At 37.4% G+C, this 120,258-nt stretch overlaps 3 protein-coding genes across 6 annotated transcripts in view; 2 read left to right on the forward strand and 1 right to left on the reverse strand.

Moving 5' to 3' along the window:
* The window catches only part of DORIP1 (dopamine receptor interacting protein 1), a gene marked incomplete at its 5' end in the record, with an annotated part of 5,549 nt that extends 1,845 nt beyond the window's left edge, over positions 1–3,704 (forward strand). Inside the window, 3 exons of the mRNA XM_084239682.1 lie at positions 664–753; positions 1,915–2,049; positions 3,449–3,704. Of these exons, the coding sequence (XP_084095808.1) occupies positions 664–753; positions 1,915–2,049; positions 3,449–3,632 (409 nt within the window). The 3' untranslated portion in view covers positions 3,633–3,704. The remainder of the gene's footprint in view (positions 1–663; positions 754–1,914; positions 2,050–3,448) is intronic.
* A 12,880-nt stretch (positions 3,705–16,584) lies between these two features.
* Positions 16,585–25,182, reverse strand: KLHL28 (kelch like family member 28; the record flags this gene model as incomplete). Its single annotated transcript, XM_084240913.1, has 4 exons — positions 16,585–16,813; positions 18,202–18,410; positions 20,306–20,749; positions 24,284–25,182. 4 exons carry the CDS (start codon positions 25,180–25,182, stop codon positions 16,650–16,652), a joined length of 1,716 nt encoding a protein of 571 aa, XP_084097039.1. The 3' UTR covers positions 16,585–16,649.
* Positions 25,183–32,913: 7,731 nt separating this feature from the next.
* Positions 32,914–101,237, forward strand: TOGARAM1 (TOG array regulator of axonemal microtubules 1; the record flags this gene model as incomplete). 4 transcript variants are annotated; one of them, XM_084240914.1, is made up of 21 exons in its annotated part: positions 32,914–34,959; positions 45,871–46,030; positions 48,408–48,542; positions 60,592–60,885; positions 62,607–62,869; positions 65,105–65,337; positions 68,355–68,455; positions 72,243–72,392; positions 75,805–75,903; positions 76,777–76,952; positions 77,727–77,880; positions 79,410–79,563; positions 85,650–85,755; positions 86,016–86,251; positions 86,652–86,810; positions 90,224–90,350; positions 92,041–92,159; positions 95,182–95,371; positions 96,842–97,061; positions 100,285–100,371; positions 100,984–101,237. In XM_084240914.1, 21 exons carry the CDS (start codon positions 32,914–32,916, stop codon positions 101,235–101,237), a joined length of 5,463 nt encoding a protein of 1,820 aa, XP_084097040.1. The 4 variants fall into 4 exon arrangements, with proteins under 4 accessions (XP_084097040.1, XP_084097041.1, XP_084097042.1 ...); XM_084240915.1 differs by lacking the exon at positions 72,243–72,392; XM_084240916.1 differs by lacking the exon at positions 72,243–72,392 and having other exon boundaries at positions 75,814–75,903.
* Between the last annotated feature and the right edge of the window lie 19,021 nt (positions 101,238–120,258).

A 120,258-nucleotide genomic window follows, 5' to 3' on the forward strand; every position in this document is an offset into this window, starting at 1 on the left:
GCTGATCAGGTACTTGAGACCAACAGTGGCCATAACTTGCATTTAGAAGAGTAGAGCTAATCAGCTGCTCTCTCTCCCGATTCTATGTCCTGCTTTCAACCCTCCCCACCCCCAGTGCCTCTCTGTTGAAAAAACTCTCAAAAAACAATTTTGGGCCTCCCCAGTGGCATAGTGGGTTGAGCGCAGTGCTCTGAAGCTAGCTTGTCCACAGCCTCTTCAGCGCAGGTTCAATTCCTGGCCTGGCAGGGAGATTCCCACGTGGCACAGCAGACCTCTCCTATCTCACCTGCTACTCCCCTCAGCAGTGTATTTCAGTCCTTCCGCCTGTTCTGCTCCCTGCTCTGTCTCTGGTAAATTCTCTCACCTTCCCACGCCTCTGGCCTGTACCCCCGTGCTTATATAAATAATTTTTTTTTAAATTTAATAGCAGCTGCATATTTTAGGATCAGTTTATAGAAATATTTAATGTTTCTTGGAAAGTTTAAGGCATTAAGTTCAATGGGGTTTCTATACTTTCTACAAGAAATACAAAGATGAATAGTAGAGTTTAACACTTTATGTACTTGGTTTGCTAATAATGAATTGACCTATAAAATTAGTTTTCCTATTATTTACCTATAATATGTTGAAGCAGTTCTTTCATGCATTTTGCAATTATTCTAGTCCTCCCCAAGAAATTCCACATGGAAACTTGATCCGACTGGCTGTGGATGAGTTATTCTGTTCCAAAATTGAACTGTGTGAAGAGCGTGGGTGAGTATATGATAGATACCTAAGGTGAAGGTATTTCTATATTGTTCATCAAGAAACCTGAACCAATAAACTCTTTTATATTAATACTTAATGAAATGGCAACTCATGACTATTTAGGAAGCCTAACATGTTTCGAATCTTATTAACACCTTCTAATTTACTATGACATCTTGTGTTGTCATTACCAAATATCGATATATAGAATGTAATACTACAGTTAATTGATGAATACAAAGCAAATGCCTTTTCTTTTTTTCCCCACTGCTGAGTAGGTACAATAAAACCTTGGTTAACCGGAACCCAGCTAATCGGGACCCTCAATTAACTGGATTTTTTTTCTGCACTCATTTAGGAGAAAGAGGTAAATGACAACCAAAAAATTTAACATAATAAAGACAGGAAAAAAAGAAGTTGTAGTTGTAGTCCATTTTTCATACCAATCTCGTAACAATTTCTATGTCTACAGTAATGCATAAGAATATTTAGGATGATCATATAGCTATTAAATGCAAAAGGAAAGAATAAAACAAGTTCAGTAAATTGTACTTAAGTCCAGAAAGTGAACTGATGTATTTTAGTCACAAAGATGGAAACAAAATGATTTTCTGGTTAACTTAGTTTAGTTAATAATGTTTATTAAGCAAAATACCATACCCTGAGCATTCCGGTTAATCGAGATTTTACTGTATAATTGTATTTATTTGTGTCTGATCCATATGCTTAATACTTGATAGTACTTAGAAAACAGAATTCGCTTCATCCTATGACAAAAGGAAGCAAGTAGGGAATTTTATCCAGTCTAAAGAAGACTATAAGAATCATATTATTCTCCTCTTTGCCATTATTTTTCTTTGAAACCAACTTGGAGAAAGAATCATTTATAAATGAAAGCCTTTATATCAGTCCAACAGACTACATGCTTTTATAAGCTTAGATGAGAAATCACTAGTTTTTCCTGAAGTTTTAAAAGTATTATAACTAGTATATAGAATCTCACAGTTTGAAAATAGGTATATAATATATGAATATAGCCACACCATTACTATAATTAAAATAGATAATTATGCTTATTATGAAATTAAGTTATAAAGACAACCCAGAACTGATAAAAGACAGCTTTGTCCCAACTGTAATAAAGTTCATGCCTATTTTCAATTTTAGGTGTGGTGGCTTAAGAGAATTTTCACAGCGAATTTTCTGCCATGGTGCACCTCCTTTTGTTGTCTTAAATATGCAGCATTGGAAGTCTGAAGATCTGGCATATGTACCCTATCATTTGGATTTATCTGATCATAAGTAGGTGTTTCTGTTTGTTTTACGAAAAGTGACAAGTAAATTTATTTTATATTTTCCTGTTATTTTATCATGATTTTTGAGTAGCCCTCAAGGAAATATTATTGAAAAACATCATAGCTATTGCTGAATTTACAAGATTAGAATCTACTAAGGGAATCAGTCACTGGCATTATGTATAGTGGTTAATTGCTTAGACTATGAAATAGAATGAGTATCAAAACCTAGACCCACCTATACAAACTATATGACCTTGGGCCATTAACCTAACCAGATAAATACATAAGTTTTCTTATCTATAAAACATGACCATCTTTATCTAATGTTATTATTTTGAAAATGTAATGAAATAGCACAAATGTTTAGGATAATACCTGACACACAGTCAATAGTGGTTATTGCACTTCATGTCAAAATAGTCTATAGTGGGCCTCCCTGGTGGCACAAAGGGTTAAGCATCCGCACTATGAAGCAATTCACAGTCTCTGCAGCATGAGTTCGATCCCCGGCCAGGGAGCAACCCACATGGCGAGGCCAACTTCTCCTGACTTGCCCGCTGCTCCCCTCAGCAGTGTATTTCACTCAGTCTGCCTGTTCTGTTCCCTACTCTGTCTCTGGTGGATCCTCTCACCCACCCACCCCCCCCGCATCTCTGGCCCGTACCCCAGCTCTTGTATACATAAATAAATAAACTTTAAAAAAATATAAAAACAATAGTCTATAGTATAAGGTCATCGTCTAACATAAAGTGATAGTTATCATTATACACAGAAATATCTGCATTCAATTTGTGTCTTTCAACATTCTGCTTTTTGGTTTTTTTTTTGGTTGTTTTTTTTTTTTTTAAGAGTTATTTATTTATGCATACAAGAGCTGGGGCACAGGCCATAGGTGCGGGGTGGGTGAGAGGATTCAACAGAGACACAGTGGGGAACAGAACGGGCAGATTGACCAAAGTACACTGAGGGGAGCTGTGGGCGAGTCAGGAGTGGTCTACTGTGCCATGTGGGTTGCTCCCTGACTGGCCGGGAATCACTCCTGCTGCAGTGGCTGCAGACAGCTTCATAGGTTGCATCTTAACCCTTGCGCCAGCAGGGAGGCCCCAACATTTTGCTTTTAATAGTTTGTGTGTGTGTGTTGTATGTGTGTTTAATAGAACTGTACAGATTGTTAATCTTTTAAAAAATGTTTTTAATTCTTAAATTACATCAATTTCTAAAATTCTTAAACATTTACTCTAAATAACCAATTGTCACACATAATTTCTACAGATGGATGTCTTTTTTTCAGGGAATAGAATGCAAAACATCTTAATTTTTTTATTCTTTAGTTACAAATTTAAGGAATGTTTATTTTAAGAAAGATACTAATTTTCTGCTACACTTTGTCATTTAATTTGCAGGTATTTGTTGGAAGGTGCCACATTATTTAACAAAGAAGAACATCATTACTCTGCAGCTTTCCAGATTGATGGACATTGGATGCACTATGATGGCCTCAGAAATGTGAATTTAATTTTGTTAAATAAACCCCCAGAGTTTCTCCTTTTGTCATCATTGGTTTATATTAGAGCTACAGAGAAATAAATATAGAATGATGCTAAATTAAATTGTTTTCCCTCCTGCCCATGCTCCCCCAGATGAAGGGCTTTTATTTTGTATAAACTTGGTATCCAAGGAAATTGTTCAACTATACTAGTTTCAGAGGTATATTTTCCAGTGTTTATCCCCAGGTGTAAAAGTTTTATACGGAGAATCTATGCAAAAATGTTTGTATTTCTTTTTTCTATATCCTGGGTTATTTTTATACAAGCATATTTTATGTTGAAATAAAATATATCTTGTAGCCTTTGTATATTTTATTTATATGTACCTCAAAGGTTGTTTATGATTCTTTGAATCCAAAAAAAATACTTCATTTGAATTCTAAATTTTTCTTTTTGGATTTCCAAATTAAACCTGGGTATAAGTCAGTATTTAATTTATATAAATTTAACAGTTCAAAATAAATTTGACTATATTTCTTTGCCCTACCTCACTTATAATCCAAAGTGCACTATTGGATTTAGTATGGAATTGAATGTACAACTTATCGATGGCTTAGTTTATTTTTACCTGTTGATTTGTCTAATTGCAGCAATTTTTAAAAAACAATTTAGTGAAAATGTCTTTCTGGGCTTGAATTATTTATTTGTAATGACAAATTTACTTGCTTGAATACAATAAACTTAGCAGCAGATTTTAAGTTAACTAAGCACCCAAGCTTAACTAAGGTTATCATTAACAAATAAATTATATAACCTAAACAATTATTTACTAATTAAATGTAATGGAAATTCTCTAATAAAAATTTATTTTGTAGAAAACAACTGTAGAAAATATTAGGCAACTGGATGTTTACTAACAGTGGATTAACAGTAGAAATGTATTGTAAAAATATATTTAAGGGGAAATGGGTGTCTGGGAATATTTCTTCTCCAGTAAGTCATATTGGCACCAAGAAAAAGTTACTTAAAATTTTGGAGTAACATCTGCTGTCTCCCTTATAATTGTAAATTGACAGCATGAAATTTTAGTTTGCAATTTAAATCACTATAATTTCATAGTTATCAGAAGATTATGATTTTTTTTGAAGATCTTAAAATCTTTTCTTTTTGCAATTTGAACAAAAAAAGTTAAGAGATTCTCAAGGGAAACTACTTTTTTGAAATGTTATCACTATTAATTTTAGTGTTTACATTTCAATAAATAGTTCACATTAGGTTTTGGGTTGGATTGAGAACAATATATTTGAGACTTCTACATAGAAACACAATTCACTGCCATAATTCAATATACGAAATTGCTAGGATTTAATTCAATAAATTGTCTTACATTGGCTTTGTACCATGTTGAGATAACTTACTGAAGAATAAATAAAGTAAAAAGGCTGAGAATGCCTCACTTTGAGCAAATGCTTTAAACATTCCTTTTTTACATAAGAAAAAATAGTGATTTGCTTTACAAAAACACCCAGGGCCTTTTTAAATCGTTCCCCACATGTATATCTAAATAGTATTTGATTTACAATGAACTTTTCTGGGGACACCTCATTGCATGAATCAAAGTATACAAAAACACAAATATTAGCCTATACGTAAATGATATCATTAACAGAATTATTCCTGATGCAGATTTATTCTTTTAGGAATTGCACTTTTTGGAATAATGCTAGTTTATCATGAAGCAATGATTTACCTACCTCACAGGGTTGTTGTGAGGATTAAGATGTTTGTTAAAATCTTGACTACCTTGAATATGCTAATAAAAAATTACTGTTTTTTTCTACCTCTTTCATGTGCAGGCAAGTGTCCTAGATTCTCTTATTAATGAACTTTTCAGGTCTTTTTAAAAATCACTTAAATATGCCTTCTTGACCCCAGGTATTTGCAATTTAAGGAAGTTGGTTGATTGAATGTTTCCCCAACTGACCAAATAGTAGAAAATAGGTGAAAAAGGATGAACTAGATTATCTGCAGAAAGTGAAGGTGAGGTTTAGAAAATTCATTATAACCTTTAGCACCCTTAGCGAAATTGGAATACTTGGGAAAGGGGGAAGGGTGAAAGATGATGAAGTAGTCAGATAATATATATATATATATATATATTTTTAAGATTTATTTATTTATTTATACAAGCACTGGGTACAGTCAGAAGTGCGGGAGAGTGAGAGAATTCACCAGAGCCAGAGCGGGCAGCAGAGCAGGCAGAAGGACTGAAGTACACTGCTGAGGGGAGCGGCGGGCGGCAGGAGAGGTCTGCGCGCCATGTGGGACCCTCCTCCGGTGGCCGGGGAGTAGCGGGGGATCGAACCAGCGCTACAGAGGCTGCAGGCAGCTTCGCAACCCAGCGCTCAACCGCTGCGCCACCGGGGAGGCCCCAGATTATATTTTAATCAAAATGCCACAAATACTACTACATCCTACGGGAGAGCAAAAATGACTTTAAAAGCCTATCATCAATCAGTAGGTAAAGTGCAAAGCAAACTTGGGCCCCCAGCGCCAGTTAAATCCCCGGCTGCTCCCGGGCCACCGGAGGAGGGTCCCACATGGCGTGCAGAACTTTCCTGCCGCCCGCTGCTCCCCTCAGCAGTGTACTTTGGTCCTTCTGCCTGGTCTGCTCCCCGCTCTGGTTCTGGTGAATTCTCTCACCCTCCCGCGCTTCTGACTGTACCCAGTGCTTGTATAAATAAATATAAATAAATCTTAAAAAAAAAAAAAGAACAAAGCAAATTTAACCAAGAATCTCCAACTTTTCAACAACGTTTTTCTTCCACAACTTCAGTAAATAATCTTAACATTTACACTTTAAAAAGTAGCTTTTCATTTATTATTAGAGTTGATTTAATATGAGGCATTATCATTGGATCTGATCCAATAAAGAGGAAAAGAAACTAAAAACTACCATAAATTCCATGTTCTATTTCATTCTTAGAGTATAAGCAAACAATTAAGGCATATAAGCAGATAACCCCTGTGATAATTAAACAAAAAGTTGCACATATTGAGCATAACAATTTACTTCTATAATTAAATGATTTAATATTTAATAATTTGAGAAAAAATTATGACCCACAGTTTTCTCAATGAGATTTTCTGCAAAGTATGAAGAACAGCACTTGAAAAAGTGAGCTGCTCTGCAGAGTCCTCATAAAGCCGATGGAATGGGATAGGAGCTTAGGATACAAATTATCTGTATGGACAGGTTAGCAGTAGAACAGTAAGAAGCCTGATGTTGATATGCTTAGCTATGTTTTCAGTACTTGCTTTTGAAGTTGCACCTTTAATATGATTACAGAATTAATATATAAATCAGGAGAATTAAGTAAACCCAAATGAAAGTGCAAAGAAGAGAAAATTCATAATTTCTCCACTCAGAGATAATCATGGTTCATGCTGATTAAAACCTTTTTGAAAAGTTCAGCATAGCTTTATAATACTGAAGAGAACCAAGAACCAAGTAGTTAGGGCTTTGAAGGAAAAAAAGCATATAGTATCCTCTAATAATGTCTTTTTTTTTTTTTTTTTTTTTTTTTTTTTTAGTTCAGCTTCGCTTTGTTATAACTTTGACAAGTTAAAAAAAAGCAGTTTCCACCAGGGCCAGGGGGAGTGTGCACATTTTCACCATGTCTTGCTGATGAAAAAAATATATTATTGAGCAAATGAATATAATAAAGATTCCAGCAGAACTTCCAGCTCAGATGCACCAAACATTCCAATGCAGGCATAATTAGTAAGTTTGCTTACTTACAGCTCCTTCCCTTTCAAGATTCATGGCCAGGGCCTCATCACTCTTGTCTACAAGGTAAGGCAGCCAACCAGCTTGTATGTCTCTCCAAGGCCATCCCCACATGCCTGCATCTATCCCCTCTTGCCTTGCCCCCCTTGTCTGGGGACTTTGCGGCAAGTGGTTGTGCCTGCTGAATTGGTGCTATCAATGTAACACATATGGACACAGTTGTGTATAAAAGGAACCCTTGGTCTTCAAACCAGTGCTCGGATCTTATAGAGCTTCCCAGGTCTGGGACCTCATGCATGAGTAATAAAGCTTCTCCTGACCTCACCATTCCTGAAGTACTGCTTGTTCTTCCTCTGCCTGGATAAAACGCTAGAATTTCTTTCTACAACATTGCGGGTTTTCCCAGGCTACTCAGTTTCCTTCCCATCCCAAAGGTATGAATGTTAGGTGAATGGTGGTGTCTAAATCATCCCTGCCTGAGTAAGTGTGGATGTTTAGGTGAGTGCATCCCACAATGGAAGGTCATCTAGTCCAGGGGTTGGTTTCCATCTGAAGTCCTGAGATGCCAAGTAGGCTTCAGCCAGCAGAGACCGTGAACTGCAATAACTGGATTCAAAAAGAATGAAGGAATTAATTATGAGTGTATACAAATCATTGCTTCATGCTAGAAGTATTTTTACTTAAAGTTGTGGTGATGTTTTTGTGACCAGAAACATGCCATAGGAAAGTTAACTCTTGTTTATTCAGTAAGCCTATGGCAAAGATGGGTTTATTTATACATTGTGTCACTTAAAGTTGCAGTTTCAAAGAACCTGTGCATGATGGTTAAGTGAGGACTTATTATATACTCTTGGGGGCTAGCATAGTGCTGATAAAAACAATCAACATGAAAAAGAAAAAAACTTAAAAAGCTCAGAGAGGAAAGTGAGACTGAAGAAAACTGTTCCAGTCATATGCTCAGACATTTCTCACCTTGACACTTATCTTTAGAAATGTTCATCTTTTCAAACCTTCAACCACACTCAGTTATTTTATAGAGGATGTCATCTCAAAGCTAGAATCCCAAGTGTCAGAGTTGGAAAGTAAGATCTTAATGGTATGAATTGTCCCAAGACAGATACAACCAAATAGATTTTCTACATCCTTGTTAATCTAATACGATTGTATAAAAAACATTAAATTGCACAGAGCATTCATAGCTTGCTTTAAGAGTGGAAAGACCCTGAGTGGGCAAGATTGTGAAAATGAGAGAAACAAGCACAATGAATAGCTCCACTCACCCAACCAATATATGGGAATTGTAAGGTGGAATAAAAGAAGGGCAAAACACAGTAAAGTTGATTTGTGTTCAGGTCAAGAAGAGACCTGATAAAGGTTTGAATGAAATGACTGGCTGGCTAGGGCTATCTTTACCTTAGCAGGCTAAACTTGATGTGGGAGCAGTAAGCCTGCACAAATGAATGGGAGACAAACTTTCACAATTACTGAATGGTTTCACTCATTTCCAGAGTATAAACAACCAAAGAAAACTGCAAAAACACAACAAAAATAATTCATAGACTCTGTGAAAAATACAGTGGTTACCCGAGAGGATGAGGGAAAGAAAGAGGGAATGGGGAAGGAAGGTAATAATAGGGTATTGCCTTTGGAGGATGAGTGAGAAGTGTGCACACAAGGAGGTGCGAAGTTGTATTCCCAAAGTATGCAGTTAATCAAAAAACTTTAGTCACCACATTTTGATCAAGGGGACAATACTTCAAGAAGAAATAACACTCATTAACATATACTCACCGAGCGCTGGGTTGTGAAGCTGCCCGCAGCCTCTGCAGCCCGCAGCCTCTGCAGCGCCGGTTCGATCCCCGGCTGCACCCCGGCCACCGAAAGAGGGTCCCACATGGTGCACAGACCTCTCCTGCCACCTGCTGCTCCACTCAGCAGTGTACTTCGGTCCTTCTACCTGCTCTGCTCCCCACTCTGGCTCTGGTGAATTCTCTCACCCTCCCGTACTTCTGACTGTACCCAGTGCTTGTATAAATAAATAAATAAATCTTTAAAAAAAATATATACTCACCAAATGAAGGAGCACCAAAATATATCAGACAACTATTGTCATCTCTGAAAACAGACATCAGAGAAAACACACATATAGGAGACTTCAACACACCACTATCAACAATGGATAGATCAACGAGACAAAAAATAAGTAAGGACATTAAAGCTCTAAATAAGGACCTAGAGCTCGTGGGAGCTCATCTATAGAACACTTAACCCAAAAAAATCTGAGTACACATTTTTCTCAAGCACACACGGATCATTCTCCAGAATCGATCATATACTGGGACGCAAGAAAAACATCAACAAATACACCAAGATCGAAATCATACTGTTATAGGACAGGGAGAGGGGCAGCCCAAACCCCGCAAACCTGCCTATTCTACATGGGTTCTGCTATCCGCCGCATCAACACAAAACATATGAGACTTTAATGGGAAGGAAATTTAATAAAACTAGGAAACAATACAGGTAAGGCAAAGAGTCTAGTTTCTAAATGAAGCACCCAAAGTCACCCGTCCCCTCATGGGTAAAAGTCCATCCATATGGGATCGGCCCAGAGCAAGGCCCCAAAGCCTGCCACAAGTCTAAAGCATCTTCCAGTTGGGACCCACAGAAAAGGGTCAGAAACTCCCAGACAAGCCCGGAAGGAAAAGAGCAAAATCAACATCAAGATAAAAGCTGCCATTGTCACCTCCCCATGGGTCTCACCCACATCTTTGTCACCCAGTCCATGACCAAAAGACAAGCTCTGTTTCTTCACGTGTTTCTAGGCTCCTTATGCCTCCTCCAGGTCTCCTGGCTCCATCTTGCTCCTACCTTCCTCAGTCTCTTCTGCCGCTTCTCCTCTCCCTGCTCAGCTCCACCCTCCCTTGGGTGGGACAAGGAACCTCCCCCTTTCCTGGGGACCACCCTGTTACAATACCAACCATCTTCTCTGACCATGAAGGCATCAAATTGGAAATAAACCATAAAAAGAAGGCAAGGAACTCTCCTACCTCATGGAAATTGAAACCCACACAACTGGAAGACCACTGGACTAACGAGATCAAAGAAGAAATTAAAAATTACTTTGAGTTGAATGACAAGGAGGACACCAATAACCTTAATGTATGGGATACAGCAAAAACAGTAATAAGAGGAAAACATATAGCAATACAGGATCACATCAAGAAACAAGAAAGAACTCAAAGAAACAAACGATTCTCATGGCTCAAAGAACCAGAAAAAGAACAACAACAAAAAAAACCCAGTAGAAGAAAAGAAACCAGTAGAAGAAAAGAAATAATAAAAACCAAAGCAGAAATAAATGAAATTGAAACTAAAAAAACAATCCAAAAGACCAATGAAAGCAAAAGTTGGTTCTTCAAAAAAATAGACAAATCCCTAGCCAGGCTTACAAAGGAAAAATGGGAGAAAGCACAAATAAATAGGATCACAAATGAAAGAGGAGAAATCACAACAGACACAGCAGAAATCAAAAGAATAATCAGAAACTACTATGAAGTTATACACAAACAATCTCAACAATCTAGAAGAGATGGACAAATTCCTACAACTCCACAATCACCCAAAGCTAGATAAAGAAGAAATGTAACACCTAAACAGACCAATTACAAGCAGTGAAATTGAAATGGTAATCAAAACCCTCCCCAAAAACAAAAGCCCAGGACCAGATGGATTTACAAATGAATTCTACCAAACATTCAAAAACAAATTAGTGCCTATCCTTCACAAACTCTTTCAAAAAATTGAGAAGGGATAATACCAAACACGTTCTATGAAGCCAACATTATACTAATACCAAAACCGAACAAGGGCAACACAAAAAGAAAATACAGGCCAATCTCTAATAAACACTGATGCAAAAATCCTCAATTTTTAGCTGTCAGAATCCAACAATGTATCCATAAGATAATTCACCATGACCAAGCAGGATTTATTCCAGGGACAGGAGGATGGTTCAACATGCGAAAATCAGTCAAAATAAGGGGGGTTGGGCCTCCCCGGTGGTGCAGCGTTTGAGCGCTGGGTTGTGAAGCTGCCCGAAGCCTCTGCAGCGCAGGTTCGATCCCCGGCCACCGGGTGAGGGTCCCACATGGCGCGCAGACCTCTCCTGCCGCCTGCTGCTCCCCTCAGCAGTGTACCTTGTCAGTCTGCCTGTTCTGCTCTCCGCTCTGGCTCTGGTGAATTCTCTCACGCTCCAGTGATTCTGACTGTACCCCAGTGCTTGTGTTAATAAATAAATCTTTAAAAAAAAAAGGGGGGGTGCAAATTGTATTGGGAATATAACCAAAATGAAAACACATACATTGTGCAAAAATGAAAAATGATGTAAGAATTATATAAAATACTATAAAATATAAAGAAAAAAAAGTATCCCCTAAAAAAAAAAAAAATGCAGTTTAGGGATAGTTGGCATTCTAACCAGGAAACCCGTAATCCAGGAAGCTACAAGTTCTTCCTGTTATCCATAATTTGGTAAGCATCCCATGTTTTGCTAATTAGTATATAAAATGTCAGGGATATTTATTGAGAAATAGGGTTCACCAACATGAAAGTAACAGAATCCTAAAGAATTTTGCATTGCCTGCCTCAAGTAAACCTTTCTTATAATTCTGGTAAGGCTGGTAAGAGAATCTAAAAGAACAAAAGGCTTGGACTGCATTGAACTTACTGACTGAACTCTTCTGTGCCTACTTTGCTAATGAGTATTTCTTTAGTAAGCATCTGAATAAGTGGCAGAATTTAGCCTATAAGCTGGTAATGAGGATGTAAAGGACTAGCTAACCCACACCCATCTCAACTCTTATGGTCACTACCTATTAACTAAAAAAAACCTAAGAGTTGAGCATGACAAAGTTCACAATAATGGAAACATACAAATCACGGTTTTTAGATTTATTTTAAATACTTCACATTAAACGAAATTTAACCATAGTCATTACAGAGCATTATCACAATAGTACACATAAAGAACTTCTAAAATAAAAGACAATACAACCTTCATCAAGTTAAATGCCACTTTACTATGTAAACAAAAATAAAACCCTGATGCTAAAAAGATATACTCAGAGGTAAAATACATATACAAAAACAGTTAAACATTAACACAATCCATAACTAGATCACATTCTTTGCAAGAGAGTACAAATTATTAGTACTCTACATCTACAAAATTTCAGAATCCTGTTAAAGTCAAAACCATCTCTGGTTTATGATACAGCACAATTCATAAGGCAAAAATATAGGCATTATCATCCAGTTCTTTAATTTCACTTGTATTTTAAGGCAAACTTGGAACTTTTTGCTTAGTATTTTAAAATAAATGGGACTTACACATAACTTTACAAAATTAACAATAAATTATCCCTAAGTATAATATAAAAGACATATGGATAACAACTTTTCTCTCTGCAGAGATGTAAACTGGATTTTTATTTGACTCCATATTCACACCAGTAAGACAACTTGTAAACCTGTAGTTTTTAAAACCTGTATTCCTCACTCTTTATAAATGTGTATCAACACTGAATCAATATACTGTAAATGAAAATCCATTATATATATATCCAGCCATAGAATAATCATATCTAATTAAATCATGTCTAATTAAAGTGCTATTTTACAAACAAAAAAAAAGTAGAACTGGATGTTAACTTGACATGTGACATCTTACAATTTCTTAACTTTGACTACAGAGGTTATAGAGGTTATCACAAGTTTATTGAACTTTAAGCTGTATATTTATTGTAGAATCTGATTTTCCTGAAAATGAGCACTTAGGTGACAATACCAGAAATCCAACACCAAAACTGAAAACAAACATAGCATTATATATACATATATTTCCTTCAATGTTAGCCAGTCTTGATAAATATAGTAAATATTTTTTAAAGTTTCTATAATGTTGTTTTCCACTAGAAAAAATATCCAATCCCAGGAAGTTTGGAGTTCTATAAACATTAGGTTTTTTATAATTCTTACTTTTATGTCAATAAAACCTAACTGAACATTAAAGGACACAAAAATTTATACATAAACTGGGCCTCTAATCATTTCTTATAATATTAGAGATAAGGAATTAGTTTCACACTTCAGCATAATAGTTACTTGGGCACAGGTTTCCCTCACTATATTTTATTCTTTGAGTGAGAAGATTCTATCTTATTTACATTTCTAGTCCCGACAGCATCTAGCACAATATATCATACAAACAGTAGATCCTCCACATTTGTCAAGCTATCAAAATAATTTTTCAAGACCTAATGCCATTTTCCTATCACTTGATACCACTTCCTATAATTTAATATTCAAACCGTATTGGTAACATGTGGAACTTTTATGTAATATCCTTTGGGCAACATTAAAAATCATTAAAGTCCTACAATTTTATATTCAACAAATATTAAGTAGTCAAACATTCCTAACAGATTAATTCTTCCTAACATAATTATAGAAGGCAATCATCTCCCAACTGATTAATTTCTGTACCTACTTCCCCTACACACTTTTTTCCAAAATATGTTTTGGGTGATATTAAACAACTTTCTTCTTCTTGCCTGAGTATATAAAATTATTTCTAATATCTTTAGCCCTGGGAATTTATAATTAAACATTTTAATCCTCCTAAACATAAACATGTTGACTAAATTTACAATCTGTCAGTGGAGCACTCATGATGAAACTTCTCATAAATCTATACAAGAAGACTATATTATATAGTTATTAGCTGTCAGGTCACATTAGTATTTCTGGTAGTTATTAATGGTATAGTACATTTAGCAAACCTAAAATGAGTATTTCTAAATTTGGGCTTTTTCTCTCTTCTTCTAAAGGATTTTCATAATTTGTTCCTGGTATAGGCTCCTGTCCAAGATGTTTTACATTTAGTTTTCACCAATAAGAAATTTAGATTTTTCTAAATTTTTTCTAAATTTTTCCAAAATTTTCCAAACCAATGATAAATATATGCCTTTGATCGAATTTGTCAATTTTACATTCTATACTATCTTCATGGTGAAGATGACAAATGAGTAATACACTACAAAATAAAATGTTTATCTGTTTACAATTAAAATAATTCTCTAAGTCTTTCACATTCCCTTATAATCTGGGGAGTTAGGATGTATTCAACAATCTTATTGGTATAAACAGAAAGAAACTGAGCTACAATTTAAAATTAAATGATGAAATTTATTCTAAATTGCTTTTTTAAAAATAAAGTCTAGGCCAATCATAATAGTGCACCTTGTTTCTATTCAATGGATATATTCAAATTAATTAAAAAGTTATTGCTATATATCATGTTATTCAAACAAGCAACATAGAAAATATTCAGTCTATTAATTTTATCAGTAGCTCCTGTTGAGTTCGTAATCTAAAGTCTAAAATTCACTTGCAAGGTTTTATAATCTGTGCAAATATTCATAAAGCATGATATTACTTATATGAGTAAAGATAATTTTACATAGTTTTATAGTATATATTTAAATCTACAACTGGCAGTTTATGGAAGAACAAGGAAAACTGCAAATTTCCCGGCTATAAAGTTTCCAAGAAACAACATATGCAAACAAATAAACCAACATCTTATAATTACAAATGGCTTCTTAACAATAGTTTAGAACATTGTGGCACTTAAGAATGCAGTATGAATGTTTTCTTAGGAAACAAATATACACTGGTTTTGCAGAGACTATAATGAGATAGTGAACAAGTAAAAATAAAATCAAAAGAAAACAAAATGACTGCAGTACCAAAAAGACAAGTACCATCCTAATAAAACACAGGTATGGTTATGTATTCAAGACCCACAGACATTTACTAAAGCATGCTAAAAAAAAATGAGTTAACCACTTCTTTTAAATTAGCTGTCACTTGGCTATAGTTAACAATTTTGCTTTAAAAGATCATGTCATTAGTCAAAGTAGAACTGAATTTAGAACCATTACTCACGTAAACATTGAGTTCCAGTTTCCTCATTATCTAAAATACTGTTACCTAAGAAATGTATAAAGTAATGCATAACTGCCTAATGCTTTATATTTAATGCATATATTCCTGTATTAAGAAGGACATATAATATCTAGCACAAGACAAAAGAAGATAAAAATCTTTCTTTAAATCACTCATGAAAAGCATAACATAGGCCTTGTAGGTGATTTTTGGATGTTAACATTAGTATAATCACTAACATTCTATTTATTTATTTAAAATCACTAACATATTAAATAAACACAAATGAATCAAGCTCATTTAAATAAAAAATACTACCAAGACACATCATGCATTTCTCATACTGAACATTCAAAAGGAACATCATTATAGCCTTGTTAGAGATCCTACAGTTAGCACCATTTTTATATCTGAACACTTTGAAAAAGCAAAGAACTAAAATTATTAAAAGGATATATTTTTAAAAACCAACACGCACTACAGATGATCAACATTTGTCAAATATTTACATCAACACTGGGAAGCCTATAGTATGACAAAAAAAAATTTAAAAACCAAATAACCAAAACTGTTATGCTTAACTGTCTATCCATGCTTAGCATACAATGATGGATAACTAAATTCATCCAGCATTAATCTGCCCGTACAACAAAGGCATAAACAATAAGTATTTGACTTTATCTTTAAAATAGGTCATCAAATATTATGACAGTAAGCGTATTTGTCCTGCAAACTTAATACATCCCCAGCCCAAACGCTATTTAGCAGGAAGAATATTCAAATGATTCAATGTGGCATGTAATTTACAACCCTTACAAAGTACTGGGGAGGGTGGGGGGGAGCAGCCCTTTAGTTGTTTAAAATGTGAAGCATATGAATTTATAGCTAACAGACAGTATCATCACTCTGTCCATTCATTCAATACACTCAGCAGCAAAGCATCTTTCATTCTAGTAAATTATGGTGCATATCAAGAAAAGGGAGAGAGTTGAAATTAAACAAAGAAACAAAGCAGCAAAGTGCTCTCCACATATACTCACGTGAACATAAAACTATTCTCAGTACTACAAAAAAAAAAGTGCACAATTCAACTGGCAAGAACTTCTCCCCCTTTTTTTTTGATTATTGATTCACTATATATATATTCAAGAGCAACCAAAGCTACTTGTCAATTCAAAGTGCCCAACAAAACATTTGAGTCTTCATGCCATTTCAAGTTAAAAAGAAAGCAATGCAGCTTTTGGGTTTCAGAAAATTCGGCATCCTTTCATGCGGCACAAGGTTCATCACCATACTATTTCCACAAGTCCATACTTGTCAAAGTGCAGTTAATCCAAAATTGCAGCGGCAGTATATCATGCCAGCTGAATCCAGCCACGTATCTGAGATAGGGTCGTATTTCTGCACGGTATTCAGATAGGACGACCCTGAGTGACCACCAACTACATAAAGGTAGTTATCTATTACGGCAGCACCAACTCCTAGAAAATGTGAGTAAAAAGAGGAAAAAACATGTTAACTCATGAAGCAGACATCTCATTAAAAATAAATGAATTTGTATTTAACATTTCCTTAAAATACATTTCAACTATTTATTGCTAATTTTATAGCAATATAGCAATAAGTGTTTACTAGGGGGAAAAATCTAAAAGTGACATCTAAAAAAATAAAAAATAAATAAAAGTAACATTTTCCTTCACCTCTCCTCCTAAATCCTATTCTGCATCTCCTTTACCACAGGAAAATACTAAATATGTAGTATATATCTTTCCATGTATTTGTCTGAATTTTGTTTACATATATATTTATAAATCATTTTGTCAAGTTTTCAAACGCATCAAAATATTTTAAAATACATTGACCTGTATAATCTATGCTTTAAAAATTATACTTTATGTATTATTATATATAGTTCTAAGAAGAATAAGGCCACCCCAATTTTTTACCTCTCATTGTTTTATGGTTTTTCCTCTCAAAGATAACTCAAGAAATTAACTATAATGAACAACTAAATCAATTAATTCCATTCTGTCCTTATAGTTTACTTTGCAAGTTTATGTTTTAGGACTCTTTAAAATAATAAATACAGGGGCCTCCCCGGTGGTGCAGCAGGTTGAATACACCGCTGTGAAGCTGTCTGCAGACTCTGCAGCACGGGTTCGATTCCCCGTCAGCCAGGGAGCAACCCTCATGGCAAAGCAGACCTCTCCTGACTCTCCTGCTGTTCCCCTCAGCAGTGTATTTCAGTCAGTCTGCCTGTTCTGTTCCCCACTCCGTCTCTGATGAATCCTCTTACCCCCCACCTCCATATCTCTGGCCTGTTCCCCAGTTCTTGTATGCATAAATAAATCTTTAAAAAAAATGCGATTTGAGTTTTGGGTTCAAAGAGTAATTTCTTCTTTCCCTCTAAGATGTTTTTGTTTTTCTCTAGGAACCCTAAGTCCAACTCTTTTTTGCTCAATTATACCCCAGGAAGAGAGAACACCTGAAAGTGAATATGCAGATTGCCTACATACAATAAAAAATAAAAGAACAATCCAAATATTGTCTCTGTATGTATAAGAACAAAAAAACATTTTTCATCATATAGAGAAAAAGAACTTCTGTAAGGTACACTCTATAATCACCATTTCTCAAAATGTGTTCTCCAAGCTTATGAAATCATAATATACAGATTGGCATATTAAGATGGCAATAAAGAAATCTATTTAGTTTTGTCTAAACAAGTTGTCTTTCAAGTTTACCCCCTCCCCAAATTCCTTTTCCTGAACAAGGAAAATCCTTATTATTGTATTCCAGGGAACAACTGCAAGGAGTATCACTATTAAAAATATTGTTTGACTGTTTAGAATTAGTAAGTTGTTATTACCTGTTCTGGGTTCTTTCATTGGTCTACAAACAGTCCACTGGTTTTGATGAGGGTCGTATCTTTCAATGCTTGACAAATGTGAGACTCCATTATGTCCACCCACCACAAAAATAAAGCCTAGCATGACACCCACACCAAAGTGAATCCTTTTATCTGCCATAGATGCAACTATCTCCCAGGAGTCCTTACTTGGATCATAACGCTCCACACTGCAAATATTCATAAAAAAAGAATTAATTCATAGATCCTTTGTGTCACTCTTCATACTAAAACCCACCATAGTTTTAAAAGTTCAAATAAATAGATATAAAACAAATGTTTCAATTTTGCTGACAAGATTGCATGGATAAAAGCTTATCTATGGACTCAGTAAAATAGCCATAATTTATTTCATTATACTGTACAAGCACCAAGGTATATTAATGGAATTGAACATGAAGTCAGAAAACCTAGTTCAAGTATAATACCGCATACCTAGAGTTGAATAAACTCTAGCTCTAACACTATGAACTTTTATAATCCTGGATAAGTCACTTCCTCTCACCTGCAAAAACAGGGATAATACAATCTCAAAGGACTCAGAAGAAAAAGTTAAAATGAGTATGCATGTGAAAGTACTTTGATTCCCACAAACTGAATATAAATGTTTTCTAATGACCTTTACACAGCTAAAGGAAAAGGAAGATAAAGAGAAGGAAAGAGGAGGAATATTTTTTTCTTGCAGAATTCATGGTGATTTACTGCAAACACTGCAAATTTCATAACACAAACTGGCTAACGAAAATAATTTGAGTGATTTAGGAGAATTCAGGGATTTAACACAAGTCTGTATTCCAGACACACTTGGTAATTCCTAGTTGTATTACGGAAGTACAAATTAAATCAGAACTCCTAAAAAATTTCCCCAGAAGACCTCTCAGCTTATGTTTTCCTCTGAAGAGATACAAAGGCAAGCTTGTTGAGGTTGTTCTTGTCCCAATTTAATAGCTGAAATGTCTAAAACATTTGAGAGTCAGTAACATAGTTCTTAAATTCAGAATAGAGAAACTAGATTATGAATTAAACTCTAACTGTCTCTGAAAGGACACCAGGATAAAAGCCACTGGAGCAAAATCACTGGACAAGAAGTTGATAAACTATAGCAAGAACTTAAACTTCAAAGAGTATTCTCTCACAACGAAAACACTTAACCTTGTTATCTTATACATTTCTGGCAGCAGTTTTTCAACGAGTAGAAATGCATGTGTGAGTCCCAAATACCTTTCTTTCAACTAAGGGAGCAATAAAGAGTGTGAATATTTTAGCTGACAGAGAAATAAAAATTTGTAGCTAAAATGCTGTTATGCTATTACTTTCTTATGTGAGTTAACAAACCATAATATACTTTGATTAAAATGCTCACATTAATAAAATATACACCACTCTAATTATTATCAGAGTGAAGGTTCAGTTACGATTTATTCTCCATATAAGCAGTCACTTTGTTTTTGTTTTCTCACATATATTTTTCCTTTATTCAAAGAATAAAAACTACATAACCCTTATACATCACGAAATATGTATGATTATGGATTAAGAATCCAGAAAGGTCTCAGTAAGGCTTAAGTTAATGATGGGCAGTAATACTGTATGGAGTATATAGGGATTAATTACACTTTTCACTTTATTCTATTAAGCAATTCAGTAACAGACTATATCTTCACACACTTTTATGTGTGTGTGTGTGTGTGTGTGTGTGTGTGTGTATATACACAGAGAGAGAGAGAGAGAGACAGAGACAGAGACCAAGACCACCCAGAATCTAAAGTTGCCTAATTTTATCTTATTTTTCAGATTTCTGAATAAAATCTAGTCCATTTATACTGAATGAATGAATGAATTTAATGAAATTAAATAAGAGGGAACTGATTCTTAGGTTGTATTACATCCCCATATAAAAGAACTACAATTGTGAAGCACATCAAATTTCCTAAATGTCTATCAATATTACTTTTAGTACTATAAGGGGAAGTTTATTCATACACACAATTTGTTTAAAATCCAATCATTATCAATGAGACTTTAAAAAAATTACAAACATATTCAATTTGATTAAGTAAAATACCTGTTCATGTGGGCAGGGCCATACCCACCAATTGCATATATCATTCCATCCAAAACAGCTGCAGCAAAACAACTTCTTTTTGTAGTCATTGGTGCCACAGGTTGCCATTTTCTTATTTTAGGAATGTACTTCTCTACAGATTGTAAATATGACTGCCCATCATATCCACCTAAAGCATAAAGTTCTCCTGCAAGTACTGCGACTCCAAGGGTACTTCGAATCTCATTCATTCTTTCAAGAGAAGTCCAGGTATTTGTATCAGGATTCCAGCATTCTACTGAATTTTCATGTTTTCTCACAGTGACGCCAGGACGTACATTAGTTTCAATACCACCTACAACATAGACTTTTTGGTCTAAAACACCTATTCCAAATTCATAGCGAGGAATGTTTAGGGGTGCCAAACCAATCCAAGAGTCATTCTGAGGAAAATACATCTCCACACTAAAGAAAAAGCAGAAAAATTAATTTTAAAAAATCAAAATGACCCATAGACAAATAAAAATATGTTTGATCTCATTATTATAAGGGATATGCAAACCAAAACCACACCAAAACCAAGACACTTACCAGACTGGCAAAAAATAAAAATCAGTAACAACTGTTGGCAAGAAGATGGATACAAGGAATGTTTAATCTGTTGGTGAGAGTGCAAACTGACACAAGCTACTCTGGAAAACAATTTTACATTATCTGGTAAAGAAGATATGTCTGACTCAGCAATGTATCTAACTCTATTGATGGTCTATCACAGTTAGTTTTGCACCAGGATACACAGACAGAAATGTTCACAGCAGCACACTGCAACCATCCATTAAATGGGTAGATAAGAGAATGAGTAAAAAAGATGCAGTATATCCACCCTATGACCAAATAATTCCATTCCTAGATAATATAGCCAAAAGAAATGCATATGTATATATGTGTGCTCAGGACGTTCCACAGTGACATTAGTTGTAATAGTCAAAACTGTAAACAATTCAAATATAAAATATATTCTGTATCTTTTCATTTGTATCAATTTCAAAAACATTTCCAATCTCTGGATTAGAAATGAAGATAATGGTTACCTTTGGGGAGGACAGGGAAGATCTAATGAGTGGTTTCTAGATGTTGGTCATATTCTGTTCTTGATCTGATTTTTAATGCTCACTTTGTGATAATTCCTAACCTGTATACTTGGGGTATGTACACTATGTATAAAACTTCAATTAATGCTTACAATTAAAATGTTCACTGTAGAAAGAAAATATTGTATTATGTCCATATACTATAATACCAAACACCAATGAAAGCAAATGAGTTATTTCCTCATACAGTCTCAGAGATGAATTTCACAAACTTACTGTTGAGTAAGAAAACAAAACTCTGAAGACTATATATTACCGCATTTATATAGAAATATGTAAATCTACTATTTTGGAGCACATATATGTGATGAAATTACAATGAAAAGCAAAGGAAAAGTATATAGAAAAATCAGGGTAACAATCCCTTCCTGGGGGTAGGAAGAAGATGGCATCAAGTAAGGGCAAAAAGAGACTTAAAGGTATTGTTTAAAGTATTGTTAAAGGTATTGTCTCTTTCTTAAGCTGACTGATAGGCATTTGGATATTTATTTTTTATATTATATCCATGCAAGTGACAATAATATGTATCTTATTGCAAAAAAAGGTTGGAGAAAAGTAGCCAATTTTCCCAAACTCAGTAATGCAGATGCATAAAAATATTCTGTCTAGTATGATTAAAGGATATTCATTAGTTACTGACGGCCTATTTATAGCCAGCTTTGCTATATAAATAAATAAATCTTTAAATAAATAAAGAAAACATGAATTTGTTTCAATGAAAATAATACATCAGGGAACAATTTGACTTTAATGAGGGCAGTTGCAGTGAGACAGTGGAGATAATTATTGTCTGGAGTGGTTCAAAAGAGAATGGGAGAAGAGGGAGTGAAGAGTGGAGTTAGACCTTGTCCATATTGACTATTGCCTGCCAATTGCTTATTAATACTTAGAAATAGTATGTCATGGCATTGTCTTTGTGCACTTCCCATGGTCTCCCAGGATCTTTCCTTACTTGGTTTTTGCTTAGCCATCAACACTCAACTTGGACATTAACTTCTTCACAACACTTCCCTAGATCCCTCAAAAGGGATATACGCTCACTTTAATAATTCCACAGAATTATCTTTATCACTGTCTTAACACTAAGTATTATAATGAACTATTTAAACACTTGCCTCCTTAACTAAATTATGAACTTGCTGAAGAGTCATAATCTAATATGCTATACTTGATGCACAGGTGTTTAATATTTTCTGTAGAATTGAATAATTATTCCAGTTTCTTCCATAGTTATAAAAAATACTGCAAGAAACAACTCTGTGTAGGTGACATTGAAAAATTTTTTTATAGAAAGGAAAATCTTTTCTTTAAAAGATTACTGGGTCTAAAAATATGAACAGCTCTTATTACTCTTCAATAATTTGTAAGTTTTAATAGAGAAACCAAGAGGCCACTGCTTGAGAATTTTTTGTCAAGACATTTAAATGACTAATATGATTTACTTCATGCCAATATTCAATGTCTTTAAGAGTTAACTAATTCATGTAGTCACCATAACTAATGTTCTAAATCCCACCAATCTCAACATTACCTATTTTAGAATATAATTAAGATGTATACTGAGAATTTTTTTAAAGACACAAAATATCAGTTGACATTGATGAAATACCAATAGTTTCCTACCATTGGAGGTGGGAAATGCAACCTACCAAATTTTTAGAAATGGCCAGAATTTCATAGCATTAAAGAAATACACCAAATCCCAACATTTTCATGAATCAGTTAAAGTCAAAGGAAAACCTACATGGTTGAATATGTAACATCCAGCTGTATTTTCAAAGTAGTAGAGTTAATTTCATAAAACTCTAAATTAGGATTTGGCAAACTATCACTCTGGGTAAAATTCAGCTCATCAGCTACTTTTGTAAATAAAGTTTTATTGGAACTCAGCTGCTTATGGTATCATCCATATATGTATTGTGTATTCCTACTTTCACAGTGCAATGGCAAATTTGAATAGTAACTTCACAGCCCCTCTATTCTAAGTTAATAGGAAAGCAAGCACTTAACTGTTGTTATTAAAAAAATATTTACAATGAAGAAAATAAATTGCACATAAAGCCCAAAATGTGTACCAGCACTGAATTTTTTTCTTATTTTGATGTGGTTCTTCTAATTAACTATATTCATTCCAACCCATTTTGTCCCTAGTCTGCCCTCATAATAGATTGCTAGCTCTCCTTTTTAACATCTTCTGATATAGCTAGCAATAATAAATACTCTTGATCTGGTCTGACTCAGAGATGTAAATGGCTTCACAAAGAAAATTTAAAAAGACATAAAGGGGCCTCCCTTGTGTTGCAAGGGGTTAAGTAAGATGCAGCCTGTGAAGCTGTCCACAGCCTCTGCGGCACGAGTTCGATCCCTGTCTGGCCAGGGAGCAACCTACATGGCGCAGCAGACCTTTCCTGACTCACTTGTTGCTCCCCTCAGCAATGTACTTCGGTTGATCTGCCTGTTCTGTTCCCCACTCTGTCTCTGGTGGATCCTCTCACCCCCTACACCTCTGGCCTGTGCACCAGCTCTTATATGCATAAATAAATCTTTGAAAAAGATAAAAAGAAAAATAAATAAATAAATAAAAGAGATAAAATGGGTTAGTTGAGTAGCCAGGATGGATAAAATTTATGCACTGGGAGGAAGAAGTCATGTTAATAATTGAGAGTGTTGTAGAGAATGGATGATATGATTGAAACAACCAAGTAAAATTTTTTAGGAAAAGGAAAAAACAAAAAAGAAGATAAGAAAATAAAAAGAAAGCTATTTTTTAAAACAACAGAAAGTCAGCACACTTAAAAAGTATAAAAGATCTATTAGTAGCAATCCTTTAACAAAGACTTCTATTTACCTATCCAAACAGGCAAAAAGTCCAGATTTTCCTCCTACAGCACACAGTACTTTAGGAGCACAACGAGGTCGTGTCATCAAGACCGTCTGATGAGAGAGTCTATGTTCAGGCATAAAATGGTACTTCAGGGCTTCATTCAAAAGCTGTTTACAAGTGCGATCATCACGAATAAGATGATTTGCTTCATACAGTCTAGTGAGAAACTTAACACTCAGCAATGGTAATCGCACACTGTTAAGTAGCTGCGCTAAGTATTTCTGGCGTTCTTGTACATCATACTTGATCCAAGACTCAAGTGCATAAAAAACTGTCTCTTCAGTAGCTACATTCAAACAGTCATTGGAAACAATTTCATCCAAATCAGCATGTGTAAGCTCAAAAAACTCTTCAGTCTGGCAAACTGCTTCAAAATTCTGACATATGTATTTAGTGGCTGCCAAATAAAGGTCATGACATCCGTAAGTCTCTGCAAAACGAGAAATTCCAATACAATTACCAGGATCAAGTTGGCTTTCAAGAAATGCACAGCATTCTTTCAGGACAAGTTTTATCTGGAGTAGGTTTGCTGCTGGGAGGAGAGATTCAACTGTGTCTTGAGAAATAAAAACAGTTCCTGTATAGGCATACTCCACAATGGCCTGGAGAGCAGTTTCATCAATGCACTGAAACTCAACCTCACTGTTCTCTTTTTCAGAAAGGTTCCCAGTGAACATTGCTTTGAAATATGGACTGATGCTGGCAAGTACCACTTTGTGAGCATGGATTTTAACATCACCTACTCGAAGAACGATATCACAGAGTTCGTGATGTTGCCGAAGAAGGTTTAAGCCTTGCAGAAGTTGTTCAGAATGTAGGTGTGCTAAATTAGCAAGCATGTAGGTTGGGGATGTGTGGTCCATCTACAGAAAAACAAAAAACAAGAACAATTACTTCAAAACAATCTTGTCAATATGATTCCTTATTTGAAATAGTATAAAATGAATTAGATTTGTCTTTTTGTTGGTTTTAAATACTTTGTACTACAGGGCCTCCCCGGTGGCGCAGTGGTTGAGCGCTGGGTTGTGAAGCTGCCTGCAGCCTCTGCATCACCAGTTCGATTCCCGGCCTCTAGGCGAGGGTCCCACATGGCGCGCAGACCTCTCCAGCCGCCCGCTGCTCCCCTCAGCAGTGTACTTCATCAGTCTGCCTGTTCTGCTCCCTGCTCTGGCTCTGGTGAATTCTCTCACCCTCCTGCACTTCTGACTGTACCCAGTACTTGTATAAATAAATAAATAAATAAATCTTTTTTAAAAATAAATAAATAAATAAATAAATAAATACTTTGTACTACATACCAAATAGGTTTTTTTTTTAAACATTTATTTATTTATTTATATAAGAACTGGGGTACAGGCCAAATGCACGGGAGGGTGAGAGGATCCACCAGAGACAGAGTGGGGAGCAGAACAGGCAGACTGACTGAAATACACTGCTGAGGGAAGCATTGGGTGAGACAGGAGAGGTCTGCTACGCCATGTGGGTAGCTCCCTGGTCAGCCGGGGATGGAACTTGTGCTGCAGAGGGTGCGGATTGCTTCATAGTGTGGTGCTCAACCCCTTGCACCACCAGGGAGGCCCCATACCAAATAGATTTTAAGAGTTAAAAGGGGTGTTAGCAATCATATAATTCAACTGCTTTATTTTGGTTATTAGGGAAACAGTGATTCAAATATTATGTAATATATCCTTCAATCACTGAAGTCTCTTGACAATGGCTTTTTAGATAAAAACTCTGCCAATTCTTCTGTTACCCATCTATAAATTCAAGTCTGACATACATATGGAAACAAAATGCAAATGTGTGTGGGGGAACCTTGCTGGAAATACTGCTAGTACTATTTTCTCAATAACAGTATATGGCTACTTTCTCAATACCAGTATCACTATCGCTATCAACCTATCAAAGACGCTTCAATTGCAAAGGAATTTCATGCCAATTTACACATTTTAACCAAAGACACAATATTACTTTGATAATAGGTGATAAATTTAATAAAGGTACCATTACTATCAACTAATTCATCAACAACAAAAAAGTAATGTGAACACAATCTGATGTCCTATACTGTGAACAATATAGTTCACTTACTAATCTAAGCCGTATCTGCTAAATCTTGATAAAAAATGTAGATCGTACTCAATTTACTTTCCACTCTATTCTTCCGGAAAATGAAAATGAATAAAAACAAAAGAGAAGGAAAAGCAGAGGCAGCAGCACTGTGGTAGGTTGTTAATGGCTCTCCCAAGACTTATATATTATAACCGCTGCAACCTTTGACTGTTACTTTGTATAATAAAAGACCTTGCAGGGGCCTCCCTGGTGGCTCAAGGGGTTAAATGTCAGCACTATGAAGCAACCAGCATCTACTGCAGCACAAGTTTGATCCCCAGCCAGGGAGGTGACCCACATGGCACAGCAGACCAATCCTGTCTCACCCCCTGCTCCCCTTAGCAGTGTATTTCAGTCAGTCTGCCTGTTCTGTTCCCCACTCTGTTGCTGGTGAATCCTCTCATGGGCCCCCTAGCCCCCGCACCTCTGACCTACATCCCAGCTCTTACATGCATAAATAAATAAATGCTAACAAAAAAAGACTTTGCAGATATGATGAAGGATTTTGAGAGATGGAGATTATGCTGGTAGACCCTGAGGACAGTCACACATGCCTTATAAAAAGGCAGTAAGAGGGACTTTTGACACACAAGGAAACAGAGACAGTATATGACCACTGAGGCAGGAATTTGAGCAATGCAGACAATAACCTAGCAACACTGACAGGTCACCAGGAGTTGGAAAAGGCAAGGAACAGATTCTCCCCTAGAACCTCCAGAGGGAGTAAGGCCCAGCCAACACTTCATCTTCAGCCCAATGATCAGACTTAGTCTCCAGAACTGTGAGAGCATAACTTTCTGATTTTGTGGTAATTTGTTACAGCATTCATAAGAAATTAATACATGGATCCTCAGAATGAATGGTAGCAGTTGCTTATAACAGATAAAAGACATACCCATACAATATGAATTGTTTCCTCCTGTCTCATTCACACATCAAACTTAAGTTAGAGGAATAATTAAAAAGTAGAAAATCTGGCTTCTGTCTTACATGTATTACCAAATAAATGCAAACATCCTGAAACTATTAATATAAATATTGGCAGGCCTAGGAGCGCCCAGCAATTCATTCTTGTGTATTTTTGAGTGGACAGACTTTATCTTCAACAACAGTGGCATTATTAGACATGTTTACATCAAATTTTAAGTCTGTCTACAAATTATGTTAACATAACCACCTAATAGCTGATATCACTACACTTACTTCTGCTATCTCCAAATAATCCCCCACACATCTAGCAGAATAATTTTCAATCATGATATGAACAAGTCTGAAAAACTTCTGGGTCTTCCAATGGGTACTTTACTCCAGAATAGAATATTTGTAAGACAGCAACCAAAAGATATAGGTTTATATGTGGATCTGTTCTTTAACTTATTATAGAATTGATCTTGTAAACTAACTACTATTAGTTTTTCAATCACACTCATGACACTCAATGTCAACTATATGACATTCTGGAAAAGGCAAAACTATGGAGAGTAAAAAGATCAATGATAAAAAGGAGTTAGGAGAAAGAGAGTGATGAACAGGTAGGGCACACAGGATTCTTAAGGCAGTGACTCTAAATACTATAATAGTAGATACATATCATTGTACATTTGTCCAAACCCACAGAATATACAACACCAAGAATGAATCCTGAGCTAAACTGTAGACTTTAGGTAATAACCATGTGTCAATGCAGGTTTATCAAATGTAACAGCCAATCAGTAAAATATAAAGAGCATCTAGAACACCTTTGATCAATTATCAATAATGAATAAATTACTGTTCCATATTTTTATGATTAACTCCCCTCATCCTCAGAATAACACCTTAAGGTAGACATTTTCACTATTATTGCTATTTTACAGATGAAGGCCCCAGACAAGATTTAAACCTTGGTAAGCTAGTCTCCAAAGTTCTTTAATACTATGTTACTATGTTAGATAAAATTAAAGCAAACTTTCCATAGTCTACAGAAGCTTCACATTTTTAGTTTCTAAAAGAAAGCTAACAAAGGTCAGGCTGTGAGTTTCCCGAGTACTTAATTGACACCCAAGCTACAAAACAATGGTGCTGAAATCAGCTGGGAGGCAATTATCTGCAACAATGAGCAAATAAGTGTAGAGTGAAATGATTGTTTATTAAAAAAAAAAAAAGGAAAGAAAAGCCCAAACAGAGACTTCTCTATAAAAAGTGTGATTTATGAATTAGAAGACTATTTTCATCATATGGGCTTTTTTCTTAAATTTCTTGCCCACAGTTCAATTTTCCTCACAGAAGATTTCATCTAATGATGGCATAGTATTTTGTCAGTGAGCCTATGGAACAAGTTGGCATATTTTCCTTTTCTCGTAGGTTGACTTTCATTACATCTAGATAAACAAAAGTTAAATTAAAAGCCTATTATAATACGAATGATTATATCATGGATTCAAGTATAATACAAAAGATAGAAATTCCTCCACGCCATTATTACATCCAGTTAAAGCTCTAAATTATGTAATTAATCTGTTCACTGAAAACCTGGTGGCAATGGATGTGAAATCTTGCTGATCTACACCAAATTAGTGCTTAAAAAGCAAAAAAAAAAATAGATTTTTGTTTAAAATTATTGTTTTGACTTAGGATAGAAATGTACAATGGCTTTGGAATCTAAACCTAATAAATGAAACTGTGACTTGCATATATCAAGAAAACCTGTTTAATCCTAATTATATAAAATGGAGCTCATAATTTCTTATCCTTATTATATATATAATCAAGCGATACACAATAAAATATGAATTAATGGAAAACATCTAATTTTATCCTACAATTTCAATACTCTCTTCACCAAGATTTTTCCAAAGCTCTGAGGGAGCAACTAAAGTAACTAATTTTAGTTTTATTTTCTTCCTCTGCCCAATTATTATCCAGTGGAAACACCCATAAAATGTTCTGTAATACAAATGTAGAGAATGTAACATTAAAAAACTGTGAGGATTAAATGAATTAATATTCATTAAGTATCTAGCACAGCATATGGCACATAGCAAAAACTCTATATATAGTAATGTTATTATAATCACCTGTTAGTATTAATAGTTATATTTCAGGTCTCACTCATAGCAGGAATCTAGAAAACTTAAATAAGGGACCAGGAAAATGAATAACTATAAGAAAGTGAAAATCAAAATCAACAAAAAACTATGAACCAGAGACACTTTTAGGGGGGCGGGGGCGGGAGGGGAGGGATTGGGGTCAGAATGGAGGGGCTGCAATTGTATGGGGAATATAACAATAAAATTTATAAAACAAACAAAAAAAAACAAAAAAAAAGAAATTAAAGATGATGATAAATATATTTCACTGACCAATGATCCACATACTAACTTATTAATCGAAGCCACAAAACCCGGATCATCTAAGGCAAATGAAACGTGAAAGCCATGGTTAAAATAAAATACATAATGACAGCTACAAAAAAAAAAAAAAAAAAAGTTATATTTCATTTATGCAGGATTTCGTCTCAATAATTTCTTAAACCACCCAAAATTCTTAACAGTTAACAGAATTCACACTGATTTCAATATTCCTAGATTTCTATAAAATTTGAATAAGAACAGAAAAAACTACAGCATTATCTCTGACTACGGGAAAAAAAGGTATTTTCTGGGTAATTGTGTTCACCTTGCTTAAGTTCAGCTCTAAAAATTAAGACCCGTATTACAAACATTCCCGTAATCCATTAATTTAATTAAACCTTTCTGAAATTATTGATATTTTTAACTTATTTTACCTGAATTAGCTATTTTCAATATATCTTTAGTTACCTCCTATCAAATTTCAGAAGTGTACTATTAGTACGCCTAATGTTGTATTCTACTACTATCAATTTTGAAATAAAATTTATCCTAGCTATACCTATGGTTAAGTATAGAAGGCTATTTCCGTCAATTTATAGAATTGCCTGGATTTCTAAAATTCAAGAATAAGACTGTTTAAAATTTGTTTTGTAACAGAAATAAACAGAATATACATTAAATGGATGATATTATCTCTCATAAACCCAAAAGACAATAAGGTATGTGATAAGTTCTATATGTCCATCATGGAGACAAAAGCATCTTCAAAGTCTTAATAAAAAAAAAAAAGTGGCAGATGTAAATCGCATTCTCTAACATAATGATCTTCAGAGAATAAGGTCAAAATGAAAATTCCACTTGCTTTGTTCCAAGAAAAAGGTTATGATGTCAGTTGATTAACATATCCAAGACTCTTGAAAAGTTGTCTCTGTAGAAAGGATAATTCTTAAATTTCTAGCATGATGATGAAATATCACTCAATACTTTGCAAGTTCTTTTTTTCTAGTTCCATGATTATAACACAACTTTTACTTATTAACTTGTCATGCCAAGTTCTTAGACACAGGAAAGGGTGCACTGGATTTTCAAGCTGAACACTCTATCAGTGGAAGTGTTATCTTGTACTGCAACAAAAAAACTAACATTCTAATGTGTACATACTAATGTGTGCTTCGTGCTCTTGTTTAACTTAGCTTGATTTAGATTCCTGAAGTCTGAGCACGCATGACAAGTATAAATTTGAACTTATATTGTAAATATAAGAATCATTAACTACTGCTGCAATTAGCTCTTGGATGTCAAACCCCCTCCCTCTTACCCTTCCTCTACCAAAATATGCTAGCCAAACCAAATTTAGGCAGATTCATTTAGACACCAAAATGATTAATATCAATATTTACCTAGAACTTAAGCCAAAACATAAAAATGCAAGACTAACTTACATTTACTCTATTCCTAAAAGAAAAAAAGAAACCTCTGTTGATTGAAATTGTGCTTTAAGACAACATCCAGTGGTGATTTTTGAATTTGCATCATTCAGCAACATTATTTATAAAGTGACTGTCATATATGACTCAATTGCCGTTAAGATTTTTAAAGTATTTAAGAGCCATCCCATGTGGCAGAGAGCACGTTAAAAATACTTGCATTTGAAGAGCATAAATTAGGGACCTCAAATGATAACTGACTTTTCTCTCTGGGTCATTCAAAAGTAACAGTGTTCAAAACAACACTCTCCCACACTCTTAGGATGCAGCCTCACACCAGGCACTCAAGTTGTTCGACTGTGTCCGCTTAAGTTTCATTTACAAACGCACTGTTCGGCTAAAACAAAGAAATATCTACTAACAGCTTTAAATGCACAGGGCGGAATTCTCCAAGAACCGTGATATTCAAAACTTCCACCGCAACTGAAATTGTCTTTGCAATCTCGGTTTCCAGGAGACTGAAAGGCTACAGAGCCGCGTGAGGATACAGCAGGGAGGTTGGGGTGGCGGAGGAAGAGGCAGGGGGAAGGGGGGTGAGTCCCACAGATGAACTGCATTAGGAGACAGCTAGCTCCTAAAGAAGAGGCAGTTATAGGAAAAAATAGATTTATCTCCAGATAATTACGTCTTCAAAGAAAAGTTGAAGTGCTAAAGATAAAGAAAAATAGAGGCCAATAACCCTCCACGATCCGAGGGTAAGAAATATGAAAAGGGGGAGCGGGCCCAAAGCGAGGGTTTGAAGAAATGTACGTGCGACCCATGAGCTTGGCCTTGATGCGGAGAAAGCTCATCGCACGAAGAAAAGATCGCACTTTCTCAGGGCCACAACGGTGACAAGAAGATGCACAAGAAGATGTCGCCCCTCCCACTCTCTCTCCCTCCCTCTCTCCCCATCTCTCCCTCCCCCTCCTTTCTTCTCCCCTCTCCTTCCCTCTCTTCTCTCTCGCCTGGGTCTCTTCGTATCTTCCTCTAGCACCAGCGGCCTTCCGGCAACACTGCACACGCCTGCCGGGACGACAGCAAATGGAAAGTACCTGAGTCCCAGGAATCACGCCGCCAGCGACCGGAGGAGTAGCCGTGGGCAACTGGAGACTGAGCAGATCCTCACTTGCCTCCAGTCAAACCCTAATTCTTACGGGTGGGGCGGGAAACTTCCGCCCAGAGCGAGAATGGCGTCACTTCCGCCTACTGCCTTCCCTGCCCGCAACCCCCCGCCCGCAACCCCCGCCTCGCCCGCACCCCCCCTCCCCCCCCAGGCCTTCTCCGTTACGTTCGCTACGTTCGCAACGTTCTGACTTCCTTTTCCAGGAGTCTTCGACTTTTTCGTAACACCTGACGTGGACTACAAGACCCAGCATCCATCACGGCATATTGATTTCCGGGTCAAAAGGTCCGCGCTGGGTCCATCACCATGGAAGCGGTCGGTTTGGTCACGTGGTGCCCCTGGTTACGCCCGGTGGCAGCAGTGGGGTCTGGGGCTCCGGCGGGGGCCATTTTGCCGAAGGCGGCCTCCAGGGTTCGGGGGCCAGATTTGGCAACTGGCTGAAGCTCTTTCTTTTCATCCTCTGCAGCTTGCGACTTGGCTTGGAGTAAGAAGCTTGGGCTCCATCGAGCCTTTCAGAGAGGATGGTTTTCTGCAGCCTCCGCCTCCTGACCACCCTCCATGGCGGCTGCGCCCTCCGCGCTGCTCCTACTGCCGACCTCTCCAGCTTTCTGTACCTATCGCCTCCAGAGCCGCTGTCGTCCTTCTGCCCCAGAGACTGATGATAGTCTAGGTGGGAGCACCATGAGAGGAGAGAAAAACTACTGCTGCCGTGGAGCTGCCGGAGATCACGGTTCCTGCCCCCCGACACCATCACCCCTGGCCTCAGCCCTCTTGATGCCCACGGAGGCAATCTCAAGTAGTTGGTCTGGGTCTGGGGGTGGTTTGTCAGGGGGAGACGAAGAGGAGACGCGGCTTCTTCAACACCTACGCACCGTGCCTGATCCTTCCGAGGCCTTCCAGGCTTTGCAGGCTGCCTTGCCCCGGCGGGGTGGTCGACTCGGCTTTCCCCGACGTAAGGAAGCGTTGTATAGGGCCCTGGGCCGAGTACTCTTGGAAGGAGGTAGTGATGAAAAGCGGCTCTGCTTGCAACTCCTTTCGGATGTTCTCCGGGGTCAGGGGGAGGCAGGCCAGCTGGAAGAGACGTTTAGTTTAGCGCTTCTGCCTCAATTAGTTGCCTCCTTACGGGAAGAAAATCCTGCTCTACGGAAAGATGCCCTGCAGATTCTACACATATGTCTGAAACGTAGTTCTGGGCAGGTGCTGAGAACACTTATACAACAAGGATTAGAAAGTACCGATGCCCGACTTAGAGCTTCCACAGCACTACTGTTCCCTATCTTGCTTACTCCTGAGGATTTGTTGTTCGGCCTAGATCTTACGGAGGTGATAATATCCTTAGCCCGAAAACTTGGCGATCAGGAAATAGAAGAAGAATCTGAGACTGCTTTCTCGGCACTTCAACAAATCGGGGAGCGACTAGGCCAAGAGAGATTTCAGTCCTATATCTCTCGCCTGCCTTCTGCTCTGAGGAGACACTACAATCGCCGCTTGGAGTCCCAGTTTGGAAATCAGGTTCCTTATTATTTGGAACTTGAAACCTCTGGATTTCCTGAAGATCCCCTTCCCTGTGCAGTGACTCTTTCCAACAGCAATCTTAAATTTGGGATTATTCCTCAGGAGCTGCATTCAAGATTGTTAGATCAAGAAAATTACAAGAACCGGACTCAGGCAGTTGAGGAACTAAAACAGGTGATGGGACGATTTAACCCTAGTTCTACCCTTCATTCTAGTCTTGTCAGTTTCATTAGCTTACTTTATAACTTGTTAGATGATTCTAACTTCAAAGTGGTCCATGGCACACTTCAGGTCCTGCATTTACTAGTTATTCGCCTTGGAGATCAGGTACAACAGTTCTTGGCACCAGTTATAGCAGCTTCTGTCAAAGTGCTGGCAGATAACAAGTTGGTGATTAAACAAGAATACATGAAAATCTTCCTCAAGCTAATGAAGGAAGTTGGTCCTCAGCAGGTGCTTTCTTTACTTCTGGATCATCTCAAACATAAGCATTCCAGAGTAAGAGAGGAGGTGGTGAACATTTGCATCTGCTCCCTCCTGACATATCCCAGTGAAGATTTTGATTTACCCAAACTGTCTTTTGATCTTGCCCCAGCTCTTGTAGATAGCAAACGCAGGGTACGCCAAGCAGCTCTAGAAGCTTTTGCTGTGTTGGCATCATCAATGGGCTCAGGTAAAACTAGTATACTTTTCAAAGCTGTGGATACTGTTGAACTGCAAGATAATGGAGATGGAGTTATGAATGCTGTGCAGGCCCGATTGGCTAGGAAAACCCTCCCAAGGTTAACTGAACAGGGATTTGTGGAATATGCAATACTCACGCCATCTTCTGCGCAGGGTCGGTCCAGCCATTTGGCACATGGAGCAGATGCAGACTGGCTTTTGGCTGGTAACAGAACTCAGAGTGCACATTGTCATTGTGGTGATCACACAAGGGATAGCATGCAAATTTATGGATCTTATAGTCCAACTATCTGTACTCGAAGGGTGTTAAGTGCAGGAAAAGGAAAAAATAAGTTACCGTGGGAAAATGAACAGCCTGGAGTAATGGGAGAAAATCAGACTTCTAATTCCAAGGATATAGAACAGGTATGCATTTTCTTGATTTCCTTGAGTTAAGCTATGAAATAATTTAAAATGAAAACATGCCTGTAATGACTTAAGGGTAAAACTGCTGGAGGGTTTTTATGATTTTTAAGTCATTTTGAGTACTGGTGTGTGGGTATCTATTACAATGGTTCAAATCAAATAGGAACATTTATTTGGCTTCTTTGCTTGATGGATTTGATTAAATTTGAGCCACAGTGTGTAGACATTCCAAGAATCTTTGTTTTAACCTGTCTGGCATATCAGTTATCTCATTCATACAACAAACTCTGAATACATGTTAGGTGCCAGTTAAAAGAGCTAAATTCTGAGAGTGAAGATTTCTTTGTTTTGTCATGACAGGGACTTTTTTGAAGTGTCTGGGTAGTTTCTAATTTTGGGTAATCTGGGTAGTTAAAATTTTTCTCATGTACTTAATTCTTATAATTAACTTACAGTTTCCATCTGGTTACATTCAAGATAAACAGTTTCAGCAGAAATATTACATAGGAGTCTTGTGAACATTGCATTACATCAAGAGTCTATCAGGTTGTCCCACTATTGGTGAAGCTATATTTTATCACTTGGTTAAGATTGTGATAACTAGACCACCCCACCTTGAAGTTATATTTTCCTCCTTATAGTTTAGCACAGGATCTGTAGTTTGATGCTTTGAGACACTATGAATACTCCCACAACCTTTCACCATTCTTAGCTTATACTAATAATCGTTACCTGATCGTTTATTACACTGGGAGCTACTAAGAAAGGTAGCTTTTTTAAAAAAAGTTCTAACGGTTTTTTCATTTGTTATCTGGCATTTTTTATTCTTTGAATAATAAGTATATACTTATTCCTTCTGATATTAAAATTGCCTCAAAGTTGACCAGTGATTGGCTCATATGTCTTTTTAGACATGACTCTAGTCTTTGAACATTCCTTAATATGAGCATAACATGACACTCAGGCTTACCTTGTACTTTCCTTGCTCCAGACATGGAATAAACTATTTTTTCAATAATGCTACAACTACCTTTTTAGTGATGAGTAGAATTAAAAAACAAAGTCTGCATATATAGATATGCTCATTGCTATTGCTTACCATTGCAGATTGGCCGTTTCAGTGTGCAGAACCATGGAGTATCTATTTCTCTCTCTTTTTTAAGTGAGTTTATATTTATACCTTCAATTCAAATTTAGCACTTCAGGGTTCTTCCTCATCTTCATTTAGTCTATATTTGTATCTCGCTTCTCTCACATAAAAAACAGATTCCCCAAAATCTGTCATATTTATTCATATGCTACATCCTACATCCTACACAGAAATTATACCAGTAACACAATAACTACCTGTTAAATCAAATTCAAGATTCTTTGCAGTTCTTTATCTGCTTAGAATTATCCCACCCTCAGAGTTCTATGTTCAAACTTAAATTGTATTCTAGGTGATTATGATTCAAATGATGTGGTAAAAGATAAACAGTTTGCCACGTGTGGATGGGTCCTGGTAAAGTTCAGACCAAAGGAATATATGTTCCAAGATACTGAATTATGAAAGAACTTAGCAAATTAATAGGAAATGGTGAGTTTCAGCACAGCTGACACATGGCTTCTAATGGGAAGTAAAAAAAGATGAAACTAGAGCTGTAGGCAGGGGCGAAATATAAAGACCTTTTTTTGTAATTAAGGAGTTTGTACTTTTTGTCTTAGACCTCGAATGGAGGTGAGATAAATGTTCTCAGTGGTTCCTTTCAACTCCAAAATTTGTTCATATAAAAAAATTTTTTTTTTTAGATTTACATAACCTACTTACATAGTTATTGTGGTATGTTGAAAATAATGCCAGGCAGTAAATGATTTTCTGTAAGTATTCCTCCGAACTGTTTATTATGTGTTGAGTATAAGATGTCATTGTATTATGAAGATTCTGGTATTGGCCAAAGAACCAAGAATCTAAAATTATGTTTCTGAAATGCCAATGAGAAATATGTTGCTTTTGAAAGATGCTGTGATAAAGTGAAAATTTACTCCAGAAAAATACACTTTTCTTGTTCAGAAATGGCCTGTATCAGAACAACATGTTCTAAATGTAGACTAAATTTTTAAATATTTTTTATGTTTGCTGTTTTTAAAAATATACACATATAGATAAGCGCTCACTTAGCATCTTCCTCAGGTTCCAGAAACTGGGACTTTAGTGGAAACAATGTGCAGTGAAATTAGTTTTATCATAGGTAATCAATACAAATGAGTTAAACTCTTGCAGCATATTTCTGATCACAAAGATATCACCAAAATTCTAAATAAAAACTCCAAACACTTTTAATATAAAACAGTAATTTGCATTTATGTATTCGTTCACTTTTCAGCTCGTTTTTCCTGTTCAGGATCATGGGTGCCAGAACCTATCCAGACAGCTCAGTGTTCAAGCAGGAATCCACCCTGGACAGGACACCTTCCATTGCAGGGCTCTCTCACACACACACCACACTCAGACTGGGGCAATTTAGACATGCCAGTTCACCTCATGTACACAACTTTGGGACGTAGGAAGAAGCTGGTGTGACTGGAGAAAACCCACACAGATGTGGAATGAACATGCAGACTCCACACAGACAATGGCCCTGGCCAGGAATTAATTATTTTTCCCCCTTGTAAAGTTATTAAAAAAGCTTATGGCCTGTACCCTAGCTATTGTATAAATAAAAAATAAATCTTTAAAAAAAATGACATTGAACAAAAGAACGTCATTTAAGGACCTGTAGTATGTATGTGTGTGTATACATATATATATATGTACATATATAGGTACATGGCAGTACCTATATATGTATATATATTTTAAACGTTTTTATTTATTTTGCATAGAACTTGGGTATAGGCCAGAGGAGCGAGGGGTGAGGAGATTTACCATAGACAGAGTGGAGTGCAGAACAGGTAGATCTATTGAAATACACTGCTGAGGGAGCAGCAGATAAGACAGGAGAGGTCTGCTGTGCCATATATGGGCTAGCTCCCTGGCCAGGGCTTAAAGTGAGGCCATAGAGGTGGGCCATCATAGTGATAGCACTGAGATTAACTCCAAGGCCACCAGGGAAGCCCCATATATATTTATTTAATAAGCAGTTTTAGATTTATAGAAAAATTAAATAGAAAGTTCAGAGATTTCCCATATACTCCCTGTCCCCACACCTGCACAGCCTCCCCACAATAGTCCACACCCAGTGGTATTTACATTTAATGGACCTGCATTGACGGAGTCCATAGTTTTTCATTGGTGTTCTACATCGCATGGGTATGGACAAATGCATTCACATTCAGTATCCACCACTGTAGTATCATATGGAATAGTTTCACCTCTGCTCTCTGCCTATTCATCCCCCGCTTTTTCTTTAACTTTCATCTTTCTATTTCTGCCATAGTTTTACCTTTTCCATAATGTCATATAGTTGGAATCAAACAGAGCCTTTTCAGCATACTTTTGGCTACTCTCACTTAGTAATAGGCATTTATGGTTCTATCATGTCTTTTCAAGACTTGATAGTAGTTAATTTTTTTTTCAGCACTGAATAGTCCATTGTCAGGATGTATCACAATTTATTCATCCATAGAAGTACATCTTGGCAGCATCCCAAGTTTTTGGCAGTTATAAATAAAGTAACTATAAACTTTATGTGCAGATTTTTGTGTGGAAATAGATTTCTAGCTCATTTGGATAAATACCAATTATATTGCTGACTTGTATGGTAAGAGTATGCTTAACTTTATAAGAAACCATTGAAATGTCTTCCAAAATGGCTATATCATTTTGCATTCATGTCAGTTATGAATAAGAGTTCTTCTTCTTATACTACATCCTAGCCAGTGGTGTTCTCAGTGCTCTGGATTTTGACCATTCTAATAGGAATGTGGTGGTATCTCATTGTTTTAATATGCAATTCTTTAATGAAATATGTTCTTGAATATCTTTTCATATGCTTGTTTGCCATCTGTTTATCTTCTGTGGTGTCTATTAAGGTCTTTTGCTTGATTTTTAATCAGGTTGTTCATTTTCTAATTGTCAAATTTTTAGAGTCCTTTATTTTAAATAACAATCCTAATTAGATGTGTTTTTTATAAGTATTTTCTCCCAGTATTCTCACTTACTTGACATTGTCTTTCCAGGAGAAGGTTTTTAGTTTTAGTGATGTCCAATTTAATAATTCTTTCATGGATCTTGCCTTTGGCATTATAACTAAAAAGTCATTACCCTATACAAGGTTATTTAGATATTTTTCTGTCTTCTAGGCATTTTATAGTTTTGTGTTTTACATTTAGATCTGTTATCCATTTTGAGTTCATTTCTGTGAATGGTGTGTGGTCTGTGACTATATTCATTATTTTTACATGTGCACCATTTGTTGCAAAGGTTACATTATCTCTATTGACATGCCCTTGCTCCCTTGTCAAAGACTTTATGGAGGTCTGTTTCTGGGCTTCTCTTAGGTCTGTTTCTGGGCTTCTCTTTTCTTTTTCATTGATATATTTGTTCTTTTGCCAGTTCTGTAGCTTTAAAATAAAATCTTGAACTTGTGGTGGAAGTCCGTCAACTTTGTTCTTCTATTTCAGTATGAAGTTGGTTATCTTAGGTCTTTTGCCTCTCCACATAAACCTTAGAATCTGTTTGTTGATATCCACAAATAATGTGTGGGAATTTGGTAAGAATCTGTTTTTCAAGTCAAGAACAGATGCTTTGAGGGCCTCCCCGGTGGAGCAGCGGTAGAGCGCTGGGTTGCGAAGCTGCCCTCGGCCTCTGCGGCGCCGGTTCGATCCCCGGCTGCTCCCGGGCCACCGGAGGAGGGTCCCACATGGCGCGCAGACCTCTCTGCCGCCCGCTGCTCCCCTCAGCAGTGTACTTCGGTCCTTCTGCCTGCTCTGCTCCCCGCTCTGGCTCTGGTGAATTCTCTCACCCTCCTGCGCTTCTGACTGTACCCAGTGCTTGTATAAACAAAACAAACAAACAAACAAACAAACAAATAAATAAATAAAAACATGCCTCTATTTAAAAAAAAGAACAGATGCTTTGACCACATTCAATCTTCCTGTCTATGAACATGGAATTTCTCAACATTTACTTAGCTCTTTGGTATCTTTTATTGGAGTTTTGTAGTTTGCCTCATCTACCTTTTACATGTATTTTGTTAGATTTAAACCACATATTTCATCCTTTGAATGCTAATATAAATGATACTGTTCTAATTTCAAATTCTACTGGTTCATTGCTGGTATAGAGGAAATTTTACTTTTACACTAACCTTTTGCCTTATCAACTCTAACTTTTCTATAATGGCTTATTAGTTCCATGATATTTTTTTTTTTTTTTTTTTTTTTTAAAGATTTATTTATTTATTTGTTTGTTTGTCTGTTTATACATACAAGCAGTGGGTACAGTCAGAAGCGCGGGAGGGTGAGAGAATTCACCAGAGCCAGAGCGGGGAGCAGAGCAGGCAGAAGGACCGAAGTACACTGCTGAGGGGAGCAGCGGGCGGCAGGAGAGGTCTGCGCGCCATGTGGGACCCTCCTCCGGTGGCCGGGAAGCAGCCGGGGATCGAACCGGCGCCGCAGAGGCTGCGCGCAGCTTCGCAACCCAGCACTCAACCGCTGCGCCACCGGGGAGGCCCCTTCCATGATATTTTTTGATGATCCTTTCAGATTTTCTACGTAGATAATAGTGTCACGTGTGAAAAAAGTTTTACTTTTCCCATCCCAATCTTTGCATCTCTTATTCCCCTTCATTGTCTTACTCTCTCTCTCTCTCTCGCTCTCGCTCTCTCTCTGTGTGTGTATATATATATATATATATATATATTTTTTTTTTTTGGTGGGACCCTCATCAGCGGCCGGGGAATGAACCAGCACTGCAGAGGCAGCTGGCAGCCTCGAAGCCCAGCGCTCAACCGCTGCACCACCAGGGGAGGCCCTGTCTTACTATATTTGTTAAGATTTCCACTGTGATGTAGAAGTAGAAGTCAGGGGGTTTTTTTTGCTTTGTACCTATCTTAGTGAGAAATATTCAAGTTTTTCTACTGTTAAGTATTCTCTTGGCTGTAGGTTTTTTGTAGATATATTTATGAAGTTAAGGAAATGCCCCTTTCCTAGTTTATTGAGAATTTAGTTTACCTAACTTGTCATGAAAAGATATTGGATTTTGTTAGATACCTTTTTTCACATCTCTTGATATTCTTTTGTGAGTCTTCTTCAGACTGTTGGAGTAGATTTACATTAATTTTATTTATTTATTTTTTTAATTTTTTTTTAGAGGCATGTTTTATTTATTTATTTGTTTGTTTTTTGTTTATACGTGCACTGGGTACAGTCAGAAGCACGGGAGGGTGAGAGAATCCACCAGAGCCAGAGCGGGGAGCAGAGCAGGCAGAAGGACCGAAGTACACTGCTGAGGGGAGCAGCGGGCGGCAGGAGAGGTCTGTGCGCCACGTGGGACCCACCTCCGGTGGCCGGGGAGCAGCCGGGGATGGAACCGGCACTGCAGAGGCTGCGGGCAGCTTCGTAACCCAGCGCTCAACCGCTGCGCCGCCGGGGAGGCCCGATTTACATTAATTTTAATGTTTAGCCAGCCTTGTGTATCTAGGAAAAAATCCCACATGGTCATAGTTTATAATTAGATTTATACATTGTTGGGTTCAGTGTGCTTTTTTTTTCCATATGAGATACAGTTGACATATAACTCAATTTGATAATATTTTGTTGAGGATTTTATATCCATGTTTGTGATATTGGTCTGTTTTCTTATAGTGTCTTTATCTGGTTTTGTTATTAGGGTAATGCTGGCCTTTTAGAATGATTAAGGAAGTACTCCCTCTGCTTCTAATTCTGGAAAAGTTTGTAGAGAATTGCTTTAATTTCTTCCTTGAATATTTGATAAAATTCACCAGTGAAGCCATCTGTGCCTGAGTGCTTCTGTTGGAAGGTTATTAATGACTGATTCAGTTTCTTTAATAGAGTTTTTGTCAATATGATACTTTAATGCTTGCTCAGTTTTTTCAATTTCTTTTCTTTTCTTTTTTTTTTTTCTTTTGGTCTGATTTTTGGTTGAAAGGTAGACATGATGTACTGGGTAGAAGAAACTTTGGTAATATAATGCTAGGGTATGAGGAGAAAGAAAGCATCCTATAGTCCTATGATTAAGTCTCAGTATTTTGGTGAGCCTGTAGCCCTGCACTCAATTGCACCAGGGTTTCTCAGCCCCAAACCGCACTCCATCCTCAGGTTGTTCAAGGGTGCGTAAGAGGGCTGGAGTTGTGTCCTTCTCTTTCCCATATATGGAAGGCTAGCGGGAACTCCACTTAGGCATTTATTTACTACGTGCACTGATGGAGCAGATATTTACTTTGAGAAACCAGTAGAGCTTTTGGAGGTAAAACTCACAAAAGCATACCCCTCCCCCATCTCCTATTAGTGAGTCCCTCTTGAATTTTTAACTTTCAAACTTGTCCATGGTAAGCCAACAACAACTGGCCAATAATAATTCAGATTTCCTATCCCTGCACTAGTTCCCTAAAGGAGGTTTCTACTGGAATTTGGGGGTTTTTCTATACACCTGTGGGTTTCTCAAAAATTGGGGGCAGCAGTTTGCCCAGTGACTTCACTTCTCTAATAGAACTAGAAAGAGTGGGTGATGTTTCAGTTTATTCAACTTGTAACTTGTTACATTGCCATTTGACAAATATTTATTTAGTGTTTATTTTTTGTGTGGCAGACATTATTCTAGGTAATAAATGGTTTGAAGACGAGTATTTCTGTAATAACTAAATTTGGTTTTGAACTAAATCCTTTGTTAATTCTTTACATTTTTCAGTCAGTAATCTAAACACACACCTTGTAAGAGAAAGAACTATTATCCAGTTTTTAAGTATAGAAAGTTAGGTAATTTCTTTTAGGTTACCTTGGTAACAAGTGATGGAGCCAGATTTGAACTCAGAAAGTTATAACTCAGTGCAAGTTCTTGTGTGATTTATTATTTGTTTGTCTTAAAGCTTCCTTATATCTGAATTAATCTCCTAAGAACATTTTTTTTTTCCTTTAGCAACTTGATTACATTTGTTTCTTTAAAATTTTTTTTGTTGGGGCCTCCCCTGGTGGTGCAGTGGTTGAGCGCTGGGTTGCAAAGCTGCCCGCAGCGTCTGCAGCTCCGATCCCCAGCCGCTGGCCGAGGGTCCCACATGGCGCGCAGACCTCTTCTGTTGCGCCCGCTGCTCCCCTCAGCAGTGTACTTCTTTGGTCTGCCTGTTCTGCTCTCTGCTCTAGCTCTGGTGAATTCTCTCACCCTCCCGCGCTTCTGACTGTACCCAGTGCTTGTATAAATAAATAAATCTTTGGGCCTCCCCGGTGGCGCAGCGGTTGAGCACTGGGTTGTGAAGCTGCCCGCGGCCTCTGCGGTGCCGGTTCAATCCCCGGCTGCTCCCCGGCCACTGGAGGAGGGTCCCACATGGCGCGCAGACCTCTCCTGCCGCCCGCTGCTCCCCTCAGCAGTGTACTTGGGTCCTTCTGCCTGCTCTGCTCCCCGCTCTGGCTCTGGTGAATTCTCTCACCCTCCTGCGCTTCTGACTGTACCCAGTGCATGTATAAACAAAACAAACAAACAAACAAACAAATAAATAAAACATGCCTCTATTAAAAATAAATAAATGAATGAATGAATCTTTATAAATAAATAAATAAATAAAGATTTTTTTTGTTGTTGGCACTCTGTTCCTTTAATTCTCTGCAGAAGAATTGCTGATTCTTTCACCATTCTTTTTTTTTTTTTTTAAGATTTATTTTTAGTTATTTATGCATGCAAGAACTGGGGTATAGGCCAGAGGTATGGGTGGGAGGAGAGGGGGTTTGTGAGTGGATTTACCAGAGACAGAGTGGGGAGCAGAACAGGCAGATCTACTGAAATACACTGCTGAGGTGAGCAGCAAGTGAAACAGGAGAGGTCTGTTGGGCCATGTGGGTTAGCTCCTTGGCTGGGGATCTATCTCATGCTGCAGTGGCTGGCCATAGCTTGATAGTGCTGAAATTTTAACCCATGCGCCAACAGTGAGGCCCACCATTCTTGTCTATATATGAAGTGTGTAAAAAAATTTATTAAACAGGGCCTCCCCGGTGGCGCAGCGGTTGAGCGCTGGGTTGCGAAGCTGCCCACAGCCTCTGCAGCGCCGGTTCAATCCCCAGCTGCTCCCCGGCCACCGGAGGAGGGTCCCACAAGGCGCACAGACCTCTCCTGCCGCCTGCTGCTCCCCTCAGCAGTGTACTTCGGTCCTTCTGCCTGCTCTGCTCCCCGCTCTGGCTCTGGTGGGTTCTCTCACCCTCCTGCGCTTCTGACTGTACCCAGTGCTTGTATAAATAAATTTTAATAAATAAATAAATCTTTAAAAAAATTTATTAAACAGATTTTTATCAGAACACTCTCACATTAATCAACTGAAAAAAATGGGTAAATTATACATGAATTCATGAATTTGATGGATGCCCAATAGTTGAAAGCCAAAACATAATACAGAAATAAATGTTAAATTGAAGTAACTTTCGTTTTCTATTACAGGGAATAACTGTCTCTTGTAAGATTATCAAACTCTTATCAGTATCTTCTTTACTTTTGAATGCCCATGCTTACACACACATATACATACACATTCACACATCTTAAGTCTTAATAGGATGTCTCCTAATAGGGTTGGAAGGAAAATCAGTAAAGTAATACATTGAAAAATTTAATCTCAAATAAAACAAAGTACAACTTATTAATAACATTGAGTTTCTTCTTTATGATAGGCCTTTATCTTTAAAGAAGTATAATTTAAGCAAAAGCTTAATGATTTTGTGGCTAAAGTAAGCAATAATGCCATTGTAGTCTCAAAGAATCCAAATTACCCTCAAATTCTCATGCTAATAATTATAAAATATAAACCATTATTTATTCTCTAAAGGTAATTCACGTGGTATAGTCCAGTTCTTTTCAAAAACAAAGACTAAAATCTATCATGTATTTTAACACCTTCAGCATACTGAAATATTTTCTGTATGAGGTCCCTGTGTCCATATCCTATATAATAATGGTATTGAATTTTCTTTGTTTAAAAAGACTAAACTTAGGCCTCCATAGAGGTGCAGGAGTTAAGTCTCAGCACTATCAAGCTGCCAACCCCACTGCAGCATGAACTCAATCCCTGTCCAGGCCAGGGAGCTGACCCACACTGCACAGCAGACCTCTCCTATCTCTCCCCCTGTTCCCCTCAGCATTATATTTCAGTAGATCTGCCTGTTCTGCTTCCCACTCGCTCTGGTGAATCATCTCACCCCCCACCCCCGCATCTCTGGTCTACACCCCATTTTGTATGCATAAATAAATAAATCTTTAAAGAATTACCTAAGGGAACCATGATACCATATATACACTTGAGTTGTAGCTTATGGATAGTAAATTTATTTTACTATGAATCAAGTGGGATGCTTGTTGATTAGTGTCCCTGCAACTACCATTTAATGTAATGCTCAAAGATGGCATCATGTGGCAGGGTTATGCTGACTCAGAAATGTTCTTTTCGCTATTTTAGCTGTCATTTTGCCCTTTTTGTCAATTGTGTTTTTTCCTTCCTAGCTACCCAGATGTGTACAGTAGAAAGGTAAGGTACAGAAAAGTTTTGGGGTAAAATAGAAAGGGGAAAACATTTTTATCATAGAATGAAAACATTTTTATCATAGAATGAAAAATACCATACTGATGTACCATACTATATGTAGCTGTTTATTTGTGTTATTATATATTTGATAAATTTTTCTTTTAATCTGAATTTCATAATTGGGTCTAAATTATATAATTTATTACCAACTATATTTAACACAAATTTGCTAATTGTTTTGTTCTTATAGTTTTCAGCATATGATTTCATCCCATCACCAAAATTAAAACCCTCTCAAGGCCAATCATCAGTCAATGATGATTCATGTTTTAGCAGAAAAAGAGTGTCAAGAAACTTATTTCAGAATAGTCGAGATTTTAACTCAGACTCTCTTCCTTTATGTGCTACCGGTAAGTAAAAGGTTACAGGTAATATATGAACATACTGAATTAAGTTTAAGATTTTTCTATATTTCATAGTTATTCAAGGGCTTATAGAATTAATAATCAAGTAAACAATTCAGATGTAATAAATATTTGTTAAAGAATAGAAACTTTGACATAATTGTCTCCTAACACTCTGGAAGGGTTTCTCACTGAAATCCTTTAAGTAATAATGTAAGGCAATATTTGCTTAATCAACCACCTATGTTTAGTGAGTATCTCCTCAATAGTAGGTACTTCTCTAAGTACTGGGTTTGCGTCGGCTAACATAAGAAGGAAAACCTACTATGCGACATATGGTAGGTTAGTTGGTAATAAATGCAATGGAGAAATATAAAACAGAATATATGGAGGAGGGCTGTTTTAAATAATATAAAAGAAGGCAATATTTAGAAGGGAATATTTGCAGCAAAATACATAGATAAGAGTGAAGAGCAAATAATTGCAAGAAGAGGGAATTGTCAGTGATGATTACAGGACATGTTCAGAAAGATCAAAAAGGCTAGTGTGTCTAGAGTGAAATGAGTCATGGTAAGAGAAGTGGGAAATGAAATTAAAGAACTAATAGGGCTCCTTATTTATAAGGCCTAGTGGACTTTTGAGTGAACTTTGGCTTTTACGCTATAGGAATGTTTTGAGGAAGGTAGTGACATCAATTACCTTATATTTTCCAAGGATGTAGGGCATTACACTTAAAGTGAAGGAGGGCATAGGCAAAAACAGAGTAGTCCTGGCTAGACTTGTTAGAGTTTGACCAGGGTAGCACTGAGTGTAAGTGAAAAGTGATTGAATTCTGCTTATGTCAAAGGTAAAGTTGTGGTTTGCTGATGGATTAGGACTGGAGTAAGAGAAGAGTCAAGAGTGCTCTAAGGGTTTTTGCCTAGAACAATTAGAAAGATGTTTAATTGCTGAAGTGTTACAGAAAGTAAATATTATAGTAGTTCAGAAAACATGGTCTTTGTCCTGGACTTTATCAGTTAGAAAAGATGTTAAAGCCATGATAGTATTTGAATGTATCCTTTTGGAATGCATATGATACAAGTATTTACAGAGAAGGTATTAGAAGAACAAAGGTTTATATTAGGAATTGTCTTGAGATATTCTGGAAGCTGGGTAAAGACAAGATTTATCTTAGATGATTGAAGAAAATTGGGATGTGGGGAATCCATGTGAGCTAAGCTTAAAAATTTAAGTTTCTACTTATGAAACTCTGGAGAACTAATTGGGATCTTTTTTATAAAGGAAAAAGAAGCTAGGGTGATAAAGTTATTTGCAGATGATACATAAAATAATTTTCAGAAAAATATGACTGGATATAAAAGCTGAAGAAGGGGAGTAGAGAAAGATCAAGACTTAGCACTGAGATAATTAGAAAAAATGGCAATGTGTTGACAAAATAAAACCAGTTGGGAAGTGAAAATTGTTTAATCAGTAAACATTCAGTTTGTCATAGATTTTAACATTTTTTAAATATCCAAATGATGTCAGTAATTGAAGTTTGTTACCTATAAGTTTGGACACAGTATTTAGAAAACATTGTTATCCTGGGGAAACTTACAGGCCTTTATGCAATAAAATTCCATAATATTGTCATGCAAAAATGAGTATATAATTGTGTAGTTTAATGCTTATTTAATGGAGAGAAAAAAATAGAAAATCTCAGTTATGCTCATACCACTACTTTAAATTTTTATAAAACTCATAGTTTCTATACCGTAGAGCAGTTCATTACCTAGTTGTATAGATTTTTTTGTTGTTGTTGTTAAAGATTTATTTATACAAGAACTGGGGCAGAGGCCAGATGTGCAGGAGGGTGAGAGGATTCACCGGACAGAGTGGGGACTAGAACAGGCAGACTGACTGAAATACACTGCTGAGGGGAGCAGCAGGTGAGTCAGGAGCGGTCTGCTGGGCCATGTGGGTTACTCCCTGTCCAGGGATCGAACTCATGCTGCATTGGCTGCAGACATTTGTAAGTTGCATCTTAACCCCTTGCGCCACCAGGGAAGCCCCAATTATGTACTCTTAATTACTGGGAAGAAGGAAAGATAGGTCTGGAGAAACATTTTGTGGTGAGAGAAGGGAGCGTGTAGGAAGAAACTGCCATTGTGCATATTTTTCAGTATTTTTCTTTGTTCTTTACCAGTCTGTATTCTGCCCTTTAACCCATGCCACTAATCAGATCTACCAATACCAAAAACTCTCATCTGCCTCACTATACATACATTCCTATATTTATTCCTACACAAATAATACCAATATTTGTGAAATTCAGATGTGCTCATGAAAAGTAAATATTAAAATAAAGGTTTTTTTAAATTTGTTTTTCTCCTTTTTTCCAAAGGCACTACTGGGACTTATCAAACAAATATTTCCGGGAAATGTGGACAACTTGGATTTTCACAGATATGTGGTAAAACTGGCAGTGTGGATTCTGACTTACAGTTCCTGGGGACAACTAATAGTCATCAAGATAAAGGTTTAAATTCTAAATTTGTTTGAAGTTCAAATGATTTATAAATATTATAAGTGTGGGCTTTTCAAATACAACTTATATGTTACTTTATTTTTTTTTAAGATTTATTTATTTATTTATGCATATAAGAACTAGGGTGTAGGCCAGAGGTGTGGCAGGAGAGGGGGGAGAGGATTCACTAGACAGAGTGGGGAGCAGAACTGGCAAATCTACTGAAATACACTGCTAAGAGGAGCAGTGGGTGAGACTGGAGAGGTTTGCTGTGCCATGTGGGTTAGCTCCCTGGCCCAGGATCAGGGATCAAACTCCTGCTGCAGTGGCTGGCCATAGCTTGATAGTGCTAAGACTTTAACCCCTGCGCTACCAGGAGGCTTTTATATGTTGTTTTGTATAATTATACTCATCACAAAAAGAAAGGAACATTGTTAAATTTTTTATAACTTTTTAAAATTTAAATAACATTTTAAATAATTACCCTAAAATGTTACATTTAGTAATCTTAACATAAATATAACTGAATAAAATTTGAGAGTTTAGAAACTGATGGTGGAACTCAACATTTTAATACCAAGCATCTGGAAATAACATCTGTTACAGCAGAAGACAATTATTTTCCTGAATAGTTTTATTTTTATTTTTTTTAAAGATTTATTTATTTTTGCATGTAAGAGCTAGGGTACAGGCAAGAGATGCAGGTGGGTGATAGGATTCACCAGAGACAGAGTGGGGAACTGAACAGGCAGACTGAAACACACTGCTGAGGGGAGCAGCGGGGGAGACAGGAAACGTCTGCTTCGCCATGTGGGTTGCTCCCTGGATGGTCAGGGATCGAACTTGTGCTGCAGAGGCCTCAGATTGCTTCATAGTGCACTGCTTAATCCCTTGTACCACCAGGGAGGCCCCCTGAATAGTTGTAAATTTTAAGGATCTTTAGAATGTATTATGTACCCTGTAAGGAACCATAATTTCCTGTCATTTCAGATAAGATACAAGACACAGAGCAAAAGGAAGGTTGGCTGTCAAGCATATGAATTTTGGATTGGAAGACCTTCTTAAATTTCCATTAATTAATAGATTTTTTTCAATTATTTAGAAGTAAGATCAAGTCAAATACTTCTAGAGATATTTTAATTTTTGTTGTATGTCCTTTAAATTTTTTGACTGATAGGAATGAAAAAGTAACGATCATTTAAAATTCATGAACAAGGATTAATTAATATACCACTTAATTTTAGCTATATTTTCTTTGTGTGCACCCACCCACCACAATGGGGTACATGACTCCATTAAGTGTTTCTTTGAAATGTTATTCCCTATAAAATAGTCCATCTTTTTAATGGCATTTCCTAAATTTTCATTAGATACGTTTGTGCCTCATATTTAGTGGAAGCAGAGGTTTCTCTGTGTTGTTTAGCCTATTCCTGTTTAGGAATCTCTTAATGATTTAGTTTTGAAGACTACCGCTTTCAATGTTTAATCTGATCTTCATAGCAGCTCTGGATTTCTATAACTTCTTAGAATACCTATTAGCAATTTGCAGCAACATGGATGGCGCTGGAAGGGATCATGCTCAGCAAAATAAGCCAAAAAGAAAAAGAAAAATACCGGATGGTCTCACTCATAGCAGGAATCTAGAAAACTTAAATAAGGGACGAGGAAAATGAATAACTATAAGAAAGTGAAAATCAAAATCAACAAAAAACTATGAAACAGAGACACTTTTTGGGGGGTGGGGGGCTAGAGGGGAGGGATTGGGGTCAGAATGGGGGGGTTGCAATTGTATGGGAATATAAAAATAAAATTTATTATTTAAAAAAAACAAAAAACATAATTTGCCAAAAAAAAAAAAAAAGAAAGAAAACCTATTAGAGGACTAACTGAAAGGATTAACTGAAATGACTACCATCATATCAACTAACATTCTCCATGGGATTTCTGAATCCCATGGAGATTGGGTATGAAGGACTTTGGGTATGGAAGCCAGATGCCAAACAATCTAGAAGTTCCCATCTCAATTTTTAAAATAATGCTATGGTCCAGAACAAATGTTGGAAATATTGGTATAATTTGTTGTATTTTATTGGTTGTTTTTATATGAACAAAAAGATCAGGTATTTGATTTCTTTGTAAGAAATACTTCTCATTTCTTTTTTTTTTTTTTTTTTTTTTTTATAAATTTTATTGTTATATTCCCCATACAATTGTAGCCCCCCATTCTGACCCCAATCCCTCCCCTCCCGCCCCCGCCCCCCTAAAAGTGTCTCTGGTTCATAGTTTTTTGTTGATTTTGATTTTCACTTTCTTATAGTTATTCATTTTCCTGGTCCCTTATTTAAGTTTTCTAGATTCCTGCTATGAGTGAGACCATCCGGTATTTTTCTTTTTCTTTTTGGCTTATTTCGCTGAGCATGATCCCTTCCAGCGCCATCCATGTTGCAGCAAATTGCATGTGTTTATCTTTTTTGAATGCTGAGTAATATTCCATGGTATATATGTACCACATCTTCTTGATCCAGTCATCTATTTTTGGGCATTTGGGTTGTTTCCAAAGCTTAGCTATTGTAAACAGTGCTGCTATAAACATAGGGGTGCAGGTGTTCTTTGGAATTGATGTTTCTGTGTCCTTTGGGTAAATACCTAGGAGTGGAATTGCTGGGTCATATGGAAGCTCTATGTTTAGTAGGTCCAGAAATCTCCACACAGCTTTCCACAGTGGTTGGACCAGTTTGCACTCCCACCAACAGTGCAGAAGAGTTCCTTTTTCTCCACACCCTCGCCAACATTTGTTGTTGCTAGTTTTTTTAATATGTGCCATTCTCACTGGTGTAAGATGGTATCTCATGGTAGTTTTGATTTGCATTTCCCTGATGACAAGTGATGTTGAACATTTTTTCATATGCCTGTTGGCCATTTGCATTTCCTCTTCAGAGAAGTTTCTTTTAAGCTCTTCTGCCCATTTTTTGACTGGATTATTTTCTTTGTTGTTGTTGAGACTCATCAGCTCTTTGCAGATTTTTGTGATCAGTCCTTTATCATTAGTGTTGGGTGCAAAAATGTTCTCCCAGTTGGTGGGGTTTCTCTTTGTTTTTGTTATTGTCTCTTTTGCTGTGCAAAAGCTCTTTAATTTGATATAGTCCCAGCTGTTTATCTTTGCCTTCACTATCACTGCTTTGGGTGATGTGTCTGTAAAGATGTCTTTGATGTGCAAATCACGTAGTGTTTCGCCTATATTTCCTTCTATATATTTTATGGTTTCAGGTCTTATGTCTAGTTCTTTAATCCATTTTGAGTTGATTTTTGTGTATGGTGTGAGGTAGTGGTCAAGCTTCATTCTTTTGCATGTAGCGACCCAGTTTTCCCAGCACCATTTATTGAACAAACTTTCTTTGCTCCAATGCATAGTCTTTGCTCCTTTGTCAAAGATTAGTTGACCATAAACCTGTGGGTTTATTTCTGGATTTTCTATTCGATTCCATTGGTCTGTATGTCTGTTCTTGTTCCAATACCATGCGGTTTTGATGATTATGGCTTTGTAGTATAGTTTGAAGTCTGGGAGTCTGATGCCTCCATTCCCTTCTTTTTTTTTCAGGAGAGCTTTGGCTATTCGGGGTTTTTTGTGATTCCATATGAATTTCATCAATAATTGTTCTATTTCTTTGAAGAATGACATTGAAATTTTGATTGGAATAGCATTGAATCTGTATATTGCTTTTGGAAGGATGGCCATTTTAATAATGTTTATTCTTCCAATCCATGAGCAGGGGATGTCTCTCCATTTCTTTGTGTCTTCTTCTATTTCTTTTAACAGTGTTTTATAGTTTTCTTTGTATAGGTCCTTTACCTCTTTTGTTAGATTTATTCCCAAATATTTGATTTTTTTTGTTTCAATAACAAAAGGGATGGTCTTTTTGATTTCTTCTTCTTCAGATTTATTGTTTGTGTATAGGAAGGCTACTGACTTTTGCGTGTTGATTTTGTATCCTGCCACTTTACTGAACTGATTGATGAGTTGAATTAGCTTTTCTGTGGAGTTTTTGGGGTTCTCTATGTATAATATCATATCGTCTGCAAATAGTGATAGTTTGACTTCTTCTTTTCCTATTTGGATTCCTTGGATGTCTTTCTCTTGTCTTATTGCCCTGGCTAGGACTTCCAGTATTATATTGAAAAGCAATGGTGAGAGTGGACATCCTTGTCTTGTTCCAGATCTTAATGGAATTGCTTTCAGCTTTTCACCATTGAGAATGATACTGGCTGTTGGCTTGTCATAGATGGCCTTTATGATGTTGAGGTATGTTCCTTGTATCCCAAGAATTTCAAGGGCTTTTATCATGAATGGGTGTTGCACTTTGTCGAAAGCTTTCTCAGCATCTATTGATATTATCATATGGTTTTTATATTTCTTTTTGTTGATGTGTTGGATAACGTTGATTGATTTTCGGATGTTAAACCATCCTTGTGCCCCTGGAATGAATCCAACTTGGTCGTGGTGAATTATCTTATGGATACATTGTTGGATTCTGATAGCTAAAATTTTATTCAGGATTTTTGCATCAGTGTTCATTAGGGAGATTGGCCTGTAGTTTTCCTTTTTTGTGTTGTCCTTGTTCGGTTTTGGTATTAGTGTAATGTTGGCTTCATAGAACGTGTTTGGTATTGTCCCTTCCTTCTCAATTTTTTGAAAGAGTTTGTGAAGGATAGGCACTAATTCGTCTCTGAATGTTTGGTAGAATTCATTTGTAAATCCATCAGGTCCTGGGCTTTTGTTTTTGGGGAGGTTTTTGATTACCATTTCAATTTCGCTAATTGTAATTGGTCTGTTTAGGTGTTCTATTTCTTCTTTATCTAGCTTTGGGTGATTGTAGAGTTGTAGGAATTTGTCCATCTTCTCTAGATTGTTAAACTTGTTTCCATATAACTTTTCATAGTAGTTACTGATTATTCTTTTGATTTCTGCTGTGTCCGTTGTGATTTCTCCTCTTTCATTGATGATCCTGTTTATTTGTGCTTTCTCCCTTTTTTCCTTTGTGAGCCTGGCTAGGGGTTTGTCTATTTTATTGATTTTTTCAAAGAACCAGCTCTTGGTTTCATTGATCTTTTGGATTGTTTTTTTAGTTTCAATTTCATTTATTTCTGCTTTGGTTTTTATTATTTCTTTTCTTCTACTGGTTTTGGGGTTTTTTTGTTGTTCTTTTTCTAGATCTTTGAGCTTCGAGATTAGGTTGTTTCTTTGCGTTCTTTCTTGTTTCTTGATGTGAGCTTCTATTGCTATATATTTTCCTCTTATTACTGCTTTTGCTGCATCCCATACATTTAGGATATTGGTGTCCTCCTTGTCGTTCAATTCAAAAAATTTTTTAATTTCTTCTTTGATCTCCTCCTTAGTCCAATGGTCTTCCAGTAGTGTGGTTTTTAATCTCCATGAGGTAGGAAAGTTCCTTGCCTTCTTTTTATGGTTTATTTCTAGTTTGATGCCTTCATGGTCAGAAAAGATGGTTGATATGATTTCAATCTTGGTGTATCTGTTGATGTTTGTCTTGTGCCCCAGTATGTGATCGATCCTGGAGAATGATCCGTGTGCGCTTGAGAAAAAAGTGTACTCCATTTTTTTGGGGTTTAGTGTTCTATAGATGTCTGTTAAGCACAATTGCTCTAGGTCTTTATTTAGAGCTTTGGTTTCTTTACTTATTTTTTGTCTTGTTGATCTATCCATTGTTGATAGTGGTGTGTTGAAGTCTCCCACTACGTATGTGTTTTCTCTGATGTCTGTTTTCAGAGAGGACAACAGTTGTCTGATATATTTTGGTGCTCCTTCGTTTGGTGAGTATATGTTAATGAGTGTTATTTCTTCTTGAAGTATTGTCTCCTTGATCATAATGTAGTGACCATTGGGGTCTCTTTTTATCTTTTTGAGTTTGAAATCTGTTTTATCTGATATAAGTATAGCTGTTCCTGCTTTCTTTTTTGGTCCATTTGCTTGTAGGATTGTTTTCCATCCTTTAACTTTGAGCCTATTTTTATCTTTTGTAGCTAAATGTGTTTCCTGGAGACAGCAAAAGGTTGGGTTTTGTTTCTTAATCCAGGCTGCAACTCTGTGTCTTTTTATTGAAGAGTTTAGTCCATTTACATTTAGAGTTAATATTGATATGTTAACATCTGTATTTGCCATTGTGTTTGTCTTTCCTTTGATTTTATTTATTTATTCTTTTAATAACTTTTTTTTTTTTTTGGCCTTCTTTCATTGTTATTCGTCGCTCTGAGGTTCTGGCTTTAGGACTCCTTGTAGTATTTTTTGGAGTGGGGGTTTAGTTGCAATGAAATTCCGGAGTTTCTGTTTGTCTGGGAAGGTCCATATTCTTTCTTCAAAGAGGAAGGAGAGCTTTGCGGGATAGAGTATTCTTGGTTGGCATCTGTTTTCTTGGAGTCTGTTGACTATGTCCCTCCACTCTCTCCTTGCCCGTAGTGTTTCTTCGGAGAAGTCTGATGTCAGCCTGATTGGTTTTCCTTTGAATGTTATCTGTTTCTTCCCTCTTGCCAGCTTCATTATTTTTTCCTTGTCCTGGATTCTTGGGAGCTTTACTATTATGTGTCTTGCTGTATTTTTCCTTTCGTCGTGGAAGTTTGGTGTTCTTCTTGCTTCTTGTATATCAATTTTCAGCTCCTTCTTCACATTTGGGAAGTTCTCTTCAATTATCTCTTTGAATATTTTCTCTGTTCCTACATCTCTCTCCTCTCCTTCTGGTATTCCTATAACTCTTATATTTCCTTTCCTCATGGAGTCAGATAGTTCCCGAAGTCTTTCTTCGTTCTTTTTCCTTCGTACTTCTCTTTCCTTTTCTGTTTTGGTTCTTTTTATTTCTGTGTCTTCAAGATTACTTATTCGTTCTTCCATTTCATCTATTCTGCTTTCATTGCTTTTCCCAGAATTCTTTAGTTCTTCCATTAATTCTTTGATCTCCTGCATTTCTTTTACTTCCCTCTTTAGGGACTCAATTTCTTTCTTCTGACCATTGTTTTCCCTCTCTAGGGACTCAATTGCATTCTTCTGATCGTTGATTATTTTTCCCTTATCATTGTTTTCCTTTACGACTTCTGTCAGTTTTTTAATCACGGCAATTTTAAATTCTCTTTCTGGAAGGCTCAGAAATTCTTCCAAGTTATTGTCGTTGCAATCTGGGGGCTGGCTTTGTTTTTGTGGTGTGCTTTTTCTCTGGAGAGTTGCTAGGTTGCGTGTGGTTCTTCTCCTCCCTACTGTCTGTTTTCTAATTTGCCGTATGCGTTGGGACACTGTGTTGTTGGGACTTGCCGGCATCTTGGGTGGGCTTCTCTGTTCCCCTCTGGTTCTTCCAGGAGTCATCTGTCAGTTTCAAGCAGCCTTTACTGGAGAAAGGTCCCTGTTCTAAAATGCCGATGTGGGGACACACTCCCCTGTGCGCCTGGTCTGCCCCGGCGGTGGGTTCCTGCTCCCCTCTGGGCTTGGACTGCAGGCCAGAGGGGGTCTGGCGTGGGCGAACTTCCCCCGCTCACCTCTGGCTCCTGAGGAAGCCTTCTGCAGGTAGTTTTTACTGAAGAAATGTCCCTGTTCTAAAATGGTGATGTGGGACACACTCCCTGCACTTCTGGTCTCAGGCACACTCTTCTGCGCGCCTGGTCTGCCCCGGCTGTGGGTGCTCGCTCTCCCTGTGGGCTCAGACTACTTGTTCAGAAGGGGCCCGGTGTGGGCTAACTCCCCAGCTGGCCACTAGCTCCTTCAGTAGCCTGTGCTGGGGTCAAGTCGCTAGGTGGCACCAGAGATCTCTCCTAGAGCCCTTGGGGAGCTGATTTTCCACCCCGTGGGACAGGGAGCAGAGCGGGGATGGTAGGGTACACCTCAACGGCTTTGGGGTGCTGTGTCTGCCTTGTGCCCCACCGTCGTGGGGAACCCACGCCCCTAATTTCGTGCCCCGGGTCTCAGTTCCAAAGCCCTCAGTTCCAGGACGCGGGCTGTAGCCCAGATCAGTGGCGCGGGAATGGCGCCTTTTGAATCCCGCTCCCCTGCCTGGGCGCCTTGTTCCTGCTCACTCAGGGAGGGCCTCCGCCCGGGTCTCAGTTCCAAAGCCCTCAGTTCCAGGACGCGGGCTGTAGCCCAGATCAGTGGCGCGGGAATGGCGCCTTTTGAATCCCGCTCCCCTGCCTGGGCGCCTTGTTCCTGCTCACTCAGGGAGGGCCTCTGCCCGGGTCTCAGTTCCAAAGCCCTCAGTTCCAGGACGCGGGCTGTAGCCCAGATCAGTGGCGCGGGAATGGCGCCTTTTGAATCCCGCTCCCCTGCCTGGGCACCTTGTTCCTGCTCACTCAGGGAGGGCCTCCGCCGTCTCCCCGCAAGCCTAGGTCGCAGGCGCAGGGGCCTGGGCAGCTGCAATCCGAGCGCCGCTTTCGCGCAAGCTTACTGGGCGGCCGGGGCTGTGTGCTGGTGCTGGTCTCCTCCTGGGGGGTTGGGCTCTCTTTAATGGCGCCTGGAGCTCACCTCCGCGGTGGATCCTGCAGGGTTCGCCTCAGCTCCCGTTCACGGGGTGTGGTGGCTGAAATAGATCCTTTCCACTCACAGCCCCGCTTGCTGCATCCGTTTTTCTTGTTGGGCGTTTTGGTTTGTTGTTTCCCTCGTCTCTGCTGGTCGGAGAGTGCCGCCTCTGTGGGCGGGGGAGGGGAGCTGGGTTCTGCGCTTCCCTCCCTTCTCGTCCTCTTTTATGGCAACTTTCTTCTTCGGGCAGTTTGCTGGAGTCGTCCGTTTATCTTCCGTGTCCCAGTTCTCACTGGGACCTGCCGCTTTTCCTCCCTATTAACTTTTTTTAATGTGAGATCTTACTCGCAGCGTCTCCTCGCCGCCATGTTGCTCCACTTCTCATTTCTTAATTAAAGGAATATATGATAAGACACTCTGAAAGAGCAGAATCTATTAATAGAGCACTGTAGTTGAAATCAGGAATCCATTCTGTATATCAATTTGTGACTGCTTAAATGTCCTCTGTTAGGACTGTTAGGCTGTCCTAACCATATCAGGTATGAATTAAAAATAAATGATATGATATATGTAGTCATTAAAGTTTTCATAAGAATGACTTTTAGTATAAATAATGTAGGTCTTTTGCCATGGAAAATTAAAAATAATAAATAGAAAACACAATATAAAACAGCAGAATTAAAACCAAATATGTCAGTAGTAACCATAAATATAAATGGACATAACCTACCATTTAAATCACAAAAATTATCAAATTTTATTTTACTTTTTTAAGGAAATAAATGCTATTTTGAAGAGTCACACCTAAAATACCAAAATAGAGTGGAAGAAAGTAAAGCATGAAAAAGATACAGTGGGCAGATACTTAAGTTTATGTACACTAAAATTAAAGACATTTTAGTGTTAAAGAGAGTTTATAAATTAAAAAAGAAGAAGATAAGACCCAAGAAGTGTCTACGTATTAGTAGAAATTTTTATAGGCTAAAGAAGCTTTAATAAGAAAATACAGAATATTTGAATAATATAAATAATAAACTTGTAAAAGCTGTCTCAACTAGAAATAGAAAACCTGGATAGACCTATAATCATTAAAGCAATTTTAGGCGTAAAAATTTTACCCACAAAAAAAAATTCCAGAAAAAAAAACATTTATTTACTTCAAGGAAGAGGTAATCTAATCTTAATGAATTACAGCAAGTTTTCATTTACATCACTGATATGTTCTTAGAAGCAGTGACTTTAAAAGAAAAGACGTACAATAAAACTGGTTCTGGAATAACGTTTCCTTAAGTGTCAGCAGGGATATCTTAAGGACCTGCTGTAAGAAAAATGGAATTTATTTTATAAACTTACATTTTATGACCTTGAGGTCATGACCATGTAAGATTACTGAATAAAGGAAAATAAATGGCAATCCAGTCTCACTTTTATGAAAGTCAGTGTCTGAAATAAACTATTAGCAAACCAATATGTTTTTAAAAATTGTGTTTTTAAAATTTATGAAAAGGGTTGGATTCTGATGGCCATAAGGTTTGGAAACTAATTTATTGTGTATATTAATGTAATGTAAATAAATTTAGGACATTCTCAACCTAACTCAAAACTCAAAGTATAAAATTTGAATAGGAAGAAATATAAATTTGCCATTATTCTTGATAAAACATGGTACAAAGTAGTGGTTTGGGAGCAGAGTGCCTGGGTTCATATTCCCAACTTTGTAATAACCTAGTCTGTGACTTTAAGCAACATACTTATCCCTGTGTATTTTTTTTTTTTAATCTGTAAAATAGGAATAGTTCTTTTCCACCACAGGGTTGTTGTAAGGATTAAATTAATTAGTACCTATAAAGTGCTCAGCACACCACTTGGCATATACTAAGTGTTCAGTAAACATTAGCTCTTAACATTATCACTGCTGTAGTCACCATCATTATTAATACAATTATAAAATTATCTACATAGAAAATCCAAAAAGATACTCAAAAAGCTATTAAATATTAGGCAGTTTATCAAAGCTGCCAGATACAAAACCCTAATAGAAAAGTCAATAAAATTTGTGTACACCAGCAATTTTCTCTTTTTAAAAGATTTATTTATTTTTGGGTAGAAGAACTGGGGTGCAGGCCAGAGGTACAGGGGTGGGGTGGAGTGAGATGATTCACCAGAGACAGAGTGGGGAGCAGAACAGGCAGATCTACTGAAATACACTGTTAATGGGAGCAGTGGGCGAAAACAGAAGAGGTCTGCTGGGCCATGTGTGGGTTAGCTCCCTGGCCTTAGATCTAACCCAGGCAGTGGGGTGGTAGTGCTAAGGCTTAACCCCTAGGATTCCAACACATCATTAATTTTCAAAAAATTAGGTTTTTAAGAAAGAAAAACAGTATGAGCAAAATTTGTTAATATATAGAAACTAACAAGATTTGCATACCCTTTATTATGAAAGCTAAAATAGTTTTTTTTAGAAACATGAAAAGACATAAGTAAATTGAAGAAATTTCCATATTTTTAAACAGCACATTCAGTATCAGGAAGATGACATTCTTAAATTTGTAAATTCATTATTATCCCTATCAAAATTTCAATGGGGCCTCCCCAGTGGCATAGTGGTTGAGCGCAGGGTTGTGAAGCTGACTGAAGCTTCTGCAGTGCCGGTGGCGAGAGTCCCACATGGTGTGCAGATCTCTCCTGCCGTGCATGCTGCTCCCCTCAGCAGTGTACTTTGTCAGTCTGCCTGTTCTGCTCCCCACTCTGGCTCTGGAGAATTCTCTCACCCTCCCGCGCTTCTGACTCTACCCAGTGCTTGTATAAATAAATAAATCTTAAAAAAAAAAATTTCAGTGGGATCCCGAAATACATATGAAGGTATGGAGGGCCAGGAATAGCCAAGATAATTCTAAAGAAGATCAAAATGGATAGAGACTCACCAAGTAGCATAATGATGAAACACTGCAGTGCTAGTGCAGAGATAGACAAATAGACTAAGGGAACTAATACAAAGACCTAAGAATAGACCCAAATTTATGTATGGGAGCTCCATAAATGAAAGGGAAAGAACAGAGAGTTTAGGAGCATCCCTGGTGGCACAAGGGGTTAAGACTCAGCCTATGAAGATAGCCATAGCTATAGCCACTGAAGCATGAGTCCTATCCCCTGCCAGGGAGGAGACCCACATGGCGCAGGAGACCTCTCATGTCTTGCCCACTACTCCCCTCCCAGTGTATTTTGGTCTATCTGCCTGTTCTGTTCCCTGCTCTGTCTCTGGTGATCCTCTCACCCCCCACACCTCTGGCCTGTATCCCAGTTCCTGTATGCATAAATAAATCTTAAAAAAAAAAAAAAAAAGTTGCCATTAAAAAAAAAAGAACAGAGTTTAAAATAGTTACTGGGAAATTGCACTATCTATATTGAAAAAAGTTATATTAGTCCTTCATCTCCTACATAAGTATACCAGATGGGATTAAAAAACCCAAATGTGAAAGGGAGGGGGGAAAAAAGAACTTTAAACTGCTAGGATATGTGTATACATTAATAACATACTGTCTTATTTTATTTCAGTGTATGCCAGCCTAAATTTTGGCAGTAAGACACAGCAAACATTTGGTAGTCAAACAGAACGTACTTCGTTATACTCTGGTTCAAATCCAAGTCCAGGAGCCTTCATCCTTCCATCTTATCCTCTCTCATCACCTCGAACAAGTCCAAAGCACACATCTCTTACTGTATCTCCAAAGAAGATTCAAGATAATTCTGTTAATTTCTCAAATTCCTGGCCTCTTAAAAACTTTGAAGGACTATCAAAGCCAAGTCCACAGAAAAAGCTGCTCAGCCAAAAATCATCTGACCTTACAGGTAGAAAAGATGCACAAAATTAATGCTTTTTTCAATTATATATTTGGATTATTACTTTGGAGTTAGAATTGTTAGGTCTCTTAAAACTAATAAATTGCATTTTATTTTTCTGAATTAGTAAAAATCTAGGAAAAAATTGAACAATATGTTAAATAGGTCAAATAAGTAACTTCAGTTAAAATAGTCATTTCTTATATTGCCACTTTTAAAATTCTTTTTTAAAGCTAGGCATAGAAAAATGCTTTACAATTGGGGCTCCCTGGTGGTACAGGCGGTTGAGCACAGTGCTGTGAAGCTGTCCGTAGCCTCTGCAGCGTGTGTTCCTGCCAGCCAGGGAGATTCCCACATGGTGTGGTAGACCTCTCCTGTCATACCCACTGTTCCCCTCAGCAGTGTATTTCAGTCAGTCTACCTGTTCTGTTCCCCGCTCTGTCTCTGATGAATCCTCTCACTCCCCACACGTCTGGCCTATACCCCAGTTCTTGTATAAATAAATAAATCTTTAAAAAAAAGAAAAGAGGTCCTCCCTGGTGGCGCAGAGGTTGAGCCCTGGGTTGCGAAGCTGCCCACAGCCTCTGTAGCACCGGTTCAATCCCTGGCTGCTCCCGGCCACCGGGGGAGCATCCCACATGGTGCGCAGACCTCTCCTGCCGCCCGCTGCTCCCCTCAGCAGTGTACTTCGGTCCTTCTGCCTGCTCTGCTCCCTGCTCTGGCTCTGGTGGATTCTCTCACCCTCCCGCACTTCTGACTGTACCCAGTGCTTGTATAAATAAATAAATAAATCTTTAAAAAGAAAAAAGAAAAATGCTGTACAGAGAACATGAACAATATCAGGGCCTGCTAATTTTAGTGTTACAAATACAAAATACAATTAATATATTTAATGTTTCATTTAGTCAGCGTTTATTGAATGCTTAGTATATGGTAAAATTATTTTGAAGCATATTCTATTATTATAAATTAAAATATGCTTTTCTTAACAATAGTCCTCTCCAAAATCATGAGATAAGTATACAAGTTTTATTCAAGACAGATCAGTGAAAATAAAGTCTATTAAAGTCAACCCCATATGTCCCAAATGTTTCTTATCCCCAGCCTCCAAGAGATGTTCTCCTTTAAACTACCCCACGGTACTACTGTTCCAATTTATAATCATAATGAGATTAATTTATTACACAACTTTATCGCTTTCTGATAGCACTGAACCTTTGTTTTTTTCTGAATGTCTTTCCTACAAGATCAAATATTGTTTTGAAAGCTGAGACCTTATTCAATTTGTTCTCCCCTGTGCCAGTATTACTGCTTTGCTTTTCAGATAGTCATTCAAATGTTGCTTCCATAATTAAACCAAGCCTGAAAGTGGCCCTTCTAGCCTATGATGAACTTTATCATACAAAGATTAATCATGTTGATGTGTATGAAAACAGAAATTTCACTTGGTATAATATTTTTATTTAATATGGAAGAATTTCCAGTGACTCATTTTTGTTATATTTGTTGGAAAACTCTAATACTTTCATCTCTGTTTAAATAATAATCTCTCTTTTCTCTTCTTTCTTTAGTAATCTTCATTTCTAAAAAAAGAGTATGTGTGTGTGTGTGTGTGTGTGTGTGTGTATAGCTAGATAGATAGATTTGAAACAGTGTATTCCAACCACAAGTGTTTTCTTAACTTCTCTAAAGTTAAGAAAAAAAAAGTAAAATATGTATTTTTCACACAGGAGAAAATTGTCAAGAAAAACCATCTGCAGTTCAGCTTACACCTGCCCTGGTGAGATCACCATCTTCTCGACGAGGCCTAAATGGGACCAAACCTGTCCCTCCAATACCAAGAGGAATCAGCCTTTTGCCTGATAAAGCTGACTTAAGCACAGTAGGACCCAAAAAAAAGGAGCCTGATGATATTTGGAAGAGTGAAAAAGATAGTCTTACAATTGATCTTTCAGAATTAAATCTCAGGGATAAAGATTTGGATCAAGAAGAGGTTAGTACCAGATACCATTTTTATTTTTATTTTTTTGTGACTTTTTTTTTTAAAGATTTATTTTTTATTTATACAATAGCTGGGGTACAGGCCAGAGGCATGGGAGGGTAAGAGGATTCACCAGAGACAGAGTGGGGAGCAGAACAGGCAGACAGAGCGAAAGCACTGCTGAGGGGAACAGCGGGCGAAACAGGAGAGGTCTGCCACGACATGTGGGAATCTCCCTGGCTGGCCGGGGATGGAACCCTCACTGCAGAGGCTGCGGACAGCTTCACAGCGCTGCACACAACCCGCTGCGGTACCAGGGAGGCCCCAGATACCATTTTTAAATGCTTGTAACTTTCTTTATTATATTAGTTGTTATTGAAGCGAAATCAAGTATTTTTTTTATCCCAGAGCATGTTTTCTTATTTATGAAAATGTTTTATGTTCATTATGAAAAGTGTCTAAGCTATAGTAAAGTGTTGGGAAGAAAATTCATCATACCAAATCCCACTACCCAGAATAATTTAATGCATCTCCTCCCAGTATTCTCTGCATATATTATTCCTTTCTGAATTAAAAGTAAAAATAATATAGCAGTATACCTACGCACTAATCCTTTGCAAAGGAGTAATGTCATCTTTGTTTCCTATTTTTTAAATAAATGAAATATAACATAGTTCATCCCCAAATCCAGTTGTTTTTCCTCCTTCACCAGAGGAAATCATTATCAGCATTAATTTGTATTTTATATATTTTTGTACTTTTTATATTTACTAGCATTTTGATGTGTTTATTTATGGTACACTTGTATAATTGTTTTCACTTTTATATTTCTAGCCTTTCGCTATTGCAAACATGCTACAGTGAACTTTCTTGAGAATGACCCTTGTGTATATAGGTGCAAATTTTTGTGAAATTGAGATAGATAATTGAGATATTATATACTCATCTTTGAATCCTAGGTCACTCCATTTATACGATAAAAATACATTGCCAATACGATAACTATATATAACAATTTTGTCAGAGAAGGAATGGCATTATTATTTTACCTAAGACTTATACAGTATTTTCATAGATACTTCTTTTTATCATTTTACTCAGGTTTTAAAAAGTGTCTTTTACATTAAATATGTAAACTGAAACACTCAATCATAATATGTTGTGATCTTATTTTAGCCTGTTATAAGATGTAAACAGTATGGACTGATAGTCTACTTATTAAAATAAATATTAATGCAAATTAATTTTATAGCATGTCTTAAACATTAAACATGTATAAAAGTAACCTATAAAGGTTACCTGTAAAAAACCTATAAATTCATTCTTAATAAATTAACTATTCCAACTTCTGCTTTAAAATCTTTTCCTTGATTTTTTTTTCCCAATTGTATTTAGTCGTACTAAGAAGGTAACTCACCTAAAGAAATTTATAAAGGAAACACTTTCCTATATAATTTACAAATTTTATCTGATTGTACTTAATAATTTGCATTTTTTATAACTTATAAATAGCCCTTTTTCTTTTAGTAGGTAATTTTCTTTCATGTAATTATTAGTAAATATAGGAAGATACTACTGTTTTACATCATCAACCTTCCAAGAATTTACTGGGGAACTGACCATACTATTGAATAAACCATTATAGTTATTATTATGAAAATGTAAACAAAATAGTTTATGTATATTTCTTTGGTCTTTAGTTCATTCAAGGTTTTATTCCCAACCTTAAGATACTAGTTTATACTAGTAATTTCTACTCTGCATTTTTGGAAATACTTGCCTGCAAAAATTACATTCAGTTATCTGAACTTTAACACTGACAAATTTGATATAAACATCAGATTTTAGAAACTGATTACTTTTTATTGACCTTAGAGCTTCTAAATACCCACATCATCACACCAGTGACCTAAGATTAGCTGTACCTCTGTGACTTGAACTCTACTTACATGTCATTCAGTGATTAGTTTATTAGTTTATTAGTTCTAATGAACTGAACTAATATATAGTGAACTGGTCATTGTGCTTAGTCCTGGAACAACTGTGGTAAATAACTGGATGTAACTTGCAACCTAATAGGTTGTTTATAAATATCTAAGTGATGATACTGTGTACAGGTATGTTAACATTTATTTTGTTAGTACTCGATTAGAGAGTGGCTAAGTTAGTTAATGAAGTTTAAAATGTAAGGATAATGTCTACTGATATAATTATCTTGCATAGTTAACTGTTTTTGTTTTTTCTTAGATGCAGAGTTCTCTTAGATCCCTTCGTAACAGTGCAGCTAAGAAAAGAGCAAAACTGAGTGGCAGCACTTCAGATCTTGAAAGCCCTGATTCTGCTATTAAGCTTGACTTGACTATGGACTCTCCATCTCGATCTTCCTCTCCAAACATCAGCTCTTACAGTGAAAGCGGTGTTTACAGTCAAGAATCATTGACTTCTTCTCTATCTACAACTCCCCAGGGGAAGAGAATAATGTATTCTATTTTTCGATATGTTAAATGAATGCTAATATGTAATTTATAATCTAAAGCCTTAGTATCACATTTGAAAAAAACTTAAAAAATTTATTTTCTAGTTTTTAAAATGTTATTTAAATGACAATGAAAAAGTTTACAGATATTAACTTGCTTAGCTTTTATTTGTGTTGGAGGTAGAAAGAATGAACACAACTCTAGCTGTTACCTACAGCACCTAAATTAATGTAAACCCTTTTCCCAAAACCCCAATTGTTCTTTTGCTTATCTGTGTGATTTATCCTGCTACTGTTGTTCTTAAGCTCTTTCCTGGGTCATTAAGTCACTTGCCAGTTGACCTATAGCTGATACTACTGCTTTCATTTAAAACTCAGCACTAATTTCCTTTAATTGATGAATAAACTCCACCTAGCTGCTACCCTAAGTATTTCTTCTATCTTATTATTCTGTTATATTACAAGTTTACATATGTTTATAAACTTAAAATACACCACACCATAGCTTTTACAGTCCTCTCAGGATCTCCTTAGACCCTCTCAGGGTCTCCTCCTCAGGGTCTCAGTAGTGCTGGAATTTAGCCCTGGCCACCCCACACTGACAGAAAGTCAGTACCAATTGAACAGATTGCCTCAATAATCTCTAATTCTTTTTATTTTTTTAAGATTTATTTATTTATGCATAGAAGAGCTGAGGTGTAGGCCAGAGGTATGGGTGGGTGAGAGGATTCACCAGAGACAGAGTGGGGAGCAGAACAGGCAGATTGTCCGAAGCATACTGCTGAGGGGAGCAGCAGGTGTGTCAGGAGAGGTCTGCTGTGCCATGTGGGTAACTCCCTGGCCAAGGATCGAACTTGTGCTGCAGTGGCTGTGGATAGCTTCACTGTGCTGAGACTTAACCCCTTACACCACCAGGGAGAACCCCAATAATCTCTAATTCTTAAACAGTGATCCCATCTTAATTTCTGGGACTCTCTGTGACCCTACTCTAGGATTTCAGTGGAATTTTTTCCCTTTTTATCTTAGACAAAAACCTAAGAGCAAAATTACTAAGCCATGGGCTAAGTAACTGCTAAATATTTTTTCAGGGTATTGTACAATTTTCTAACCCCAGCAGAGTAAGAGTGCAAGTTGCTTCACATCCTTGCTAACATTTGGTGTTCTCTATTTTTTAAATTGTATTTTCCTTTGATATCCTGAGCCATATTTTTATATAACTATTAGCTTTAAATATTTTGTAATTATTTTTATTAATAACATAAGTAGAGACTGCATAATCACAAGAGAAATGGCATTCTGTTAATTCATTGGACAAGGGAAATTTTTTTTAGCAGTTGATAAAATTAAACTGAAATTTTTCATCCTATTGTGAGAGGTTTGTCTCATCTCAGGATTTCCTCCTCCACAGTTTAAATTTAAATAGCAGCTTATTTTAAAGCTAGAATTTTTTTCTTACTGGGAATTCCTTTGTTGTAATACCTAGATAGAATATTGCATTATATTCACAAAATGAATTTGGAATAGCTATATGGGCTCATGAAATAACTGTGTTTACATTAAGTCACCAACATTTAAAAAGATCTGTGTTTAAAAAAAAAAATCTGTGTTTATCTTTTAGATTTAAAGTTCATTCCTTATCGTCCATGAATGTGAAATTTTATATATTCCTATAGTTCAAGGTCCTGTAAGTAATTTGTAATCCAGTTGGGGAGATAAATTCATTTTATATTATAACATTTAGAATTCACTATTTATTATCTCACATTGTTAATCTTTTCAAAAATTGAACTCGTTGAAAATGGAGTTCAATTCTCATTTATAAACCAGATTACCTCTAATGAATTTAGTATTTGCACGTTTAGTTTAATAGCTTTACAGCAATTATTGTCTTCAACTTGCATCCTGCATTAAGAACCATGGCCAAAGAAAGGCACTGCTACTTCAGGTGGGGCTTTCATCCTTAAGTGTTGAAAAGGAAAAATTGTTGCAAACTACTCTTGTAGGGGCTAAAGTATTTTCTTTATTCTTCGTATAAATATAAATGGATAGTAATCTATTATAGAGAAATTACTCTTAAAATATTTAATATCAGTTTCTCACTAGGCCCATTAATATGCCTTCCCACCTACTAAGAATTGTAATCCTTTTAAGGTCTTTTTTTGCAATATGCATTGCTGACTTATTGATACTATAATACTTACTTAAAGCAGTTTCTTACATTCAGATTTAACATTCTTTAGCTTGCTTTCTTTGTGAAACAAGTCAGTAGGCTTTTTATCAAGAAAGTACAGAAGGGCATCCCTGGTGGCCTAGGACTTAAATCTCAGCACTACCTCTGCAAAGGCCTGAGTTCAATCCCAGACCAAGGGGCTAACCCACATGCCGCAGCAGACCTCTCCTGTTTTGCCCACTGCCCCTCCTCAGCTGTGTATTTCAGTCAGTCTACCTGTTCTGATCCCACTCTGTCTCTCTGTGTCTGGTGAATCCTCTCACCCCCTGCACCTTTGGCCTACACCCCAGTTCTTCTACACAAAAATAAATAAATAAATCTTTTATTTAAAAAAAGGAAAGTACAGCAAAAAATAGTCCAAGAAGAATGTCATATTTGCTCAACTCTGATTGATCTTTTATTTATATTATAGTTAAGTTGCTCTTTTTATAGTATTGTATGTGAGGGTGGTATATTAGATAATTAGGAATTATTTGGTTTAGTTTTAGATCATTTTAAGTCATTGTCACTATTTTTTTTGATCTAACCAAAAATGATGCAGTACGAATTTGAGAGTCTTCATTTCCCTTGGCAGTCCTCTCATGAAGATACAACTGACTATGTATTAAACAGGATTCAAGTTCAAAAAGTGAACATAGAATAACTACAGTTATTCTTAGCTATTTTTCATACATCTTGCTGCTTTATTATCTAAGTTTAGTGAGTTATTAAAAAGCATAGAGAATTCTGGTATGAGTCTTGAACAACTCTTGATCTTAAATGTTTATTAAAATTACTTTGTTTCACTGTAGGTCTGACATATTTCCAACATTTGGATCAAAACCTTGTCCAACAAGACTTTCTTCTGCAAAGAATAAAAATTCTCAGATAACTGATGAAAACGCCAGTACAGGTATTCTATGACTGTTTTATAAACATAATTTATAGAAAGTATAATTACTTAAAATTGATAGTGAATGCATTTCAGATTAGTAGTTACTAATTAAGACTATTCTTTTTAATTCCTTAAAGGCCATTTTGACAAGAATGAATTATTCTTGAAGGAAAAATATCTTTACCTGAAAATTGATCCCCCTTTAAGCCCATGGGTATACCTATGCCTGGCTCCCACACCCAGATATTTTAATTTAATTGATATGAAATTTGACCTGGCTATCAAAGTTTAGAGAGCTCTCCAGGTGATTCTAATGTGCAAAATAATTTCAAAATCACTGAATATTCACAAAAAACAGTATTTTAAAAAATAATATGTAGATCGTAGTTAAGTTCACATGTATCTTGTGTTAACAATTTGTGAACTAACCTGTAAAATATCTATAACATCACTTCTTAGAAAATAGATTTAGTTATTAGTAATAAATTAGAAAAATATTTGGATATTTAGGATGGGAACTGCATTGATTCTTTAAGATTTAATAAAGCTATTGAATAATGAATTATAACAAATTGGAATGTGATACTTATTTTTACACAATCTCAGTGTAAAACCCTAACAATTTTAAAACCATTTTACCTTCCATCATAATTACCTTCCTAAAAATGTTGTGTCTCTTAATGTTTGATAAGAATTTTAGTTTCTAAATATATCTTGATTTTTAGTTTGCTTTTAATCCTTCTATTATTCTTCCTCATTTCTTACCTATTTAACTTCCTGAGATTTCTCTCCAGCTTTAGTCTCATTCACTGACAGTCCATTCCCCACATTATAAATCTTACTGTATTGCCCAGTCAAATTTTATTTGGGGCATTCCTCTATGATTGGATCCTACCTCCCTGTTTAGCCTCATTTTTCATTTCCCTCTTTTTTTCTTTGTATTTTTCTACACTTGTTCATTCTGTTAGTATTGATGACATCTGGACACCCTACCACACCCTATTCAGTAGTGAAAACTGCTCAGTTGCTTTCTCTGGGAAACCTTCCCCAGTTCACAAACAAAATTGATTATTAACTTTTTTGTGATAACATGATACTTTACACTGACAACTTTATTAGTAATAGAATAGTATAATTACTTTACTTTTTTGGATTCTTGATCACCACGGTATACTTCTCTGATTACCTGCCAAATGGCTGTCATAGTCATGAATGCCCAGATTAATCATGTATACCTGGTTTCTGCCTTCCGCAAAGCCAGTGTTCAACAAAAAGATAGCTACTCTGCTAGGCATGGGAAGCCAGTGTATGTGCTTTACAGTCAGAAATCCTGCTGGAATCACAATGTGATATTTTATAACCATATTCATAAGCTTAATTCCCCCATCTGATAATGTAAACCTTGAGAAGGGTAGTAAAAATTTAAGTATATTACATATATTAAGCATCTAGTGTGTAATGGGTACTTGGTTTCTCTAAAAGGAAAACAAAGAAATATACATAAACTTACTCCTTAACCCATTTTTAAGGCTGATCATCATAACGAGTTATAACTTGCTAAATATTTATGTGAATTTGAAGACACATTATTGTTAGGTTGTCTCTACCATTTATAAAAATGGAGCCCTCTTTTGAAAGAATATCTTTGGATTTAGCAAATAATAAATTTAGAAAACATAGAGACTTGAGTTTCCCTCTGATCATAGTTGTATGACTTTGTGAGTGATAAGAGTGATTGGTCTTATAGTAGTATATATTTTTATATGCAATATTCAGTGTTTCCCAAACTTATCTACTATTCAGTGTTTTTCAAAAATGCCTAATCCTAGGACTCACATAGGATACATAGAACAAAAGTCAGAGCCTCATCACATACCTGGTGAATAAATCTTCAGGGTTAGAAATCTGTATTTTTAACAAGTAATTTAGGTATATTTCTAGGATCAGGTTTTAGACATTATAATTCAATTCACTATAAGATATTTTTGGTTAAATTTAATATGCTGCCAAAATGTTAAATTGCTAGTGGGTTAGGATTTTGCAAATTTAGGTTTACTTTTCTTGTTATTATAGGATAGAGTTTATTTTGTTAGTGTAGGATAGTGAACAAATGATTCCTATATCATTTTGTAATTGATAAAGCATAAAGATGGTGATCAGAATATCTGAAGATCAATGTAAAAATTATAAATCCACTGTCAATATTTCCAATAAATATATATATTCCACTGCTACCTATTACATCAGTTGTGCTAATTTCCTGAATTATGTTATAGCAAACTATTTTTCCTGTAGCTTCAGGTTGATACAACCTATTAACAGAAAGCATTTCCACCTAACATCAGTATCTTTGTGATGCTTACTTTATGAATTAACTGCCAAATCTAAGAAAAATTTAGGAAGGATATATCCACTTACTTCCAGCAGACCTTTATCATTTAATGTTAAATGTTTTCTGAGTGTTTCTCTGTGAACTTAGTGCCCTTTATTCTTGCTGTCCTCTTTAGCCCAGCTGCCACCAGCAGCCTCCTCTCTGTACTATCGTGTTTTTTTTTGTTAAAGTGCCTACAACAAAAATAAAATGCCTACAACGTTATTAAAAACAAATTATATTTTATTATTACTTAATGATTTAGAAAGGAGTTGTATATAAAAATGGGTGATGACTCATATATTGCCTGAAATTTCCCATTAGTAGACATTTCATAGTTAACAGCTGCAAAGATTAGTATATGGCAGTAAATTTAAACATTCAAATATAGATTAACATTGTTGATATTTGTTAAAAGGAAGCCTACATTAGGATTTTGTGTTTGTTAAATGAGGAATATATGAACACTTGAATATTCATAGCATGCTAAGACCTTTGTATGTATTTTCTTCATTGAATCCTCACCATCATCCTGGTAGAACTACTGTTCTTATGCCATACTACAAATAAGGATTAGTGTTTTTCCCAGGCTTTATTAGCAATTTAAGTCACAGTGCTATGATTTAAAGCCAAGAAACATGGTTTCAGATTCGGGTATCTTAATCACTATATAGTTTGCTGTCTCACCAGCCAAACTAGTATAGACTTATTACATGAGAGTAGGAAAAAGAACAAAATGGATAAGTGTTTCTCAGGACACAGCTTAAAAATTCTCATTTAAAATTTTTTCTTTTTGCTGTTAGGTAAAAAATGTCATTTAAACATTAAATGCCTATCATACTTTAAGAATATATGTATTTGATTATCTCTTTCAAACACTGAATTTTGTATTACATAGTAATCTCAAAGCATGCTTTATAAGTGTTGTACTATAGTGTACAATAAATGTTCTTTTCTGCTAGTAAAATAAAAATAATTTTAAAATTTTAAATAAGATAAAACTTTAAAAATTACTATCATGTTATAATTTCTAATCTTATGTTACTTTTTTTAAAAAAAAGATTTATTTTATTTATGCATACAACAACTAAGATGTAAGCCAGAGGTGCAGAGGGTGAAAGGATTCACCAGAGACAGGGTGGGGAGCAGAATAGGCAGATCTACTGAAATACACCGCTGAGGCAAGCATTGGGCGAGACTGGAGAGGTCTGCTGTGCCATGTGGGCTAGCTCTCTTGCTGGGGATCCAACTCATGCTGCAGTGGCTGGCGATAGCTTGATAGCACTGTGACTTAACCCCTGCACCAACAGGGAGGCCCGAGTTTACTGATTTTTATAAAAGTTTAGAAATAAAAAATTTAGAGTGGAGATATGTACTTATCTTTAATATTACCTAAACCATTCAAATAAATATTTTTATGTATTTATTTTGTAGGGATTACAACATCCAATGTAAGCATAATCGGCCAACGTATGAACTATGGGTTTGGATGTGGTGATTTTGATGATGATAGGTCACATGACATTTCACCTAGTGTTTTAAAAATACAAAATAAGGAACACCCAAGACATAAGCATACGAAAGGTTAGTAAATTTCATGATAAGTTCATTTTAAGATTGGATGTCTCTACATCAGAATTCACCGTAGTGAAAAGCTAGGGAGATTTCTCAGTTTCAAGATTTTTTTCTTACACTTCTGCTGATGTGTTGTTACTTAAATAATTTTGCAAAAAGAACACACAAATTCATGTGTTGGTTTATAGGCTTGTCGGGGGAACCAATGTAGAGAAACGACTGCCCAAGGGGTTGAAACTAGAGAATCCCTACTGACCTCTAACACCCAGGACACACACACATGCTCATTTTTACCACTAAAATCAGTTGGAGAAATCAAGTGAGTTAATGACTCCCTGATGCCTACTTAGGTTGTAACCATGGAGTAAAGCTTTGGAAGCATTTTATTTCCCTGTGGTAGAACCAACATAGGAAGGCTTCTTGTTACCATTAAACATTAACAATTTCATTCATTTTTTTTTTTTAACTTAATAGCAAGTAGCACCTCAAAAAGCTCTGGCCTTTTTTTTTTTTTTTTTTTCAGAAATCCTAATACAGATGCATTTTTATAATTTCCCTTAGAGTAGAAAGAAAGTGATTTTGAAAAGTTTAAATATTTAAAGAGAATAATAAGTCACCAAGTCACCTGTATTTAAGTATTGTAATCTACCAGTCAGCATAAGAAGTCATATTTTTTGTAGCAACAGTGATTGAACGAAAATCAATTTTTTAAATTTCTGATTATTCTATTTAATATATGGGCAAGTAGCAGGCATTTTAAGGACATAGGTATTTTCAGAAATTACCCAAATTGAGTAAGAGGAAATTTGATTAGAAGTTTTTTCTTGTTTTGTTTTTTAATCTCCTAAACTTTAACCTGTAATATAATTCAATAACTGTCTTTGTGGAAGACATCAGTCACTTGTTATTTTTGCAAGAGCGTTTTTTCATATTTACTTATATAGGGTTTTTTCATATTATTTACTCTATTACTCATATAAAGAAAATTAAGTGCAAAAAAAAGACTTTTCCTAAAAGTAACTCATACCCCTAATATAACATTTTTAAAGTTTCTTTTATTGTTAATATGTTCATTCACTGCTGATGGCATCCTTTTTTAAACAGCAGAATCACAACACTGTATCTCTTGACCAGTAGTAATTCTATTCCAGAAAATTAATTCATACACAATTATAAACCAAACTACTAGGTAAGACTGGTCAGTAAGAATAAACATACTCAAAATCAAATTTACCCTTCCTTTCAGATTTGTTCCTCTTTGTTATCTGTTTTTACTAATAGCATTACCATTTAAAAGTAAAGATACAGTCATCTTTGTATGCCCACACTATCCCCATTATGCTTTGTATATAATGTTATACAATGCCATTTATTAAATGGATGGTGTGGTGCCAAGCCAACCAAAACTAATAGTGTAACCTTGGGCACAGTTTCTCCAAAATCACATCCCCAAATAATGAGATTAAAATGAATATTGAATGCAGTTCTGAAGGAAATAAAGATATCCAAAAGAAATACAGGTTTGTGAGTGGTATAAGTGAATGTATTCATTTTGTGATAAACTTCAGACTTTTTAATAACCTAATCCCCAATTAATGACTTAAAGTGATTAATGATGAATACCTACATTGTTTGCAAACTAGATTATGTGAGTTAATATTTTCTTTCTCCATTTGAATGAAGTATACAGAAGTAATGAAAGATTATATGAGGATAGTTGTGTGTGAAGAATCTTTTAAGCATAGTTTTTCTGTTTTCAAATTTAAGACTTGAGCCTATTTTTTTGTGTGGAGAAAATAGAGTGTAAATGTAAAAGTAACAATAAAAATAACAAGTTATGTGAGTTTCTCTGATAAATGAAGTTAAACTACTTAAAGATAACATGCCTTTCATATAATTCCTCATGAGATTTATTTAATTATTCAATAATTTCTTGACAGTTTTTGTTCATGAATTATTGTTGAAAAGATTGTTTCGCTTACTGAGATTTGCTTCCCTTTGTCATTGAACTTCTATTTTTTATTTAAGATTTACTTATTTATGCATAGAAGAACTGGGGTGTAGGCCAGAGGTGTTGGTGGGTAAGAGGATTCACAGAAACAGAGTGGGGAGCAGAACAGGCAGATCTGTTGAAATACATAAGGTGAGCAGCTGGCAAAGCAGGAGAGGTCTGCTGTACCACATATGGGTTATTTCCCTGGCCTGGGATCATACTCAGGCTGCAGTGGTGGTTAGTGCTAAGACTTCACCCCTACGCCACCAGGGAAGCCCTGTCATTGAACATCTTTTGGAGCTACCTGTGTATCTGTTAGTTAGCATGTGCTGATAAGATTGTATATTAAACAACAAAGTTTGTACACTGATTTGGATTATTTCAGACTTGGGAAGGAAAATGTGAAAAATGAACACATTTCATCCTTTAATCTCTACCATGTTCACACATAGTCAGAACAAATGAGCTTTAGCAGGTTATTAAAATAATGTTTGCTTAATTTTTTATAAAAATGTATTTTATTAATCTTACCAATAATTAACCATTTTTCTTTCTTATACCCTAAATTAAGTCTATTTTGCTTTTCATTTACCTGCCTTGTAACATTCATCTAACATTTATTGAACACCTACTAGGTACCAAACATTGTACTACAAGGCTCTAGAAAAGAATGCTAGTCAAAATGAGATACATTTTTTTTTAATAAATCTTTTTTTTAAAGATTTATTCATTTATTTATACTAGCACTGGGGTATAGTCAGAAGTGCGGGAGGGTGGGAAAATTCACCAGAGCCAGAGCGGGGAGCAGAGCAGGCAGAAAGACCGAAGTACACTGCTGAGGGGAGCAGCGGGTGGCAGGAGAGGTCTGTGCGCCATGTGGGACCCTCCTCCGGTGGCCAGGGAGCAGCTGGGGGTCGAACCAGCACTGCAGAGGCTTGCGGGCAGCTTCGCAACCCAGCACTCAACCGCTGCGCCACCGGGGAGGCCCAAAAATGAGATATTGATTCTATCCCCATGGAACTTACAATCTAGTAGGAGAAAGAATAATTAAATCAATAATCACAAAGTGATGTAAAAGTTAACCTAGAAAGTATGGATTGCAGTGGAATTGACTTGATCTGTTTTCAGGGGGTAAAGGCTTTTTTCATGGTTATCCTTCTGTTGCTTGTTTATTTTGCTGTGATTATTTTCTTGTATCCCTTCCCTATTCTTAATCCTGGCATGTATAACCTCCTTAAGGGAAGGAAAATTTCTTTTCTCTCTAGGGTCTTAGATATTCTAGTTTTAAAAACTTATTGAATTAATGAACTTCCATAAATAAATGATAAATTATTTCTATGAAATAAATTTTCAGCTTTAAAAGACCATATTACAATATCCTAAAATACTATTTAATTATTTTTAATATGGGTTTGTTTTTTTTTTTAGGATTTACAGGGTCATCATCAAATTTACAGCAGATTTCCAGTGTTGACTTCACATCCACAAATCACCTAACAGAAGATTCAGTAGTAGTTGTTGGAAAAGGTATTTCAAAATTATTGCCTTTTTAATTGCATGTATATTCTTCACACGTAAGCAAGGCATATCAATAAAGAATACAGAAGAGTGTGATTCAGGTATTGAGCAGACCTTTTTAAAAGTGAATACTTCACTTTTCTATTCTCTAGTGAAACTATTGATACAATAAATTTAGTGTCAGTAATTTTCAGAGAGAAACAACTCCAGTTGAGGAACTTCTAAGATACCTTTAGAATAGTTAACAATTTAGTTTAAATTTTTTAGTTTAACTAGTTTCTTTTAAATTGGAAAACTGAATGTAGTGATAGACATTGAGAATGTACATCTTATTTTTTTGGTTAATGGAGTGAAGTAAAATGAAATGGTTAAAAAGCTTTCCTAACAACTTTACTAGATAGCGTCTCACTAAGTTAATTTAAGGCCATCTTCACATTAATTCTCAATTGATCTTGCAGACATACTTTCTGTTATTCATCTATTTGTGCCCAACCAAACTAGTTTGTTCTCTCTACATACATGCTTTATACTTGCTCAGTTCTGCTTAGAAGCATTCCCATTTCATAGGATTCCTCCTCTCTTTCCTCATTTGTCTTTCCATATCATTGTGTCTTTCTATCTCAGCCACGCCAACCTTTCCTTCCTGTGAGGCAGCACTTACTATATGCAGTTCTTATTCTTTTTGATATTATCATGAGATATTTTCTGTTGTCTCATAATATGGCCTTGTTAGGATATTTATATATTTTATGATTATTTAACATGTTTTTATTACCACATTATTGTTTACTTCTCGAAGACAAAAGCTTTGTTTTAAACTTTGCTATCCATATTACCATCACAGAAATACTTAATGACAACTTAATGGTTGGTTGCTTTCAGGTGTATTTGGAAGTCCAAATTCAGCACCAGCAACTTGCAGCCAATCAGTGACGTCTTCTGTGGAAAACGGGGATACATTTTCAATTAAACAAAGTATTGAACCACCATCAGGGATTTACGGAAAAGCAGTTCAGCAAAGTATTCCATCATATCTTGATGTTGAAAATGGAAAAGATGTAAGCTTTTTTGCTAACTATTAGGATAAATTTAAGCCTATAGTATGTCAGTGTTTCATATGTATCAGATTTGAGGTGGTGAAAGTATTTTGGTTAATTTTTTTTTTAATCTCACTGTAATTGAAATTTTTGATTCTTATTTAAGTAATATTTTCCTTTCCTCCAAATATGTTTTTATTTTTGTGTAAAGTATCCAGTGTACTTTATACTGTGCATTTACTCTATATGCATAGACTGCTGTGTATGTATATCTTCAATAATTTTCTAGGATATACTCAAGGAATGACATGCTAACATTCTCAGATACAAATTTCAGTGGGTGTTAGCATTATGTAATTCTGTTCAATTTTAGAATTCCTGAAATAAGGATTAAGAAATGGAGGGTTTTGTTTTTCTGTAGACGTTAATGTCTCTATACATCTGTCTACGATAAAGATAGTTATTTCAGGGCCTCCTTGGCAGCACAGGGGTTAAAGTCTCAACACTATCAAGCTATCGCCAGCCACTGTGGCATGAGTTCTATTCCCGGCCAGGGAGATAACCCACATGGTGCAGCAGACCTCTCTTGTCTTGCCTGCTGCTCCTCTCAGCAGTGTATTTCAATAGATCTGCCTGTTCTGCTCCCCACTCTGTCTCTGATGAATCCGCTCATCCCTTGTACCTCTGGCCTACACCCCAGTTTTAGAATACATAAATAAATAAATCTTTTTTAAAAGTTATTTTAAATCTCAAACACCCTTAATACTTTCAGATATTTCAACTTTTTTCATGCAGATTAAAGTTTCTATTTCAAAATCTACTTATGACAAGATGAGACAAAAGAGGAAAGAGGAAAAAGAACTTTTTGACATTAAAGACAGCGAAAAGAAGGAACAGAATCCCTGGGAACGAATGAAACATACAGGAACTGAGAAAATGGCATCTGAAGGTAAATGGAATTTAACTTTTGGTGTATTTTTTTTTAACTAGTAGTATTCTTTTTTTTTTTTTTAAAAGGGAGATAATTTTTTTTTTTTTTTTTAAGATTTATTTATTTTTACAAGCACTGGGTACAGTCAGAAGCGCGGGAGGGTGAGAGAATTCACCAGAGCCAGATCGGGGAGCAGAGCAGGCAGATGGATGAAGTACACTGCTGAGGGGAGCAGCGGGCAGCAGGAGAGGTTTGCAAACCATGTGGGACCCTCCTCCGGTGGCCATGGAGCAGCCGGGGATCGAACCGGTGCTGCAGAGTCTGCGGGCAGCTTCGCAACCCAGCGCTCAACTGCTGCGCCACTGGGGAGGCCCATAACTAGTAGTATTCTTAAATGTAGTGCATTGTGACAACTGAGGGTTGTGTGACCAATAGTGGAGGAATATGTTGACCTACACCACTGAAATTTTCAGGACCCTAGTTACTCCTAACTACTATAATAAATATGAGCTCTTTATTATAAAGAGGAAATTGAATGATTTTTTTTCTCCCTTCTAGACTTCTGTTTTAAATGCAGTTGAGCTTGTGATTGCTATATATCATCAAGTGAAATTTCCTTGTGTTTCTCACATATTTCATGAACATTTTCTTACAAATAGTATGGTTTATAAGTACCTTTATTTATAGTCATTTTCTAGTCCCTAATATTACCTTTTAAAAGTAGTTCTGAACTTGTACAACTTGTTCATTTACAAAAGTTATTATGCATTCTATTTCATCTTTTCTTTTCCCATACCTCCACTACACGTCTTGCATTTTTGTAGTGCCCTCAGCGAATCCATTAGCACACAGTGATGATTTGTTTCTTCAATATCTAGAGTAATGCCTTACATCTGGAAAGTGGTTGATAAATATTTGTTTATAGAAGAAACATTGCACTTAATACTATTCATGGTCTTAGGATTTGTAATAGATCATTGGTTCTATACCAATAACAAAAATAAGTGTTTTTAGAATTTTATATACTAAGGTGCCATGAAACTTCATTTTCAGATGTCAATTGTATGGTAAAACAGATATATATCCATGTTTTTACAAAATGAAATCATAATGCTTCTTACTTTTAGCCTTAAAGCTGCACTTTACTGTATGACTCATAACTGAGAAACCAATTACATTTATATTAAATGTAATTTAGTAATTTTGTATATAAAAGTGAAGTTTTAAATGGCACTGGTATCTAATCATTACAGTTTTGTTGGAGACTAAATGAGTAGTACCAGTTTCTGTCAGAAATAATCATAGAGAGAGCTTCCAGGTTGGTAATTGTGAAATTTGGGTAGAATGGTACACCTGCAGTTTGGTGATTTTCCCCAAAACCCACCCTGTTAAATCTGACTGTTTATTTGTATCCTTTAGTGTCCTTTGTAATAAATCAGTGATCTAGTGCATTAAAAATACATATTTATAAACCCTTTAGGCAGTATACTATTTGTACCCCTCTGTATCAAAGTTCTCTGATGCTTTAATAGGTATTTTTGTTTTAGACGAGGCATCTCCTGGAGCTATTCCACAGTATAAAGAAAGAATGTCTTCTGTCACTCATAGTCCAGAAATAATGGATTCGTCAGAACTACGGCCATTTTCCAAACCAGAAATAGCACTGACAGAAGCCCTGAGGCTTTTAGCTGATGAGGACTGGTAAGTTTGTCATACTTAACTTTAAACTAAGCTGAGTTCCAAAAGTTTTCTGTAAATATTTTATTAAGAACCTTGAAATGGGGCCTCTCCAGTGGCACAGTGGGTTGAGCACAGCACTGTGAAGCTGTCAGCAGCCTATGCAGTGTGGGTTCGATTCCTGGCCAGCCAGGGAGGTGCCCACATGGCACGGCAGACCTCTCCTGCCTCACCTGCTGCTACTCTCAGCAGTGTCTTCGGTCAGTCTGCCTGTTCTGCTCCCCACTCTGTCTCTGGGGTCTTGTATAAATAAAAAAATAAATCTTTTTTAAAAAAAAAAGAACCTTGAAACAAACCAACAAACTAAGAACCTTGAAACATTCTCTATTAAAATAGTCTTAGTGGGGCCTCTCCTAGTTGCTCAGGCAGTTGAGCGCCACACTGTGAAGCTGTCCTCAGCCTCTACAGTGCTGGTTCGATCCTGGCCGGCCGGCGAGGGTCGCATGTGGCGCGGCAGACCTCTCCTGTCACGCCCGCTTCTCCCCTCAGCAGTATATTTCATTAGTCTGTCTGTTTTGTTCCCCGCTCTGTCTCTGGTGGATCCTCTCACCCTTCTGCGCATCTGGCCTGTATCCCTGTTCTTGTATAAAATAGTCTTAGAAATGGTTATTTTAGTTCTCAGGCAGCCTGAGTTTTATTTTTTTTATTAATATTAATGTACTGTACTCTGGTTTTAAGACAGCTGTATTACCACTTATAGTCTAACTTACATACCATAAGGATATTGTTTTGCTTTATCATAGATTTTGCAAACCTTTAGGTATTAAAATATAAATTTCACCATTTCCCCAAGTGTTTCTCTGAAAAATATTTCCTATAACAGTCCTGGATATACTTACCTGTTCATACCATAGCTACTGCAGCCACCTAGCAAGCCCAGTCAGTAACTCAAAAGAAACAAAAAGACAATGACTTGCCCAGCTGAAGCATCCACTGTCTGTCCATACCCCATTTTCTCCTCTGTTCCTTTAGCCTCTTTCTTCATTCTCAGTCTATCCTTTTATCGTCAGTTTTGCTTCTCTGCTAGATCGTACCCATCAACATAAAAATACAATATCTCTGATTCTTTAAAAAAAAAAACTCCCTCAATTGTACATCTCCAGATTTCTTTCTTCCTCCGCCATTAGCAAAAGTCTTAAAAACACTGACTTGTTGTTTCTTTTTTTTGCTTCATGTTCTCTTACCAACTTTCTTGGATTTTCTTTCCAACAGGGCCACAACTTCACTAAAGCTGCAAAATTGCCTATTTTGCCAAATCTACATTGATCACTTATTAGCCTTCATCTTACATATCTTCCTGCAACATTTTACACCACTGATGTTCCCTTCCTCTTGATGTACTGTTACTTTACCTTGGAAAAATCAGAGTCATGGGTTTTTTTCTGTCTCATTACTTTTTAATTTCTTCTTTTCTGTTTGACTTCAAAATTTAGGCATGCTCCAGAATTCAGTCCATGGGCATTCTTTGCCTACATTCACTCCATAGACCTGGGCTGGTAATCTTTCTGTGTAAAAAGCTACATAGGAAATATTTAAGTGTTTGTAGGCCAGATGTCTCTATTTTACTCAACTTTGTTGAGTTGTAGTGTAAAATCCATCTTAGACATTATAAAAAACAAGCTGTGTTCTAATAAAATTTGCTTATAAAAACTTTATGAAAACAAATCTGATGGGACTAGATTTGGTCAATGAACCATAGTTTACCACCCCCTTTCTTAAATAACTTAATTCACCTCCATAACTTTAAATCCCATCCATACTCTGCATATGAATATCTGGATTCTTTGGTATCTTCTTTAACTCCAGTTTTATAATCCAACTGCCTACGTAACATTTCCACTTTGGATGCCAGTGGACATCTTAAATTTAACATGTCCAAAATAGGATTCTTTTTATTACACTTCCAGCCAAGATGGATTAACAGGCATTAGATTTGCCTTCACATCTAAAATAATTAAAGAGATCATATAAAATAAATGAATCAGTGGCTTTCAAGGTATTTTTCCTTAAGCAATTAAAGATAGTGATCTTTGAGAGATAGGAAATAAATGAGCCCAGGGTGCTTCCTGTAGATCACAAATCAAAGGTGGGAAAACCATACAGATAACAGAAAAAATGATGGGTTTGGGAGTTTGGGAGGGTCGAAGTAGCTAGAGTTTGCAAGACAGAATGCCAGAGAGACTAGCACTCTAAAAGAACTCCAAAGGCCTTCAGAGGACACTTAAATGTTTAGCTGAACACCAGTCAGTGCATGCAAGTAAGTAAATTATCAGAAACCAGAATGAGGACCATTCGAAGTTACAGAAAGTAATCTCTGGAGCATACACAAAACCAAGAACTTCCTATTCCAACCAGCAGAATGGAAAATCTCATAATTGACAGGGCATGGGTAAAATACTCAGAAGAGTTTTGCTTCATATTTTGGAAAAATTAACCCTAGGCTTAAGAATGGTTTGGTGCTGCCTAACAAAGCTTAAAAACAAAACCTAAAAGAATCAAACTTTACGAAATGGCTGCATTCCAGAACAAAGCTCAGAAATATTTATAGGAGGGGCCTCCCTGGTGGTGCAAGGGGTTAAGACGCAACCTATGAAGCTGACCGCAGCCACCGTAGCAAGAGTTCAATACCCGGCCAGGGAGCAACCCACACAATGCAACAGACCTCTCCTGACTTGCCCGCTGCTCCCCTCAGCAGTGTATTTCGGTCAATCTGCCTGTTCTGTTCCCCACTCTGTCTCTGGTGGATCCTCTCACCACCTGCACCTCTGGCCTATACCCCCATTCTTGTATGCATGACTGGATAAATCTTTAAAAAAAAAAAAAAAGTAAGAAATATTTATAGGAATATAAGCATCTAATGTAAATTTCATAATGCCTAACATCCAATAAAAAATTACCAGGCATAGGCCTCCCTGGTGGCGCAAGGGGTTTAAGCACAGCACTGTGAAGCTATCTGCTGCCTCTGCAGCTCAAATTTGATCCATGCCTATCCAGATGGCATATCAGACCTCTCTTGTCTCATCAGCTGCTCCCCTCAGCAGTGTATTTCAGTAGATCTGCCTGTTCAGCTCCTCACTCTGTCTCTGATGAATTCTCTTACTCCCCACACCTCTGGCCTACAGTCCAGTTTTTGTATGCCTAAATAAAAACAAAAATAAATCTTTTTAAAATTTATTTATTTATGCATACAAGAACGGGGATACAGGCCAGAAGTGTGGGGGGTGAGAGGATTCACCAGAGACACAGAGGGAAACAGAATAAGCAGATTGACTGAAACACACTGCTGAGGGGAGCAGCGAGCGAGTCAGGAGAGGTCTGCCGTGCCATGCGGGTATCTCCCCAGCCATGGATCGAACTTATTCTACAGCGGCTGTGGACAGCTTCATAGGTTGTGTCTTAACCCCTCCTTAACCAGGGAGGCCCAAAACAAAAATAAATCTTAAAAAAAAAATTACCTGGTATGCAAAAAAGCCGGAAATAAAACAATAATGAGAAAGGAGAAAACAAACATTAAAACCAGCCAAAAAATTATACAGATGATAGAATGAGTAGACAAGGACATTGTAACTATAATTATGATTTTTTTTGCATGCATTAGAGACGCTAGAGGAAAGATATGCAAAAAGAATCTGATTTATAGAATAACTTACAAAATCTCTTTTGCCACATAAAGTAACATAATTGAAGAAGTGATTTGCTGTTATCATTCTTGAAGAGAGGTTACTACATAGGGCATGTACGCCAGGGGGCAGGAATTATGGGTGCCCTGTTAGAGTTCTTTCTATGACATCAGGAATAAAGAGGGTCATTTTAATTCATTAATTCATCAAGAGGACATAGCAATCCTTTACATTAGTTACATATAGCAGAGTTTTACAATACAGCAAGCAACTGTTGCCTGCAAGGAGAAAAACACAAATCTACAATAATAGTTGAAATTTTAACAATACCTAACTTCTAATATTATTTCACCATTTCACATATAATGTAAAAACATTATATTAGTAGATTTCTTTGCCCCATTCCTTTGATCAGAATTTATGGCATCAGCACCATTTTCAGATTTCTTTGAAATCTGTTCTACTTACCTATGTATTTATTATTTCCATTGTTCTTTATGCTTTTCTGTAGACCTCGTTTCCTTCTGGTATTGGTTCCTTTTGCCTAAAGCATTTCCTTTAGCACTTCATGTAGTGCTGGCAACAAGACCTACTGGCAACAACTTATCTCAGCCTTTGTAATTAAAAAAATGCCTTATTTTGCCTTTATTTATTTTATTTATTCTTTTAAAGATTTATTTGTTTGTTTGTTTGTTTACACAAGCACTGGGTACAGTCAGAAGCGGGGGAGGGCAAGAGAATTCACCAGAGCTAGAGCTGGGAGCAGAGCAGGCAGAAGGACAGAAGCACACTGCTGAGGGGAGCAGCGGGCGGCAGGAGAGGTCTGTGTGCCATGTGGGACCCTCCTCCGGTGGCCGGGGAGCATCCGGGGATGGAACCAGGGCTGCAGAGGCTGCAGGCAGCTTTGCAACCCAGCGCTCAACTGTTGCACCACTGGGGAGGCCCTTGCCTTTATTTTTTAAAAGATGTGTTTTTACTGACTATAGAACTGTAGAGTCACAGATTTTTGTTTCCTATTAGAATTTAAATTTTGTTTGATTGGTTTCTGGCTTACATTATTTCTGACCTAATATCTTCTATAATTATAATTTTTGTTCTCCTTTGCATGGTAACTCTTACGAATATTCCCTTTAACATTCTTAAGCAATTTGACTATGATGTTCCTCATTGCACTTTTTTGTGTGTGGTTTTCCTTTTGGGGTTTGATCTGAGAGTTTATAGTTTTGATCAAATTTAGAAAAATTTCAGCCACGATTTCTTTTTCTTACACCCTGTCCCTTAATTCCACTTTGTTATTTACTTTTATGTGTGTAGAATTGGGTTGTTTCTGCATCTTAATTACATTGGATTGTCAGAAAAGTCATGATGCATTTTTTTATGTTTTTCAAAGAAAAAAGACGTCATGACTTTTCCAACAACCCAATAATGGTAAACTTCTATGCTCATTCAAAAGCTGAAAACTTTGAGACAAACAACAACTAGTCAATAAGTTTTCCCTTGCTGTTATGGCAATTTTTAGCTGTTTCCTGTGACTTATTTAGGGGATTTAAATGCTTTTTAAAAATCACCATAAAGGGCCTCCCTGCTGGCACAAGGGGTTAAGCATAGCACTATGAAGCTATCCCCAGCTTCTGCAGCATGAGTTTGATCGCTGGCAGGCCAGGGAGATACCCACATGGCATGGCAGACCTCTCCTGTCTCGCCCACTGCTCCCCTCAACAGTGTATTTCAACAGATCTCCCTGTTCTGTTCCCCGCTCTGTCTCTGGTGAATCCTCTCACCCCCTGCACCTATGGCCTGTATCCCAGTTCTTATATGCATAAATAAATAAATCTTTTTAAAAAAATAAAAATCACCATTAATATTACCAACTAAAGAAACTCATCTTCCCTCACATTTGTCAATCCTCAGAATGATTCTGGGATGTTATATCTGTATCCCACATAAATTCCACCTCTTGTTAGTATCCACCAACCCTTCCTCTGTTTTTTTTAGGTCAGATAACAAAAAAGAATTCCAAGTTGTAGAACTATCTCCTGGTTTTCTGTTCTTAGTCATATATTCTCCAACATGGTAACATGTTTTCCATCTGTGTTTTTTTTACTGCTTCCCCCACCTTTTCTTTGTCAGTCCTCGCCCTTCGGTTCTTCAGAAAGAATATGACATTCTTACTAAAGGACAAATGTTCCCTTCTATTTACTAAGAATGAATGTAATTTGACTGTCGCTATTCTTTTTGGTTCTTAAAGATCTTTTGAACCATGAAATAGCAAACAGAACTTTAGATACTTCTTTTTTGAATTTGAGGGAAAAGAAGCAATGTCTCCTCACTGGCCATATAATATAACACACTAAAGAAGATAACTATGATCCTATCCCAGTCCAGTCCCACTTAATAAGTGATTTTGTCATTTGTTTCTTTTTCTTATAGGGAGAAGAAAATTGAGGGACTGAATTTTATTAGATGCTTAGCTGCTTTTCATTCTGAAATACTGAACACAAAGTTGCATGAAACAAATTTTGCAGTAGTTCAAGAGGTAAACTTACTTTTCAGCTGAGTTAAGGATTGTTTGAATAACAACAAAAAGAGCTACATTTAGCATTTAAAGGAAAACTCTAGTATATAAGTAAGCGTGTATGTAAAATAGCACATGCTTTATTTTGCAACATTTAAAAAACTATTCTTGATTTTTAGGACCTAAAACATATTACTTTATAGTAAAATTTGGTTTCGAAGTCATTATTGCTGATTTTCTTTCAATATATCAACAAAATATACATTTTGAAATTTTTTTAGGTGAAAAATTTACGCTCTGGAGTTTCTCGTGCTGCTGTTGTCTGTTTAAGTGATCTTTTCACTTACCTGAAAAAGAGTATGGATCAAGAACTAGATTCTACAGTAAAAGTTTTATTACACAAGGCTGGGGAATCAAATACATTTATAAGAGAAGATGTTGACAAAGCACTGAGAGCTATGGTGAATAATGTAACTCCTACACGTGCAGTTGTTTCTCTTATCAATGGAGGACAAAGGTAATATTCAAAATAATCTTGATACAACCTTAAACTAAAAGTTTAATTGTTTGCATTCTGGGCTGGAGAGAAGAACAAGCATATTTCAGTATTCATTTTTTAAAAATTATTAAATAATCCCTATGCAATAGGCATCGTATCAGATACTGAGCATGCAAAGAATGATGATAATATTAATCTCATAATATGGTCACAGATCTGAAATTAAATAAATGTCAGTGATTATGACCTTTGCTTTCTATTTTAACTTGTAGAGTTAAATGAAATGAAAATAATTTGTCATTTTAGCCTTGAAGGATGATTGTTGAATAGTTTAATAGTTTATTTAACTTTAAAAGTAGATCTTTGGAAAAGAATTCATATATCAATTTTGTTTTAATTACCGTTGTTTTTCTTGTAGCCATTTACACATTGCAGTAAGAAGATGTACAGCTCAGCACTTATCAGATGTGGTGGAGTTTATGGAGCCAGAGCGTATTTTAGCTGGAACAAAGGACATGGCTGATCGTATATTACCAGCTGCTGCTAAGTTTGCTCAGGACAGCTCACAAGAAACCAGGTGAATAGCGGCTGGTAATATTTGCTGAATCTCTTTTTTTTTTTTTTTGGTGGGACCCTCGCAGGCGTACGGGAAACAAACCGGCGCTGCAGAGGCTGCGGGCAGCCTCGCAGCCCAGCGCTCAACCACTGCGCCACCATGGGAGGCCCTATTTGCTGAATCTCTTAATAAAGGGCTTAAAAATTGGAAACAAGGCTTAAAGAAGAATAAACATTTTTCTAAATGGAAAAATGGGATCCCCGGGATTGGTATTGGGGGATAATCCAATTTAACCAATTTGTAAATGATCTTGAGGGAGTGCACAGTGAATTCATCAGATTTGCAGATGACACTACATACTTCTGGGCAGTAAGATGCCACGTCACAGGAATGAACTGCATAAAAATAACATAAGGCTATATGACTGGGCAGAAAAGTGCAAAAGAACTTCATTCTGGGCAAATGATAGGTAATGCATTGAGGGAAAAATGGCCTATTTTTCAAGCAATCAGGTAAAATCAAGGAAATAGATAAATATGAAAAATATAGAAAACAAAATGGATAACATTTTATCACTTGAAAAAAGTGAATTTCTGGTTACTATACTTGAAAAACAGTTTTGTAAAGGATAAAAAGAGTTAGAGAAAGATAACAAAATAAGATGTGAGTGATAGAGTAACTGTAGTGGTGATAGGAAACTTGGACATAGTCAGAATCCTGTTTCAATATCTGATCTCAGTCATTCTGTCCTTAAGCAGATTATTTAACCTCTGTTAGCCTGTTTCCTCATCTGTCAAGTTAGGAAGGTTGGACTAGGTCACTGATAATGACCCATACAAAATCTAAGATATATAGCAGTTGTATATGAAGATAGATTTAAATGGGGGGAGAAAGGACCATGAGTTCATAGAAATTAAAGTAAAGGAAGATAGAAACTTTTTAGCACTTTAAAACAAAGATGGCTATTACTTAACTGAAGTTAATCTTGTAAAAGTCATTATACTAAAAGCTAATAAAGTAAATATATTCGTTGTCAATTGATTCACAACAGATTTCTACAAACACTAGCTTAAGGCATCCCCAATTTTTTAGCTTATTGTTCTTTACACTAGAAGTCTGACATGACTCATCTGGGTTGAGGGTCTCACAAGACTGAAATCAAGGTCATGATAGTGCTGGTTTCTTATCTAGAGGCTCTGTAGAAGACTCTATTTCCAAAGTCATTTAGGTGTTGGCCAAATTCAGTTCCTTTTGGTTCATTCAGTTGCTTTAGGGTTGAGGGCCCCCATTCCTTGCTGGCTTTCAGCCAGGATCTGCTCTCAGCTTCTTTAGGCCTCTCACATTCTTTCCATGCAGTACTCGCCAAGCCAGCAACAACATATCAACTCACCCTCATGCTTAGATTATCTCTGACATTCTTTTGCTATCACTCACAGAGAGCACTTTGTTTTCAGGGCTCCTATAATTAGATTAGGTCCATCCAATAATTTTCCTATCTTAAAGTCAGTTGTAACAAATAACATAACCTTAGAAATTATATTTCATCATATTCACAAATTGTAGGGACTAGAGCAGAACATCTTTGGGGAAGCACTTTAGAAGTTCTGTATACCACAGTAAAGTTCGAAACAATTTAGTAGGTTTGGAGTGTCGATTAGTTAGGAACAAAAAAGGATTCGTGTTGTTTTGTGTACATCTTAAACTTTTCTGAATGACATAGTAATTCTTCTAACCTATTTTGTCATTTCTCAAATTCTTATTTGAAGTTTTAAAATTATAGAATGGTTACAACTTTTCAGTTTCAATATATTTTACATTTGTGTCCCTAGTGCTTGCTTGTTTACTTACTTGTTTTAGCAATTCCCATGTCATTGGGGTATATGGTAGACATACACCCCATAACTTTCTGAGCTAAAGTTAGACTGCCTTTGAAACTCTACTGATTAGGAGATGCGGATTTGGATGTAGGACTTTTTTCAAAATGTTGAGAGAAAAAAAATTTCTTCTCTGATATTACCTTTCTGTAATTTCATTATATTTGAAAGAGTATGGTTGATGAAAATCATTCTGAGATTATTCTCTACTCCTCCCCATCAAAAGCCTGCCTTCTATGGTTCTAGCCCTATATATTCCAAAGTTGTAGGCAAAGTATTTATTTTAGGACCTTCTTGAAGAATAATAATATGATATTAAACTACTCTAAGATGCTTCTATCCAAATATACCTCCAATATATACGTCCTTGAAATCTGAGGTTCTTCCATTAAGATATCTTGACTTGAAGTATTATCTTAACAGAATTATTTCAAAACTCATATAACATAAAAAGCCTAGTTTGGAGCATATTACACATTCATTAATATATCAACCATGATTTTCCAACTAATTTGGAAAGAATAGATTTTTTGAAGAATTAGAACCCAGCTAAATTTGGGATAGGAAAAAATGAGGATCAGAAATACAGAATCTAGAGAAGCTTAGATCAGCCAGACATGTGACTAGCAGGTGAGCAGCAAAAGGTCACTGTGCAAGGAGCCCATGACTAACACAAACTTCTAACATGTAATTTGAGAAATCCCAGATTGATATGGACTTTAGGGTTCCAGAAAAAGAATCAAAGTTTTTGGATTTCCATCTGACATAAAGCTGCAAGATTTGAAGCTATAGTGTTTTCTCAGGGTGGGATGGAGGGTGGAGGGGGGGAGGCAGGAGAATGCTATACTCTCCAGTCCATTCATATACTACATTTCAGTGACTTACTAAAGATACGTAAAACTTAATAATAAAAGAAAGAGGGGCCTCCCTGGTGGTGCAGAAGGTTAATAAGGTCTCAGTGCTATCAAGCTATCACCAGCCACTGCGGCATGTATTCGATCCCTGGCCAGGGAGCTAACCCACATGGTGCAGCGGACCTGTCCTGTCTCGCCTGCTAATTCCCTCAGCAGTGTATTTCAATAGATCCAACTGTTTTGCTCCCTACTCAGTCTCTGGTGAATCCTCTCACCCCCCGCCCCCACACACTCACAGAGACACCTCTGGCCTGGACCCCAGTTCTTGTATGCATAAATAAAATCTTTTTAAAAAATTAAAAAGAAAGAAACAGGGCCTCCCTTGGTGGCACAGGAGGTTGAGTGCCACACTGTGAAGATGTCTGCAGTGCCGGTTCGATCCCAGCCGGCCAGTGAGGGTCCCACATGGCGCGCAGACCTCTCCTGTCATGCCCACTGCTCCCCTCAGCGGTGTATTTCGTCAGTCTGCCTGTTCTGTTCCCCGCTGTGCCTCTGGTGAATCCTGTCACCCTCCCACGCATCTGGCCTATACCCCAGTTCTTGTGTAAAATAAATAAATAAATCTTTAAAAAAATAAATAAATAAAAAGAAAAAGAAACAACAAAACAGATACATAAAGTGACTTATGGTTTTTAAATATCCATAGGTATTATGGACGAAAGATGCTTTTCCTCATGATGTGTCATAATAACTTTGATAAAATGCTTGAAAAATATGTCCCTTCTAAAGATTTGCCATATATTAAGGAATCTGTTAAAAACTTACGGCAAAAGGTATGTGGAAATGTTTATTATATAAACAAATTTAAAAACAAAGTTTACGTGTCCATGAAGATAAAGGATAGAAATACTCCTCGCTTATTTCTGTTAATAATTCAGATTATATCTACAATAACATTTCAGCAACTGCGGTAATAAACAGATATTCATGTCAGTGAATGTTTATTAAACAGAAACTTGTTATTTGGCAGAATATGGTAGTATGACACATTAGAGTTGTAAGACTTGGATTTGAATCATAGCTCTGAGAATTAGCAACTATATAATTTTAGGCACATCCTTTATTTAATCAAAAATGTTATTTTTATAAAGTGACAGTAGTGATGTTTGTCTTGTTTGGTCCCTGTTTCATTTATCTTGTATGTTCCACCATTAGAGCTCCTACCACACTGCAGAGCATTGATAAGGGAAATCCTTGAGTGGAAGCTCCTTGTCTTATTAATTCTAGTATATAATGGAGATTCAGTAGTTTCTACAAGATGAGTGACTGAGGGAATACTAAGTGAAATAAAATGTGAAAAATGTCATATAAAAAGTAAACCATTTGTATATTTTTTGCAAAATTATATTTAGTAATAAAGAATCTTTCTGTGATAATTTAAATCCTACCTCTGATAATCTTGGGCTAAGGATTCATTTACGAAGGGATAATATTTCAGAGATGTGGGGCTTCCCTAGTGGCGCAGGGGTTAAAGACAGCTCTGTCAAGCTATGGCAACATGAGTTTGATCCACAGAGGGCCAGGGAGCTACCCACATGGCTCAGCAGACCTCCTCTGTCTCTCCTGCTGCTCCCCTACACAGTGTATTTCAGTAGATCTGCCTTTTCTGTTGCCTACTCTGTCTCTAGTGAATCCTCTCACCTCTCACACCTCTGGTCTACACCCCAGTTGTTGTATTTATAAATAAATAAATCTTTTTAAAAAGTATTTCAAAGGTGTATAAAATATATGTATTTTAGAGCATTTTTTGCCTATTTTTCTTAAAAATTTCAGCTTAACTCATAGTTCCAGTGTTTCATATAAAACTCATTATAATAAGACCTCCCTGGTGGCACAAGGGGTTAAGTCTCAGCATTATGAAGCTATCACCAGCAACTGTGGTGTGAGTTCAATTCCCAGCCAGGGAGCTAACGCACATGGCCCAACAGACCTCTCCTGTCTCACCTGCTGCTCACCTCAGCAGTGTATTTCAGTAGATCCGCTTGTTCTGCTCCCCACTCTGTCTCTAGTGAAATGTCCCACCCGTTCTTTTATGCATAAATAAATAAAAATAAACCTTTTTTAAAAAAGATCAATAATGACAGCTATGAAAATTACATTGAACGATTTCTTTGCTTTTACTAGTTTTTTTTTTTTTAAGATTTATTTATTCATGCAAGAACTGGGGTACAGGTCAGAGGCGCGGGAGATTAAGTGAATTCACCAGAAACAGAGCTTGGAGCAGAACAAGCAGAAGGACCTAAAACACTGCTGAGGGGTGCAGCAGGCTAGACAGCAAAGGTCTGCCGTGCTATGTGGGTCTCTCCCTGGCCGGCCAGGAATTGAACCTGCGCTACAGAGGGTGTGGATAGCTTCACAGTGCTGTGCTCAACCCGCTGTGCCACTGGGGAGGCCCTGATTTTACTGGCTTTAAGACTTTTTTTACACTTTTTTTACACTGCCTTTTTTTGTATTTATGTATAGGGTTTGGGGGAGATACCACTAGATACTCCTTCAGCAAAAGGAAGACGATCTCATACCGGCAGTGTTGGAAATACAAGATCATCATCCATTTCTAGAGATGCTTTCAATTCATCTGAAAGGTAGGATCATTTGATAGTCCATGTCATTAGAGAAATTACTCCCTAGTGCTAGCATTCTCGTTTGGATGTTTTCATAAATTATCCCAGGAGTATTTATCAAATTTAATGGAGTTTTGAAAGTTGGTAAGAACTTAGAAAATGTAAATTAATTGGTCTCAACAGGGAAATTATATATTCATAAAACCTTGCTTTAACTTGCACTAAACATTAGTAAAGTTTTGGAGTTACTAAAATTGTCGATATTAGGCCTGGCTTTGAAAAGCTCTGACTAATTTTCTTTTTTTTGCTTGTTTTTTTTTTTTAGTTTACAGCCTTTACTTTTCCCTTTTTTTTATAAAAGTAATGGATAATTATGGTTAAAGGACAAAAAGTAGTTTTAGGTAATACAAACATGAAAAGAAGAGTGGACCGATCACCCATAATACCACCAACCAGAAAATCCTACTACAAAATGTTTTTGTGAATATAATTGTATATCAATTCTGTAACCTGCTTAAACCACATATCAGCATTTAATAAATTGATTATATAATTTTTAAATCTCTTTTCAAAAGTATTACAATGATATCTCCAATATATTTTTAAATTTTTAAGCTTTATTTTTATTGAGACAACATAGTTTTAAACATGGTATATTTTAGGAGTAGTGGTTCACACCTCTTCAAATGTATATTATTATATCACTCTCACCACCAAATCACCTTAGTCCATTGGTCCCCTTCACCCCTTGGCTTCTGACCTCCTAAGCTTCCTTTCTGGTAACCTTATTTCTACAGCCAGAACTCAGTGGTTTATTTTGATCTAGTTTCATCTGTTTCTTTGCTTTGTTTCTTTATATTCCACATGAGTGAAATCATCCAGTATTGGTCTTCTTCCTCCTGACTTATTTATCTTAGCTTAATGTCCTCCAATTTCATCCAGACTGTCACAAATGACATCTTATTTTTAATAGCTGAGTGATATTCCTTTGTGTATATATACCACATCTTTATCCAGTCATCTGTCATTGGCCCTTGTTGTTTCTATAGCTTAGCTGTTGTAAATAGTGCTGTAATGAACATAAGAATGCATATTTCCCTTCAGATTAGTGTATTTGCATTGTTGAGAGTAGATATCTAGGAGTGAGATTGTTGAATCATATGGTAGATCAATTTTTATTATTTTGAGAAACCTCCATACTATTTTCCACAGAAGTTGTGCTAGTCTACATTCCCACTGAAAATGTACCGTTTCTCCACAAATTGGCCGACAGTTGCTGTTTCTGGTCTTTTTGATATGAGTTATTCTCATGGGTATGATATGGTATCTCATTGTGCTTTTAATTAGCATTTCCTTGATGATAAGTGATAATGAACATTTCTTCAGGTACCTGTTGGCCATTTATATGTTTTCTTGGGAGAAATGTTTACTTACCTATTATACCCATATTTTGATTGGCTTATTTTCTTTTGTTGAATTGTATGAGTTCTTTGTAGAGTTTGGATATTAGACTCTTGTCAGGTATGTGATATACAAATATTTTCCCCCAGGGCCTCCCCTGGTGGTGCAGAGGTTGAGCGCTGGGCTGCGAAGCTGCCCACAGCCTCTGTGGTGCCGGTTCAATCCCCGGCCACAGGCGAGGGTCCCACATGGCGTGCCAGACCTCTCCTGCCGTGCCCGCTGCTCCCCTCAGCAGTGTACTTCGTCAGTCTGCTTGTACTGCTCCCCGCTCTGACTCTGGTGAATTCTCTCACCCTCCCACACTTCTGACTGTACCCAGTGCTTATATAAATAAATAAATAAATAAATCTTTAAAAAAAAATAAAGAAATAAATATTTTCTCCCACTCCATAAAGTAAATTTTGTTTTAATGATTTCTTTTGCTGTGCAGAAGGTTGTTAGTTTAATGAAGTCCCATTTGTTAATTTTTGCTTGTTTTCCCTACCATGGTAGTCAAGTACCCAAAGACATCATTAAGACAAATGTCTCAGAGTGTTTTGCCTGTTTTCTTCTATGCATTTTGTGCTTTCAGGTCTTACCTCCAAGCCTTTGACCATTTTAAATTAACTTTTGTATAAAGTCTCAGACAGTGGCCTAGTTTCATTCTTCACAAGTGGCTGTACCATTTTTCCTTGACTGTTTGTTGAAGAATCTTTCCTTTCTCCATTGTATTTTCTTCTCTTTGTAGCCATAAATTAACTATCCTCATAAGTGGGGGTTTATTTCTGGGCTCTCAATTCTATTCCATTGATTTGTGTTTCTTTTTACTCCAATACTATACTGTTTTGGTTATTGTAACTTTGTGATATAGTTTGAAGTTGGTTGCATTCCTATATGCAAACAAGAAGCTAGAAGAGAAAGAAATTAAGAAAATGATCCCATTTACAATTTTAAAAAGTGTCAAAAAGAAAATAAAATTCATCTAATTTGAAGAGAGTGAGAGGGGAAAAAAGTTAACAGAGTAGGCTTCTGTCCTTGGAAAGTTCTGCTTGCAAAGTTTGCCTTTGACTGGCATCTGGAAACTAGGAGGATTCTCATCACTCCCTAATTGATAAGTGTAAGTTTACTGTGCCTAAATTATTTGGGAAAGCAATATAGTTTTTTACTTCTGGAATCTGAAATTTTGATGTATCATAGGCAGAGAATTCCTACATGACCAATTCTCAGTAGAACCTGAGGGCATGGACCATCTAATAAGCTTCATTGGTAGACAACAATTTAGATGTTTTGTCACAGTTTCTTGCTGGAGGAATCATGTGCTGCTTGATTCCACTGGGAAAAGACTTTTGAAAGCTCCCCTCTGTTTTCCTCCATTATTTAACCCCATGCACCTTTCCCTTTGCTTATTTTACATTGTGTTCTTCTGCTTTCATAATGCTAAACCCTATGAGTCCTAGTTGATCAACAATCCCAGGGACTCCCAACAGAGATTTTGTGGTTATGGGTTATATAATTTTTTGAAAAAATTAATGTATAATGAAATTACTATATTTTTTTAATAGAAAACCAATATGAAATTATATTTGTTTTTCTTTCACCCTAGAGAGGTAACTGAAATTCGTGAAGTCACCCGTAAACCAGTTCCCCGTAATTCCTTAGAGAGTGCTGAGTACATTAAAGCCATAACAGGTTTATTAAATGCAAAAGACTTTCGTGATCGCATTAATGGGATTAAGCAACTTTTATCAGACACTGAAAACAATCAAGAACTTGTTGTTGGAAACATTGTGAAGGTAATTTTCTTTTTCAATCTGTGACTAATACAGTTCATTAGTATTTTAAAAATGCCCTAAATCTTAGGGTGGGGATGAGAGGATTCACCAGAGAGGGGTACAGAACAGGTAGATTGACTGAAATACACTGCTGAGGGGAGCAGCGGGCGAGTCAGGAGAGGTTACTGTGGTTAGCTTCATAGGTTGTGTCTTAACCCCTTACGCCACCAGGGAGGCTCAATAATATTTTAAAAACCAGGACATTTAAGAAACTTGATATTACTTTGATATTACTTTGAAATAGATAAATTTTTTTATTTGTATACTTACTTTCAGGAAAAGAAGTAATATAAAGAGACATTAATCTATGTTAGTGGTAGCAGAGCATGGGCTATGCCTCATTAGAATTTAGTTTGATTAATTCCATTGGTAATTTATTAAATTCCATTTTAAATTTATAATGTGTGCATTAAACTTTGCAAACATAATGTAATTACTCTTTGAATTCCTCTGGTGTTGTTTAATTTTAAGAAGAAAAAGTACATTCACATTTTTTGTGAAAAACGTAAAGTTACATTTTTGATGTCTTTTGAGTACCAATTAACCACTTGGGAAGATTATTCTTAACATGAATAATGTTATTTATACATCAGTTTTATACACACACACACATCTCTATATATAGATAGCTACATACCTATCTATCTATATAATTGATATATATATTAGTTAATAGTCCCAGCCTTAGGGAATAGCTCTTCACTCACCTGATGTGACTAAAGAATTGTTCAGCATTCACTTCATTGTATCTATGAAAGTCAAGGATTCTGAAGGGCAAGAAATAATTGTTAAAATAATCAGGCTAAAAGGTAATAATATAAGTTGAAGTTGCATTATTGCATCTAAAATTTCATGAGCAATCTAAATTGAAATGAGGTCAAATCTCTATACAATAAAACTTACATATCGACTTCTGCTATAAATAACAATTAAATTTTTCCTAAATTCTTAGATTAACTGAGCTAACCTGCAATTTCCAGAAAACAGCATTTTAATCACATTTCAGTAAATCAGTTTTGGAACTACTGAACCAGATTTCTGAAACTTAATTCATTAGGTTTTTTGTTTGTTTGTTTTGTTTTGTTTTTTTTTGGTGGGACCCTAGCTGGTGGCCAGGGACCGAACTGGCGCTGCAGAGGCAGCCTTGCAACCCAGTGCTCAACCACTGCATCACCAGGGGAGGCCCTCATTAGGGTGTTTTTTTAGACTTCCCTTTTTGCTATAAGAAAACTTGACACTTAGATTTAGCATCAAATTTGTATGAAGTTCCTATTATCTTAAGTTTAATAAGACGCGTGTGTCTGTTTTCAAACAGTACACTGAAGTAGAAGAAATGTTCTTACCAAAGGTAAATATGAATTGCCAAAAGGAATTTAAATGTAATGGTTATTAATGTTATTTATCTTAAATAATTTACCAATTTATTTTCAGATCTTTGATGCTTTTAAATCTCGACTTCATGATTCCAATAGTAAAGTAAATCTGGTGGCTCTAGAAACAATGCACAAAATGATTCCTTTGCTTAGAGACAACTTATCGCCTATAATTAATATGCTCATTCCAGCAATAGTAGATAATAATCTGAATTCCAAGAATCCAGGCATCTATGCTGCTGCTACAAATGTTGTTCAGGCCCTGAGTCAATATGTAGGTAAGAGATCTTGTCTTGACATTATTGTATTTTGACATTACTTTTGTACTTTTTGATTCTACATATTTTGATTCTAAAACTTTTTTTAATACTGAAGTCCTTGCTATTCAATTTCTTGTCATTTAATGTTATAAATTATTTTATATTTAGTATTTTAATGATTTTTTAGTATCTCATTAAATTGAGTTTTTCTTCACATATCTTTGACTTTTCAATTCTACAACTTCACAGGATACAAAATGAACTAAAATAGTTTGTTTCTTTTTTTAAAAGATTTATTTATTTATTTATACAAGCACTGGGTACACTCAGAAGCGCAGGAGGGTGAGAGAATTCACCAGAGTGGGGAACAGAACAGGCAGACAGATGGAGGACACCGCTGAGGGGAGCAGCGGGCGCGGCAGGAGAGGTCTGAGTGCCATGTGGGACCCTCGCCAGGCGGCCAGGTATCAAACCAGCACTGCAGAGGCTGCGGGCAGCTTTGCAGCCCAGTGCTCAACCGCTGCACCACCGGGAAGGCCCCAGATCACAGGTTAAATGTAAAACTTAATTGTAAAACTTTTATTTACTTTTTTTAAAGATTTATTTATTTATGCATATAAGAACGGGGGTACAGGCCAGAGATGTAGAGGGGGGAGTGAGAGGATTCACCAGAAATAGAGTAGGAAACAGAACAGGCGTACTGACTGAAATACACTCCTGAAGGGAGCAGCGAGTGAGACATAAGAGGTCTGCTGTGCTATGTGGGTCAGCTCCCTGGCTGGGGATCAACCTCCTGCTGCAGTGGCTGACTATAGCTTCATAATGCTGTGACTTAAACCCTTACACCAGGAAGGCCCCGAATTGTAAAGCTTTTAGAAGACAACATTGAAAAATTTTCTGGACCTTAGGGTTTGGCAAAGAGTACTGATACTGAAAACATGATATATAAAAATCAATTAACTTACTTCATCAAAATTCAAAACACTTGCTCTGCAAAAGATCCTATTAAGATAAAGAGACTTACTGTAGGTAGGAGAAGATATCTGACAAAGAACTCATATCTAGAATAAAGAACCCTCAATATTCAACATTAAAAAAAAAATCGATCTGGGCCTCCCCGGTGGCGCAGCGGTTGAGCGCTGGGTTGCGAAGCTGCCCGCGGCCTCTGTGGCGCCGGTTCAATCCCCGGCTGCTCCCCGGCCAACGGAGGAGGGTCCCACATGGCGCGCAGACCTCTCCTGCCGCCCGCTGCTCCCCTCAGCAGTGTGCTTCGGTCCTTCTGCCTGCTCTGCTCCCCGCTCTGGCTCTGGTGAATTCTCTCGCCCTCCCGCGCTTCTAACTGTACCCAGTGCATGTATAAACACAACAAACAAACAAGTAAATAAAAATCATAAATAAATAAAAATACATGCCTCTTAAAAAAAAAAAATCGATCTAAAAAATGGACACAGACATGAAACATTTCACTAAAGAGCGTATTTATGGATGACAAACACATGAAAAAGTGTTCATTATCACTGCTTTTTAGAAAAATGAAAATGTAAGGCCATGATTACTATACAAATATCTTAGTCAGGGGGCCTCCCTGGTGGTGCAGGGGTTAGTCTCAGCGCTGTTGGGCTATCACCAGCAACTGTGACATGAGTTAGGAGTTCCATCCCAGGGCCAGGGAGCTGACCCACATGGCGCAGCAGACCTCTCCTGTTTTGCCTGCTGCTCCCCTCAGCAGTGTACTTCAGTCAATCCACCTGTTCTGTTCCCTACACTGTCTCTGGTGAATCATCTCACCACCCCGCACCGCTTGCCTTCATCCCAGCTCTTGTGTGCAAAAATAAATAAATCTTTAAAAAACAAAACATATACTTACCAGATAACTTACCAACTGCATACCTAGGAATTGATACCATAAAAATGAGAATTTATGTCCAAGCAAAAGCATGTACAATTGTTGGTAGTAGCTTTGTTTGTGATAATCAAAAACTGGAAACAACCAAGATGTAATTCCCTGAGTTAATGGTGAAGCAAACATTGATACATCCATACCATAGAATACTACTTAGCAATGAAAATAAATGAAATGGGGCCTCCCTGGTGGCGCAACAGTTGAGCGCTGGGTTGCGAAGCTGCCCGTAGCCTCTGCAGCACCGGTTCCATCCCCGGCTGCTCCCCGGCCACCAGAGGAGGGTCCCACATGGCGCACAGACCTCTCCTGCGGCCCGCTGCTCCCCTCAGCAGTGTACTTCGGTCCTTCTGCCTGCTTTGCTCCCCGCTCTGGTTCGGTGAATTCTCTCACCCTCCCGCGCTTCTGACTGTACCCAGTGCTTGCATAAATAAATAAATAAATAAATAAATAAATAAATAAATAAATAAATAAATACTTAAAAAAAAAAAGAAATGAAATGTTGTTACACATAACAATTTGGATCTCTAGAGTATTATACTGAGTGAAAAAAGCCAGCCCCCAAAACGGAATCACATGCTATAAGATTCCATTTGCATAACCTCAATGTGACAAAATTACAGAGAAATAAATTTGACAAAATTACAGAAAAGAAAATTTGAAACAAAATTATACAAAAACAGGTTAGTAGTTGTCAAGAGTTTAGGGCTGACTAAAAGAGGAAAGTCTAGATAGATATAACTAAGAAGACAGTAGCATTTGGGAGATCTTTTTGGTGATAGAATAGTTGTGTCTTAATTGCAGCAATAGATGTACAAACATATACATGTGATGAGGTGAAACTATATATACATATTGTACCAACTTCAGATTCCTTGTTTTGATATGGTACTGTAGTTACATAAAAGGCAACCTTTGGGTGAGTTACATAGGATATGTCTGTACTATCTTTGCAACTTCTTGTGAATTTATAATTACTTCAAAATTAAAACTTAGAAAAAAATCAATAAACGCAAAAGTCTACCTCAAAAAAGAAATTTTTCCAAACCTATATAATGTTATTTGAAATAAGATGTCTAGTAGATAAGCAGTTCTTCCTTCATTATACTTCTGATATCTCCTTTAATATTCTATGAGGTATTTTTATTTCTCATTTTCTCTAAGAATATTTTTCGGGTAGGCTTTATAGAGAATTTTAAATGATGACTAAAAAGTATGTAGATTAAAATTTTTAACACATTTGCATTTATTTTCATATTGTTCCATTCAGTGTTAAATAGAAAATAACTAAAATCTTGAAACTACTTAAACATGTGTCTTTGTGTTATTCTTTCTGTTTAGACAATTACTTACTTCTACAGCCATTTTGCACAAAAGCTCAGTTTTTAAATGGAAAAGCAAAACAGGATATGACTGAAAAGCTTGCTGGTAAATATTTTTGAATTGTTATTTCTAAAGAAATTATTAACTAAGTATCAAGTGATGGGCATTTAAATTTAATTTTAGGTAAGCTGCTAAATTCAGTGTGATTATCCTTGAAGTAGAAATAAATTACATAATGATTCACATGAGAACCTTTTAATCTTTACCCAAAATTTTTCTTCAAAATAATTTTTCCCCAGTGTTTAGTCTTCCTGTTAGTAGCAAAAAAACAGGATAAATAAAATGACATTAAAATAAAATATTGGTATTCATAGAAAACTACTGTTTCAAATTATATGTTTGGTAAATAGTCCATGAGTTTTTTTTTTTTTTTTAATGTGGACATTTCTGTTTAACTACATGTATTAAACAGTGAGATGAATTTTGGGTTGATTCCAATCTTTATTATCTTTACCTGACCTAATCATGATGTATGGAATTCTAATGCTTGACCATCCCAATCGTGGGGAGAAAAATTTCTGACCTTATTTTAAAGATGCTTAACATTTTAGGACAAATGGCATATGGAAGAAGCTTAAAATGTTTGATGTGCTTTTCAATTAGCAGAACTTGAATTTATTTTCTAAAAAAATTCACTGTCATATTTTTGTGTTTCAGATATAGTTATGGAACTTTATCAAAGGAAGCCCCATGCCACAGAACAGAAAGTGTTGGTTGTTTTATGGCATCTCTTAGGGAACATGACAAATAGTGGCTCTCTGCCTGGAGCTGGAGGAAATATACGAACAGCCACAGCTAAATTATCAAAAGCACTTTTTGCACAAATGGGTCAGAATCTATTAATTCAGGCTGCATGTCAACCACCACATATCAAAAAAAGTTTAGAGGAATTGCTTGATGTAACAGTTTGAAAGAAATTATGAAACTTCGATGAAATATGGTATGATGAACAAAACTGTTTACATGATGACAAATGGAACTTTTTTAAAGTTACATTTTCAGTGCCTGCACTTCTCATCCAGTAAATTAAGTCAATGGCTATTTTTATTTGCAGCTTAAAAGTACACTCATCAGCCCCATCACTTGTACCCATCACACACAAACTTAAAGTAATTAATGTAACCTAATAGTCATGAAATCTGAGGCACGTGGAATGCAACCAATTTAATATTTTGAGAAAAGTCCTGCTCATTTGCACTATTCTATAGAAACTGCAATTTGTTGCCGTATATGTACAATTAGATTTGTAATTAAAAATATACTTTTTATTATGTAATCATGTTCTGCTATGTCTCATTACTCAACCTTATTTTATGAAATGGAAGATAAGTCCTTGAACTATGTTATCACAAACTAAGTTTTGTGTGCTATTTGTGAAAAACATGTATTTCCAAAATCAGTTTGCTAATATCATGCAGTATTAGCTTGCTTTTGCTCCTGTGTTAATGTGATATATTTACTTACCATTTGGGTTTAATCATCTACATAATTGTGAAATTCAACAAATTATAATAAAGCATGATGACCAAAGTTTTAGAATACATTTAAACATTTTAAATGTGCGTTCAACAAAACGTATTGAATGTAACTTCCCTACTTTTGTGTGCAAATACTAAATTTTATTTCTATATGTCCTGACATTTATAAAGGTGTTATTTTGCTGCCCAGTTGTGTAATTCTCAAATAGTGCCAGGTCTTCTATAGATTTTCTCAGAATTCTTGGGCTATAAGTACTGTATGCATCTTTGAAAAAAAAGGAATGTTATAAAATAAAAAGTTTTATTTCTGTATATGCGTGAGAGATGTCCTATTTTTCCAACTTTCACTTGCTATACTTAATACTGACCTAACAGTAAACCTGTGTTACAGTTCTAACTTTGTGGAAAATTCCCTGTGTGGCCTTGGGCAAGTCACTTGCCAAGTCTCAGGCTCAGTTTTCTCATCTCTAAAATGTGATGGGTAGATTATATGATTTTTAAAGTCCCATCTGGTTCTAAAATTCTGTAATTCTATTAGTGGTTTATTTTATGATTGTTAAGACAATCAGGAACTTTGTTGCCGCTTTGCTGCTGCAGGAACTCGAGGAGGGACAGAGCAGTCATGGAGCAGATTGGCAAGACAAGACTCTGCTACTTGAGCAGAAGCTCTTGTGCCATTTATTGACAGCATACAGGCTAGTAAAAGCTGATCATGCAACAACAGTATGAGGAATAAAGTCCAGAGGGTAGGTTGGAACGGGGGACAAAGTTTTATGAGGGACAGGGAAGGGGACATCGTAACCATATGTCAAAAGACATTTGCATCAGCAAAGTATTTGATGTTATCACAGGCAGAGTATCCCAAGACCACCATGGAGATAGTCACATTATCAGGTTAACAGCGGCCTGGGCATCCCAAAGCCTGCCTCATGGTACGAACTATACTCCATAGGTAGTCAAGGAATGCCCTGCTGTGATTTGTAGATAGCAAATAGGTGACAGTTGCCCATGAGTGGCCAACTAGTAGCCAGCTCATAGGAACCTACATGATCACTATTACAATTGTGAACTATTGTTATTCTTTTTCTTTTGTCACTGGCCAGTTTTCTAATGTATTTGTTTGCCTTTAACATTGTGATTCTTTTTTTTTTTTTTAAGATTTATTTATTTATTTATACAAGCACTGGGTACAGTCAGAAGTGCGGGAGGGTGAGAGAATTCACCAGAGCCAGAGCAGGAAGCAGAGCAGGCAGAAGGACCGAAGTACACTGCTGAGGGGAGCAGCGGGCGGCAGGAGAGGTCTGCGCGCCATGTGGGACCCTCCTCCAGCGTCCAGGGAGCAGCCGGGGATAGAACTGGCACTGCAGAGGCTGCGGACAGCTTCGCAACCCAGCGCTCAACCGCTGCGCCACCGGGGAGGCCCAACATTGTGATTCTTAATATTAATTTGTGACTTCAAAAAAAACCGCAAAAATAGGGCCTCCCCGGTGGCTCAGCGGTAGAGCGCTGGGTTGAGAAGCTGCCCGCGGCCTCTGTGGCGCCAGTTCAATCCCCGGCTGCTCCCCGGCCACCGGAGCCCGCTGCTCCCCTCAGCAGTGTACTTCGGTCCCTCTGCCTGCTCTGCTCTCCGCTCTGGCTCTGGTGAGTTCTCTCACCCTCCCGCGCTTCTGACTGCACCCAGTGCATGTATAAACAAAACAAACAAACAAGCAAACAAATAAATAAACATGCCTCTATTAAAAAAAAAAATCTTTAAAAAAAAAAAACCGCAAAAATAAGTTTATTGACATCTGAATCTAAACTGAAAGTAGAGTGAAAATTTGTTTGCTTTTTCTATTTATATTCAATATTTTATCATTACAAATAGTAAAATTCACAAATTTAGAGATCTAATGGGCTTTATTAAATGATTTATGAATGGAGCAGCATTCCTCTGGATACTACAATGACTTACACAAGATGGGATTGTTTTGTTGTTGTTTTTTAAAGATTTATTTTATTTATGCATACAAGAGCTGGGGTGCAGTTCAGAGGTGTGGGGTTGGGAGGGTGAGAGGATTCATTACAGGGTGGGGAGCAGAACAGGCAGATTGACTGAAATATACTTCTGAGGGGAGCAGCAGGTAAGACAGGAGAGGTCTGCTATGCCATTTGGGTTAGCTCCCTGGCGGGGATCTAACTCGTGCTACAGATAGCTTCATAGTGCTGAGACTTGAACCCCTGTGCCACCAGGGAGGCCCCAGTATGGCGGCTTTTTAATAGAAGGTAGGACAAGATTATTGGCAAAAGGAAAGATTATCTCAAATAAAACCATCTGCCTTGTTTTTCTATTGTTAACAATGCTCTCCTATTGATCATAATCTCAGCCTGAGAGTATTGATCAAAATTTATGGCATCAGCACCATTTTCAGCTTCCACTTCTCAGTTTTTGCTAATATCCTGTGGTATTCACAGGTCATTTAGCTCATGGCCTCAGGTTCTCATTCTTTAAATGAATCCTTCTCATTTCTCTGGGGTTCCAGTGTCAGTGAGTTCTTTTTCTAGGTGGTCAGCAGCTAAAAACAGGCATTTACAGTTTTTAAAAGAATGCAAAGTGCCAACGGAATTATTAAAACTATAGGCAGCGTAGTTCCTAATGCTTTGAGTATGTTTCAGAACCAAGGTTCCAGGATGCAAATCAAAGTCCCTGCCAAGGGAGTCTTCTAAGCCAAAAGGCTTACTCAGTTTCAACTTCCAGAAGTGTTAATCCAGGTACAGCATATGGTGTCGTTTTGAACTTGACCAAATATAGAAGCTTACATGGTTGCAAACATACTTGGCTTTTAAAATGACACGTAGCACATGAAATTATTTTGATAATGCACAATGTCTTGTTTTCTAGGTAAGCTACTTAAAAAGTAAAAAACCCTTCACTGTTTCTTATCCAAAGCAACTTTGTCCATTTTACAGATAAAAGAAAATTGAGAGTTTTAGTTTTATATAAGTAAACTTGATTTTTTTTTAAGATTTATTTTTATTTATTTATGCATACAAGAACTGGGGTATATAGAACAGAGGTGCAGGGGGGTGAGAGGATTCACCAGAGAAAGAGTGGGAGGCAGAATAGGTGGATCTATTGAAATACACTGCTGAGGGGAGAAGTAGGTGACACAGGAGAGGTCTTCTGCACCATTTAGGTCAGCTACGTGGTTAGGGATGGAACTCATGCTGCAGTGGCTATCCATAGCTTCATAGTGTTAGGGGGAAAGGATGTCCTAAAAAGCTAATTCCATACAGGCTTGTGGACTCCACCCCCACTCCAGACCAAAGCCATCAGGACATTGGGAAAGACAAATCCCATCACCACCAAAGGGAAGGTTGCTGGAACCTGAGGGTGGGGTTAAGCAGCTAGGTTTGGTATAAAACCAGACACGTGGGCTTTGGGAGTTTCCCTTTTTGGCTCTCCGCCAGCTCGCATAGCTGGGCCAGCTCTCAGAGTGCCATTGGGTTTCCAGGTAAGCGGATTGGGTAGGACACATTAAAGACTTTATTTCCCTATTTTCTCCCTGAGTTGTACATTTCCTCATTTCCCTTTCCCTTGTAAATAAACCTTTTATTAACCTTTTGTGTGTGCCTATAGTGGAGTATTAATAGGGCCCTTTTAAGCAGGGGTGAGGACCCACAGCCAGGTAACCCATTTTATATCGGGGCTGCTCCATAACAATAGGGCTGAGACTTAATCCCTTAAGTCACCAGGAAGGCCCAAAATTTACTTTTTAAGTGACAAATTTATTAATTTTTATCCAGCTTGATTACACACAAAATTTCTTTCCTGAGATTCTGCTTTCATATATGTATAACATCCCTTGCTACATTGGGATTTGTCTGTGCCTTTAAATAACCAGCCTCACTTTAGAACAAATTTTCTTACTTTTGCCCTGTTATTTCTAACAACTTGAATTTGATATGTTTATTAGAATTATTAATCTTTAGAAGCCTCAATTCTGTTGAAAACTGAAAAGCAAGTTGCTAAAAAATAGTTCACAAGTTTACTTTTTATGTACCTTGTATTTTTATTTATTTAAAAAAAATTTTTAAGGATTTATTTATTTATACAAGCACTGGGAACAGTCAGAAGCATGGGAGGGTGAGAGAATTCACCAGAGCCAGAGCGGGGAGCAGAACAGGCAGACTGACAAAATACACTGCTGAGTAGGCGCTGTAGGAGAGGTCTCCTGTGCCATGTGGGTTGCTCCCTGGCCAGCCGGGGATGGAACTCATGCTGCAGAGGCTGGGAATTGCTTCACAGTGCGGTGCTTAACCCCTTACACCACCATGGAGGCCCTAGTTCACAAGTGTAGAGATCTAATTTACTTTATGAAATGATTTAAAATCTAGCAGCTTCCCACATAAATACTGCAAGGGATTATTCAAAACGGAGAATTTTTTGGGTACAGTCAGAAGCGCGGGAGGGTGAGAGAATTCACCAGAGCCAGAGCGGGGAGCAGAGCAGGCAGAAGGACCCAAGTACACTGCTGAGGGGAGCAGCGGGCGGCAGGAGAGGTCTGCGCGCCATGCGGGACCCTCCTCAGGTGGCCGGGGAGCAGCCGGGGATCGAACCAGCGCTGCAGAGGCTGCGGGCAGCTTTGCAACCCAGCGCTCAACCGCTGCGCCTCCGGGGAGGCCCCTCAAAACGGAGAATTTTTAAAGACAAAAAGAGGGCGGGACAAGGATGTTAGCAAAAGAGTATTGTCAGGGGCATCCCCTGGTGGCGCAGCAGTTGGGCGCTGGGCTGTGAGGCTGCCTGTGGCCTCTGCAGCGCCGGTTTGGTCCCTGGCTGCTGGCAGGGTCCGGCATGGTGCGCAGACCTCTCCTGCCGCGACCGCTGCTCCCCTCAGCAGTGCAAAAAAAAAAGAGTATTGTCAGGTAAGACCACCTTCAGAGGAAAGCAGGGGGATTATACAGATTACTTCTCTGGCAGTGATTTGGAAACTCTAGCTTGATTGATTTAGGATTATACTTTTGGGAGAGGCTGAAACTGCAATAAAATTAGGTATTAAGCCTGGGTGAAGATGCAGCATGAATGATTCCATTTGGGGCTTATTTTTCTATTTTTAACAATGCAATTTTGAATTGCTTGGTGGCTTCTTGTTTATGATTTTGCTTCAGGGTCTTTTAAAAATGCTTAGCTATAATCAGAATTCAGTCAGGCTGGTTTCCTCAATTCCTATTTTCTGCCTTTTTATTAATCCACTAATTTTGAGACAGGCAAGGTAAAATAAATTTCAAAACTGGTAGGATAAGAGTTACCTTATGTTCTGTATGAACAAGGGAACTGAATCAAGGGCTGAGCTAGGCTGAGTTGCTCAACTACCTATTTGGACAGGTAGACTAAATCAAGGACTGTTGGCCCCTATATGTAGCAGTCTAATATCGGGGTGAGGGCCAGAGGTGCAGGGTGGAAGAATTCACCAGAGACAGAGTGGAGAACAGAAAAGGTGGATTTATTTAACTATCCTGCCAGAGAGCTGGGGGCAAGATAGGCGATATCTGCATGGGAAGGAGGATTTGAGGCCCTCTTTTATCCTGTTTTTGCTGGCTTCCTTACCTGGCTTCCTTACCAGTTTGCAACAGTTGAACACTGGGATATCTGATCTTGGGCACTGAACTTTGACACAGAATGTATCCTGGCCCTGCTTTCTGCATTCATGGAGCTGGGCTGGTTTTTCTGGTCATGGTGGTCTGTGTTATGGTCCAGTTCCCATGGCAACCCTTTAGATTCCCTTACATATTCAAGCTTCCCAAACCTGGCTGCTAGGCAAGGAGCGGGTGACTTAGTTTTTAACCTTGTTAAATGGTATCACAACACTAACCCAATATGTTGGCAAATAATTTGACCCAACAGATGGACCACAGGTACCGTGCTAGACTAAAATGGCTAGATCCTGACTAATGATTGTCTGGAAATGTCCTGGATGGAGAAGGCTGAGAACCCACATATACAGTTGGAATGTAACCTGCCTACACATGCCCCAGGCATAACCCAACCCCACACAAGCTATGTTGCTGTTCTCCCCCACCCCATCTCATGGACCTACCTTTTAATTATCTCCTCCCAATTCCCTCAAGGAGCAAAGCTAGTTCTTTCCAATGCTGGTTCCTTTACACATGAGTCTCAGAAAAAAGCCTTGGCTGGTTCACCTGAAACTCTAGTGATTCTTTGTACTAGCAAAGAATTCTATGTTCAGTTGCTGCAGCAGCTGCCCATAGCTTCCTAGTGCTGAGACTTAACCCCTTGTACCACCAGAGAGGCCCCTGTTAATGTAAATTCTTAACAAAATATATTCCAATTTTTGACACTTTAGTAACATCAATTTTTTTTTAAAAGATTTATTTATACAAGAACCAGGGTACAGGTCAGAGGCATGGGAGGGTGAAAGAATTTACCAGAGACAGAGTGGGGAGCAGAACAGGCAGACGGGCCGAAGACACTGCTGAGGGGAGCAGCGGGTGAGGCAGGAGAGGTCTGCCGTGCCATGTGAGATTTTCCCTGACCACCTGGGAATCGAACCTGTGCTGCAGAGGCTGCGGACAGCTTCAAAGGGCAGCGCTCAACCTGCTGTGCCCCTAGGGAGGCCCTTTAGTAACATCAATTTTATTTGTAATCCTTCAGAAGACAAATTATGAGAGAAAATTGTGTTACAATAATACAATTAGTCAATTTTTGCTGAAATAATTAAAAATAAGTAAAAAATAAATTTAAAAAATAAACAAGTTGGCCCTTCGTTCAGGTTTTGACAAGAGTGAAATATAGCTGAGGTAGTTTATCTATAATCTTGGGTGGCTTTATTTTATTTATTTATTTATTTATTTATTTATTTAAATATTTATTTATTTATTTATTTATTTATACAAGCACTGGGTACAGTCAGAAGCGCGGGAGGGTGAGAGAACTCACCAGAGCCAGAGTGGGGAGCGGAGCAGGCAGAAGGACAGTAGTACACTGCTGAGGGGAGCAATGGGCGGCAGGAGAGGTCAGCGTGCCATGTGGGACCCTCGCCAGCGGCCAGGGAATGAACCAGCGCTGCAGAGGCTGCGGGCAGCCCCGCAACCCAGCACTCAACCGCTGCGCTGCTGCGCCACCGGGGAGGCCCTATTTTAAAATGCAATTACTGTTCAAAGAAATAGGGCCTCTCTGGTAGCACAAGGGTTAAAGACACAGTGCTATCAAACTATTGCCAGCAACTGCAACACAAGTTTGATCCCCAGCCAGGGAGCTAACCCACATGGCGCAGGAGACCTCTCCTGACTTGCCTACTGCTCTCCTCAGCAGTGTATTTCAGTAGAACTGCCTGTTCTGCTCCCACACTCTGTCTCTGGGGATTCTTCTCACACACACCCCCCGCCCCTGCTCCTCTGACCTAACCCCAGTTCTTCTATGCACAAATACATAAAATAAATCTTTAAAAAAGTTAAAAAGAAAACAAACAGAAATTTAGAGTAATGGAATAGAATTTAAAGCCCAGAGACAAATCCATGTAAATATGGACAGTTAATCTTTGACAAAGGAGCTATGACCACACCATGGGGAAAAGCTAGCCTATTTAATAATGTTGGGAAACAATGATAGCCACTTGTAAAAAAAACTCCATTTGGGAAAAGTTAATTCAAAATAGATTATCATAAGAACTGAAGCCAGAAAGTACTTGAAAGAAAATATAAGGGACACAAAATAGGACAAAAAGATGTATTTAGGGATACAAGCAAGCCCAACAGCAAGGGAAACAAAAGCAAAAATAAACAAGTGGGATTATTATTCAGCAATCAAAAAGATAAACTCATGCCATTCGCAGCAATGTGGATGGAGCTACAAGGAATTATGCTCAGTGAAATAAGCCAGAAGGAAAAAGAAAAATATCGGATGGTTTCACTTATAACAGGAATATAGGGGAACCAAATAAGACATCAGCGTAAAAAAAAATAATAATAACAGCACAAAACACAACAAAGCAAAAACAGACAATTATAAATCAGAGACATCCTGCAGGGGAGGAGGAGGGAGAGGGATCAGAGGGAGGGAGGAGCACAGGGGACTGTGGTGATGGTGCATGGGTGCCTTGGGGAAGCAAATTCTATGGGGGCTCATTCTGAGGGGGTGGGGGGAAGCAAATATTGTTTAAAAAATTAATAGATGATAAATGTTAAAATAAAAAAAGTGGGATTATATCAAATTTAAAAGCTTTTATACCTCAAAAGAAGATATCACATACATAAAAAAGATAGTCTAGGGCCTCCCCTGGTGGCGCAGCAGTTGAGCGCTGGGTTGCGAAGCTGCCTGCAGCCTCTGCAGCGCCAGTTCGATCCCCGGCTGCTCCCCGGCCAGGAGGAGGGTCCCACATGGTGCGCAGACCTCTCCTGCCACCCACTGCTCCCCTCAGCAGTGTACTTCGGTCCTTCTGCCTGTTCTGCTCCCCGCTCTGGCTCTGGTGAATTCTCTCACCCTCCCGCGCTTCTGACTGTACCCAGTGCATGTATAAATAAATAAATAAAACTTTAAAAAAAAAAAAGAGAGTCTACCGGGCCTCCCCTGTGGCACAGTGGTTGAGCGCTGGGTTGCGAAGCTGCCCGCAGCCTCTGCAGTGCCGGTTCAATATCCGGCTGCTCCCTGGCCACCGGAATGAGACACAGGGCAAGCTAGGGTTATTAGGCAGTTTTAGGGACAGCACAGGAGGGGACCTCTGAAGAATTTAGGAAGGCTTTAGAGATAAGAACAACCAAGGGAATGTAACCAATTCCACTAGGAAAAACAAACATCCCAGGACCAAGGACTACATTGTTAACACTGGCCTTGGTTTCCTTCAGGTGGTAAAGGGAGGCAGAGATGGGAGAAATGGAGAGTGGTTTAATTTATGGACAACTTAAAAGGGCAGCTGTTTAACTTCAATGCAGAGATGCTCATCTGGAGGACTGGGCCATAAAGATAAAGAAGTAACAAATGGGGAAAGAGAAAGCTGTTAGATAAGGAATGTGAAATTCCCCCTCTTAGTAAGTGTGAGGCCCTCTGGGAATTAACCAATCAGGGAGAGACTGAAATTTTAACATAATGAGGGAAAGAGAGTATATATTCCTAAAGTAATATCCCGTACCAGCTCATCTTGGCCTCTCCCAGGTACCTTATACCTGGGAGTCTTTCTTCTTTGTCTCTTTTCTTCCTAAAAAAACTTTTCTTTCTAAGACAAGATTTGTTTCTCTCTGCTTATTTATTTAATAAGTCTGTGAATTCCTTTCTACGGTTTCACGAGACAAGAACTCGTGGTAAGACGGCATCAGGAGGAGAGTCCCACATGGCGCGCAGACCTCTCCTGCCGCCCGCTGCTCCCCTCAGCAGTGTACTTCGGTCCTTCTGCCTGCTCTGCTCCCCGCTCTGGCTCTGGTGAATTCTCTCACCCTCCCGCGCTTCTGACTGTACCCAGTGCTTGTATAAATAAATAAATAAATAAATCTTTAAAAAAAAAAAAAGATAGTCTACCGAATGGGAAAAACATTTGTATACCACACATCTGAAAAGGGGCTAATCTCCAAATTTTACAAAGTTCTTACCCAATCCAACAATAAAGAAACAAATGGCCCAATTAAAAAATGGGCAAAGGACCTAAACAGAGAGTCTTTAAACATTCAGACAACCTACAAACATATGAAAAATATGTTCAACATCACTTATTATAAGGGAAAATGCAAATTAAAACCACTTTGAGATACCAACTTACCCCTGTGAGAATGGCCTACATAAAAAAGAATGGAATTAACAAATGTTGGCGAAGTTGCAGTGAAAAAGGAATTCTCATTAATTGTTAGTGGAAACGCAAGTTAGTATAGCCTCTGTGGAAAACAGTATTGCAATTTCTTAAGAAAATAAAACTAGAGGGCCTCCCTGGTGGGGCAAGGGATTAAGACGCAAACTATGAAGCTTCCACAGCCTCTGCAGCACGAATTCAATCCCCCAGGCCGGCCAAGGAGCAACCCACATGGCGCAGCAGACCTCTCCTGATTCGCCTGCTGCTCCCCTCAGCCGTGTACTTCAGTTAATCTGCCTGTTCTGTTCCCCACTCTTTCTCTGGTGAATCCTCTCACCCCACACACACCTCTGGCCTATACCCCAGCTCTCGTATGCATAAATAAATAAATTTTTTTTAAAAAGAAAGAAAATAAAAATGGACATTTCCTATAATCCAGCAACATCTCTATTAGGTATTTATCCAAATAATATAAAAACTCTAAAACATGAAAAGATTTATCCACATCTATATATACAGCAGCACTGTTCACAATTGCCAAGTCATGAAAACAGTCCAGGTGCTCTTAAATAGTTGAATGGATGGAGAAATTGTGGAACATATACTCTGTGGAGTATTACTCAGCTGTGAAGAAAGATGAAACAGTATTTGGAACAAAATGGATGGACTTTGAAGTGATTATGTTGCATGAAACAAGTCAAAAAACAAAAGATACTGGGTGATTTCACACATCTGTGAAATAGAAATACCCAAAAAACAATTACATGCAAACAGTAGAATAAAAACATGAGTTCTGCAAAAAGAAGCTAAATAGTTACCACAGAGAAAAGGGATGAGGGAGGGAGGCAGATAAGGTATTGGCACAGGTGGTTTGGTGGAGGGAGAAAAATAGGTGACATTAACATCAGGGTTATTTGAGAAGCCGTAAATAAAGAACTATTTACAAGCACTGTATAGGAAAACCTGAAATTTGGAAGAAGAAAGTGATATGGAGAGGGCCAAGTCCCTGCATGAGGTAGTTAGGGGAAAGACTCTTACCTCTCTCCTTCCTTTCATTCTTTCAAGACTTCTTGTTGGTCAGACACAACCAGAAACCAGGAAGCAAGGCACCCAATAATACAGTCCACAGAGTCAATCTTCAGCAGATGGAGCAGATGGAGAAGGGTGGACAGTTAATCTGAACAAGAAAATGGAAGAAATTCATTACATTAATTAATAAAACTTTTCCCATCTCTTTGGTCTTTTTCTTCTCTCGGTTTCAGAAGTCACCTGACTTTATCATTTGTTTAGGTTTTTCTTCTAGGCAATGGGGAAAACCAGTGAAGGTCTTCAAGAAGGAGAGTGAGAGAGACAACACTGGCTTGAAAGATAAGATGTAGAAAAGCAGACAAAGGAAACAATGAGTCTACAGTGAACAAAATTGCAGCAGCTGGTGGATTTTTGCAAAATGACTCTTAGAAGGCGGGTGGGATCTCAGACCTAATCTTATTTACGGATGAATTTGAGACCACCCAGAGCATTGTTGGAAGAACCAGAAGAGTGCAGATTCTGGCAGTCAGAGTAGGAATGAGAGTGCCTGAAGCAAACTCTAGCTTGCCCTTCCCAATATCTCCCTCCCTTAATTGCACCTTCATCTCTAATAGAAGTTGTTGGTTAAACCTGTAATAAACGTGGTTGTGTTGTAGAGCAACAGTTGCACTGTCAGAGAATCCAAAAAATTTAACTTGAAAAGTAGAAGAACCGAGACTGAAAGCTGCAACTAGATGCAGTTTGATGATAGTGAAGGCAGATAATACAGAAAGATTGATTTTGATATTTGGAAGCAAAGGTGGTTTGAGAGGATGTATGATCAACAGGATTGTGAACCGGAAATATCATTTTACAGAGAAACTTTCTGGAACCAGATTCCAGAGGAGGAAGTTACTGAACGTCTAACTAGAGATGACCTGGGAAGTGATGGGTGAACTCAAGAAACCTGTCACTGAAACAGGAGAGAGGCCACATTCTGCATTGTTTTTCCCCCCTAAAAAGTGAGGTTGGGAGTACAACTGAAGAGGGTGCTGGGATTGTCAACACAGAGCAGCCTCCATTTATGCAAAGGATAAATTTACACACCCCATTAACAATCACTTCTGCAAGCCCCTAACTCCACTACCCTTCCTCTTTAGGAAACCTGAGTGGACCCTGAGGTTCATGTCACCTAGACATTTAGGGGCTTAAGTCTGAATTTCTGTCCCCTTTTAGGTAGATGGGTAAAGACTGAGTAATCGCCGGGAAAACCTTACAAGATTTACAAAACGAACACTACATTCCTTAACGTATGCGCTGTGTTTAAGGAGTGCTAGAGGCCCTACACACCCTCTTTCATCTCGGGAAGTCCCCAAGAATAGGGGGAAACCGGGGTAGGAGAGGGCCCCGCCCTCCAGGTCCCAGCGTAGGGGAAACTCGCGAGCTGCGCAACCACGTGACACTTCGCCTCCGGGACTCCCACGCATGCGCGCTGCGCTCTCGGCGAGGCAGTGTGGGGGGGGCGGTGGCGGCTGCCGCTGCGGTGGCTGTGGAGACGACCACGGTGGAAGTGCCATCTTCGGCTCGGTTGGCCCAGACCGCGGCTCATGGCTTTGAGTAACATCCATCGTCAGGTGAGCTGAGGCGGGCCCCTTGGAATTAGCGGGCTGGGGGGTGGGGGGGTAACCCGCGGAGCCGGAAGTGGCCTGTCTGGTTTCAGGCCGCACCGGGGCCGCGGCCTCCGTCTCCCGCCCCGCGTGAGGCCTGGCCCGGCCGCGGCGCCCGGCTGCCCGTTCCTTTCTCCGTCCCACCTGTTGGTGGGAGCTGCGCGAGGTTGCTTTTCTTAGACCAAACGTTTTTCTGACTGGCGCCGTGTGACGGGTGGGGAAACGGGGGCTTCCGCTTTGATTTGAGGAGCGAGTGGCCGGTAAGTCTGAAGCCCCCCGCGGTCCCCGGGGCAGGAAGGCACTGGAAGGGGCTTCACAGCAGCAGCCAGAGGGGTGGGGAATAGAATTCGGATTGTGTTAATAAAGCTTTTTGGCGCCTTGTATGGCGCGTTCCGCGTTTTTTACTGCTGAAGCCACACTTGGGGTTCTGGGTTACAGCACCCCAAAAAGATCTGCCAAAATTTTTGACGGGATATCACAGAAGCCGAAAAACCAGGCAGTAAAGATTGTAGAGACAGTAGGAGAGAGACAGTAGGATCTTTTAGAGGAATCTGTTGAAGAAGGTTTCTCTTTCGTAGCCATAGACCAGTATTCTTTGTCAGTGTGACAGTCACGTCTTTGAGGTAATAACTCATGCCGTAAGTTAGTAAGGAGAGCTGCGACTTAGTTTTTTTATTGATAACATTAGAATAACGGTATTATATGACGATTAAAATATTTTTTTTTAAATAGAGGCATGTTTTACTTATTTATTTATTGATTTGTTTGCTTGTTTTGTTTTATACATGCACTGGGTACAGTCAGAAGCGCGGGAGGGTGAGAGAATCCACCAGAGCCAGAGCGGGGAGCAGAGCAGGCAGAAGGACCGAAGCACACTGCTGAGGGGAGCAGCAGGAGGCAGGAGAGGTCTGTGCGCCATGTGGGACCCTCCTCTGGTGGCCGGGGAGCAGCCGGGGATCGAACCGGCGCCTCAGAGGTCGCGGGCAGCTTCTCAACCCAGCGCTCAACCGCTGCGCCACCGGGGAGGCCCGATTAAAATATTTTTGTTTGATATTCACGTTGCCTTGTCTTTGGGAATTTAAGATTATTTGGTAACTGATCTATTCTGTTCACCAATACTTTAAATTTTTCTACAGCTGGAAAGGTTCAAGCTTAAGAAAGCCGGTTTCATGCAGGAAATATGGAATCTATGTTGGAGTTTAGGTGTTGTGGACTTACTGGGGGTTTTAGTGAATTGAAAAAAAATAAAATCACAAGTAACAACTGCAGCCCTCTCTCCCATCCCCCTTAATAACCTGATTCTGGTGTTAGAAAAGTTGGAACTTTGTTCAGCCTCTGGCAGGGACTGAGTGAAGGAAAAGAATTTGGCTAAAAATACTAGTTTTTGGATTATGAATGCTAGAATAATTACTATCTGATCAAAGATGGGTAATTAGTAAGTGATATGGTATTTGAAGTGACACTTGAAAAACAGAATATTTTAATTTCAGAATATTTTTATGTGCCTATAGTTGAATAAGAAAAAATAATTTATAAATCAAATGATTAAAAAGGGTTTATTTTCATGCGAAAGAACAGAACCTTCTGTGATGTTAATAATTCTGCATAAAGCGTAGGATTTTCTTTTTTGGTAAAGAGCCAAAGGAGGAAGAAAGGAATGTTTCCAGTCAAATGGTGACTTTTTTTTTTTTTTTAAAGATTTATTTTATTTATACAAGAACCAGGGTACAGGCCAGATTCACAAGAGGGTGACAGGATTCACCAGAGACAGAGGGGGAACAGAACAGGCAGACTGACGAAATACACTGCTGAGGGGACCAGCGAGCGAGACAGGAGAGGTCTGCTGTGCTGGGTGGGTAGCTCCATGGCTGGCTGGGGATCGAACTTGTGCTGCAGAGGTTGTGGATAGCTTCACAGTACTGTGCTTAACCCCACGCATCACTAGGGAGGCCCTAAAATCTTATTTTTCATTTGCAAAAAGGAGAAGCAGCTGGTCTGAAGCATTCTTTCTGCAGTTTGAAAATACTGATTTTGTGGGGGAGATAATGACTACTTAAACTGTAGCAATAGTAGTATAATAAAAAGGGGCTAAATAGTTCCTATGTCAGAGTATACTAAATAAGTAAATCATACTTTACTAGAACATAGTAAATTCTGTGAATAAAAGGGTAAAAAAAAAGAGGACAGTAAAGGGGATCTTGTGTGCTTGGGATGGAAGCAAGTTACAATTTTATATAGAATGGCCTAGGTAGGTCTTGCTGAGAAGTTGACATTTTAGTGAAGGAGAAGGTAAGGAAATAAGTCAGTCTTATGGGTATCTTGGAGAAAATCACTCTGGGTGGAGGGGACAGCCAGTGTCAAGGCACTAAGGCTGGGAAGAGTGGTCTTTTGAGGCATAGCAAGTAAATCAGTGTGACTGGAATGAATGAAAGGTTAAGAATAATAGACTATGAGGTCAAACAAGTAGTGAGAATAGTGGCATTGATTTTCATTCTATGAAATGGAGCAGTGGAGTGACATTGTCTGATTTATGTTTTAAAAAAATAGCTACTGTGTTGAGAATAAACCAAGGACAGGAGAATGGTTAGAGCAAGAGAAGTAGGAGGAGGCCTATAGAAGGTTATAGAAGACTAGTAGTATTCTTGGGCCTCCCTGGTGGCACAGGGGTTAAAAACAGCATGCTAGCTAGTTGTCCCCAGCCACTGCAGCCTTGCCCGCTGGGAGCCTTGCCCGCTGTTCCCCTAAGCAGTGTATTTCAGTAGATCTGCCTGTTCTGCTCCCCCACTCTATCTGGTAAATCCTCTCTCTCTCTCTCTCTCTCTCTCTCTCTCTCTCTCTCTCTCTCTCTCTCTTTCTTTCTCTCTCTCTCTCTCTCTCACACACACACACACATGCACTTCTGGCTTACACCCCAGTTCTTGTATGCATAAATAAATAAATCTTTGAAAAAAAAGACTAATAGTATTCTAGCTGAAGGATGAGTAGTTTGAATGAGGATAAGAAGTGAGGCTTGACTATATATTTGAAAGATTCTGTAATGAATAGGTTAGGTATGAAAGGAAGTCAAGAATGATTGCAATAGCATTGGAAAAAGACATTTTTATCAGTAGAGATGGAGAAGACTGTGGAGAGAGCCAGTTTGTGGGTGGAAATCAGGAGTTTTATCTGGGGACATTGTATAGTTGGAAATACCATGTATGTGCAGCCGATATCTAGTGCAGTGGGATATGAACTTGGAGTTTGGAAAAGAGGTCTGGGCTAGAGACAAATTTGGGAGTCAGCATATAATTTAAAACTGCATATATAATTTAAAACAGCATATATTTAAAACTGTGGGAGTGGGAATTAATGGAGATGGAGAAGGGAAGGTGAACAATGATTGAGTACTGGGGCACTCTAACATTAAATGATCAGATAGAAGAGAATTAGTCAGTTGTCCTAAGGAGATACTGTCACCCAGGAAAAGAATTGTTAGTGAGATAAGAAAAATACCCAGAGATGTGTCACCTGGAAGCCAAGGGAAGAAAGTATATCAAGAGGAAGATATTATTAGCCCTAAGGAGAGTGTTGATTAGGAAAAAGAGCAGAGAACAATTTCTTAGGTGTTGCTAGTTCTTAAGGGACTGTGAGAAGGAAAGAATATGAGGTAGGAGAAAAACTGTATGAATGGGATGTGTCAGGAAAGGCAGGAAAAGAGAGCCAGCATTTCTGTTGGATGCTGTGAAGAGTAGACCAGGAATTAGAAAGTGTCCACTGAATATATAAACAAGGAGTTTGAGATTTTGGTAAATTTCAGAGGAGTAATGCTGAGTCTAAACTAAAGAGTAAATGGAGGCTATCCAGTAGAGATAACAAGCCATTTCACTGTCCTCAAAATAAAAGCCAAATTCTTAACATAAATTATGAAATCCCTCTGGTACATTTGGTTTTTACATTTAGTTAAGTTGTAATGTGTGTGTTATAAAAATTGTTATGTGAATGAGAGATGTGTACATGTTTGGAAAAAAATTATACACTGAGACAAACAGATAAGAAGGGGAGAGTGGAGATTATTTAAGAAGCAACATTCTTGAGAGGGCTGGGAGTAGTGATCCCTATCTTGAGTGCAGGGTTTGACCTTTACCCGTTGTCATCCAGGGAAGGAGGAAGATAAATGATGATTATGTATTTCATTTTTTATAGTTTTGGATTTTCCATTTAATCCATTTTGAGTTGGTTTTTGTATAAGTGAAGGGACATTGTGTTCTTTTGCAGGTGAATATCCAGTTTTTTTTACCCCTTTGCTCTTTTATATTGCTTTTTTATATTGCTAATTGGAATATTGCTAAGTGGTTGTTGATAAGAGTAAGTTGGTATTGGTAACTGTCACATTATGAAGGCTATGTTGGAATTAACTTATTAAAAAAATAGTTGTGTCCTTTTGGCCCTGTGGTTTTTTTTACAAGATTTTTTTTTTAAAGATTTATGTATTTATGCATACAAGAGCTGGGGTACAGGCCAGAGATGCAAGGGGGTGAGAGGATTCACCAGAGACAGAGTGGGGAACAGAACAGGCAGACTGAAATACACTGCTGAGGGAAGCATCCCGCGAGACAGGAGAGGTCTGCCTCTCCATGTGGGTTTCTCCCTGGCTGGGGATCGAACTCTTGCTGCAGAGGCTGGCTACTGCTTCATAGTGCTGTGCTTAACTCCTTGCACCACCAGGGAGGCCCCGGCCCTGTGATTTTTGAAGTAACTTGGCAAGTGATCTCCCTAAGGGTAAAACTGTTCTTAATTCTTTATACAATACTATAATTGAAGGGTGTGGAGTAAATGATAGTCTCTGAAGAAGCAGGGGTGTGGTAAATTTGCTGATTTCAAAAGAAACCCATATGTCCCATTTAAGTATGCAATTAGAATGGGGCAGGTAGAAAATGACTCAATGTTCAACCAAAGATCTTTGTTTTTAAATTTGCATGTGGGAGATTAATCTTCAGACAGTTTTTATTTTGTAGGGGGCAGAATTGAGAAATGTTTTTGAGAGACGTTTTTGCTTTTTCCTAGGCCTTATGTAGGTAACCTGGAAATGTTTATAAGGCATCAATAGAAGGAAACTTATTTTTTCTGGTAGTCTAATGCTTTGAATTATCTCTTACTATGTGCCAGCTGTATTTGCTTTTTTCTTTTTTTTTGCATTATGTCTTCTCAAATTTCTCTGTAGATTTTCTCATATTACTCTGGCTACCCTGCTTACCCTGTTTTCTACCCTTCTTCTTCCCCAAAACAAACCTTTTTTTTTTTTGGTCATTCTTCATTTTTTTCTAACCGGTCCTAGTTTCTGATTTTCTGTCTACTGTAAAGAAGGGTTTTTTCAAATTGTTTTATATTTCATGAAACTTTCCTATATTACTATAATTAGCAGTTGGTTTCTCTAGTCTTTTGTTTCATTTCAAATTTTCTATGTATGATTTATATATTTATCCATCTTATATTTACTTATTTTCTACAAAGTATATAATGTAATGCTAGATATGTTAGACACTGAAAATTTTTTTTGTCCCTACCTGTTACCTGACATGCTCCCCATTTCCCTATTTTCCTTAAAAAAAATACATACATATTCCCTTGATTTACCTATAGTTAATTCTTCCAGTGACATTCAACCTCAAAATGTCTCTTGATTTAATGTTTAAAATTTATCCTTTGTTGGAAAAAATTTGCTTCAATATTACATTTTTATCAAATAAACATTTTAAAATCTGGATTTAATACTAACATCATTTAGAGATACCCTTCATTCATAACAAAACTAGTAAGAAGATAGATTCACAAGTGTTTTGCAGTATATCATAAAGATCAGTATTGTAGTGAAAGCTCTTACTTTGTCTAATTATTTCCATGACATAAAATATGCACCATTGCTATTTGGTACACTTTGCATGACTGTCCTCCTGAAAGGGTATCTTGTAAATTGTTGCAAGTTTGATAACTCATTGTGGTTTTTTGTTGGTTTTTTTGCATAGAAGA

Source organism: Talpa europaea, assembly GCF_964194135.1.
Source record: "Talpa europaea genome assembly, chromosome: 8".
NCBI classification, from domain to species: domain Eukaryota; kingdom Metazoa; phylum Chordata; class Mammalia; order Eulipotyphla; family Talpidae; genus Talpa; species Talpa europaea.